Source organism: Canis lupus, chromosome 3 (assembly GCF_048164855.1).
Source record: "Canis lupus baileyi chromosome 3, mCanLup2.hap1, whole genome shotgun sequence".
Lineage (NCBI taxonomy): Eukaryota > Metazoa > Chordata > Mammalia > Carnivora > Canidae > Canis > Canis lupus.
Window position 1 is genome coordinate 82648123 of NC_132840.1, and position 144179 is coordinate 82792301.

General features: G+C 38.2%; 1 long non-coding RNA gene across 3 annotated transcripts; it reads left to right on the forward strand.

Annotated features, from left to right (window-relative positions):
• Positions 1-21024: 21024 nt before the first annotated feature.
• Positions 21025-70808, forward strand: LOC140625617 (uncharacterized). 3 transcript variants are annotated; one of them, XR_012024970.1, is made up of 5 exons: positions 21025-21060; positions 35544-35648; positions 36923-37033; positions 43549-43693; positions 70496-70808. It is a non-coding gene; the product is annotated as an uncharacterized lncRNA (long non-coding RNA). The 3 variants fall into 3 exon arrangements; XR_012024975.1 differs by lacking the exons at positions 43549-43693; positions 70496-70808 and adding an exon at positions 37383-37589 and having other exon boundaries at positions 35544-35654; XR_012024965.1 differs by lacking the exons at positions 43549-43693; positions 70496-70808 and adding an exon at positions 37383-37589.
• The last annotated feature ends 73371 nt before the right edge of the window (positions 70809-144179 follow it).

Consider the following 144179-nt stretch of genomic DNA (forward strand, 5'->3'; position numbering starts at 1 on the left):
CAATTAGTATAGAATCAATAGCAGTAGTTTCACAAATGCCATCTCCAAACTGTTCCTACAAAATCTCTGAAAACCTTCAATATTGAATCCAGTTGTTCCTTGGAGGGCTATCATCTGTGGTCTCAAGCAGTCCCTTCATTACAATAGCCATATGGTATCGAGATTCTTCCTTTCTTAGCTCAGGGCCCTCTTGTGTGTCTCCTTCCTGATAAGCCAGTTTAGAGTACCATACACTTGCCTTTCCAGCAATACCTGCCATGGAGTAGCTATATCCACTCAGAAAATCTGCACACCCTCCCAATCCCAGAGTAGAGCTCTTAACACCTAAACACCATGCAAGATTTCGCATAAATGCGGGTAGAAGACTCCAGTCCTAAACTTTATCACCAAAGCATCGATACAGAACTGGTTGTGTTCTAGAACCTCCCAAGAGATTATGACATTGTACAAACAAAACAGCTTAATTATCTTATCGCTGCAGCTTGACTTCTATAGGACTCAAATATCAGCCATTAATGCTGTCCTGGGGATTCAAACAGTCCTCTGGCTATTTCACACCTGTCCTTCTTTATGTAGGCTCATGCAACTTAATCCATTCAACTAGATTGTCAATTAGAGTGCTACTTGCTCCACTAGTTTGCCAGTAAAATGCAGATATATCCGACTCCCAGTTGTGGGTGTAGTTCAGGCTCAAGCCAAGACCACGTCTATATTATTTTTTAAACATATTATTTGAAAAATTTGATCATATATTTTTGTATAGTTTGGTACTAAGAGGGGGGAAACATTTTATACTCTGCCAAATATAATTTGAGAATTGCAGCTCAAATATTTTCCAACCCCAAATGCACCCAATCAAATAAGATTAGGATGATGGTTAGGAGGCAGCTTGTTAAAACATGAACATGCCAACCTCATAGAGATGGAATGTGTTTCATAGTTAAACAAACAAAACTGTGTGTGTGTGTGTCTATGACTAACAGAATCTGAAATTTAAGGGGTGATATTTAAGAAAAGCAACAGATTTGTGATTAACAAATAAACTGAATGGCAAAGACATACAAATCAAAACATAGATTAAGAGACCATCATCATTTTTATTTTTTAACCAACTAAGATTCATTGTTTTTTTCCTATACTTAAGGTATCAGGAATAGCAAGAAAAAGATAGCATGCCATACAAATTAATAATTCAATTCAGGAATTCATATTTTATAATAAAGAAAGGAAAAAAAATATATTTGTAGCCCCCAGAAAGGGGGATTGAATCCTCCTAGGATTGTCAGTGATAGGTTCATTTAAGAAGCTGGCCCACATTAGTAGTTTGGCAATTATACAAGGTAGATCAAAAGACACAAAAGGTGCTAATACCACTAAATGACAAAATTTAAATAATTAGCATGAGTTATAGCATGGTGCACCTTCTGAAAAGAGCAATTCTGAGATGGGTTTAACCTCCTGTTCCATGTGGTTGGGCTGAGTGACACTCTGCTTTCCCAGACTCACTTAACTGTTTCTCCCCAAGCTCTCCACTTAGAGAACTAGCTGTACCCAGTATCTGAGTCAATAATTAACAGGGAACCAAACACTCTCCAATCTACTACCTGCTGGTTCCAAGGGTAGCTTTATTGCTGACGGCCCCCTATCTGTGTATGCAATCAACCCCTAATTTTTTGGCCCGGCCTCCACTTCCATCTTGGTTTATCATCCATCTATTTCATTTCCTGCTGAGCCCAGAGTCCTAACTCAAACCAACCTGCCTGTCTAGGCCTGAGTCATGGGTCTACTTGCCACTCGACTCTGTTCATAATCAGAAACTTGATTCTATCTACCAGCCTGAATTCAGGACCTTTTACTTTCTGAAAACTCCTGCTTTGGGGCTTGCCCATCAGATGGGCAGCCATTGCCATCAATGCCACTTAGGCTTGAGCTTTCTTCCTTCCACATTGTATAGTGAAATGCAGACTCCCCCCTTTAGGGACATTCCCAAAGCCCCTGTTGAATCTTCCCCTATTCTCCACCTACTATGCAACTCACACCTCCCCTTGAGCTCTAGCTTTAGCCAGCAGCTTCATGAATGTCTCCATTCACAGGTATGACTTATGGTCTTCACAAATTCAACACACTCATCTGAAAAAACTCAGTGATGCCTCCTGGCCACCTTAATAAACCTCAGCTCCTCTCTATTGCATTCTATGGTTTCTGTTCAGTTGCCCACGCCAGAACCTAGGGACTTTTCTCAATTATTTTCCCTCGATAGCTACCAGTTAGTTATTAGTAACTGCTGAGTCTGTCAACTACATTTCTCATATTTTCACTCCCTTTCTCCCTCCCAAATCTTACTGCTATGGTTCATGTCACAGGCATTGCTTCCCAGGCTCTACTCAGAGCTTCCTGTGTAGTACTGCAGTCCATCTCTTCTTCCCATACGCCAGTCCATGTGGTGGACTGCAATGCTCCTGGAGAACATCTCTGAGTCTACCATTTTGCTAGCTTGTCCTGAGATGACTCGCCACTGTCTGAAATGTTAAGGGACAAACTCCTAATACAGAACCTAGGACTTTAGTCTTTGTAATCTGTTCTCCAGCCCAAATTATGGAGCGCTTCCCAAAAATGACTGTGCTTTCCCCTCATTGTTTCCATTGCCAGAGTTATCTGCCACCACAGGAAAATTATCTTTCTTTGGGGAATTAATGCTACATTTGCCTCCCCTGTGAAGCCTTTTTGGACAATCTGTATAAACACACACACGCGTGCACACAAACACATGCACACGCATGCACTTCCTAGGTTTCTCCCATGTGTTATCCCCCTAACTTGTACCTATTTTAATTGGAGCACTGAACTGTATGTACTACTGTCATTTTTTTGTTGTTTATCTCCTGTCCTCTATGCAACACACTGTTTATGGCATCCCCAATTATTCTACATCTTATTTGAGGATTCTTCAATGATAATGCTATTGACATTTTGGACCAGAGATTCTTTGGCTTTGGTGGGATGTTCTGTTCATTGTAGAATATTTAGCAGCCTCCCTGGCCCTTACCCACTCGTACTAGTGGAATACTCTCCCTGACTTCCCTACTGATGACAACTAAAGATATCCTGATATTTCCAAATGTTCTTTCCAGGAGGGCAGGGCACATGGCAAAATTGGCCCTTCATGAGAACCACTGAAACCACAAAGTTGTGCATACTAAATTAATACTTCAATGAAAGAAAGAATAAGGAAAAGAGAGGTAGAGGGAGGAAAGAAACAGATGAAGAAACATATGAAGGGTGGGATAGAAAAACATCTAACAATATGGTTATTTATAAGGAAAGCCACAAATTACACTCAGCCCAGGATCTGCTGGCCTATAAGCTCAACATTAAACTATCTATATCTACTGATATCCTAGTAGTGATAAGGCACAAGCAGGAAACACATGTACATAGAAATATGTCAGAGATAGACTAGCAAGAAGAAGGGTGGAGAGAGAAAGCAGATCAGAAGAGCTGCGCTGATAGTGGGAAGTCACGCATCCTCAGGAGCACCTAAGTTGCATCATGGGCATCAGTGAGGTGCTGTGTGGTTAGGAGCACAGGCTCTGAAACCAGGTGTCCTGGCATCATACCTGGCTCCACCTCTTACTATCTAATTCCAGATTCCTCACCTGTAAAGTGTATATAACCACAATGCCTATATCTCAGGCATTTGTGAAGGATATATGAGATGCTCCATATAAAAAAAAAACATATTTAGAAAAGTGTCTGACACATTTTAAGTGTTTCATAATTGGTAACAATACATAGGCTCTTCTGCGGTTATTTTTTCCATATAGTTTAATGGGCCCAGATTTGGACTACAAATTTTGTACTCTCAAATTGATAATAATGTAGGAAAATGATGGATCCGGGATATAGCTGTAAAGCCACCAGGAAATAAACAATTCTTTGGCATTTATACTGTCAATGATTTTGCTTCAGGGTTTGGGTAATACATTTGTGTTTTCAGCCCACGTATCCTAGTATTTTTATTATCTCTATGTAATGTATAATTTGGAAGAAAGTTTCAAGTCAAGCATTGAGTCTTTTGGCTCTCTCTGTCCCTTGGTCACACTTGGCTTCTTGCAGAAGCCATTAATCAAGAAACACTCAGGTACAGAGCTTAGAAGAACTGGTATAGGTCTGGGCCTGAGAGAAGCTAATGTATTTACAGCTGTTGACCTAGTCATAAATGTCGTCTTCAAGCCAGGAGCCTTGGACACTGGGGATTGGATGCAATAGGATAGGATAAAGATGGTGAAGTTCCTCTAAAGAGGAGGGTGGAACAGAGGCAGGTCAGAAGTGAAGATTGGCCTAATCATTCAATGTGTGCATGAAGAGGGCACCACATTCCTACTGGTGCAGTAGTGGCTTTGGACTCTAGTGGGGAGGTGAGCTTGTGCCTAAATCAAAGTGTGAACTTTACTCTTAGTGAGAGGCTCACGAGCTGATGTAACGCAGGAGTCAGGCTGATACATGAAAGTCCCTGTGGCATTTAAGAAAACAGCAGCTGTTTATTTCCTTTCACATTACCCTTCCTTCTGGTGCAGAGAGGCTAGGATTGGCCAAGCCAGCACAGTTGAGTGCAAAGAGTACTTTTCAGAAGTCCAGTCCTATTTTGCTAATACCAGTCTTTTCAAAACTGTCATTTTTGCCTCCCTAGTAAAGGGAGATAGTTGGACTTTCTAATTTCTAAAACTCATGATTTTCTGTGACATGACTCTGAGAGTATGGCAACAAAGAACAAATTGTTCTGTAATATACGGGAGGTTTTCTCAGCTCTCTGGATTCCTGCCTCCCTTGACTGCAGTAACCATCTCTGAATTGGGTAGGGAGAGCAATGCTCACCCGTTATCTCTGCCCCATCATTCTCTATAAACCTGAGCTTCAGTTTACAGAATAGGCAAATAATTACCCTGATGTATTTAATATTCTCCTTTTTAAATATGCATCATAGAAATATTTCTCTTCTTCTGTAGAATATATCCTACCTCTATCATCCCAATGTATAGGGGCTAGATTGTTAAATCTCATATTGTGCATATATGTGTGCATGCACATGTGTGTGTCCAGGGTCCAGAACAAGAGGAACAGAGAAGGATAAAGCACTGGTGTTGTGAGTGCCTATAGGATGAGAACACAAAGAAATTAGAAAACCAAAAATGCCTTACTCTCTGATCATCATTATACTTGTGTGTTTATTTAAAAAAGAAAGATTTTATATATTTATTTGACAGAGAGCGAGAGCAAGAGCGGGAGCAAGAGTGAGAGAGAGCACACACAAGCAGGGGGAGCAAGAGAGGAGTGAGGCTTGATCTCAGGACCCTGGAATTATGACCTCAGCCACAGGCAGGTGGCTAGCCAACTGAGCCACCCAGGAGGGCTTCTGTGTTTAACTTTCTCTCTACCCTCCACATTTTTCATGCACATGCAAGTTTGCTTTTTGGTTCTAGAGCAGTGTTTTAGTAATTTTCATGTTCCCTCCTGACATTCACACATAGTAGGTAAACTGAGTTAAACCTCTCCGGCTACTTTCTGGAACTTTACCAATGATTCCTTTGGGCTAAGCCTTATTCCTGGTCATATATTCTTCTTTTAATAAAGTATATCTAAAATATGAGACACTGTTCAAAATACTTGACATTCTTATGATAACTGTACAAAGTAAATACTACTGCCATCTCCACTTTAGAATTAAAAGAAGATTTTTTTTTTCACACAGGGATGTTAAATAACATCCCCTAAGACACAAAGATGGTTAGTGGTGGAGCCAGGATTCAAGGCCAGACAGATTGGCTCAAGACCTCATGCTGTTCCCCTGTCTATGGTTCTGTCTGGAAATTGAGATGATTAGGAAAAAGCAGCATATTAGCTATTAAACACTTCTACATGAATAGAAGACACACTTATAGACCCCTGGGATCTGGGATAAGAAAGAAGGTAAAATGATAAGGAAAGGAAAAACTCGTAGCATTGAATACAAAATTTGTCTATTATATCTTTATAAAAGGACAGTGAGAGTAGTAAGAATTTCTTTATCGCTGGCTACATGTATACCACAAAACTGTGACAATAAAGCACCCTAATCAACTGGCTTCAATCTACTCTTTCTGCTCACATTCACATATATATTCATCAGATGCCTGTGGAGCTTCAAAATGAAGACAACAAAACAAAACAACCTCAAAAACAAAAACTGGGGGGTTGGCGCGGGGCCTGGGTGGCTCAGTCGGGTAAGCATCTGCCTTTGGCTCAGGTCATGATCCCAGGGTCCTGGGACCCAGCCCCATATGGAGCCCCCCACCCAGCAGGGGGTCTGCTTGGGATTCACTTCTCTCTCACACTGTCTCTCAAATAAATAAATAAAATCTTAAAAGAAAAAAAGCAAAAACTTGCATATGCAAAATTTTGCATGTCTGCTAGTAGACATGAAAAATGGTACAGATAATTTGGACCACAATTTGGTAGTTTCTTAAAGAGTTAAACATATATACTTAATTTATAACCCAGCAATTAGACTCTAATTATCATCTATTTCTATTATAAATAGAAATAAAACCTTGTATCTACACAAAGATTCATTCCATTATTCACAATAGCTGAAGCCTGGGAACAATCCCAGTGTCCATTAACTGGTGAGTGGGTAAATAATTTGTGGTATATCCCCACAGTAGAATACAACTCAGCAGCAAAAATAAGTGAAATCCTGGCACATGTAGCAATGGGGAGGAATTTGAAAATCACCATCCTGAGTGAAGGAAACCAGACACAGTTACTCTACATTGTGTCACTTCGTTTTTATGAGGGCTGTAGAAAAGGCAAAGTTAGGCAGAGAGCATAAAAGTGTTGGTCTGAGCCAGGGTGGGAACAATTAATTAACTATAAATGTCTACAGGTAACATTTTCAGGTAATAGAAATATCCTAAAATTGGATTATAGACAGGACACCTGGGTGGCTCAGCGGTTGAACGCCTGCCTTTGGCCCGGGGCGTGATCCTTAGAGACCCGGGATCGACTCCCACATTGGGTTCCCTGCATGGAACCTGCTTCTCTCTCTGCCTGTGTCTCTGCCTCTTTCTCTCTGCGTGTCTTTCATGAATAAATAAATAAAATCCTTAAAAAAATAAAATTAGATTATAGCGATGGCTGTATAAATGTACAAATTTGGTAAAACAACGGATTGCCTTCTTAAAATGGGTGGATTTGATGGTATGTAAATAATAATGGAATAAAGCTGCTTAAAAAACATTAAAGTCTACAAATGAACATAAGAAAAGGGAAGGAAAAATAAGATTAAGAAAAAAAAAACAGAGAGGGAGGCAAACCATAAGAGATTCTTAACTAGAGGAAACAAACTGAGGGTTTACTGGAGGAGATGTGGGTGGCGGGATGGGGTAACCGGGTGATGGGCATTAAGGAGGGCCCGTAATGTAATGAGTACTAGGTGATACATACAACTGATGAGTCACTGAATTCTACCCCTGAAACTAATAATATGTTATATGTCAATTAACTTGAATTTAACTTAAAAAAATAAGTCTTCATCTGAATTTACTGAACCAGAGTTTCCAGGTACTATTTTTTTTAATTATGGGGAAATACACATAACATAAAATTGATCATTTTAACCATTTTTAAGTGCACAATTTGATGACATTAAGTACATTTACATTTTGTGCAGCAATCACCACCACCCATCCACAGAACATTTTCATCATCACTTACTGAAACCCTGTACCCATTAAACAATAAGTCCAAGTCCTCCCCACCACCACCACACACACCACTCATTCCTGGCAACCACCACTTTAGTGTCTATGAATTTGCCTACTCTAGATACTTCAAATAAGTGGTACCATGCAAATATAATGCATATTTGTTGGTGTCTGGCTTATTTCATAGCATAATGGTTTCAAGGTTCGTTTATGTTGTAGTATGTGTCAGAATTTCACTCCTTTTGAAAGAATGGATTTTTAGTCAATTGCCTGTACATGCAACATTTTGTTTATCCACTCATCTGCCAATGAACATTTGGCTTGTTTCTACTTTTTGGCTGTTGTGAATAAAGCTGCTAAGAACATCGGTGTACCCTGGTACTGTTTTTAAAATATGCAATTTTTCTTCTGGAAGAAGGGAATCCATGGCTTTAATTATATTTTCAAAGGGGTTTGTGATCCAAATTCTAGCCATGTGGCTGACTACAGAACACATAAATAAATAAAGACTTCATGAATTTTTTTTTTCCCTGAGTGAGGGATGAGTTCTAGCAACTGGGAATGGGTAATAAATATACTTACTAGAATTAAGGGACAACACAGAAGCATTGACTATCTTATTAACCCTTTGTGATATACCAGGCTCTGTACCAAACACTTTTTATTCATCTATGGTATTTAGCTCTTAGGACACACGTATGATCCATATCTGTGAGGCCATGGGAAACAAGTAATATGTGCAAGGTTAGTAGAAAATTCTATCCAAACTCAAACTTTTTTTTTTTTTTTTCTGGTGCAAAGGCCATGTCTGCAACTATTCTACAGTATTACCTCTGGAGAGAGACTTTTTGATTCACTCGAGTAGTTTGAAAATGGCTATAAGGTGGCAATGCATTGTAGGAAAGACTGATGCTTTAGTTCAGGAAACAAAGCAAAGATCTCACACACTTTGAAGTATAATGAGCAGAATCTGGCAACTAGAAGGAAGACTTACAACTTAAGCAGTAATTATGTTTTCAATCTGATTTGGGACCTTCTTCAAAAAAGCCAACCCTTTGGAATCAATCCAGTTCTATTCAAACTAAATCTTCTTAAATTTCCTTGTACTTTCTTCCCCACATCTGGAGCAGAGAGGAGAGGACACTTTACCATAGCAACAAGGCCTATGAGGTCTTTGGCCAAGACCTTCTTTTCAGGAATTCTCTACATGAATCCTAGGCAGGTGTTAGGAGAGCAGATACAAGAAGCTGTGTGTATTTCTACTCCTAAGTCAAAGTGGTCTTTCCCACCAAAACATTCACATTGGTCTGGAAGCGAGTCAGGCAGCTAGCTCTTTTATGGATGGAGATTGCATTCAGATGCAAATCAAAGTCTTCTAGGGATACATTGGTTTTCCTAGCTTTGACAGCTGCGTCCTCACCAGGGGTTTCAAATAACTCCCTTGACTGCAGCTAAGTGATTCTCCTGTTAAAATGTAGACATCTGTCTATTCCTTTCCGGGGCTTTGTTTTCTGAGCCTCACTTTCTATTAATAGAGAAGTGGGGGATGAATACCAAGAAGGGGAGAAACCACTCAAGTATAAGGCTATAAGGCTATCTTGTAGCCCAGGAATCTGATCAAAAATGTCAGTTTGGGAAGTAAAGTAGAACAGAGGATGAATACATATATGATTTCATAAAAGCAACGTGGCTCAGGGTAGTCCTGCCTGAATTGCTTTGGATTTGCATCCCCTTATACTAAGGCATGCCTGCTGCATTTCAGGCTTGTGACATCTCAACTAGAACCTGCATCTTGTAAGGGACAGAGGTGTGTTCCCATCATCTTTGCGTCCCTTTCACATCCATCCTCAAACACCCAAACTTTATTTTGGCGATAATACTTCAGAGGTGTTTCTGTTTACTTTTTACTACATCATCAGGAATAACATAATATTTAGTTTACTCACTTTAAGTGATATTACGATTGATAAGTAGTACCTTTTTTTTTTCCTGCTATGTATTGATGATACACACAGAAAAATATCTCAAGAGGATCAACTTCTTGTCACTGAGGTCTGTGCTTCCTACAAACCCACGGGGAAGTTAACAGACTGTTCTTGTTTTAGTTCTACATCTCTTAAAAGGGTTAAATGATTGTTCTCAAAGGGGAAAGAGACATAAATTTGTTCTATTAGAGGAAGGGAGAACTTATTAGAGGTGGTATCCTGCTCATTGGGAAATAACAGGTTATGGGTTATAAAATAGCAAATACCACACCACCTAAAGGTATCAAACCCAGAGATAGTTCTCTGGAGCTCATGGAGGCTGGGCACTAGACATCACGGTTTAGAGAGCTGTGGTAAGGATCCATGTAACGAACTTGCATTACAACTGGCATCTCTGTATGCCCAGTGACCTTGAAGAGCCCTCACATTCTTGACTATGGCATTGTATGCAGAGGGTGATGACTGACACGAGTGTAGATCAATAATCATGGGCCTTCTTGCTCATTGCCACTTGGCCTGCATCATCTCAGCCTTTGCACCATCACAGAAGGAGGAGGGAGCCACAAAAATGATCTGTATTGCGCATCCTAAGGACTTCAGTGAGTTCAGTGAGTAAGGCCTTGGAACCAGATTTGGTTTGACCTAGCCAGGGTATGATCATTATACCAACATTTTGTAATACTTTCTATGGGCCAAGAACTGTTCCAAGTACTTAGGGTCACTAACACCAGTCATCCTTATGTTTAAACATGGGGAACTGTGGTACAGAGAAGTTAAGTAACTTATCCAAGATGGCACAACTAGCAGGTGCAGAGCCAGGACTGGGAGCTCAAGCAGTACTGCTCCCAAATCTGTGAGTCTCAGGTAAATGAGGCACTCCCATTAGGAGTTTAAGAAAAAGGATGGGACACTTTCTTGTCAAATGAGACTCTGTCCCTCCCCCACCTCCACACTAACCTTTTTTCAGGAAATATGCCTATCATTCTCTTGATTTACCCTTAGGTAATTATAGGAATAATGTTCAGCTCGACAAACAGGTATTGTGCTGGACTGAGGTCCACTGGAGGCTATCGATGGACTACTCGTAGTTGGTGGGAGCAACTTGGACCCAAAAGAATGAAAATCTTTCATATTTCTCCTCCCTTTCCCCCACATCTATGTTCTTATTCCCGAGACTCTAATCTACCCACTGCTAGTCTAGACAGCAAAGAATGACTGAATACCCAACACCTGTTTAGCCTAGTAGATTCTAATAACCATACATGTTGTGCAAGTGGAGTCTTATGCAGAGGGAGTAGAACCAGTCAGGACCTCAGTCCTGTTTCTTTCAGGCAATACATGTATATTTCTTCTTTTTCTCTCCTTCTATCTTCCAAAACTTCCTGAGGAGAAGCCAGGTCAGCCCCCAAACAGCGACTCAGCCATTTCAAATACCCTCCTGCCCTCTTGCAAACAGCTTTATGCTCAAGCCAACAGCACAGCCTGGGAGGTTTGTGGTGCTAGTGGATTGCCACTGGACCCTGTCCAAACCCCAGCAGCCCGTGCCCGAGCAAGGTCTAATGGGATACACTGTCATACTGCATACGATTTATTACACCTGGGCCTTTTAAGAGCAAAAGAGGCATTCCATTTTCTTCCTTTCTCACCCTGTGATTTCCACCTCATTACTAAGGTCAGTTCGTGTGGCCTAACCAAAAGAAGAGCTGATGAAAATCGGAATGTTTTCTCCAGAGAGCCCTCAGTTCCCCTTTCATCTTTCTGTTCTCCTCCGTCTTGCTACCTAAACCCCTCTTGTCTTTCCACCTCATTTTGTTTTTTTTACTTACATTTTTTATTTTTCTTTATTTCTGTCCCAGTGCCGCATTCTTTTTATTTTTTAAAAGATTTATTTATTTATTTATTTATTTATTTATTTATTTATTTATTTGAAAGAGAGAGGAAGAGTGCATGCATGTGCAAGCAGGGGGAGAGGGAAGAAGAGAGGGAGAGAGAGAATCCTCAAGCAGACTCCCTGCTGAGCACAAGGCCCAACCCAGGACTCATCCCATGACCCTGAAGTCACCACTGAGACCCCCAGTGCTCCCCAGGGCCTTCTCTTTAGAAGAACACTGTATGTGGACACCTGGGTGGCTCAGTGGTTGAGCATCTGCCTTTGGCTCAGAGTGTGATCCTGGGGTCCTGGGATCGAGTCCCACATCAGGCTCCCTGCAGGGAGCCTGCTTCTCCCTCTGCCTATGTCTCTGCCCCTCTGCATGTGTGTGTGTGTATGTCATGAATAAATGAATAAAATCTTTAGGAAAAAAAAGAAGAACATTGTATGGCTAAACAAATAGCTTGTGAATCCTTCAGATTCTTCATGGTTTCAATTGTTACCTCATAAATACAAATATAATTTCTTCAAAACTGGTTTGTTACCTCAGGTTTTGAAGTTGTAATAAGAGCTGATTTGAGGAGTGTCAGAGGTGGATCAGGAGATCAGTTCAGAAGCTCCTGCTCCATCTGAGCAAGAGATGGAGGTGGCTTAGAGAATGAGGATGGAGAAGCCCAGACACACTTAAGTATTGAGAGTGAGGCAGGCAAATTGGTATGGGGAAACTCTTGCCTAAGAAAACACCTACAAGTGGAAATTCAAGTTTGGCCAATTTCTAAAATAAAAACAATCTAATTAGAGCTAGTGTCATTCCTACTCAGTAGCAAAGAGCAATGATACTGACATTTTTGTGCAGCTGCCTCCTGAAGGATAGGAAGACAGCAAATGCACCACACATGAATAATGAGGCAGACTATTTGTCCCAGTGGCAAAATAAATTTATAATTTTTAAAACAAGCTCAAGGGAGAAATATGCTTCCAGTACTATAGGCTTATAATTTGTTGTTTGGGGAAAAAATAAAACTTGTTTTTTGGGGGTTTTTTTAGGTACTTATTTCACAAGTGAATAATAAAAGGAACCAGGCAGCTGGGCTCTCAGTGGTAGTGAGGCTGAGCTTGAATTATAACTCACATAGGACATAAGGTCAAAGGAAGACCTCCCAATGCCAAATCTCAAAACAGAAGGAAAGAAGCTACCATGAGTGACAGCAAAAATAATAAGCAGTATAATTTTTCCTCCAAGAGCCTCATATATTAGAATGTTAATGTGCAAAATGTTAAGTGTTAAATAGTTTAATTGAATTGGGAATTTGAAACATGAATAAGGAATGATAGAATATTTGAAAATAATCCTAAAGGAAATTAATTATAGGAATGAAATTATTTATCATTGACATTTTATAAAATCAATAGCTACCTTATCTTTTTTTTTTTTTTTTTTTTGAGAGAGAGAGAGCTAGTGGGGTGGAGGGAGGGGCAAAGTGAGAGAAAGAGGGAATCTTAAGCAGGCCCCATGCTCAGCACGGAGTCCAAAATGAGGCTCCATCTCACCACCCTGAGATCATGACCTGAGCCAAAATCCAGAGTCAGAGGCTTAACCATCTGAACCACCCAGAGGTCCCTCAATCGATACTTTAAATAACAGGTTAGACAATACTTCAGGGAGAGTTGGTGAACTGAAAAATGAATCTAGAGAACTTATCAGGATTCCAGGGAGACCAAGAGATATGAAACATAAAGAGAAGGACATTGAGGGAAGACTGTGAAGCACTATCAAAGAGTTGATTGAAAGTCAAGAAATAATGGAAGAAAATCCATATTTGATGAGGAAAAGGCTGAAAATGTCCAGAAAAGATAGAAGGAAAAGAAAAAACAACAACAAAATCCTCTTCTTTGAGAAGCTCAAAGAATGTTAAGAAGAATAATTAATAATAATAATAATAATAATAATAATTAATAATAAATCCAGTAAAACTGCAAAACACAAAAACCAAAAAGATATTACAGACTCCCAGAATGGTGTGCCTTAGTGGCTCAGTTTGTTGAGCATCAGACTCTTGATTTTGGCTCAGGTCATGATCTCAGGGTCCTGGGATCAAGCCCCTCATCAGGCTCACACTCAGCAGGGGTCTGCTGGAGATTCTCTCTCTCTCTCTCTTTCTCTCTCTCACTCTCTCTCCCTCTGCCCCTCCTCCCACTCATTCTAAATTAATTAATTATTTTAAAAAATATTTAAAAAAAATAAAGACTCCCAAAATAAAAACAGATTGCCCATGAAGGGATGATAGAATTAGAGCTGACTTTTCAGAAGCATTTGTGGAAGGAAAGAGACAATGAAATAATGATTTCAAAGTTCTGAGGGAAACTCATATAAACTGTTGTTGAAGAAAAAAGTGAAATAAAGCCGTTGTTTTAAAAAACAAAAACTGACAGCGTTGACTCAAGTGATTCTAACATAAATAATTTCTGAAAGAAATACTTCAGTAAAAGAAAATAATCTTGAAGTCTTCAGGTGAAATAAAAAATAATAAATTGGTTTACACAATCATAATAACAACAATGTCTACTTGAAGAGGTAAAACACAGTTCTAAAATATTGGAAAAGGTAAAATGCTAAGATGGAATAATGGTATCAAAATTCATATTGTATAGTAATTTCAATTCCACTACTATTAATTTATTATTCAGACATAATAAATTAAATAGCTTCTAAATATATTTAGAAACTACTTAAAAATGGAACTAGTAAAAAAATGGAACTAGTGTGTTACTTATAAAACAATAGAGTGAAAAAGAAATATAAAAATTCAATAAACGTATTCAAAGTCAAGAAACTAATGAACATAAAAGGAAGACATGGAGAAAACAAAAAATGTTAGAAATCATAATATACAATATATATAAGTATGCAATATTCATATAATATATACATATATACATACACAATTACAACAAAGCTTTTAAAAAATGACAAACCTAGCTAAATGCTTCTTATAAGAAATTACTCTAAAAATAGAAAGGCACAGAAAAGTTGAAAATTTTAAAAATGGAAAAATATATATTGGATACATTTTACTAAAAATGTAGTATTTTACTATTTAGTAATAGAATTCAGTCCTAGCTTGAGATTTGAAAGTACATTTAAATTTAAAGTAAATTATTGAAAATATTGATCTACAGATACAGAGTATACCAACAAAATTTTTTTTAGCTTTTCAATTCACTAGCATACTTACAAGTACATACAGTCCATGCATATAATAATAATAATAATAATAATAATAATAATAATAATAAATAAAGTCTCATTATACAGGAAGTAAAATTTAACAGGCAAAAGAAATTGACAAGCTCATCAATAGGGGAAATATTTTAATATATCTCTCTTAATAATTAATTGATCAGTTAGAGAAAATAAGTAAGTTTATAGAACAGAGATGGAAAACTATGGCCCACAAACCAACCTGTCACCAGCTTTTGTGAATATAGTTTTATAGGCACAAAGACAAGGCCATTGTTTATGTATTGTTCATGGCCACTTCCCTGCTAAAATAGCAGAGCTGAGCAATTATAAAAGAGACAGTATTGCCCTCAAAGCTTAAAATATTTACTATCTTTTTTTTTACAGAAAAAAAACTTAACAGCTAATGATATAAAAATTTTTATTAATATTTTTAAAAATATTTATGTTGGGTCATGTACATAAAATACCCAGGTTATCAGAATTTAGTGTAACCTGTGTAACCACCACTCAGAACAAGATTTAAAACATTTCCATCACCCCCAGAGAGTTCCATTCTGACCACGTCTAGACAATTTCTTCATTCCTTACATCCAACCCACCTACCTGGAGGCAATGATTTTCTTATATCTATCACCATCGATTAGTTTTACCTACAATAGTATTATATAGTATGTACCTTTTTTTTTTTTTTTCTGTCTGGCTTACATCACTTTTTTACACCATGTGTTTTAGATTCAATCATGTTGTAGCATGTCCCAGTTATGGTCAAGTAATACTACATTTGTGATGATTCCACAATCTGTTTACCCATTTTCTTGTTGGTGGGCATATGAATGACTCTCAGTTCTGGTCATTATAAATAGGGCTGCTATGAGCATTCTCTGAAAAGTCTTTGTGGACGTATGTTCTATTTCATGAGTAAATGTCCAAGGAAGCAGGGTCATTGGGTAAACGGATGTTAATTTTATAAGAAAACTGCCAAAGAACTTTCCAAATGTGTACTATGCTCATCAGCAAAAGATAGCCTCAGCAACCTTTGATAGGCTCAGTCTTACTGAACCCAGCTCCCATGTGAGAATGAAATGCTATCACATAGTGGTTATAATTTGCCCTTTGCTGTTGACTTGTGATGCTGAGCAACTTCTTATGTGCTTATTAGCCATCCTATGTCTTCTTTTGAGAAGTATCTACTAGAGCTTTTTGTCTGTTTTATATTGGGTCATTTGTGTATTTTTTATTATTTGTAATCTACTCCTTATGTTTTGCATGTAAGTAATTACATATTTACAAATTAATATAATAGAATATAATATGTAAATACAATCTCTTTATTTTTTGCTTGCCTGTCTATTTTTATGATATCTTTTGATTAGCAGCATATTCGACTTCTAGTAAGTCCAATTTATCAAGTATTTTCTTTTATGGATAATGTTCTTTAGGTCATCTATGGATCTAGCATTCACATTTAGATTTTTAAGTGTTAAAGAAGATCTATAGTTTGATCAAGACTTTCACATATATTCATAGCAGAACTTGAAGCAAAAGTGACCTAACTACCAATTTATTCCCTGTTCTTTTTGGTAAAAGATATATTCTTTATTTCTTGATGAATATGTGTGTCACAAGGGTCATTCAATAAAACAATATTTAGTGTTTTGTGTGTCAGGAACATCATCATGTCTGGGAGTAATTGTGAACAATAACACAACCTGCAAATTACAATCCCTATTTCCCAAATAATTGTTTGGATTTCAAAAATTTATTTTCATTACTGAATGTATGTTGTACGATTTTTTAAAAGTAGAATATTATTCAAAGTTTTTGTAGAAAAAAAATAACCTTTTTTCATGTTTTTCATTTACCTTTCCTGTATGAAAGTTCACTGTATCCATCTTACAGATTTCCTCCAGCAATGCATTACAAAAAGATCACTCTCCCACAGGAGAGTCCACTTGGAAATTCTCCTATTTAAAATTAAGCAAATGGGAATCAGTAATGAGAGGGACTTCCACTTGTTCCCCATGGTGAAACTCAGTGCATTGCCATTTCCAGCAACATATTATGAGTAGACTTCCCTTAGCTTTTAGCTTCTTCTCATCTTACTTCCTTCCTTATTACTTAATATTTAAGCCAGAGCTAACTCTGCAAACTTCAGCAGAGGAAGACATTCATATATTCTATTTGAAAAGCATCAGCTTTAATAGAATGTGCTTTGCACATCAAAAGTGATAATTTTTTTTTTTTTTTTGCCTCACAATGTAAGTATTAAGACTTGCTTATTGGGACACCTGGTGGTTGAGTGTCTGCCTTCAGCTCAGGGAGTGATCCTGGGGTCCTGGGATTGACTCCCACCTTGGGCTCCCTGAAGGGAGTCTTCTTCTCCCTTCTCTCTGGGTTTCTCACGAATGAATAAATAAAATCTCTAAAAAAAATGACTTGCATATTGATGTTATCAGTGGCCTCTGAACTGTAATTTTTTTTAGGACACTTAACACTTATTTTTTCAACCACTATTGCGTTCAGAGGAAGGGAGATAGAAATGTAGCTTAGTTTATATTTGTTTCATCTTTTTAATTGTTTTTTAATCAGTGGGCCAAGTGTTTGCTATGAAAAAGTTTTGCATTTTTTGAATCTCCTAAAGTATCAGGTCATATTTTTCATGGCACAATTTAACCTCTGAGCTATCTGGTTTAAGCCATTTGTTTATCAGTGGTGAGCACTGGAGTTTGGTTTCCAGTGGCTTCAGGGAACATGCTCTGACCTTTACTCTTGATAAATTTACCTTCACATCCAAACCTGAGGATGATTTATTAGAATAGTTGGCCAACTTTTCAAACCAACTTTGTTTCAGTCCTTTCCAAGGAGTGAGGAGGGGGAGAAAGATGTTTCACTGCACATAAAAATAAATCTTTCATTGGGTTGGAAAATATTTGTCCTGGGGAGAGTTAAGACCCAGTTGATTTCACTCCATTTTCCTGTCCAAGGATGAAGTCAGAGGTTAATATCTTGGCCAGTTTCTATCTGAATAGCACTAAGGGGACTGAAGCTGTTCTTCTCAGAGCAGGAAGACTGTGGGTCTCACATGACTTCAAGATCTGAACCATCTGAATGATCATTTACAGTGAGTCTATAAGGTCTTTTGAGAAGAAATTGTATCATTTTAATTGCATGCTACACGTTATTCTTGGACTTTATGTTCTAAAGAAGACAATAGCCCATAAAAAGATGATAATGTAATTTGAGATGGTGATACATACTGTTGCAAAGAGGTATATACAAAGCAAGGTAAATATGTACACAGTTAGTATAGAGCAAGGTCATGGGGAAGAGTAGCAGAAAGTATCAGGCAATGAAGGGATGCTGTGTGTTAAATAATGTCAAGGAAGAGCTCTGGAGGAAATCCTGAAGGAAGACCCTCCAGAGAAGAATGTAGGAATGTAGCTATGCAACAACTCGGGTGGAGTATACTAAATAGACAGACAGGACAGCAAGTGTTAAGGCTACAAAATGGGCATAGATGTTGCATATTTAAGAAAAAGCCAAAGGCTAATACTGCTAGAAAATAATAAATAGGGGAAAAAGTGGCAGGAGATAGAGGTGAGGGACAGGTCATATAATGTCTTCTAGGCCATGGTCAGAAATTTGTATTTAAGGCATACGAGAGAGCAGTGAAGTGTTTTATGAAGGAAACATATGATACTCATTTTTATTTATTTTTATTTTTTTAAGTTTATTTATTTATTTAAGAGAGAGAGAAACCATGAGTGAGCACAAGCTGGGTGAGGAATAGATAGAGAGAGGGAGAAGCAGACACTCCACTGAGCAGGGAGCCCAATGTGGGGCTCAGACCCCAGGACCCTGGGATCATGACCTGAGCCAAAGGTAGACGCTTAACTGACTGAGGCACTCAGGTGCTTCTATTTTTATTTTTTTAAGATTTATTTGTTTTTGAGAGAGAGAGAGAGAGAGAGAGAGAGAGAGAGAGAGAGGAGCAGGAGTGGCAGAGGGAAAGGGAATGAAAGAATCTCAAGCAGACTTCATGTTGAGCTCAGAGCCCGACTTGGGGCTCCATCTCATGACCATGAGATCAGGACCTGAGCCAAAACCAAGATTCAGGTGCTCAACTGCACCACCCAGGCACCCCTATGCGACTTATTTTTTTAAATTTTTTATTTATTTATGATAGGCACACAGTGAGAGAGAGAGAGAGAGAGGCAGAGACACAGGCAGAGGGAGGCACAGGCAGGCTCCATGCACTGGGAGCCCGACGTGGGACTCGATCCCGGTTCTCCAAGATCGAGCCCTGGGCCAAAGGCAGGCGCCAAACCGCTGCACGTCCCAAGGATCCCATGCGACTCATTTTTAAAAGATAACTGTCTGTGTAGAAAGGTCTGTAGGGAGCCAAGAGCAGGGTCAGTGAGACTGGACAGAACCAGGTAAGGCAGCAGCAGCCAGGTAAGAGATGAGCTATGGAACAGTGGCAGCCTGGATCCCAGACACAGCTGTGAGATGGCAAGGTGTCAGAGGTAGATACATCCTGGAGAAAGAGTTGACAGCATTTGCTGATGGACTGGGCTTAACGAATGAGCCTGCATCATGGGAAGAATGAAGATAATATTTATTGTTTGGACACAATAAAGAAGCCAGTCCAAGAGGGAAAAACAAACCTTTTCTTCTTGTTAGCTTAGTTTGACATGCCTATTTGACAGCCAAGTGGAAATGTGAAGTGGGACAAATAAATGTCCAATTCTGAGTTCATCAGAGAGGTTAGTGCTGAAGATGTAATTCTAGGAGACATCACCGGACAGATGGTATTTACAATCAGGTTTCTGAGTGAAAGGAGAAAATGCATGTAAACAGCCGTAGACTGGGGACTGATCCTACAGTGGTCCAGCATCTGGAAGTTAGGAAGAGAAGGGGAGTCAGGAAAGAAGATTGGGAAGAAATGGAGAAAAACAGGGAAAGCAGGATTTTCTTGAAGTCAAATGAGAATCGTTCTTTAAGGACGGAGGTCCCATGTCGAATGCTGTATGAGAATTGAGTAAGTTGAAGAGAGAGAATTGGTGACTGGATTTACTGAGACGAATGTCATTAGTAGCCTTGACAAAAACAATTTCAATGCTGTGAGGGGAGGAAATCTTGATTAGAATGGGTCAAGGGTGGGTGCATTTTAAGGAAGTGGATGCAGTAAATATGGACTATTTGAAGATTTCTTTTTTTTTTAATGATTTTTTTAACTTTTTTTTTTTTTATGATAGTCACACAGAGAGAGAGAGAGAGAGAGAGAGAGGCAGAGACACAGGCAGAGGGAGAAGCAGGCTCCATGCACCGGAAGCCCGACGTGGGATTCGATCCTGGATCCCCAGGATCGCGCCCTGGGCCAAAGGCAGGCGCTAAAGCGCTGCACCACCCAGGGATCCCTATTTGAAGATTTCTGATGTGACGTGGGGAGAGAAATGAGGCAGGATGCGGGGTGAGGGGGCGGAGGATTTGCTGAGGATCAAAGGAAGATGCTTTTGTTTTTTTTTGTTTGTTTGTTTGTTTTGTTTTGTTTTTTTTTTTTTTGCTTTTGTTTTTTAAGATGGAAACTATCACAGCTTGTTCCGTGTGCTGATGAAAGGGAAAATCCAGGGGAGAGCAGGGAACAGGCTGTTAATTTGGGGAGGAAATTTCTTTGGAGGCCAAGAATGGCTGGTGTCCTGTGTGTAAGTGGAGAGGGGACAAAGAAGGACTGATTCAAGGAGCAGAGAGAGGGGGAAAAGCCTGCAGAAACCATTTCATAGGAGGGATAAGGGTAAGAGGGGGACCGCATCCATAGGCTTTGTAATAAGCCAAAAAGATCAAGTGACTCCAAAAACTAAAGCATAATGGAAATCGAAAGGATAATCATGTGTGTTAGGGGTAGGGGAGGAAGAACAAAAAAAATATCCCTCTACCTCCTGTGTTCTCTAGCTGGCCCTGCAAATTGGACTGACAAAAGACAGGTGAACAAGAGAAGAGCAAACAGAAAGTGCATCACCCATAGGCACAGGGGCACTCAGGGATGAATAACTCAATGGCATCATTCGAACTTGGGACTCACCCAGCATCTCAATGACAACAAAAACCAATGACTTCATAAGAAGTGACAAGACAAAGGGAAGAGGGTTTAGGCTTTTAGGTGACAAATTATGGGAGGGCAAATATATGGAAAACTAATGGGCACTGAGGACTAGTGAGGTTTGTTATATAGACTCTTCCTTTGCCTTCTTTGGGCTGATAAGGGTCGTTACTTGTCTCTAGTGGTTGACTTCTGCTTCCTGGTAGAGAGGGGAGGGGGAACACCTTCACAGATTTTCCTGCTTTTAGGCAAATAGACAGAGGATAAACAGTTTTTCTTCTATTAGCTTCTTCTCAAATACCTTCGGTTCAAAATACTCCTTCGTGCCAGAGTGGCATTGTTTTCCGAATCCCTTCGGTAGAACAACTGTATTTAGAGAATCTGATTACTTTCTATCTCAGGATAGATCAATTTCAGATTTCATTAGTTAGGCCAGCCTCCCAGTCGATCCCCCTGAGCCTTTCCATGGCAGCCCTATGGTGCAGGCTGGCAGCAGGAGTTTGGGCACAAGTGATTGTAAGGATTTACAACAACAGTTTATATTGATAATTTTATTGATTGGTAGAAGAAAGATGGTGGATATTATCTTTTTAACTGGTTAATAGGTAAAAATCCAGGCATTGATTCCAGCCTCTGAGAGTAGGGGATATAACCTTAGAAGTATGCCAGTCAGCAAGGACAAACCAGCGGGAGATCAGAAACCTCATAAATCATCCTAAGGAGGATAATTGCAATGAGGATAAGTAAAAATTGGCTGTATGTGTAATTCATTTTTACAAAATATTTAACAGTTTATGAATTCTTTTCATTTTTTGAGAAATATAATATGGAAATGCGAATAAAACATTGTATATTGTTTAACAGATGATCATTAAGCAGCTACCCTTATAACTCCACAGAAGATAAGAAACAGTACTACCAAAACAATCCCATCTCCCGCCCTGTATTCCATTCTACTCCCTCTCCTCTAGAAATAGACTCTACTGTGACTTGAGTAATAATCATTTACATGCTTTGCTTTGTAGTTAATCATATCTAGAGGCATCTCCAATACCTTCTTTCTGTCTCTGTCTCTTTCTCTCTTTCACACACACGCGCACACACACACACACACACACACACAAACACCCTCCAAAGTGCTTTTATGTCCTTCGTTTTTCTCTTCTTTTGGTCCTCATTTCCCCTGTGGACATGGCCACCTACATTTATATCTTGAAATAGGAATCTGCAGTGACTCCTCTTAAGGGTTGTTTCAGAGGACTGGAAGGGCAGAAATGAGTATAAGGCAAAATCAACCAGGTACTTGTTGAGATGTGAACTTAACCTCTATCACATTATTCAACTTCACACTTGAAAAAAGTCATCAAAGTACTGTTTTTGTATGAACATACTTCCCCAGGAACCTTAGACCTTAAGCAATTTGTTTTCCTGGACTAGCCCTAGAGAAATTTTGGTACTGGTAAAATTAACCTAGCTGTGGCATTCACATTTCTAGCCCTCGTTTTGACAGCTGGTGCCCTCCTAAGTGTTGCCTGATTCCTCAGCAGGTGACCGACCACTCCTCCTTCAAAGTTTTTGAATTTAACTTCGCAAATCCTATTTCCTTCAAAATTTACCTACACTGTTTCTCATTCCTGAACTGTCTGATCTTCAGAGATAATAACCACATGGCCAAAATTTAGTGAAAGTTTTACTGTATTTCAAATATTTTGCTAGATATTTACATGCATTATATATCATTTGATCTTGACATTAATCATACAAGATACTTCCATTATTATCCTCATTTTACAAATGGGAAAAACTGAAGCCCAGTATAATACACCTAGTAAATGTCAGAAAGAATTTTGACCCTGGTCTGGCCTATTGGCCTCCCTAGTTATAGTAGGATACTCACTGATTTCCATTAACTAATTCAAGCTTAAGTGTACAAGGTATTGTACAAATAGTATAATTTGAATGGAATAAGTTGGCTAGTGTCTACTCAAGATACTAAACATACAAAAGGTATTTTTGGTTAACTATATCTCATGGTAGTTGTGTAGACTGTATAATAAGTAGAAATTGTTGGTTTTATGCCCAAGGATTTATTGCCTCCAGTTTTCTTGGATTAATGCCACACCAAAGGTAAATTTAAAAGGATAGAAAAAATTATATAAAATGAAAATGTATTAAATAGTATCTCATTAAGATGTAAAATGGTAATAGTAGGAAAGCTGGACATTTTACACAAGTGTAGGATACTACAGACTTTTCTATTAATATGTACAGATTAGAAATTCTAATGGGTGTTCCCTTAACAAAACTGAATCTAGATAAATTATACCTTTTAAAAAAGTGTACTCTCAAACAAGTAAGGAAAATACACAGATTCAACAAAAGAAAACAGAAACCAACCACTGAAAACATCAAAAACAAACAAAGAAACTAATAAGCAAATGCAAAATTAGGCATTGACCTACAGATAAATGTCATTGCTCTCTCACCAAGGGTCGGGAATAGGAACATGAGACTCCTACAATCATTATGTATCCAATAAGTGAGCTAAAGCAGTCCTGGGTAGATACTATCACCCAGGTCATGGATCAATCAAATGCAAACTGTTATCCAATAAATCATTCAAGATTTTAGCTCTCAGAACACCAAATTTTGAGTTGATAATCATCAATTATCAAAGATCCAAGGAAATGAAGCAACAGGAGTAGTTGACATAAACAAACATAACATCAATTTAGACACCCCAAAACTGAAGATATTGAATTATCAGATATAGGATATGAATATATGAAATGTTTTTAAAAATAAAACAAAATAATAAAACAATAATCAGGTAAAAAGAACGCATATCATCCTTAAATTCAAAAATAACCAATGAAGCTTTTACATTTATGTTGAATTTTTGTTCATAGTAATATTCTTATATCATTATTTATAGTAAAGTTATATCATCTTAAAAACAAAAAAGAAACATTAAATAAAAGAGACAGTTGAGAAAAGAGTTAGTAGATCCAGATAAATGACCACAAAGGGACACAGAAAAACAAAGAGAGAAAATATAAGAGGGAGATAAATAAACATAGAGATTAAAATAGGGAGGTTTAAAATATCAAGTGAAGTCCCCAAATGAGAAGATAGACAGAATGAAGAAAAGGCTTAATTTGAAGAAATAATAGATAGGAATTTTCCACGTATGTATAAAGAAATAGAATAATTAAATATCCAATAAATTTTTAAAAGAGAGTTATCCACTCCAATGCACATTTTAGTGAATTGGCAGAACCATGATAATAAATGGAAAGTGTTGAATACATAAGGGAGGGAGAGAGGGGGAGGGGGAGAGAGAGAGAGAGAGATGATCTGCAATTAAATGACAGCTGAAAAGACAGATTTTTTACAAATAGAATTCAGAAGAAAGGGTAATATCTTAAAAAGAATTCAGAGAAAAACTTTTAAATTAATATTGCATTCTTAGAAAAACTATGTTCTAAGAATGAGAATGATAGAGATATTTTCAAAAAAATTCTGACTGAGCATAAGACACATGGACTCTCACTAAAATAATTTCTAAAAGATTTACTTAGGAAGAAGAAAATGATCTTACAGATATGTTGATATAAAAGGGAAAATAATGAAAATGAAACTGGTACATGTGAAATTAAAAAAAATCCAATGCATAAATAAAAAAAAATAATTAGATAAACAAAAGGACAGGAGGAGGTGCCTGGGAAAGAACAGAGAAGGATAGAGAGAAATAGGGAATATATTTAGTATATTCAAAGAAATAAAAATACAAGTGTGATAATTCATGTAAGTAAGAAGAAATATAAAAATGAAAGGAACCTACTGGAATTTTAGAAATGAAAATGTGATTAAACTAAATTAAAAATACAACAAATTAGTTAAACTAAAGATTAAGCACAACTGTTGAATTAAACTGAAAGAGAAAAATGAAGAAAATATCTTAAATCTTGAAAAACAAACAGAGACATGGGGGTAAAAAGAGGATTAGAGACCCAGATGTTTGTATGAAGGTGTCTAATCAAAAGGCCAAGAATAAGAGAAAAATAAAATATGTTAGAGATAATATCCAAAGAGATATTATGTCAAAAATTTCCAACACCAACAAAAAGCACAAAGCAATAGATTCAAGAAGCCACACAAATCCAAGTCAGGATAAATAAAAAGAAATGCAAAACTAAATACTTTGTAGTAAAACTATAGAATTCCAAAGACAAGAAACATGGGAGTAACTAGAAAGAAAAGATAGTTGAAAGCTGACTCCTCATTAGCAACAATGAAAGCCAGGAAAGGGAATACTATTTTCAATGTAAAAAAGAGCCAATAACCACCATCCTATAATCTCTACTGAGCAGAAATATTTTTCAAGAAAATTAAAGTAAAATATAATAAAGTGAATAAAATCTGAGTTTGCCATCAACAGACCAGCAAAGGGAAATTCTATAAGATACGCCTTCGGCAGAAGTGACACGATCTGAGCTGGATAGGGTGAGATGTAAGAAGTAATATATAACAGGAAAAGTGATAAAATACCTGGAAAATATGAAGACGAATGGATTAGAAAATAAAGTCTTTTGGATTCTTGATGATATAATTAAAATACAGTAGGGTGCAAACCAAGGGAAGGTGAATGAAGCTTAAAATTAACTAAGGAGGAGGTGTGTCAGGATTTAGAGAAAGATGCAATAAAGAGTACAACAGACCCTCTCCCCAATATTTAATGTGAAGTTGTTTTGTTTTGTTTTGTTTTGTTTTGTTTTGTTTTTAGAGTGAGAGAGTGTGGGGGATGGGTGGCAGATGGAGAGAGAATCTCCGCAGACTCCAGGCTCAGCACAGGGACCAACACAGGGGCTCAATATCATGACCTTGAGATCATGACCTGAGCCAAAATCAAGAGTCAGATGCTTAACTGGCTTAGCCACCCAAGAACCCCACTGGTGAAATTGTTTTTGAAAAGTAATTTAAAGTATCTGGAAATTGTCTTAAGGACATAATAGTAAATGGAGAAATACTCATTCAAGAAAATCTACCATGTTGGTATGAACAGTCAGTCCATGGCATTTGAGCTATGTGCTGTTCTTTTATCCCCCCCCCCCCATTCAATTTCGATATTATAGAAGCTTTATCTTGGACACTCTGGCCAGGTGAGGCCAGTAAGACAGGTGTGCCTTCTCCCTGTAGATTATGGTTTGGGGCTAACAGATACATCCCAGGAAGGCCAGGCTGCTGGCAGTTCTCATTTCCTCCAGTCTTACATTGGAGAGGCCCTGTTCCAGGCAGGGCCTTACCCCTACCCAGCTCCTACCCTAGGCATTGCAAGTTTCCAGTCATTTACTTATAGGATGGAAGTTCCACACCAGGAGAAACAGATAAGAGTGGGGGCTTCCCCCGACCCCATCCCTGGCCTCAAAGAGAGGGTTGCAGTCCTGGAAAAACAGGTCAAAGAAGGAGTATGTATAAATGGCTCCAGGGCTCTACCTGTGGGAACAGGCTATACATTCAACAGATTGTGGAGAACTCCATATCTAAGGGCACCATTGAAGACAGTGAAAATCTCAATGGAGAGCAATGAAAAGGTCTCTAGCAACTCGATGCAAACAAAATAGTGGAGCAGTTATAAGTCTAATAGAGAGAGCCAGGGACGATCCCTCCTGGAATCACAGACAACATTGAGGTCAGGTGGGCTGAATGGGCACTGTAAGAAGCTTCCACAGGGGAGTCATCAGAGCAGGGCATGTTTGAAAGCATTCCCCAAGCAGTGCAGACCCATCAACACTGGGGGGAAGCCTCACTAGGAGATGGAACTTAAACACAACCTCCATCCAAACACTGACTGACAGGAATCCTGGTTTCAAAATAAAACCACACTCATCCCTAGTAGTCTGTGAGACTGTGTGGATGCTATGTCCCACAGGAGCAATCTGAAAGGAAAACTCTGTGCTAGTAGTCCCTGGGTAAATTTGGGAAAAGAAAATGTAAGCTCTTTGAATCATAATAGAGGTCTACCATCAATATATGTGTATCCAATGGTAGAGGGTAAAGTTCTTACTAGCTAAGGACTTATGCAGAACATTTGAGCAATAAATGTGAAGGGAAGGAAAAGTAATTTTACCTCTACTCTTCTGAGTTGTTAGCTACGACCATTGTAGTAAAAGACAGACTAACAATCGGAAAACACAGAACTTTATTAACATGCATGATCCCTCTATACATGGGAGATTCCTTGGAACAATTAGAGACTGTCCAAGGTGGCTTAGAACTCAAGATTGAATGCCTTCTAAATAGAAAAAAGAGTGGGGGAGGGATGAAGATCTCTTATGGGACACTAAATGACTTTTAGGAAAGATGAATGGACCCTTAGAAAAATAAAATTATGTTAATTTGTGCCGAGGTTTGTCTGGGTGTGGTGTGGATTTCTAGTCTCCTCTCCTATGATTAGAATTAATCCTTCCTGAATGTTTAAAGTCGTGGGGAGGGGATTTATAACAAATGAGTTCCTTCGGGAGGATCTGTCAGAAAAAACCTCTCTCTGCATTTGCCGTTTTTCAAATGCCTACAGCTCAAAATAATCAATATATCAAAGAGACATGTTTTGGGGTGACATGTCATAAACTCCTATAGTAATATTTGGAGCTTATACCATTCTGGGGACAACCCCTAGTTAGCCAGGATAAAAGAGAAAAATAATATGAGCAGGGTTATCAGAGGCTTCATACAATGGAGGAAATAGATTTTGCAGAATTATTTTTGTTTGCCAAATCACTAAACAATAAACAAATTGCCAAGCATCTGACAACAAAAGAACCCTTCCTGAGTGAGAAGGGAAATCAATATACAGAGACACATCAATATTGTATTTAAAATATCCAATATTTAACAAAAAATTAGGAGAGTTTTTTGAAAGAGGAAAGTGTAACCTTTACCCAGCAGAAAAATCAAGCAATAGAATCTGCCTTGGAAAGGGGCCCAGGGAGTGGACTTAGCTGACAAAAAAACCCCAAGCAGCCATTTATTTAAATATCCAAAGAACTAAAGGAAACCATGCTTTAAAAAATAAAAACAAGTATGATAACAATGTCTCTTCAAATAGACAATATCAATAAATATATAAAAATTATTTTTTTAACTGGAAATCAGCACAGTTGAAAAGTACAATAGTCAGAATGAAAAATTCATTAGAGGCCATTGGAGAGTTGAGCTAGCAGAAGAATCAACAAAGTTGCAGGTAGATCATTAGACACTATACAAGCTGAAAAATGGAAAGAAAAAAGTTGAAGATCAATAGACAAAGCTTCAAGGAAAATATTTGGGGAAATAATCAGTGAAAGGATCCCAAATTTGATGAAATATCTGAGAAGGTTAGAAAACTCCCAACTAGGATAAATGCAAAGCGATCATACATAGACACATCACAGTAAAAATACTGAAAGAAAAAATCTTCCAAGCAAAAAGAAAAAGAAAGATTCATCTTGCACAAGGAAAATCCATTAATATTAACATGTGACTTCTCATCAGAAACAATTGAAATCAGAAAAACAGTGGGATGATTTATTCAAAGTACTGAATTGTTTTTTTTTCTGAATTGTTTTTCAAAAGCTCTCAACCAAGAATCTCACACACAGCAAAAAAATGATTCTCCAAAAATGAAGATACATGAATTGTATCTCAGTAGAGTTTTAAAAAAGAAAAGGAAGGAAACCAAAAATCCTTCTAGATGAGGATAAGGCTATTGTTCAAATCATACTTTGATTAGTTGCATATGCATGTAGTAATTACCAGACTATTAAATAAAAATTCATGTTTTCCCAACTAGTATAGATGAAAACAGAATCAGGAAAAAGTACTTAATTAATAAAGAAGATAAGAAATAAGAGGAAAGAATCAGAAAGGTGGGGCAAAGAGTAAGCATACAATAGTGGTGTATAAAAATATGATAATCTATATGTAACTATAATTAATGTAAATGATTAAGTGCTTTAGGTAAAAGACAAAAGTTGTCATATTGGATTTTAAAACTCCAGCTTTATTTATATTTATTTATATACATGTATCTAAAACACAAGGATAGGGCAGCCCTGGTGGCGCAGCGGTTTAGCGCTGCCTGCAGCCCAGGGTGTGGTCCTGGAGACCCTGGATCAAGTCCCACATCCGGCTCTCTGCGTGGAGCCTGCTTCTCCCTCTGCCTGTGTATCTGCCTCTCTCTCTCTCTGCGTCTCTATGAATAAATAAAAATAAAATCTTTAAAAAAATAAAAAATAAAAAAATAAAACACAAGGATATAGAAAGGTTAAAAATATATATATATAACTCATATATTCTAGACATATTTCAACCAAAATAAAGATGATGTAATTATATTAATCTTAGATAAAATATACCATAAAAAAAAGGACCAGGGCACCTCAGTTGCTCAGTCTGTTGAGCTTCTGACTCTTAATTTTGACTTGGGTCATGATCTCAGGATCGTTAGATCAGGCCCCAAGTCCTGTTCCATGTTCAGTAGGTAGTCTGCTTGAAGATCTCTCCCTGTGCCCCTCACTCTTCTTGCATGCACACATGCTCTCTCTCTCAAATAAATAAATCTTTTTAAATAATACAGTTCATAAGCAGGGAGAAATAGTTAATAAGGAAAAAAGTATAAGTAATTAGAAAACAAATATGAATAAACCTAAAATTTGAGAATATGAAACAATTATGACTTTTAAACTAAAATGTGTCATAATTGTAGAGAGTCTAGACCTTCACAGTATAGTAAGATGCCAATAGATTTGCCAATAGATTTGGAAACTGAAATGGATGTATTCCTGGGAAAACGTAATTTAATGAAAGTAACAAGAATTAAAAATCTGAATGCTCTTATTTCTGTTCAAGTAATAAATCTCTATGTAACCTTGTACATTCTCACAAGAAAATTTACATACTTAGCTGATTTCACAAGGAATGCTACCAAATATTCAATGGACAAACAACTTCTGTTGTATACAAACTGCAGAATTATAAAGAATGATTACTTCCCAGCTCATTTTATGAGATATCAAAACCTAAGAGGACAGTAGGAGAATGAAACACTTTAGGCCTAAAATCTATGAACATGCAAGACTAATTAAGAAAGGGAGTGGTGGTGATACCCAAATTATATCATTAGAGATGAAAAATGGGATAAAATTATAGACCTTATAGGTATTAAAAACATTCAGGGGTATAATAAACACCTTTATGCCAATAAATTCAAGAATTTGGGTGGAATAGACAAACTCCTTTTAAAAAATGCAACTTGTCAAAGCTGACAGAAAAGGAATAGAATTGGATGATTTCAAGTAGTGAATTCTTCCAAATATTTCAGTCTTACACAGGCTACTGAAGAGTATAAAAGCATGCCCCAATTTCTTATATAAGGATCTAATTGCAAAATTTGACAAGGCCATAGAAAGTATAAACAGTTATAGATCAAGCTTTCTCATAAATATATATGAAAAAATCCTTTAAAAATAATCAAATTAAATCTAACAATATAATACAGTCCAACAAACTAAAACTGATTTCAGGAATACAAGATGGCTTAACATTTGAAAATCATTTAACATAATTCTCCAAATGGAAAGAAAAAAAAAACATGTATTATAATGCTGATAGGTTAAATGAAGCGAGATCATTTGACAAAGTTCAGTATCCTTTCATGATCAAATGCTTTGCAAATTAGGATTAGGGTTTACCTAACCTGGGAATCTATATTTTTTTAAAAGATTAACTGATTTATTTGAGAGAAAGAAAGTACAACAGAGGGAGGAGCAGAGGGAGAAACAAAAATCTCAAGCAGATTCCCCACTGACCATGGCACCCGACTTGAGGCTTGACTCACAAGCCTGAGATTGTGACCTGAACTGAAATCAAGAGTCAGGAGCTTAACCAACTGAGCCATCCAGGCACCCTGAAAATCTGTATTTTTTAAATCCTATGATTTCATGTTGTAGCTTATGAAAGAGATTTATGCTCACACCATTTTTATTCAAAATTATATCAGAAGTTCTAGCCAGTGCAATGAAGAAAAAAAACTCTAATTATAGGAAAGGAAGTAAGGTATCATTTACAAACAATATGATTGTTTATGAAATAAGAAATCAAATGGAATACAGAAAACTATTAGAATTAATAAATTAATTCAGAGAGATACTGTGTACAAAGTCAATATGCAATACCAACTGCATTTCTATAAACTGACAACAAATAAAAAACAAAATTTAAATGATGCCATTTATGCTAACATTAAAAACCATCAAATACTCAAGAATAAATTTGAAGAAAATGTGCAATGTATCTACACTGGAAAAAAACAAAATCTTATTTGAGATAAATAAGATCTAAATAAATGAAAGTATATATTATGCTCATGGATTAGGAGACACAAACAGGAAAAATGTCAATTCTTCACAAACTATCTTCAGATTCGATGGCATCCCACTTGAAGTCCAAGCAGGTGTGAGTGTGTGTCTGTATGCAAATTGACAAGCTGATATCTGCAAGATAATTAAAAATATAAAAGACTGAGAATAAAAATAAAGGCAAAGGAATTACTAAAGATACTGAGGCCTATTACAAAGTTCTCATGATTAACACAGTGTAGAATTAGTGCATAGATAGACTAATGGAAAAGAATAGAAAGAATACAAAAAGAATAGAGTCTCACATACTTAGCACCTGATTTATCATAAATATGACACTTCAATAGGGAGAGAAGAATGATATCTCCAATCAAAGGTGAGGGGTCAGTTGGACAACTAAATGAACAAACATGTGTCTTGATCTCCATTTATCAGCATACACAAATATGAACCCAGATAGAAGACAAAAATAGAAGAGGTATAATGATAAAGTTTTAAAAGTAAACACAGAAGAACATCAGACCATGAATAGGATAAAGATTTCTTAAGTTGGTCACAAAGATATGAACCATAAATGAAAAGAAATTGATAAATTGTATTATATTAACTACTGTTTATCAAAACCACCAGTTTGAGATGGAAAAGTCACAGCATGGAGTACAGTGATATACATCTATCCACAAAGGGACTATATCGAGAATATATAAAGAATTCTGACAAAGCAGCAAGAAGAAGATGTAGGAGCATGTTCATAGCAACGCTGTTTGTAACAGTTCCAAAAGGGAAACCATCAACAGATGAATGTAGAAACAAATCATGATGCGTTCATACAATGGAATATGTACAGCAATTGGAATAAATGATCTTCAGCTACACACAGCTGTATAAATGAATATCACAATTGTAATGTTGAGTGGAGAGAACATACACAAAAATATATACCACATGATTCCATTTATATAAAGTCCAAAAGCAGGCAAAGCCTATTTATGCTGCCAGAAGTCAGGATGGCAGATATCCTTCTGCAAGAAACACAATGAGTAAGGGACTAAGGGAGGAGCTGCTGGGATACCGTTCTTCATGCTCAGTGTCCAGTATGGATGCCATCACATGCATGTTCATGTGCTCAGATAGTGAAATTGGTCAGATTGTAAATGCATGGTGTGTATGCTTTTCTAGAGGTATATCATACTTAAATGAAGTGTTTTAAAATATGTTTTATAAAGATTTATTTATTTATTCATGAGAGATACAGAGAGGGAGGCAGAGGGAGAAACAGGCTCCCCATGGGGAGCCTGATGCGGGACTCGATTCTGGGACTCCGGGATCAGGCCCTGAGCCGAAGCCAGATGCTCAACCACTGAGTCCCAAGAGTTCCATTTTTTTTAGAAGATTTTATTTATTCATTCATGAGAGACACAGAGAGAGAAGCAGAGACATAAGTAGAGGAAGAAGCAGGTTTCCCATGGGGAACCCAAGTTTTAAAATATTTTTTTATTTATATTTTTATCTTTATTTTTTATAGGTGTTCAATTTTGCCAGCATATTAAAATATTTTTAAAATACATACCCAGCTGGAGCTGTGCGATAAGTTTCAGAATGTCACCACCCCCAAAATGGCTTTCAACCCTGTGAAGTTGCTATTACTTCAGGCTATTACAGAAAAAAAAACAAAAAAAAAAACAATCAAAACTAAAACAAAACCTTCTCAATGTTGCCTCCTTGATACCAGTAACAGCAGAAAAAACAGCAAGTTGTCCTCCCCTCTCTCCCACCTTCCAATATTGTGCAAATTCTTCTAATGGGTGGGACATGATTCACACCCAGGAAAACACTGCATATGGGTCCCAGCCTCTGATGTACTGGGAAGCACATCTAAACAGGGTCAGAATGGATGCTGAGTGCCAATCCATCATACCCACCACAAAGAGGGAGGTGGTTGTACAACACATGGACACGTTACCAAGGAAGTCAGACATCAGACTTGAACTCAAAATAGCAGTGATGTCTGGATATATATACACACACACACACACACACACACACACACACACACACACCCTTGGGGCCATATGAAAATGGGAGGACAGATATCAGAACTGATTATTTCACCAAAGACAAGTAGGAGATGGTGGGGAGAAGTGGCCCCAGAGTGAGATCTTGGGTAAGTAATACTGACACTTCAAGGAAGCCAGAGAAAATGAACCAGCAAGGGGGGTTGAAGAAGAGCATTCAGAAATATTAGAAAGGAACCCTGAAAAAAAAAAAGCCAAAGAATCCCAAAAATGAAAAAAAAAATTTAAGGAATTCAAATATGGAAGAAGAACCCATGGAATTTACTAGTGGCCACATAGAATGTTATATGTAGAAGACACCTTCTAAATTAACATCTCCAGGGTAGATCTGGGTAGCTAAGTGGTTTAGCCTTTGGCCTGCCTTTGGCCCAGGGTGTGATCCTGGAGTCCTGGGGTTGAGTCCCGCATCGGGTTCCCTGCATGGAGCCTGCTTCTCCTCCCTCTGCCTGTGTCTCTGTCTCTGTCTCTGTCTCTGTCTCTGTCTCTCTGTCTCTCTCATGAATAAATAAAATATTTTTTAAAAATAAATAAAAATAAATAAATTAACATCTCCAGTCTCTTCAGAAATAACGATCAATAAGGTAAGTGCCAGAAGAGTTAAGCTGTTGTGAGTGAGAACGTGACAGCTTGCAAGGATTTGAAGGATTTGCAATCTATTGACAAGTCAAGTGGAATTAAAACAACTATTTCACCTCTCTTGGCATGTACTTCTTCAACTATAAAAACAAAACAAAACAAAAAACAGCAGTTTGCCGGGAGGATTAAGTAAGTGTGGTCATGCACCTAGCACAGAGCTGACACATTATGCCCTTGAGAGTTTGTGTTTTGATTCCTTCTTTACAAGTTCCTTGAGGGAGGGATCACTTTATTCTCTGTTGCATCCCCAGCATTAGCACACAGCCTGACACATGGAGGCACTCAATAAATGTTTTTGAAGATATGAAGGAAATCTTGATAGTATTGCTGTTAAACCAGAGTTGGCAACTGTTTCCCTCATTCCAGCTACTTGTTTTGAGGTTATATTTGTTACTAGAGGCCATGGGGACAGAGCAGCATTTGCTACACCAGGCTGGAATGGCTGTAGCAGACTGGAACCCCATCATCTTCCCATCTCCTGAGGCCAGAGGAGTGGCCCCATAAAAGTGCAGTTTCATATATTAGCTGCTCGTCTATTCAGACCACATGTTATTCTTGCTGCATCTGTTTGCAATCACTCTCACCACTATTCCTTTCAAGCAAGCAGAGGCTAACTGAACAAAAGGCTGCAGGGTGGTATGTGGTGTGAATTCCTCAACCCCTTGTGCTTCTCATTCAACTAAACATAATTCAGGCCTTTAAAACAATGCAATTTCCTGATGCTCCATCAGAATTGGCAGAGGCTGTTGGGTACAATCTCATCATTGCTGCTCCTCTGCCCCCTTGAAAACAACAAAACAAGTGTTGTGATTCCAGATGGTGGGTGAGAATTTCATTTGGTATCACTTCTCTTGTCCTTTTCACGGTGAGCAAAGACCAAGGGGACTTGGTCACTGGACAATCTAGCCTCAGAGCTCCACCTGATTGACCTGTCAGGAACCCTGGTCTCCCCATAAAAGCCAAGCTCAACGGGTACTGCGTGGGATGAATTCTGGCTCAGAAAGCTACAGACTTTCGTAGTTAGAAAGGGGCATGAAAGATTACTAAGTGTAGCCTCCTTTCCCCATAGAGTAGAAGCTGAAAACAAGTGAGGTGAGCAATTTGCCCACGGTCTTTTGAGGCTGAACAAAATTTAGCATCTCTTTGATCTAATGCTTCTTCCTTTCATTTAAAATGGTGTGGATTTTAAGAGAAATATAATCCACATGCCTCTGATTGAGTTACATTCACTGCATCCAGAAATCATTTTGTTCAAGCCTGTCAGTGCTCAAGCCACCCTCTGAGCCTCTTTGCAAGCACTTAAGACTTTTGGAAATGTGACGTGGTATTTTTGCCATGGCAATGTAAAAATCTCTTTGAACTAGGGCTTTTGTACTGAGAGAGGGAGACAGAGAAAAGCACTAGCTAAGGAAAAAAGAACAGAAGGGAGAAAATAAGAATTAGCACATAAATATTATCTGTTTTTAAATTGAAGTCGTGTTTCCTCATTCCCAGTGCCCCCCAGTAAAGCCTGGGATGGGAGGTGGTGCTTTCCAGCATGGTTTGAAGAAGGGACGGCTCTAAGACCTGGAACTCACATTCCCAGAGACACCTGATCAGGTACAGGTAATTGGTCTTCTGATCAATAGAATCTGTTGATGTAGCCACAGCCACCTGTGAAATCCTTCCCCTTAGGCCCCGGGCTCATATCCTCACTTCTTCCCTCTGAATTCACTCCTTATCATAACAAACCCCGAGTGGGCTCCAGGGATAAGCAGGTTCCTCTGTCATTCTGGAACTTAGAAACAATCAACTCCCTGGAACTGGATTTTTTTCTGTTAGAAATAAAAACAGAATACAGAGTTGGGAGTGGAGATTGACTCTGTGAATTGCATTAGATAAACCGAAAACCATCTGGGGGCTGATCGCCACAAAAGGTGAGGGAGCTGAGGAGACTTGCCAGGAGATAAAGTGAACCATCACCATGCTAGCTCCCTCCTTCCCTCTGTTGAACTCCCTGATCCAATATCACCCCAAATGAAAATTTGTTTACTATCACTAACCTATCTTGCAATGCCTGGGCTTGAGAGACCTATTTGCTACGGGGTGTGTGTGGCCTTAAGACAAAATGATTGGCTTTCTCCCTTTTCCATCCACACAGCTCACAGAAACTATCCATTTGAGGCTTCTTCTCCTCTTTGAGATCCTCCTGATTTTACCCAGACACACATCTAAGTGTGGGAGAGAAGCAGGTGGGGTGGTGGGTGACCAGAACCCTGCTACAGCGGAGCTTCTTGAAGGTGGCTCTGTTCAGAAAGGGAACCATGGTTCTTGGGAGTAGATGGCAGCATGAGGGCTGTGGTCCAGTGAGAGAGCCCATACGTGAGTGTTTCCATTGCTAATCCTCTCATCCCAAGGAGATGAGATCATTATTGGAAAGATCGTTTCTAATGTGACTTCAGGCTCCAGTTTCAAATGAGCTGGGAAGGGGACTCCATCCCCCTTTTCTTCTAGAAAGGGGACTCCATCTCCCTTTTCTTCTAGACTGTCTGTCACTTGGTTTTCTCAATCTGGGCACTATTGACATGTTGGGCCAGATAATTCTACGTGTGCCCTGTACACTGTAGGGTATTTAAGATCACCTCTCCAATAGATGCCAGTAATAATCCTTTCAACGCTGACAATCAAGAATGTCCCCAGATACTGTCCAAATGTCCCCCCAGGAGTAAAATCGCCAGGCAAAGAACCAGTGGCCCAAAGACCCGAAGCTTTAGACTAAAACAGCTTCTCGCCTCTTCCCATCTTGCTGCTTGAGGGCCATCCCAGAGCCTGGGCGCATTCCTGCCAGGGCACTGACTCCCTCTCCCATCTCTCTGCCCCATGCCTACACCAAGAGGTTGCCCTCAGTCTGCTCTTGGAGTCCTCGGCTTCCTTGGAGAAGATTGTGAGAAGGAAACAAACAGAAAGGGGGAAGAAATAACAAGAATAAGAGCAAAGGATTAAAAGTAAGCAGAATCTGGACATGGGGAGAAAACATGATTCCTTTTCCTTCTCTCTCTGTCTCTCTCCCCTACCCTCTCCCTCTCTGTCTCTCTGTCTCTCTCCCTGTGTGTCTCTCTCTCACTCTCTCTGTCTTTAAATAAAGGGTCCTGGGCTTTCTCAAGGCAGCCTGTATCTGAATCTGGTTTTCATTTGCACGCCCCACAGCCATGAGCCTAGCTTCTTCTAGTAGATAATTTGACTTGATTACTTTCTGAAAGGGCAGACAGAGCTGGAGTAGCCCTGTACTCATTTACTTGTCACTCTCCACACTGCCTTAATTTGGGTTGAGCTGCACCTCCCCCTGCCCCCCAGGATGGATTCCGAGACTGGACTCAAACTCCCCTGGGAAAGAGCTGCAAGAAGACGGGCAGTCGTCCGGCCTTGGATGCGGAATGCCTGACACTGTTTGACAGAAACGGAATGCTAGTTTAACAAAAAAGACCCAGGCAGCGCATTCCCCACCAGGACGGATTCGGGCTTTTTCCCTTGACATCGACACCAGCTAAGACAGAAAATAAAAGTCAGGGATAATTAAAAATCAAATTGGTGATTTTGTGAACAGAAGAACCCTGGGTTATACATTTCTATTTATTTATCTTTTTTATTCTCAAACATCTGGCACAGCACTGAGCACGTACAGGTGTTTGATCGGTATTTGTTAATTTATTGTCAGACTAGGTCACCTGTTCTAGTGAGATGGAATTGTGGGCGGTGTTACAACTGTCCCCAAAATATTATTACCTAAATTGTGAGATTACTGGATTTTCTTGTACTGCAGTAAAATATGCAGTAAAAATTATATTTTTAATTTTTTTTAAAGACTTGATTCATTTATTTGAGAGAGAGAGAACAGGAGTCTGAGCGAGGAGGGGGTGGAGCAGAGAAAGAGGGACAAGCAGACTCCCCACTGATGACATAAGGCTGAATCCCATCTGATCCTGATCCCATGACCCTGAGATCCTAACCCAATCGAGAATTGGGCGCTCACCCAATTGAGCCACCCAAGTGCCCCAAGACCAGATACTTTTAAAATAAACGGTCCCTGGTTCTTTCACTGTAATTCTGTTTATTTCAATTGTACCCCTTCTAAAGAGCTCATAGAGATTCTACATTTCTCCTTTCCCTTTTTCCCTTTCACTAATTTTTATATTCCCCAAATGAATGAGACCATATAAAAGGGAAAGGAGAGAAAATGAGTGAAAATATCAGTGAGGATGACAAAACATGAGAGACACCTAACTCTGGGAAATGAACAAGGGGTAGTGGAAGGGGAGGTGGTGGGGGGGATAGGGTGACTGGGTGATGGGCACTGAGGGGGGCACTTGGCGGGATGAGCACTGGGTGTTATACTATATGTTGGCAAATTGAACTCCAATAAAAAAATTTTAAAAAAGAGATTCTATATTTCTGTGCAGCTTTCTGAAAATTCTAGTCTTAGTTTTCCCTCTTCTAATTACTAGTAAATCTGTTTTCTAAGCTAGAGTTGAAAACTGGTGACATGTATTTTTTGGCTCACAGATCAGTTTCTGTTTCTACTCGTATGTTTATTTTATGCGGATGTCTTTTGTAAGGCCCGTCCTCTCCAGTTCTTCCCTCGCTCAGATACTCCAGAGCCCTCTACCTGATGTTTCACATCCTTACATCCTCTGCCCCACTCTCGTTTGAGATATCCTGGTAGGTGCCAAACATATAATACTTTGGGCCTATAAACCATATTAAATTGCCATTTTGTTTTAAAAATGATCAACAATCCTCCACTGTGCATAGTTCAACCTCCAGTACACCGTTCATTCCTGCTTCGAGATTAGGAAGGAAACTCCTCTTTGCTTCATAACCAGGGAGGGGCTCAGTTCAAGACTCACAGAAGGTGCATCGAAGTCTTCTTTTAATTGTTTGAAATTTTAAGTTTGGGCATATGTGTGGGATTGAGTAGAAGAAAGTGGCCAAATTTTGGAATTTAGAATCAGAAACACTTTAATTTGAGAACCAGTTCAAACACCTTGTGTCCTTGGGCAAGTGATTAAATCTCTTCACACAGTGGTTCTTTCATCTATACAAGTTCAAATAATAACCACGATATTGATCTTATAGCATTTATGGGAGGGGTGTTGTACATAAAGCACTTAACAAAAAGCCTTATATATATTAAGCACTTGTTAGCTGTCAGCTCTTATGACCATCAGCATAAGTATTACTACTAATAGTTAATTATGAAATGAGACAAATACAGGCACATAATGGAAACAAAAGTCTGTCTCTTAAAAAGCTCCAAAGAGATTAACAATATTAATTATTCAACAAGGACATGTAGATGTGATATGTGAGTGTACACAGGTGTGTCTGAGCATCTAACTCTCAATGTGTGCGTATGTTTTGTGTTGACGGCATGTGTATGGGAGTGGTTTCTTGCATCCAAGTTTTAGTGTTACATGTTACCTCAATTTGACAACTGAAAAGAAGCAGGGAGGTTAAGTATTATAGGGAGAAGAAATTCATGGCTGAGAAACAGCCAGCCTTTGTCACATTCTGTTGACTCAAGGTTGTGAAAATTAAGTATAGGAATGTTGCTTTCTTTTTTCTTCTGGCAAATGGAAAGGCCAAAGCTCAGAATTGTTGGAAGTGACAACCCAATTAATCAGGCTCTGTGCTCAAGCTAGGTGTTGAGCCTGCCCACAACTGTGAAATTTTTAAATGACCCCTTTGTCTTCAGCAGTGCCAAAGCCAAATTCTTGTGGGATCACTTGCTACTTGGCACCTGGTATCTGACCAGCAAGAATGTGGGACAGAAAGTTCTTTAAAGAGCAGCCAAGCTATGCATTTGTTTCCTCTGCAAGAAAATGTAAAATATGCACTTTTGCAGAACACGGCAGTTTATCGAACTCCACTACTGTATATGCCTCTGGCAAATATCTCTCTACAACAACCGAATCCAAGTCGACATAAATGTTGACTCCATCACTTGAAGTGGCAACAAAAAAGGGAAGTTATCATACTCATAGACTCATAGAATGGAGAGCAGTGAGAAATCTTTGCATTTCATTGCAATCTTGCCCCCCCACCCTCCACCGCCCGTCCCCTCCTCCAATTTTCTATCAGATGGTAAGATGGAGAGCAAAGAGATCGAACTGCATGGCTAAGATAACACAGACAGACACAGTTAAATCGGAAAACATGATCTCCTGGCCCGCAGTGCATGGTCTCCTTGCATCTTGATGAAGACTTGAACAAGAAGAGGCCTGTGAATTCTCTTTCCCCATTTGCTGTTTCTATTGACTTAGAGAGGTATCCCTCTCTACAAAGCCCACCTAGTACCTCCACTTTATCTCAATTTTTCCTGATTCTATTACTGGGAATTAAATTGGACAAGCATCACTGATACTCTACTCACAAGGAAACAGAGACTTGGAAATGTGAAGGGGCTTGGTCTAAAGTCACAGGGAGCTGGGCCTCCTTACCCAGGCCTCTGAGCCCCCCTGAACCCCAAAACTCTGTATTAGGATGGGATGGAATTATGTTAAATGATACATGACAGAAAACAGAGATATTAAATAATTTATCTACAGTTATACAGCCATCTCAGATTACATAACTTTTCCCTGCAACCTGAATGCCTGATAATCAAGGCCTTTTACTGCCATTTAAAGAAAACATCAGTGCTGATGGCTCATAACTTGAACACCAAAGAAGCAAAAAATAAGCCTCACCTGCCAATAACTTGCTCAGTGAGTACTTGTGTGTGTGTGTGTGTGTGTGTGTGTGTGTCACTTACTATGTACTTGAGAACCTTGTGGGATCCTTTACGTATATTTTAAATTTACCTCATTCGAACTCTGAGAGTTAAATATTACTAATCCAATTTTTCAGTTGAGGAACTGGGGCTTTGGGAGAACATGCAACTGCTTGAGTCACATTGCTAGTGACTCAAGGTAGAGCATGCTGCAAGTGATTTGGGACCTTGTAGATATTTATGGCTTGATTTAGGAACTGGCCCAGTGCAGGGCCTAAGGGAATCAACAAGCAGAATTAAAACCCTCCCGTGTCCTGCTCTACAAAGTCTACACCCTTCCTTCTACTGCCCAGTCCCTGCGCAGTGAAGATTATTTCTGACCTAACGCTCCTTCTTCTCTGAATAAGAGTCACAAGGGTTATTTTGCAAGGCTTTCAAGATCTCCCAGATAATAGATATTCATAAAACGATAGTTACAACCCTCTGGAAGACACATGGTCTGATTACTGCTATAGTCTTGACTGATTCATTTAACTTCCCTATAAACCCTGCATAATTTGCTTTATTTCCCACATGAGTATTACAGTGTTAGATAGGTAGATGTCAAAATCAACACAGTTCTCTGTAGTATAGTGAATTAGATCATCACAGCCCAATTTAGAAAGTAATTTCCCCAAGACGGCTTTCTTTAAAAGCAAGGAAGAAACTTCCATTGGGAGTGCTTTCAGCTGCAAAAAGATGCTTCTAACCCCAGTGAGATAACCCCCGGGGCAATTAGCTTTCCAGAAGCTTTGATGAGCTGGCTTCCTCTGTATCCTCTGTGCAATGGGCAAGCAGAGCTAGAATGGGCTAGTGCCTGCTTTGCCTGAGTTCCCTGGTTCTCTTTGACTTGTGCCTGGCTCACCCCTTCTTTATCCAGCTCTTTTCATGCCCCAGGACAGTAGTCTCTGGTCTGCTTTCCTACCCAGATGATCCTCTCAGTAAGTCTTGAGAGTCTGATGGTGAACACTGGGAGGTACCCTGTTCTATGCCTAACAAATGGTAGCTCTTCATAGCTGTCTCTGAACTTGTCTTTACAGAACATTTGAATTCTCTCTCCTGTTTCTCTGGAAACATGAGCAAAGCAGTGTTTCAAATAGATATAGGGGAGAATTTGCTGAAATGCATACTTTGGAATACTAGCCTCTTCTATGGTTACCCTCTTAATCAGTATTTGAGAAATACAGCACTCTCCACTTCCTGTCTCAGAGATTCTGTACAGCATATGAGCACATTAAACTTTATGAGAAATTCTGCAGTACAGAAACCTATTTGATTTTATTTAACCCAGTTAATAATTAATTTATTTGGCCATAGAACTGTGTTTTCCAGTCAACACTAATTAACATCTTCTAGAGCTAGTTATTTGTGGAACATACTTTCCTAAATGCCAGAGAAGGGAGTTCTTTGTTTTGTATAAGAGCTTTCCCTGCTCCCAGATTTCAAGTGCATGTCGCAATGGAAGACAGTCTCCGAGGCTATCAAGTCCCAAATTTATCCCTTTCCTCTGAACCCTCCTCAGTCAAACCTCCCACATTATCACATTCTCTTTGCTGGTGCCATCTCCATCACTAGCACTCAAATGTCATTCAGGTCTTAGCTCAAATATTTAAATCCACAGAGAGGTCTTGCTTGATACTCCCGGCTTAAGACTTATTATCAGGGGAAAAAAATCCTGCAAGGATGTAATAATATACACTGAAATGGGAACAGATATCACCTTGGGCTTTAGGATGAAGTGGGATGTATGTTTCTCTCTTTATTATTTTCTGTGTTTTCAGGATTTTCTATAACTATTTTAAAATAGAAAAAAATTATTTAAAAAGAGGAAAATAAAGTTCCAAACAACACTTGCTGATCTCTTTGAAGTGCTCATTTTTAACGTCTCCAGTGTCTCTCTATATATCTTGCTTGTCCTGTTTCAAAGCCAAACCATAAACTTTATAAGTTTTATTGTATTTTTTAAAATTTAATTTGCTTTACATTCCTATAGAAAAATCTGCAGATGTTTTAGTTTTACACACTTATTCATGCCATCTGGTGTTCTAAAACTTCACCCAAATGATATCTCCTGACCCATGGGATTATTATCCTATGATTTTTTTAAATTTTTATTTATTTATGATATTCACAGAGAGAGAGAGAGAGAGAGAGAGAGAGAGAGAGGGCAGACACAGGCAGAGGGAGAAGCAGGCTCCATGTACCGGGAGCCCGACGTGGGATTCAATCCCGGGTCTCCAGGATCGCGCCCTGGGCCAAAGGCAGGCGCCAAATGGCTGCGTCACCCAGGGATCCCTTATCCTATGATTAAGCCAGCATTGCCCTCAGTATGAGTCTTGACTCAGCTAAACACATAGTCTGGTTTCTGCCTATGTCTTATTTGTTGTTGTGTATGCCTGACCCTCATCTGTTGAAAGCATAACTGTGTGATTTGACTTTAGGGGAATTTTTTTAATTCAATTCCTTTCAGCATATTTACTTAAGTGGAATAGCCCTCTACCAGCTCCTGGGTTAAAACAGAACGCTCCACTGACTGAGTAATCAAATACCCACATGACCCTAATACTAAGAAGCCTAAAAGTCTAATATATTCAATTATAAGATCCCCAATCTCATCCCACATTATATACTTAGAGTTTGCATAATGCTTATAGATGTTTTAAGTTTGGAAATTCAATCAGATTCAGTTCTTTTTTCATGATCTCTTTGTAGACAGGAGAACACTGGCTGCTGAGCAGAAAGTGGCCATGATAACACTGGGTTTACCTTTGTACCCATACAAGACATGTGCTACCTCACTGCCACCCTGCAGTACTAAATCTTCAGGGAAGAGCTGCTCTCTCTCCACTTAATGAAGGTACTTTGACTAAATGGTTATACTCTGGACCTAGAATTCTTCTAATTTTTATACCTTCAGAAAAGAGACTTCTCAGAATCAGTCTGAGCACTTCTGGACAAGTTTTAGGCAAGGTACTGCCCCCCAAAACTGGAGACACAGATAATTACAGGATACCAGAACAACATCTCAGGAACAGAAGCCATCCTCTGGAGCTAGTACCACGGTAGAACTTAAACCAATTATTGAGTTTCTAGAGCTTCTTTGTGGACAAGCTTGAGAGTTAAAATTCCAGGGGCTATTAGTCATAGGAACTCCCCACACTTCCATCAGTTTTACCTCCAAGAGCTCTCCACCCAGGTTGTTAGGGTGAATATCAGAGAAAAATTCCTTCATCCTTCTTTCAGGGGGAAGAGAAAGGTAACTACTTTGAAATATACAGAATATTCTTTTGTCTTTAACAAAAACTTGCCTTTAAGGGAAAATTATTTCATCAGAGCCCAATCACCTTGGGTTTTATAAGAGCCTGACGAACCTAGTGAGAAGGAAATACCTAACTCCAGTCGGCTTTCACCTTCCATATGGAGGAATGGAAATAACCCAACTCCGTTCCTCTCTAGCTTTCCTGTGTCACTGAAGGGAGACAGAAGGACTGAGAAGCATTGTGATGGTCATGATAGGGTCACAAGCTCACTAAAAGACTGAGGCCTAGTCATAGGACTATAGAAAACTCCGTTCCCACACTTACTACTACATCAAAAGGGTTCCCACATAATGACAGGCATTAAAAATAAAAGAAGTGAAACTCTCAGGATATATTTAAGGAAAAGTTTTCAAAGGCAACAGAGAAGACAAAAACAAGAGCACTACAAGAAATTTTAGCCTAATTTCTAGCCACAAAAATAAAAACTCACAATAAAAGTCTATTCACCTCAGCTCCTTTTACCCAATACATCATATCCAGCACTAAACAAAAAATATAAGGCATACTAAAAAGCAAAAAAAAAAAAAATTAATAAAAAAAAATAAAAACAAAAACAAAAAAGTTTGAAGAGTTAGGACAGAACCAGACATCAATATAGCAGAGATTTTGGAATTATCAGATAGACAATTTAAAATAATGAGGATTAATATGTTAAGGACTCTAAAGAAAAAGGAGACTAACATATAACAGTAGATGAGTAATGCAAGAAGACAGATGAACAAGCTAAGAGAGTATTAAAAGGAAATATTAGAAGTCAAAAACACTGTGACACAAATGAATGATGCCTTTGATAAATAGACTAGACAAGGCCTAGGAAATAATCAGTGGGCTTGAAGCTATGCTAGTAGAAACTTCCTGAACTGAAAATCACTAAGAAAAAAGGAATAAAGAAAAAGAAAAGAAGAAGAAGAGAAGAAGGAGAAGATGACGACAATGATGGTGGCAGCCATATATGCGAGAACACTGGGGCAACTTAAAATATGTAACATATGTGTAATGGGGATACCAGGTGGAGAAGAAAGAGAATTGAGAAAATAATTGGTGTTATAATGGCTGAGAATTTTCCCAAATTAATGATAGGCACAAAACCACAGTTGTAGGAAACTCAGAGAACACCAACCCAGATAATAATAAATATGTATATCTAGACATACCATATTCAAATTGTAAGAACCAAAAACAAAGAAAAATCATCAAAAAAGCCAGAGATGGTGGTGATAGGGATATGCTCCCTAAAGAGGAAGAAGGATAAACATTACATTTGACGTCTTGTCAGAAACCATGCTAGCAAGAAGAACATAGAGTAAAATACTTGAACTGTTGAAAGAAAAAAGAAAGTCAACCTAAGATTCATTATAGAGTGAAATTATCCTTCAAAAGCGAATGAGGAACAAAAAACTCTCTAAGACAAACAAACTTAGGCAAAACATTGTTAGTAGACCTACTTTGCATGAATGATTAAAAGTTCTTCAGGGGCACTGGGGTGTCTCAGTTCAACTCTTGATTTCCATTCTGGTCATTATCTCAGGATCAAGAGATCAAGCCCCAAGTTCATTCTTTCCCTCTTCTTCTCCCCCTCCTCCCCTCAGACACAAGCTCACTCTCTCTTTCTCTCTCTCTCTCTCTCTCTCTCTCTCAAAATAATGTTCTTCAGAGAGAATGAAAATGAAATAAATCAGAAATTTAAAATTTGCATAAAGGAGATTATAGGAAAATGAAGGTAAAAGAAAAATCTTCTATCTAGCTTATTCTTTTTTGATTTAATAAACACTTGTTCAAGTTCATAGTAACAATTTATTGGATGATTTAACATATGGACAAGTTGAATAAATGAGTAGCAGTGTCCATGTGATAAGAAGAAAGAGTAGGAATATTCAATTATAAATAGGAAAATTATAAATGCTCAGTTATACCTACACTATAAATTAAGGGGAACAGTGGTATTAGAAAATGAACTTAAGGTCACCTGAGTTGCTCAGTCAGTTAAGCATCTACCTTTGGCTCAGATCATAATCCTGAGGTCCTAGGATCAAGCCCACATTGGGCTTCCTGCTCAATGGGGAGTCTGCTTCTGCCTCTCCCCATCCCACTTGCTCATACTCTCTCTCTCTCTCTCACTTGCACTTTCTTTCCTGAATAAATAAATAAAATCATTTTAAAAAGATGGACTTAGACTACTCATAAATGCTTATTGAAAACTCTAGGGCAACTTAGATTTGTATTTTTTAAAATATATGTAATTGATACACTGAAAGGGCAGAGGTAGAATAATAAAAAATTTTCAAATAAAATCAGAAGAATCAGGAAAAGAGGGAAGAAATGTGTGGGAAATATCAGAAAGGGAGACAGAACATAAAGATTCCTAACTCTGGGAAACGAACTAGGGGTGGTGAAAGGGGAGGAGGGCGGGGGGTGGGGGTGAATGGGTGAAGGGTACTGAGGGGGGCACTTTACGGGAGGAGCACTGGGTGTTATTCTTTATGTTGGTAAATTGAACACCAATAAAAAATAAATTTATTTTAAAAAACCAAATTAACTAGAAAAAAAAGAAAAAGAGGGAAGTTAAAAAATAAACAGAATAAGTGTAAAAATTGAAAAAATCACAATCACATATCATGATCACTTTTTATGTGGGTGTTTTAAATATACCAGTGAAAAAATATAGAGATAGGGATCCCTGGGTGGCGCAGCGGTTTAGCGCCTGCCTTTGGCCCAGGGCGCGGTCCTGGAGACCCGGGATCGAATCCCACGTCGGGTTCCCGGTGCATAGAGCCTGCTTCTCCCTCTGCCTGTGTCTCTGCCTCTCTCTCTCTCTCTCTCTGTGAGACTATCATAAATAAATAAAATTAAAAAAAATATATAGAGATAGAATGGATACAAAATCAATACCAGATTATATGTTTATAATAAACCCACTTTAACTATAAAATATAGATATGTTTAAAGTAAAAGGATAGAAAAAGATGTACCATAACACTAATCAATAGAAACCTAGAGTAACTAATTAGATTAGATTAGATTATCCTCTAAAAAGATATAATAGACTTTAGCTTGCATTCACCTAACAATATAAAATCAGACTATTTGAGACAAAACTGACAAAACTAATTGAAGAAAGGACAAGCCACTACTAGAGGTAGAGACTTCAACACCTCTCTGTAAGTAGTCAACAGATCCATAAGCAAAAAATTAAAAAGGTTATAGATAAACATAAAAATAGCATTAATCGATGGGGTCTTATTGACATTTATGGAATATTTCATCCAATAATAGCAGAACACACTTTCTTCTCAGTTCATATGGAACATTCAGCAAGATAGACCACATTCTAGACCCTAAAACACACTTTAATAAATTTAAAATAATAGAAATCATATAAAGTTTGCTCTCTTAATTCTATTGCATAAAACTAGAAATCAACAATAGAAAGCTGGAAAATTCCAAAATATTTGGAAATAAAAAACACACTTCTAAAAAATACATGGGTCAATGAAGTCTCAAAAGAAATTTTAAAATATTTTAACTAAATGAAAATTAAAATACAATTTGATATCTGTGGGGTGTAGCAAGAGCAGTCTTAGAGGGAAATTCATAGCATTGGCTGCATGTATTTAGAAAATAAAAATTAATGCTCAAATTTTCTTTCTACCCTAATAAATTAGAAAAAAGGAGCAAATTAAAGCCAAAAGAAATTTTTAAAAACTTGAAAAAAGAGCAAAATTAATTATATTTAAAAACATAAAATCAAGGAGAAAATCAACAGAACCAGAAGCTAATTTTTTAAAAAGGTAAAGTTGATAAACTTCGAGGTAGGCTAATAAAAAAAAAGAAAAGACATATTGCTAACATCAGAAATGAAAACTCACAGATATGACTCACTGTGCCCAGATGAATACTATGCTTCATCTACTTTGGTAACATAAATGAAATACATCAATTTACTGAAGGACAGAATCCACCAAGTCATATAAAAGGAGACATAGATAATTGGAATTGGAATTGGAATAGACATATATTTATTAAAGAAATTGAAACAATAATAATAACCTTCCAAATAGAAAGTACTAAACCCAAATGGCTTTGCTGGTGAATTGTGCTAAACATTTAAGTAAAAAAAAAAAAAAAAAAAATATATATATATATATATATATATATACCAATTCTCTCCCAGAAAATAGAAGCAGAGGGAATACTTCCTATCTCATTCTATAAGTACATCATTATCTTATTATCAGTAGCAAAGATATTATAAGAAATGAAAATACAACTTCTCTTGACCCATAGATGGGTCATGGAAAAATCTTCAACAAAATATCAGCAAATTGAATGCAACAATATATATAAAAAAATTACACACTATGACCAAGTGGGATTTATTCTAGGTATGCAAGCCTGGTCCAAATTTACAAAAAAAAAAAAAAAAAAAAAAGGAAAAAAAAGAAAAAGAAAAAGAAAAAGAAAAATCAATTCAATCCATTAGAGAAACAAACTAATAAATATAACATCATGTGATCATACTTATGTAGGCATAAAAAGCATTTGACAACTACACTAGAAAGAAAAGGAAAATCCTTAATTTGATAAAGAACATCTACAAAATAGCATCATATGTTAAGGTGAGAAAATAGATGCAATAGATCAGGAACAAGACAAAGCTATGCCCTTTTACTACTTCTATTCAACATGTTACTTGAAGTCCTAGCTCATAAAATAAGACAAGAAAAATTATTAAACAGTATAACTATTGGGAAGGAAGTCATAAAACTATATTTGTTCACAGATGACATACCTGTTTATTTAGAAAGTCCCCAATTAAAAAAAAAATACTGGAAACTATAAGAGATTATAGCAAGGTTGTAGGATACAAAGTCAATATGCAGAAGTCAATTGTTTTCCTATACCTGCAATAAGTAATTGGGATTTGAAATTAAAAACCATTTATATTAACACCAAAAAGTGAAATTTTTGTGTATATCTCCAACAAAATATGCACAAGATTTATATGAGGAAAACCACAAAACTCTGTTGAAATAAATTTTAAAAAAAGATCTAAATAAATGGGGAGATACTCCATATTCATGGGTAGGAAGTCATAATATTATTAAGATGTCAGTTCTTTCCAAACTTATGTCAAGTAAAGAAATTAAGCTAGTATCTTCTCACAGATAAAAGTTCAGGGCCAGATGGCTGGTGAATTTTATAGGATATTTAGGGAAAAAATACAAAGCTTTCATAAACTATCACGGACAATTAAGGAGAAGGAATGACTTTTCAATTCCATCTTTGAGGATACGAGTCCCTAATACCAAATACAGTGAAACATCCTAAAGAAAAGAAAATTACAAATCACAATCCTTCATAAATATAGACACAATAATTTCAAGAAAATATTAGCAAATCAATTTCAATAATATAGAAAAAGAATTATACAACATGACTGGAATGCAAGGTTGGGATAGCATTAGAAAATTAATTAATGTAATATAGCATATCAATAAAATAATAATAGAATAATAAATAGCATACTAATGTGATGCAGCATATTGATAGATAAAAACACATGATAATAATAATAATATCTGCTGGAAAACCTCTTAAGAAAATCTAATATGCATTTATGGTTTTAAAAAACTCTCCTAGGGGGATCCCTGGGTGGCGCAGCGGTTTGGCGCCTGCCTTTGGCCCAGGGCGCGATGCTGGAAACCCGGGATCGAGTCCCACGTCGGGCTCCCAGTGCATGGAGCCTGCTTGTGTCTCTGCCTCTCTCTCTCTCTCTCTGTGTGTGACTATCATAAATAAATAAAAATTAAAAAAAATAAAAAGAACTAAGCAGAGGAATCTATAATTTTCAATTCCAACACATCCTATAAAGTCACTGCAATTAAGATAGAGTAATACTGGCATAAAGATATACAGTTATATTAATAATATAGATATACCCCCGATGGAACAGAACTAAGGGTGTGTAAACAAACCCTTACACTTATGGTCAGCTGATTTTTTTTAACAAGTGTCCTGAAGTAAAGAGTAGTCTTTTTAACAAATGATACTGGGACAAATGGATATCCACAGACAAAGGATGAGTTTAGATCCTTGCCTCATACTATACATATATACAAACTATGTATCACAGACTTAAACGCAAGATTTAAAAGTTAAAACTTTTATAGGAACACAGATTAAAAAACCTTTGTCCCTTTAAGTTAAGCAAAGACATCAAAAGCAAGATCCATTTAGAAAAACAGGTTATAATTTGCCAAAATTAATTATATTCTAGTCATAAGGAGGGCAGAGGAATGGAGGGAGAACACCTTAACTTGAAGGTTACAGTTCTGCTGGGATTCCATTCATAAAACACAAATGTTCACACTTAGCTGCAAGTGTGATTTAGAAATACATTCGTTGGCCAGGCCGCCATATGCAGAACTAAAACTCAGGGTTCTATTTACTGCCTAAAGACGGGGAGAATGGATCCTAGTTGTAATACACTGTATTTATTTGTTCCAAATACTCACTGTCCCCCTTCCCTGGACTCAACCCTATGGAGCTTATCCCTGTACCACTTATGGCTAACTTGACATATGTTTTCTTTGAGCAGATGGTCTAAGACACTTAAGCACATGGTGTAAGATGTTTCCCTAACATGTGAAGTCTCTGCTGTCTATAGGGACTACTTTTTTAGCGTGCATCCTAAGGCAAAAAAGACATGGTACGGAACCAAACACACCAGAGCTGATGTGTGTGTGACTAGGAAATTAATCATTTTATTATAAACTCCAGAGATGTGGAGGTCATTTGTTTCTGCAGCAAAGTTAGATGAGCTACATTATGCTGAGACTCTTCCATTGTTAACTAGCAATCTCTGCCATACTCCCAAAAGATAAGCTTTAAATTTTTTCTTTAGTTAGTAAACATTTATCAAGCATGATACTATGTGACTGGCATTTTGGGGGCACAGGAAACTATAAACATAATAGGTGTGTAGTTAATAAACAATAACCATAAAAAGTGCTTACAAATCAGTAAAATAAAGGTCAATATTCCAATAGCAAAATGGACATTATACATGAAAAGGCAAATAAAAGTAAACAAGTCAATGAATAAAGAAGTAAATAAAAGCCAATGGTTTATAAGCTTATGATACATGTTAAACCATAAAAAGATATAAATTGCTCAACCATGCAAGTATTTTTTTTTCAATCAAACAAGTGCAATTTACCGGGTCATAAATTGGGTAGGAGGGTTTGCAATTCTGCAGCTCTGCTGCATTTAACTAGAACCCTTTAAGGCCTTGCAGTAAAATGCAGACACTACAAAACTGTGTCAGTAGCTGTAGCCCTAACAGCCTCCCCTTGCTCCTGCTTCTGCTTTATTCCAATATGCCATTTTCTTAAAGTTGGCTGCTCAAATTCTTTCACCAGATTTTTTTTTAAAGAGTCAGTAGCTTTCAGTGAAAATGCTTTATTTTAGTTAAAATTTCATATTTCCTCCCATTCTCTCTGGTTAGGAACATTATCAATTCCTTTGCCAGTCTGTCGAGAGCAGGTGTACAGACTTGGTGAGATAGTCCTGGGCCTAGGTACAAAGTATGGTAATAGATTTGATAGATAGTCTGATTCTAGTAGCTTCCCAATGACAAGGAGAAGTGGTACCATTTCCAGAAACAGTGTTCCAGCCTCCATAAGAACTTTGGGAAGGTACATATGTCCCTCATTGCAGAGTTCAGAAACTAGAATACTCAGATTTGGAGTTGGAGAAATTTCAAAGACAATATCTGAGATTTTTGGAGCAAAGGTCAATCTCTGGGACTATCCTGTACTATTATACCTCAAATAAAATAGCCGTCAACTCTATGGAACTCATCCTTTACCAGCTGAATAGTTATTAAACAGATACTGGAATGCTAAGCTATAAACTCTTCAGAAGCATCATTGATTTTCACCAAAATGGAAAAGACTTCTAACTTGACCTTCTAGGATGTCTTACAAGGACTTACGTTTATTTTAGGATTCTTTTTTTTTAATTTTATTTATTTATTTATTTATTTATTTATTTATTTATTTATTTATGATAGTCATACAGAGAGAGAGAGAGAGAGAGAGAGAGAGGGAGAGACATAGGCAGAGGGAGAAGCAGGCTCCATGCACCGGGAACCTGATGTGGGATTCGATCCCAGGTCTCCAGGATTGCGCCCTGGGCCAAAGGCAGGCGCCAAACCGCTGCGCCACTCAGGGATCCCTATTTTAGGATTCTTAAATGGCAAAGGTGAGGTGCTGGACAATAATTGGAGGAATCTGGGGAAATCAAGAAAAAAAATGGAATTACAAAGCTATTTGGAGTTCAGAACATTGGAATTCAAGATTACTCTCAAACATGACAAGACCCCTGTTTGCACTTTGGTAAGGTCTCTATTGCAAAGGGAGTCAGTATAGTTTTGAAGAACTGATTTGCAACCCTGGGAAAGTACCTCGTAGCTTTCCAACCAGACATTACCATGTCCACGGTTAACCGACAAGTTATATCTCTGGTTTTTAAGACAGATACATTCAGCCCTGTGTATATTTCTGTTGGACATTATCCCTGGATGCTCTGTTTTGCGGGTCATATACCTCCAGTTTTATTCTTATTCATCTGTCCATCCATCATTCAATAGACAATATAGCATCATGGAGAAGTTCTTGGACTCCAACATCAGATTTCTTGGATTCAAATTTGGGCTGCAGAATTTATCAACTCTGTAACCTTGTACTAATTACCCCAGCTCTCTGTACCTTGGTTTACTCATTTAAAAGATGTTGATAAATTTGCTTACCTCATAGAATTGTTAGGAGGATTAAATCAATTAAAAATGTAAAGGACTTAGAAGGGTACCTGGCATACTTTAATTACCACATAAATATTAATATCGCCATGGACCCCCAGAGTAGGTGAAGAAGACATGAAAGACACAGAGAAAAACAACTCATTGATCTTGTTCTTAGGGAGCAGTAGAGTAGAGAAGACATGAACACAAGTAAATGTAACATTAGGCATTCTCACAGGCACCAATGTTCTCTCCCCTCCTCTTCACCAGGTCAACTCTAATTCACTTCTCACATCTCAGCTTGGATTTTCTCCTGGAATCCATCCCTTCTCTGAGTTAGGAGCTCCTGGGGAATACTTCTGGAGCACCCTGAACTTTTCCTTCCATGACACCTCACTTTGTCATACCTCTCCATTGGAGTATTAGCTACACAAGGGTAGTAACCACATCTAATGTTTATTCTCGCCTTAGTGCTCAGTAAATATGTATTATATAGACACATAACAAATAAGCACAAAACAAAATAACCGAATAATATTCAACTGTTTAACCTTTTTATTCCAACTATCTTAAGATAGTTGAGAGTGATTAAGTATGGGGAGCCTGGGTAGCTCAGTTGGTTGAGCATCCAACTCTTGATTTCAGCTCAGGTCATGATCTCAAGGTTGTGAGATTGAGCCCCAAGATGGGCTCTGTGCTGGACATGGAGCCTGCTTAAGATTGTCTTTCCCCCTCGGCCCCCCCAGCTACTGCCGCGAGCTTGCTCTCTCTCTTTCTCTCTCAAAATAAATATTAAAGAAAAATTACGTGGCCTTTCTGACTATCTCAGGGATTGGGGTAGGGATGCATGGGCCCCAGACTATGCTAATTATAATATTCCCTATTCTTGTTTCTATCAGAATTCCCCTAGTGGTTTTCTAAGTGGGGCTGCTGGAGAAAATCTCTTATTTGATTATGGAGCTTTGAGCAAGTAATCCCAGAGCTGAAAAAAAAGACAAAGAATAGATCAGTGGTTCTAGAGGAAAGGGGGAAAAAATAGAGGTGTGTGGCGGGGGGCAGATAGAGAAAATGGTTTGGATTCCAGTTTTTAAGATCCCTGAAAGCTGTTTTGGTTTTTCAATTTATCCCTAGCAACCTTTTCACTTAAGCTAGTTTGTGTTGAGCTTTTATAAAATGTGTCTGAAAGAATCCTGACTCTAAATACATTCAGCATGAATTTGTGCTGGGTAAAGATAAATAAATGTCAACCATCTGTGTGGCTACGATGTCAAATTCATAGTGGGAAAATAGAGCTTTTAAAAACAAATAAAATTTTGTTTGGTTAAATTTTTTGGAACTATTTTTCTTGCTTAGGTGTTTTTGTTTCTACTTTCCCCCAACTACATCTAATTCCTAATGCTGGCTCACATCTAGGTGCCACCATCAATCACAGTGGCCTGAGACATGCAGGTGGTTCTGAGTGGCTAGCCAGGTACAGACTACAGACCAAACCAGAGATATGGGGAAATTTGGTAGAATTTGGTTTTATTCTCCATATCTCTGGTTTGGTCTGTAGTTTCTCTCTCTCTCTCTCTCTCTCTCTCTCTCTCTCTCTCTCTCTCCCTCTCTCAAATAAATAAAATCTTTAAATTTTTTTTTAATAAAATGCTATAAGATAGAATTCTCAAACTTTCTTGGAGCAGCAATACTAGCATGGCTTCAAACCAGGTGCCCTAAGAAACTCAGAGAAATGTGAGGCCCCGACTCTACGGAGAGACACAGGCTCTTGAAGAGACTCATGGCTTGAGGAAGAATAAGCCATAAACACAGGATGGGGAGGGCACTAAATAGTTATTAAATGAAAATACCAGTTAAATAATACAATTAATGTGAAGAGCGGTGTGTGCTACTGCCAGGAGAACAGGACAGGTAGCACTAGAGAAACTCAAGAGAAGGCAAAACTGGACCAATCAGGAAAAGAAGCCAGGCTTAAGGTCAAAGGTAGGTTGGCATAAGGAGCTCTAGGCCTTCCTGAGGATCAAGGATTAGGAGGTAGTGGTGATTGATGGTTTCTAGGAGGAAATATAAATACTAATAATAAAAACTAGTATAAATACAACTAATATCTTCTTTTTTAAAATTTATTTATTTGAGAGAGGGAGAGTGGGAGGTAGGGGAAGATGGAGAGAATCTTCAAGTACCCTCTCTGCTGAGTGCAGAGCCAGAGGTGTGACTCGATCTCATGACCCGAGCCAAAGCACGAGTCCGATTTAACCACCCGAGCCACTGAGGCACCCACAGCTAACATCTTCTGAATGCTAAGAGGTGCTCTACGCTAATTGCTATACATGCATTCTTATCCTATCTTATCTCACAATAGCTATATAGGGTATATAGAAAGACCATGCTTACTTTACAGATGTGAAAACTGAGTGTTTCTGGGGTCCTCAGCTTGTTACTCTGCATAACTCCAGAACACACACCCGAGTACCACTAGATGATGCTGCCAGAGAGCACAGGCTTTAAAGTCAGGCCCTCCTGAGACTGGATCTAGATCCACCATCTGTGAGCTTAGAGCTGTCATCTTAGGCAAGCAGCTTGATGTGATGAGCCTTCTTTCCTTCCTAGTAGACGTGGGCATGTTCATACCCGCCTCCCACCCAAGCCAGGGGAGTTAGAGCCCACACACCGTGCTTAGGAAAGCGCCTGGCGAGCAAGAGGTGCCAGATCCATACACGGTTTCTTCTTCATCATATTTGTCTGTTGCCGGGTCTCCTGCTCGTCCTCTTTCAGCTAAATCGATAATATTTTAAAATTTAACCTCCATCCAGGAGGCCAGCTTGAGTTGTCTCCCGTTGCCCCTTCCAGTGTGCCAGGGTCCAGACTTTGTGGGGTGATCTGGGTGGGGAGTAGGCAAGGTTCAGAAGGCTAATTTCAAGGCCAGCATGACTCACCCAAGGGATCCTGCAGTGGCCCATTTTGGAAATGCTTACAACCCCTTTCGCCTCCCTCCTTCCCATCAACATGCCAACACACCCTTTAAAATGCCCTCAGATCCCGCTTCCACCAGACAGCATAACAGTCAAGCTAATTAATGGTCTGCCTGCCTCTTCACAGTCTAAGTGTGCACTCCCAGTGGTTTAAAGGAATGGGGGAGTAGGGAGCAGGGGGGTGGACTTATGGCTTCTGGGACTTGACCCCAAAGCTGTCTGAACTTCAAGAGTCAAAGCAAATCCAGGGGAGAATGGCAGGTTCTGTTCCAACATCAGCCTCCAATCAACATGGTACAATTTCATAGCTCATTATTCCTGTGTGTGCCAAAGCGCAATTGGGGAGGGGGTGGGAACGGTGATGGAGGTTGGGAGGAGGGACAAGGGGAGAATCATATGGAAGCAATTAGTGGAGCCTTCATTCAAAAAAGCATTAAGGTGCTTGTAGCACCGAAGCTCAAGTGACCCCTAGGCTGGGACCATAATTCACCAACACTTAATACCATTTACTCTGCAGATGTGCATTTTATACAGAAATATCAGCTTACCACTTTGAAAAATTAACCTATTGAAGGCTGTCAAATTCTGACGCCCTCGTGGGGGTATTATATATTGTCTGCACAACTCTTTGTTTTGCCTTTCACCCCCAGAATCGGGGATCCCTAGGTTAATTGGGAAATGAGGTGGTTAACAAGGGGGTGGAGTATGGTAGAAAAATGAAGACACAAATAGAAATGCTGGTTTTCCTAAAGAGAAAATATTTCTTTCATTAGTTCCAAAACACAAAGGGTTTGGGGAAATAACCACCCCCTACACACACACTCACACACACTGAATCTGAGAGTTCTAAGTCAGAAAGTCCAGAGTTAGTGAAGGACAAGGCTATTAGAAACATGAAGAGGAAATGTAGCTAAGTGTGTTCATAAGCCTAAATTATGATTTAAGCCAACATTTCTCATTACAATAGTGTTGATAAACCTGTGACTGGTGCAGAAATCCTATTTGCTTAATTAAGTTTTTTTTTATTACTTTGTAGTAGGATGTGATGCTAATAAAACAATTTCTATGGACACTAATTTCTACCTATTAAATTGGTATTTAAAAGCATTAATATCCAGTGTATCCTCGGGGTTAGCAGATGTAGGCACCCTTTGACAATGCAGGTGGAATGCTCATTTAACAAAATAAAGCTTTTTTGTAGAATATTTTGTGAGTTCTTCACTAGGCCTGAGAATCTGAGCTATATCTCTTGAAGCCAAACTCTGCCCCTTGTGCCCTTTTTGCTTGGGATAAATGTGTTTTTCTTTAGAAACAGTTGCTTAGAATGACAAGATATTAAAAAAAAAAACTACTTTAGGAAAAATGCCCAACAGGTTTTTAATACAGTGATCACTATAAGTATCACATTTTTTTCTAGTTCCTTGTGTGTTTGCTAACCCAGCTATGAAGACAAAGGTGTTTTTGATTCAGAAATATACAACATGTATATAGTCTCAATTTGTAAAGAATAAAGACAATCCTAACCTTTAAAAAAAATAAGAGGATCAACAACTTTATGGAGAGTAGGGGGTTTAATGAGAATGAAGTCTTTTTAGTTATTCTCAAGCCAAAGGCTGGAGACAGCAGCTAAATCCCAGAGCAGCGCCCCCTGCAGAAGCAGGCCATTCTGGGCAGCATGCCACTCCAGGGATACACCCAGACTGGAACAAATGGCCCCTTCCATGGGGCGGCACACTGACATGATGTGCTGTGAACTAGCGATTTAGTAAGAGGTGTCAGAGACCTTAAAAATAAGCCTACATAAGACCCAGCATTTCAACTTGTAGGAATTTTACATTAAAAATGAGTAAAGATGTAGCATTTATTATAATCTTTACCAAAACTTTATTTTATAAAGAGAACTGCTAGTCCTACCATAGGTTAAATATGGCACATGCACACACATACCATAATAAAATGCACTTGTTAAAAATCATATTTTAGATGTAAATAAAATTGCCTCGTTGGATTGCTAATAGAAAAAAAAAAAGCTGCAAATCAGTATTTGCTGCATGTCTTCAGATTTTGCAAATTCATTATGCATATACTGTTGACCCTTAGACAACACAGCTTTGAACTGAGAAAATTCACTTACACAAAGATTTTTTTTTTTTAAGATTTTATTTATTTATTCATGAGAGACACAAAGAAAGAGAGAGCCAGAGACCCAGGCAGAGGGAGAAGCAGGCTCCGTGCAGGGAGCCCAACGTGGGACTCGATCCTGGGTCTCCCGGATCACACCCTGGGCTGAAGGCAGTGCTAAACTGCTGAGCCACTTGGGCTGCCTCACAGAGATTTTTTTTTAAATAAATATAGTACAGTAAATGTATTTTCTCTTCCTTATGGTTTTCTTAACATTTTCTTTTCTGTAGCTTATTTTATTATATGAATGCAGTATGTAATATATATAATATACAAAACCTGTGTTAATTTACTGTTGATGTTATTGGGGAGACTCCCAGTCAGCAGTAGGTAAGTAGTAGTAGCTAAGTTTTTTGAAGGGGTCAAAAGTTACACATGAATTTTTGACTGTGTGGGGATCAGTAACTCCAGTTCCGAAGTTTTTCAAGGGTCAACTGTATGTGCATAAATTACTACATCGTGTTAACAATATCTTTGGCTAATGAGAATCAGGTTTCCAAGTTTTTGTTGTGTTTGTTTTTTCATCGACGAAGTATTATTCTAGTCCAAGAAGGAGGCCTTATGCCAGTGAAGTTGGTATCATGGTCTTCTGAACCATCTTAGCCTTGCTCTTGAACCTCATTAGCACTTTTTTTGTTGTTGTTTAAAAACATTTGTAGTCTCAGTACATGCCATACTTTAGCTCCGTGTTGCTGCCTGCCTCCTCTCTTGGTCTGCCTTTAGACAGAAATCTCCAGCATTCACTGGTGTACCAGGTCAGACTCAAATAAGTAGAAATCCAGCTTTCTTTCTGATCTTTGACAAACTATTTTCTCTCTCTGCTCTGTAAAACAAACCTAATGTCTGTCTCATACCATTGTCATGATTAAATTAAATAAGAAAATGTATAAAATGAACTTGATCATACAACAGGTCAATATTAATTGATTAGTAGCTATCCTTAATTAATGACTATCAGGTTAATATCCACCCCTTCCAGTTTAGCAGGTATCATCCCACTGACTGCAGATGATGAGAAATTCATGCAAAGTGCCCTCATGACCCATCTTCTCTGACTGAATGGGCCTACCGATAGCCATGATGAGGTCAACTTAGTGACCTCTGGCATTTCACAGTTACAGTGTCCTGCTAGGCTGTTCTTTCAGTTAGAAATGTCTTCAGACTACAGAGGTGAGGTGGGCATCTGTGGTTAAGTCTAACTTCTTCCAGCATCCATAAGGAAATTCAGGCTGGCCTGTCTCATGTCTTTAAAACACAGGGAGTAAGCTTATGTGCCCCATGAAGTTTAGGTAACTTGTTAAGGAAAGGAAAAGGGATGAAAAGAAAAAAGGAAAGAATATTTTGGCGCATTCTTAGTGTCCTTCAATTAAATTGCATGTTCCACAGAAGCATAGGCCTAGTCATCTAATTATCAGAAGGATAATTGCAAAGATTTAGGACTCATCGTCTTGAGTAGACTGGAAGTATGAATGAGCCATCATAGCTCCTTGCTCTGGTATCTGTGTTCCTCTCTATTGTCAGTAGTTCTCAAGTTAGGTGACATATTGCAGTCACCAAGGGGACTTTACAAAAGTACTGATGTCTGGATCTTGTCCTCAGAAATGTCAAAATATTTAATATAGGGAAGTATTTCTCAAAATGAGATCCCCAGACCAGCAGCATCAACCTCATCCAGGAACATGTTAGGATTGAAAATCCCAGACGCTACCACAGACCTACTGAATCAGAAACTTGGTGAGGGACCTAGCAATCTGTTTTAATAAGCCCTCCAGATGTTTCTGACAAATGTTCTAGTTGGTGAACCATCGATTGGCCTAAGGCTGGGTCTGGGGCATCCAAATGTTTCACAAACTCCTCAGATGATTCTTATATGCCTCCTGGTTTGAGAATAACTGCTTTTTTTTCTCCCTGAAGATTCCTGGGTGTTTGAGTCTCTAGCTTTACTTTCATATGAATTAAATGGATTTTCCCTGTGTTCTTCTGTTTTTGGTGGAAACAGTTTTCTATTATTTCCAGGTGGGGTGGCAAGGTTTGCCATTGCACTAAGGGATGTCAAATTCTCTGAACCACTGATAAATGGACCAAAGCCAACTGCCCTGCAGCCACAACTTCTGGTAAACTAGCACGCCAAGTGGCTCAGTCAGGGCCAAGAGAGGTATAAATCAGCAGAGCCAACAGAAACAGGAAGATAGGCCAGAAGACAGTCAGCTCAGCAGATCAGCAAAAGCCTTGAAATACAAGAGCTGTAAATTTAAATCTAAGCTCCTTTCTTTCATGCTAGGGAGCCCACAGTAGGTCCAAGGTCTGTTTGGTTTAGATCCAGCCTGAACTCTAAAGGAGAATCACAATAATCATGTTCCTGGAAGAAGGAACTACATGTTTGACTGGAAAGGACCCAGCTCAGGTGTCTCATGTCTGGGCTCAATTTGAGTGCTGGCTTTGCTATTAAAAGATGCACCAACTTAAATAATTATCTTGTCCTTTTGGGACCTCAATTTCACCATCTATAAAATAATTGCTAAGGAGAATTTTCCATTTAGTAATGCTCTAACAGAGTTCTACAGTATTTGTAAACAAAGCTCGAGTGATATCTGGCTGGGCGCTGAATTTGAGGATGAAGACAATGTCTGAACTTTCCAAAACCCTTTATAGGGCCTGTTTCATACAACTCACCTCAAGTCACAATTTATATGTCCAGGTAATCAAAGTGCCTTATATGTTTCCCACTTATAGAGCACGGTTGACATGATATTTCACTAACCCTCATAAGCGCCCTGAGGTAAATTAATGGCCCCATCTCACCAATGAGGAAGCCGAGGTAGATTTGAACTGACTTTGCCTGCAAACCATGTGTTAGCAACTAATCACAGTAGCAAAGTTAACATTGGAACTCATGACTTTCCTTCACAGCTGAACTATTAATTCTAGCTTGTAAAATGCAATTCCTTTCCCTGTAGCCAAAACAAAATTACACTTGGAAACCAGAATCTGAAGCTTGGTGATAGTTTGTCAAATGTTTCATAAGTGATTAAAGGAGTATCAGGGCTCCCCCACCCTCTGGGCCCGCCTATTCCTCTCTCAGATCCCTGAACACTTAGTATAAATTATCTGGCATTAGGATAGAGATCTTTTCATTAGTGTGCCTTTGAAAAACATTAATGTACAGGAAAGAAAAATTCCTCTTCATAGGGACAAATGTAATCTTATCAGAAAGGAGCAGGACAATAACAGGAAGAGGGAGGGGATTCTGGAATGTAGAAGAGGGTGGGGCTGTAGGGAAAGAAGACAGGCTACAAGTGAAGCCCCAGGGAGGCCTCTAATCAGGGACTGGCAACCATGATATTATTGTGAGCTGGAAACGCGGGCAGGGAGCCATCTTTCCCAGAGCTGGGACAAGGAGGAGTGCACATCCCCACATAGCTGCCTTGGTGTCACTGCTAACTGGGTCACAGGGCTATTCCAAGACAAAGACACTTGTGCAGAGCTCATTTTCCTCACTAAAGACCTCTAGGGGAACCACATAGCCACTAAAATTATGAAAGCAGAATGAATCCCAGTCCTGAAGCAAGAGAGGAGTGACCTTGTAGGACATAGAGTTCACCTCCCATGCTTGACTCCCCTATTGCATGCATCCATCCCTTTCTATCACAAACCCAGAGACAGCCATCCGCCTGTAGACTGACTCAACTGTCACAAACTGTACCTGTGCCTCTTTTCTAAACTCTCACACATGCACCCCGATGTTTATAGCAGCAATGGCCACGATAGCCAAACTGTGGAAGGAGCCTCGGTGTCCAACGAAAGATGAATGGATAAAGAAGATGTGGTTTATGTATACAATGGAATATTACTCAGCTATTAGAAATGACAAATACCCACCATTTGCTTCAATGTGGATGGAACTGGAGGGTATTATGCTGAGTGAAGTAAGTCAATCGGAGAAGGACAAACATTATATGTTCTCATTCATTTGGGGAATATAAATAATAGTGAAAGGGAATATAAGGGAAGGGAGAAGAAATGTGTGGGAAATATCAGAAAGGGAGACAGAACGTAAAGACTGCTAACTCTGGGAAACGAACTAGGGGTGGTAGAAGGGGAGGAGGGCGGGGGGTGGGAGTGAATGGGTGACAGGCACTGGGGGTTATTCTGTATGTTAGTAAATTGAACACCAATAAAAAATTAAAAAAAAAACAAAACTCTCACACATGCCTGGGGCCTCCTGACCACGTGACACCTAAACCTTCCCACAACAGAACTCGCTACTAACAAAGAGGAATTCCCACTTTTTTTTTTTTTCTTACTCTCAGATCTCAAACTTTCCATGGCCCCAAAATGCTTTCTCATGTCTTACCTTGCCTTATTTAAGTTTAAGCTTATTTACTTTATTTGTCCTCAGTGGAGATAGGGACCAGCTGGCCAACCTCGTGGGCATAATAACACTTTAGACACTTGACAGAAACAATGGAGCCAACAGAAAGGACCACCCAGTCATATGGATCTGTCTCACAAGAACAGTTGAGGGCAGAGCAAATATTCCAGGCCTTGGCAGCATTCTGCTTCTCTAATTATGCCCTATACCAAACTACAAAAACACTCAATTCAGAGCTTGACTTTTGTCTTGGATATCCTATTCAACATGGTAGAGTTGTCCATATAGCCACGCTCACATCTGTTCCTAGAATTCTTGCAGAGTAACTTGCTTCCCTTGCTACTTCACTTTCACTTTAATTGTTGTCATGAATATAGCCTTCCCCCATGTCTTCCCATAATGCTCTTCCTCATTTTTAAAAGCCTTTAATCTTCTTCCCCCTCTTAGATTTTCTGAAGTTAAATGATAAAATGGATCGGGATGTCAGTCCAAAAAGCCCCATGTTCTGAAAATCTCAGACATATTGCTAGGAGATGGGTCTTTGGGGGTAATTAAAAGATAATGTCAATAGAGCTGGACAATGTGACAAGCTAATGGTCTCCTTCTGCCAAAGAAGAGGCCTCAGAGAAACCGAGACGTTATTTTCAAAGCCGGAGACCATTATCCTGTCACAGCACCATCCTTCGATGACTTGGCTGCTATTATGCCCAATGATTAGAACAATAAATAAAAAAGAAGCGGTGAGGAATAAGTGCAGATTTCTGCAGCTAACCGGCAGCCTGACTGATCTTACTGGCTTAGGCTTCGCATGAGTTGTACAATGCAAGCAGATTGTAAATGCCTATACAATAGAGATCGTATCTCATACATATTTATATGTCTTAAAATACCAATACATGCTCTTCTTAATAAACATCTGTGAAGTCGTTGGACTCCTGTGAATATTTCTTTTTATGTTGGCTATTGGTGGGAAGTTATTGTCTATATTAGGGTATAATGTCCATCTCCTTCAACAGGTGAGGAGGAGGAAATTAATGTTGTCTAGCATGGGATCAGTAGAATATGAGACTGGGATAGAGTGAAAATCCTTTGTGGTCAGTTGGCTCAGGTCTTATTCTTGTGTCAACCCAATACTCTATCCCTTTCTGAACTGGATTGACCCTCTAAAAGGTCGAGGGCCTGGTGTCCGAGTTATTTCTGACTGACCAACTGATTTCTGACCTAGCACTGCTATTTGCTTTTCTGAGAATTGAAGAAAAGAGAATGATGTCTTCTGATATTGCCTCCTCATAGGATTCTCTGTGCAAGTAATTTTTCATTTAACCTTGTGGGGCCTTTACTTTTTCATTTATATGTTTAGTTTGTTAGTTAGCTAGCTAGTTAGTTATAAAAAAGCTTTGTCATGCTACACAAAGGTAAGCATATATGGAAAGCTGGGGTAAAATTTGTTAATGTATGCTGATTATTCTCTCTAAACTTTAAACCAATTCTGATTTTTCTTCTAAAATTTTCAATTATTTCAAAATATTGAATTCTTTATCATCAAAAAAGACTCTATAGGACAGTGTTTTCCCCTCAGACCAGTAGACTAAGAATCAGAATACTTGAGGTACATTTATTTTTACCACTAATTTGCCATATCACCTAATTTTAGAGTGTTTTTTCTCATGTTCTTAAGGATCTAAAAAGGTTATGCAATCTATATCTCATACTTGCTTTTGAGTGTCTGACAAAGAAAGTATTGATTTGCAAGTGACTAATCAGTTATAATTACCCTCCCTCAAATGTAGGTACACCAAAGCAGAGAAATGGAACAGCTGTCCACAGTTACCTGAAAGTATGGACAAAACCAGGCTTCATACCTCAATTCTGTGTTTTGCTCCCTAATGGTCACTGTCAGTGAATCATAAGGTTGTATGCAGGCCTCTAAAAGAGTAATCAGGCCAGCAGCCCTCAATTCAATATCACTTACCCTTGTTTCTCTTCATCATCCTCAAGAATTTCAAGAAGATGGTTTAGAGCTTAAGTCATGTGATGTAAAATGCTAGTAAAGAATTATTCCTATTTTAGCTTCAACTTTTTCCTCAAATCCCAGCAGCATGAACACCCTCATGAACACTTGACCCTAGAACTTAGATGGGCCACCAAGTGGCAGCAGTGAACCATACCACAGCTGGGTTCTGGCCCTAAAAAAGATACAGAAACCTATGCATGGTAGACTGAAACTTCATGGATGTCTCCAGACCTCAAAATGGGTTGCAGGTGTTTGTCTCAAAGATGAGAACAGATAATGAATAAAACATGCCTGGAGCTTTGTGTCCAAAGAATGTGACAAGCTTGAATCTGATGACTTCAGGAATGAGATGAAATATGAGTTTGAGCTCATCTGCAAAGCTTTTAACAAATCCAAGATGCTGTGGCTGGTATTGCTGCTTATGGACTATAGTTTGCCCGAGGTTTATGGGAGGACAGAGAGAACATTGGGGTGGAAGTATCTGGAAGGGAAAAGGGTGGGGGAGACAAAAGAAGCACAAACTGAGTTCTGGCTAGGGGTGGCATGTGGACTTTTAAAAAGGGAGCCCTTCCTGGCAACCTTATTGAAGACTAAAATTGACCTTTATTTTTGAGCCAGAAGAAAAGACATACAGATTACTTTGAAGATCAGTGCATTTTATAAAAATAGTCAGATTTATAGATGCTAAGATTTGTTGCATTTCTATATCATCAATGATTCCACTTTTACTTTGAGTGGTAAAATAGAGACATCCCTTAATGTCTTTTAGTCTAAGGTTAAACATTTAATGTCATCTCTCCACCACATAAAAAAGCTAACAACCTTAAAAGAATGGAAGGAGAGATAACTTTTTGTCCCTTATTGTCCATGTGAAGTTATCTTATTTCCCACATGTGTATTTCCCATATCTCTTTTAAAGAGAAAGATGGATTGGTATTAAAATTTTAAATTTTCTTAGATCTTCAGTCGATTTCTATTGAAACTCCAGCTGCAGTTTAAGGAAGATCCAGTAGGGGTAGCTGTAATACTGCTCAATCCAGCATAGCTCTTTTATCAGCAAGATGGTTGGAGTAAATGTGGACTCCAGGGTGCTTTGTAAACTCTGTCCTTTCTGAACTCTATTCTTTCTGAAAGAACTCTGTTCTATCAGAGCTGTTCCCAGCTTCAAAGAAAAGCTAGTACATTAGGACTTTAATTCAATTCCTCATATTTTGGGACCTCTAGGGAACCATATAATCAAATTACTAGTTAGCACAACTCCTAGAAAGAGCATTTGCTGATGGCCCCCTAGTGATCTAAACTGGTAGAAGCAGCTTCCTAACATGCCATCCACTCATTCCTTGGGACTCATTCATTCTTCAGTACCTACAGGGTGAGATGCCCCTATGACTGCCATTGTGACTTCACTTCCATATACTAATAAGTATAAAGCTTGAAGGAATCCAAGAAAGTGTCTAACAGAGAAAGACAAAATTTGCAACAGTCAATGGAATAATTTCAAGCTCCAGCTTTTATGAACTTTATAATCTTAGGAAATTCATTTTGCTTCCCTGAGCTTCAGTTTTTTAATCTTCCCAAAGCGAAATGATTATTACACCTGTTTCAAAGGATTCTAGTTGGGGGAAAACAATCTGATGTACATGACAGTGTCTGATACTGTGCCATACCAATTTTATTTTTTTTTCCTTAGTAATACTGACTTTATTATGATGAGGAATGGCCTCCTGACTTCTGCCTAGGGCTCACCACAGCGGATTAAACTGTAAAGTGAGAGACCCTCCTTCTCTGGCCTGCTTGTAAACTTAATCTCATTTTGTACCTATATTTATGTGGTTCTCTCAGTCAGTATGTTTATCACTGATTTTTCTTGTTAGTCCTAACTGTGAACTCTTGTGGTCAGGGACTTCAAGATGCTCATCTGGTTTGCCAAAACATCTGGCATGTTGTTTAGTGCATTGCAGTGGCTGCATACATGTTTGTGAAATATATATTGTTGAATAAAACACAATACCACATTTTTAAGAGAATTTTTTCATTCCATTTATCTATTTATTCTTAGTAGTCTTCAAATCAGATAACAGGATAACTTCCAGGCACTTTGGGGCACTTTGGCATCACTGCAATTCTTAGGTACTTTCTCAATTGAGTGCAAATCAATCAAGACACTTTAAATGAGAACATGTTTTGTGCTCATTTACTATTTTTGAGATAGTATATTATGTTACATAATTGAGTTATCATCAAGAATTTTAATGACTGAGGGCACCTGGGTGGCTCAGTTGGTTAAGTATTTGCCTCTGGCTTAGGTCATATTATTGGGATCCTGGAAACCAAGCCCTGCATCAGGCTCTGCCTCAGAGAGTCTGCTTCTCCCTCTGCCCCTCCTTCTGCTCTGGCTCACTGTCTCTCTTGCTCTCTCTCAAATAAATAAATAGAACCTTTTTTAAAAAATTAAAAAGAGACATGTCTGGGTGGCTCAGTGGTTGAGCATCTGCCTTCAGCTCAGGTCGTGATCCTGGGATCCCGGGACTGAGTTCCACATTGGGCTCCCTGTAGGGAGCCTGCTTCTCCCTCTGCCTATGTCTCTGCCTCTTTCAGTGTGTGTCTCAGGAATAATAAAATCTTTTTTAAATTTTTTAAAGAGAATTTTAATGAATGAAATGGGAAATATTGCACAGAAAGAGATTTAAGTACAAGAAATATGTGAAAAAGAAACCCAACTATCAACCAAAATTCAAATTCCCACTTCTATGATTCGGAGCAGCATTCAGAAGGAGTTATCCATCCACACACTACATATTCTTATCACATTTGCAGGTGATGCCATGTGATTAGTTATTTTCCAATGGGATAAAAGAAAAAATACAAGTTTGTCACTTCTAGCCTGAGATGGTACGGAGTCTCTGGTCTGTTAGATGGACACAGAAGACTCTAATGCCTTGGGGCATGTTGTAGATGGTTCCTGGATCACTATTTAGAGGAAAGACATCAAATGGCTAGAAATCTACAATACATCATAAATAAGAAATAGGAATATTTTGGGTTAAGCCACTGAAAGTTTGGAATTCGTTAAAGTAGCTTTCATTCTCCTAACAAGGTACCTGCCACATGATTTTCAGATGAATAGGGTTAATATCAAATACTTTGGATTCAGAGGAGGAAACAATCGCTGTGGGATCAAGTAGGCTAAAGGCTTCTTTCAAGAGATGACATTGGAATTGAGACTTATAGAGGAGGGACCATTCTATAGAGACTTATAGAAGAGGCCAGGTAGAGACTGAACACATACAGAAAATACAGTGAGCAGATAGATGTTCCAGAACACCAGCACTGTTCTGACTCCGAAGGCTGTCACTTGATTACCCATTCAAGTCTTTAGCTTGCTATTGTCTTCAATGTATTTTGGGCTGTAGGCAATGGGATCCACCTCAAGTAGGTCTCTTATTACAACAATTAAACATTTCATTTTCCTGCTTTGGATCTGAAAGTGTCAGGTCTTGTCAGCTGCATAGTGCATGAAGCACTTGTTTAAATTGCATTTTTCATTTGCAATTTCTGATGTCACTGCAGTCACAATCACACCTAAGTACAAGAACTCAGAATCACTGGGATGGAACAGCTGCTTCCTGTTCTAGCTTCCCTTAGAGCTGGCTTATGTATGGACGTCTTACCACTGTTCCATGAGGACAGAGACGACATATTATTGTCTTCGTATCCTCCTTTAACTGCAACCAAAACGTTGGCCTGAAGAGATACAGAATTATAAATAGAAAGAACAGGATGGGGTGACAAAGCACATACAACTCTGCATCTGATTATGTAGAAGGTCATTCATTTTCCTTATTGATAACCAAAGATTTATAAGTGATAAGTCTATATAAAGATGGGAACAAATCAGAGACAAACTCCTATAAAATATTAAATTATTTAGCCTTCCCTTTTTTCTAAATGACAAACTAGCTTAAGAAAAAAAAAAAAGAAGGAATGAATAAGATACTAGAATTCCACCTAAAAATCATCTGAGACATTTTTTTCCCTGTTTATTTATCTACTTTATTCTTCCATTTTGTCCAGAATAGTTTTCTTAACTTTCTTGTACATGTGATGGGAAATGGCTGCCACCAAGAGATCTCATGTCTGAATTCAAGAGAATAGACAGGTTATTTTGATTTGGAATCTTTTTAGTGCCCATTCCAAACATAAGGGAAAGAATTCGATTGGAGCAGTGAATTTTGTGTGGGAGGGAGCAGGCCCATTGTTTGAATGGAGCTGGGGAAATTCATGGAAGAGAGAGAGAGGGTGAGGCTTATGGGATAGACAGGCCAATGCCAAGTGACTTATGCAAGGAAACACACAACTAGTTAAGACAGAAAAAGGACAGAATACCAAAAGGTCAAGTGCCTTACTCCAGGAAATAGAGTCAGTTAATAGAAGAGAAAGGATTAGAGTCAACTTCTTAATCCAGTGCTGGCAGTTGTTTATTAAATGTTTCTTTCTCATCGTTTCAAACCTCAAGGGAGAGTCTTAGTCCCTGAAACCATTCAAGACAGGAATTTGTCTCAAATGTTCAACTTTTGGCATAGAGTCTCCCCTGAGATTTTAAATACCAACCTCCAGGGTCATTTGAGACAATAATTTCTTCCTAGGCACTGTTCTTTGCCTTTCAGTTTCATGTAGACACTGTGTATATTGTTCGACACAGATGGTCTCCTGTCAAAATGATTGCTTGTTAGAGTTGTCAAGGCAGATGCCAAAACGTAGTTGGGTACAGATGATGCTTTGGAAGAGGAAAGACACATTCATCATGAGCTTGAATTCACACTGCCTGAATTTGCTAAAAGTAAGACAAAACAAAACAAAAATGAGTGCATCCCAAGTATGGTCAGAGTTTACCACCTTCTGGAGCATGGATTTGCCAGGTCAGTTGGAAAATAGATGAAACAGCAACAATTAATTAGCAAAGCTGACATTTTTCTGTCTTAGCCTCAGCTGTGATGAGAGACTTTAAAAGGTCTGTACCCAGAAGCTTCACATTGTTACCTAAACTTTAAAATACTTTCTGAAGAGGGTTGGTCGATTGAATGTAATCTGTTGAATTCCATATAATATGTGCCTATAAATGATGATAAAATGATCTGTCTAGAATTGCTGGCCATGGCTGTCTTTGGTGTTACTGGAGACAGTTTGGATCAGAGGTTGTTGGTTCTGAGAAACCACTCCAAGAAAGACCCATATTAACTAGCAGGATAATAACGTGATTGCCTCTCTAAAACCCAATTGTCTCAGGTGACTGAAATTTGAATTGTTGCCAAAAGGTCGACTTTGATCCTAATGTAATATATGTCCCAATTAAATTTCTTGATAAACATAGTGTGATATTACTCAGCTGTAAATCAAATAAATGAATGATTGAATGAATGATTTAATGACTGACGTGAATCAAGGGAGAATATCTCATGCATATTTAATTTCACAGCTAATATTGAACACTATTAGTTTCTCTCTGGGATGAATATTTTTGTTCACGTTCTTTTTAATTTTAATTGCTAGTCGCCAAGCTTTTTTGTATCCATAATAGGGCTAATGCAGTTAGGTATAAGAACACTAGCCTTCAATTGAAGGCTAATTTTACCAATATTTTGCAGTTTGGAGATTTAGATATTCTTTTTTCAAAGGTATTTTTGAAAGAAAAAATATTTTATGGTTACGAAGAAATTTTTTTTAGAAAATCCTGAAGATAAAGGAAAGTAGAACTTAGAAAATTAAAGTCATCCAGAATCCCCAAACCCAGGAATAACCACAGATAATATTTTGAGTTTTATCTCTTTAATCATTTGTGTGTCTGTTTGTGTAGAATTTTTCTAACTCCTTCTCTCTTTTCTCATGCATCTCCTACCCAGTGTGCGGAGGTTTTGACTATGACACCTAGAGGTGGTCAAATCGGCAAAAATAAGTGCTTATTTGCATATGAATAATTTATTCTTTTTTTTTTTTTTAAAGCCCATGCTAAAATGTCCACAAGCAATGCAGCGCTACCCCTTCAGGATGAGCCTGTTATCACACCCAGAAAATCAAGAACCACATGCTTTTCCTCTTGGATGAAGCAGGACTTTGGTAAGAGGAGAGATTTAAAGACAAAGGGATTATCAAATATGAAGGAACTATTAGATACTCTCCAAAGTAGAATCAGTATCATTTGAAAGGGGACCTTTATTTTAAAGAAAATCAATGATTTATATAATCTTCTGGGCTCTGGATACATGTGGCACTTGTGTAAATGTAAATTTGTTTGCTTTTCTGGTCACAGATGGGACCTGCGTTGGGATTTCAGCTGTTTTAGCATGAAGATATAGGTCATACATTTTCTAAAATTAAAATTATATTCAAAAGACCTTCCCATCTTGCTTTCTAAAAATTAAGACTGTATTATGAGCATTGTCATATCATTAAATATCATTCATTTGAAGATTGCATAATATTCCATTAAGTGATAGACTACAGTTTACTTAATTGATCTTTTTATGTTGATTGGTTTAATTTCAATATTTTTCATTTATAAATTATATACAAAATATGTCAAATTTAGGGTCCGTTTATGATTGTCATTTTTTGCAGCAACTTCCTATAGAAAGAATTTTTGGTGTAAGGCTAAGGACATCATTAAAAGTTCCTGATAGGGCACCTGGGTGGCTCAGTGGTTGAGCATCTGCTTTCAACTCAGGTCATGATCCCGGAGTCCTGGGATCGAGTCCTGCATTGGGATCCCTGCGGGAAGCCTGCTTCTCCCTCTGCTTGTCTCTGCCTCTCTCTCTGTGTCTCTCATGAATAAATAAATAAAATCTGTTTTAAAAAGTTCCTGATAAATGTTACTAAATTTCTTTCCAGAAAAGTATAACAATTTCCATCTTCACTCTCATATGTATTTATTAGTGTGAAAAATGATTTAGATAATTGGAAAGATACCTGCATGTGTACTGAATTTAGCTTACCCAAATTATCAATGTATCTTAGCCCTAATAATTTTAAAAGTGCAAGCCATTGTGACTTCTAATTATCAGGACCTCGCTGTCCCTGAATACATCTACTCAAACCCAGGATCCATCTGAAAGCTGCTCTATAGGATATGACCTCTGGGGCTAACCCAAGGGTCTTCCTACAGTGAATTCAGCTAGTGCTTGCACAGGGCTTTTATGTGTGAAGCCTGAAAAAGAGCATGTTCCATATTTGCAATGCATTTCCACCTAATCAAGCTGATTACCTTTCAGAATCCCTTTGTATTCCCCCAGGAAACACATACTAAAATAGTAAAGTCTTTGGTTGTCCATTAATTGTTATCATACCTAGCCAGCTAGATAAAAAATAATTTTTCAGAGTGTTCTAAAGATATAATTGGAAATAAGTAAATAAAACAAAGGAAAAGACTTTAAGCCTGAATGTCAGAAAATACTTCCTTGCATGTACAACTCCCCAAACAGAGCAAAGGAAATCTTACTTCTTAGGACAATCGCAACTAGTTTGTAAGAACAATTCCTTGCTGTGAGAGGCTGAGACTTTGGTGGTGAATACTATGTTTCTTCCTCTTTCACAAAAGAAAGCCCCTCAAAGACACTAGTCTAAGGAATCTGCTTCTTGTTTTGGACCTCAAAGTTGTGTTCTAGCGCATTAAGTTGTAAGATCCTGCCCGCACGTGCACACACACACACACACACACAAACATACACACACTTTCATCAGTCACAAGGTGGAGAAAATGTGACAAAAGCTCCCACATACTAACTGAGCCATCAATTTACATTCGTTCCTTAAAAACTCCCTTCATTTTGAAGTAGCTGTGTGTGTGCACATGCTCAGTGAAGTCTGTGTGTGTGTATGTGTGTGTGTTTGGTTCTTACTAATAGATAGACAAAAGGTTTGAAGGAGGAAATAAAGCAGAGAAAAATATCCTTCCCTTCATTCTTATGTACAATCGACTGGCTTTGATTTATGCCGTTAGCTTTTTATATATGGATTTTCCTAAAAATGGCATTCTTTACAACTCAAATTATTAGATTGATCATTTCATAACTTAGGACTGGGAACTGAAGACTTTTCCATTGGATATGCTAATAATTCAGATGTTCAATGTATTTTTAGTATCTTTTTTTTAGTTTTAAGGACACATTCATCAAAATAAATTTACATTTCCCTTACTGAACTAAATTTCTAAGAGAAAAATAAAATTTCCACTACAGAAAATTATTTGCAATTGGCTTCTAATGCCAGAACATATAAAACCAGTATAGCCTTTCTGCCTTCTGAGCAGGCTGGCTTCCATGAGACTGATTTTTTCACGCAATTCTCTTCGCTCTTTTTCTCTTCTTTCTTTGTCTTATCCTAGGCTTTCCCCTTTTTAATTTTCTTTGAAGCTTCTCTCCATTTTCTTTTTCTTTTCCTTCCTCCTCTCTTTTGGTGCTCTATAGACAAATCCATGATTGAGAATCCTGGTCCAAGTTCAATCTGGACATGTCTTGGGAAACACTGTTTCCACAATCTGATTCCCAGTTTTCTGGGTCCTGTGATTCCCCTCCATATCTTTTTGTAGATCTTCATTCTTCTCAACTCTTTCTCTTCCTTGCCTATGTCCATAAATTTGCATAAACTATTCTGGAATCTTCTTTCCCAACTGTCTTTGGGTCAGATAAATACAACGGAAAAGATTCAAGGGGAAAAAAAAGCAGACAAATATTTTTAACAATTTCATGATTTGTTTTCTTTCAGAGACCAACTGTTTAGGGCCAAGAAAAGAATCACCAAATAAACTTTCTGCTGCTTTCTTTTATCATGCTGAGAAGACCATATCAGTAATTCCTTCTGAGTGGTTGTGATGTCTCTTAAAAAAACTACTTGGGAAAGATGTTGAAAATCAGTTCCATGCTATCAGAGGAAGAGTGTGAAGCTGTAGGCAATTTGATATTGATTCTTAATTATAATGTTTGGAAACTCACAGATTAATAATATCTAACAGTTATATAAAGTCCTTTGACATTTTTATTTTCCTAAATTTACCTTCAGCAATTATTGAAATTTATTTATTTCTTTCATGTGAATTTCTGTGAAAAAGGTAGAACTGCTGAGCTCAATAAATTTGGCAAAGTGTCTCCCCACTTCTCATGACAGCTGTGGCACTTGGACAGCATTGTTCCCTCTAGGAATCCCTTGGAATCCTTCTAGGTGAGTCAGTTTCACCAGCTTAGGCTTATAAAAGGTAAAGGGTGGGGGGAGGGTAATAACTTACCCACAAAGTAAGTAATAACTTACTCAGTCCTGTGTTGAGGTATTCTCCTACCATTTCCTTCCTTCCTTCCTTCCTTCCTTCCTTCCTTCCTTCCTTCCTTCCTTCCTTCCTTCCTTCCTTCCTTCTTCCTTCTTCCTTCTTTCCTTTCTCTCTCTCTTTCCTTCTTTGTGAGTCAAGCATCAAGCATCGTCTTTCCTTCCCTTGCAGAAGATAAGAAAATGGATCCGAACTTTGGCAGAAAATGTTTAGAAGGTTGTCAAATCTTGCTTAATACTAGGTTGCTGTTCCATCCCACCTGGCCTGTTGACTTTTCGATGAGACAATATTTTATTCTTCTCTTTGAATTGGCTACATGCCAGATATCTTCTATTTGCTCCTGTAGAGCCATTCTGGCATGCTCTGCACCCTTGTCTGTGCCTCACAAGGCTGACCCAGGTGTGAGCATCCAAGGTCTCCAGGCTTCTGGTGGAGCTCTGCCCAGGGGAGAGTAGCAAGCAGGAAGAGAGTACAGTTGGGATCGTTATTTCCCTAATTTAATTTCTGGCAGATCATATTCAGTTAGCTCCATCTTTCCAGAAAAGCTGCAGCTGCTGTCAGGAAGGCTCTCTCAATATACTTCTTCCTGGGTTCAGGTAATTGTTTCTTCACCCTTCAGGCATAGGGATAATAATGGCCCCTGTGTTACTAGCACTGGGGTCCCTCCTTCCTACTTTTCCTAAATCCTGTTCACATTCTTATAAATGATCTCTTAATTAAACTTCTCTTGACTCAGTTTTAGTGTGCTATTTCCTTTTATGACCCTAATTGTGAATCCTGAGTAATTATTAGGTTCTATCTATCCATCCATCTACCTACTAAACATATATATATATATATATATATTATGGTATCATTTTGATAAAAGAGTGGGAAAAAAGAATTTGAAAAAGCCTCATGTATATTTAGTTTATATGCATATATTGCAAGTTTCCTTTATAATCCTACAGGTTTATATATTGGGAGGGGGAATATCTAGATCCTTATTAATAAGCTATTTGTTTTATGTTTCCCTAATGTTCATATATTATGATAATAGGAAGGTTTGGTTGGCTAGCCAATTGACAAATATTTATCAACGTTTTATGACATGCCACCATGTTCTAAGAGTGTGGCACCCAGCAATGAAAAGGGCAAAATCTTCACCCACGAGGAGATTGCATTATAACAAAGACAATCAGACAACATATAAGTAAATAAGCCGATTAAATAAGATTGTTAAAGTGGTAAGTACTATAAAGGAGATAAAAGAGGGTAATTTAACAGAGAGTAACTATAGCAGAAGAGGTGGTTCTACATAGGAATATCAGAGAAGTGCTCCATGAGGAGAAGACATGAATGGAGATGAACTGATAGGAATAAGCCAGCCATGTGGGGAAAGACTTCAATGTAAAATGAAACCTAAGTAGAAATGGGTATATTTAAGACACCAAAAAAAGCCATGGATGAGGCAAAATAAACCATAGTAAGAAGAGAAGATTAGGTTGGGTCATTGCAAGGCCAGATAATACTGGGATGAGTAGGTCATGGGAAGAAGTTTGGATTTTATTCAAAGTATATTTGGAAGCCACCAGCAACTCTTCGGTGGAGGAGTATGATGATCTGATTTATGCTTCAGAAAGATCACTCTGGCTGCTACATGTAGACAGGGCCCTGAGTAAGGAAGTAAATGCGGGAGCAGAAAAACTACTTCACAGGTTATTTCAATAATCCGGGGAAGAAATCAGGGTGCCTGGGGAAAAGGTGGTTACAATGGAGATGGGGGAAATGGTTGGATTCAAAGTGTATTTATTTTTGTTATTTTTAAAGGTTACCTATTTATGTAAGAGAGAGAAATAGAGGGCATGAATGGGAGAGAGGCAGAAGGAGAGAGAGAGAGAGAGAGAGAGAGAGAGAGAGAGAGAATCCATAAGCAGACTCCACTTAGCATGGAGCCTGAGGTGGGGCTGGATCCCAAGACCTTGAGATCATGACCTGAACCAAAACCAATAATCAGATACTTAACTGATTGAGCACCTCAGATGCCCCAGAATAAATTTAAAGCTATAGCTGATTGATGTATTGGATGATGGGATTGAGGGAAAGACAAGAATTTAGAAGGACTTCTAAGTTTTTCTTCTAAGGAACTAAGTGAACAATGACAGCATTTGCTTAAATAAGTAATTATTGGAGAAGTGAATGCTGGGCCTTTGGGACAATCAAGAGTTCTGTTTATGTCATGCTAAGTTTGATACACCTATTTGACATCATTAGATATTGAATAGAAAGTTGATTATGCAGGGGACCACAGTCCTCTGTTTCTTAAATTTCTGGTCCCTTTCAAATGAAGCATTGTAAAAATAACATATGACAAAAGTGGAAGCTTGCACCTTAGCTAACTGTTCTGGGGACCCTTGGTTCAAATGTCTAAGAAATTTCTCTGGATTGGGGTACCTGGGTGGCTTAGTCAGTTAAGCGTCTGCCTTCAGCTCAAGCCATGATCCCAGAGTCCTAGTATCAAGCCCCACATCGCGGGGGGGTCCCTGCTCAGCACAGGGAGTCTGCTTCTCCATCTTCCTCTGCCCCTCCTCCTGCTCATGCTCTCTCTCTCTCTCTCTCAAATGAATAAATACAATCTTTGAAAAGAAAAAAATTAATTTCTCTGGATTAAATTCTATGAAAAGTATGTGTGAGTTTGACTTTTTGTGGAATTCAATCTGACACTGAATATGGATGTTTATAAAAGACTCAACTCAGTTATTCATATGTCAGCATGACGTGTCCCTTTATTCTCCAATGTCCACTAATTAACCTTAAGTAAATAGAAATAGACAATATTTCTAATATTTTAGTCTCTCTAACTTGGCCAGAAGGTCAAGATTAGAATCCATTCCTTTCCAGAAATTCCAATCTTTTTATTACTAACTTGGTATTTACCCTCAATATATCCTGAGCTAATAAATTTGGAAGAAGTTTTCATAACTACTCAATTGAAGCTTATTGAATCTCCAGAAAGAGAAATTTAAATAGAATTTCCAGGGACACCTGGGTGGCTCAGCGGTTGAGTGTCTGCCTTGGGCTCAGGTCATGATCCCTGGGGTCCTGGGATCGAGCCCCACATCTTAAACACAACAACAAAAACAAATAGAATTTCCAGAGTGCCTGCCTTGATGAACTTTGCTCAGGAGCCCAAGCTCCTGTATCAGAAGGGACCTTTGAGGTCGCCTAATTTGAAACGCTTTTTGTGCATGCTAGTAATCTGACACCAGTAGTGTTAAATTGCCTGGTGTCTCACAATAGTAAGTAATAGCTGAGTCTAGAACTCGGATCTACCAATTCTCAGTCCAGTGCTATTATCATTACCCTTCAGGATTATTGATTCATTAATTCATCATATAATTCTACATATTATACACTGAGCTAGCTGCTTGAAAATCCAAATAAATCAATATTGTCACTATCTTCAAGTCATTTAAATCTAATAAGTAACTAAAATAAGTAGGGAAATTTTGATACAAGGCACAGTAGATGTTATAATGAAATAATGAACCAAATTATGTACACTCCCAGAGGAAATTGAGACTTTGCCCTGGAGCTTTGAAAAGTCTTTTTTTTTTCTCTTTAAGATTTATGTATTTATGTATGTGTGTATTTATTTATTTAGAGCACAAGTTGAGGGAGGGATAGAAGGAAAAGGAGAGAGAGAGTCTCAGACAGACTCCATGCTAAGTGCAGAGCTGGACATGGGGCTCAATCCTATGACCCTGAGATCATGACCTGAACCAAAATCAAGAGTCAGTTGCTCAACCCTAATACCTCTTGAGATTTGAAAGACCTTAAACAGAGTTAAAAACTTTTATGTAGGGGGGGTAAAAAAAAAAAAAAACTTTTATGTAGAGTTTTGAGTAATAAAGAAAAGTTGTCCAGGCAAAAAAAAAATTAGAGGAAAGCTACTTCAGAAATGAGTAACAGTAGAGAAATTCACAGTAGACCAAAGTGTGGAGGAGTTGGAATCGTGACTATTGAGGTAATGGAGGTGAATTTGCTATAGACAGTGCAAACATGGTAGGCACATCCAAGGAGTCTGTAATCTATCCAGCAGGCCAAAAAGAGGCATGGAGCTTTAGAGTAGGAGAAAAACATGCTTGGATTTAATTTTCTTTTTCTTTTCTTTTTTTTTTTTTTTTTGGCTTTTTTTTTTCTGGCAACAGAAATTACATTGAGCAGAAAAAAAGCTACTGATATGTGGTGGCTACATATTCATAGAAATATTTGTATCATACTGAGCAATGCTATTGCATTTTTGGAAGTGTTCTTGTGCTTCTGCTATGTGTACCTTCACAATTTTATTCAAACTCACCTCCTGAGAACTTACTAGGCACAAAGCACCAATGTCAGTAAGACATGGCCTGGGACCTCTAGGAATTTTCCATATTTATTGCACAGCACACCGTTACGAAGTAAAAGAGTGAAAGAGATTCAGAGTAGAGAGAGGGATTAGAATGGTCTTTTGGAGTGAATAAGATTTGGCCTAAATGTGATGGACAGGTAGGCCTTTTATCAGTAAAGAAGCCCAGATATCCTGACCAAAATGCTCTCCTTCTCTTGTCTATTAAAATTCAGTCTAGGGATCCCTGGGTGGTGCAGTGGTTTACCGCCTGCCTTTGGCCTGAGGCGCGATCTTGGAGACACGGGATCGAATCCCACGTCAGGCTCCTGGTGCATGGAGCCTGCTTCTCCCTCTGTCTATGTCTCTGCCTCTCTCTCTCTCTCTCTCTGTGTGACTATCATAAATAAATAAAAATTTAATAAATAGATAGATAGATAGATAGATAGATAGATAGATAGATAAAATTCAGTCTAAATGCAAAGACCAGAGTTTCTAATTCTAACCTCTGTCCACCACTTCCTTCTTGGAACTCAGAATAACAAGTGCTCTCCAATGCTACCAATCCACACTAAGTCCCTAACAAGCCAACATTTATTGTTGATAACTAAAGGAGAAAAAATTCAACTGTTTCTTTTTTTTGGAGTGGGGGAGTGAGATACATAATAGCAATGCAAGTTATGCTTTTGTTGAGTTGACTAGCTAGCTGTTGGGGCAGTGCAGAACCTCCACCAAATGGTTGCCTTGGAATTCTAAGGCCTTGGCATTCACTAACCCTAATTGTAGAGAACTCAACCAGTTTTTCCCTCAAGGTTTCCAACTAGAAGCCAAAGCATAAGGCACAATCTCATTGTCTCTGGCTGCTTTGAAGTTCCCTCCCACAGATTGGCCTAGATAGAGTTATTATATTTTTAACTCAAGTTTAATTTCAGTAATGCCATAAACGCAACCCAGATTATAAGAATGAAGGAACAAAGGAACAAATGAATGAACAAATAAAAAATAAATAAATAAATCAAAGCCTGCCCCCAGCTATAAATAATTCATTGCAGCCCACTCTATACTGTGGGTAATTATTCCAAGGAAACAATCTTGAGAAGAACTTAGAGTGCTTGCTATTGCTCTCTTGGCCTTTTTTCTCTGAAAGACATTGTTGTCACCTGTTATATATGACCATAAGCAAGCTCCCAACACTGTAACTGTAAGGCCAAAGAAAGAAATTACCTGAGCCTTTCTGCAAAAGTAGGGAAGGTGCTGATAGATAACTGCAAAGCCAAACCAGTTAGGAGTACATGAGGACAAGAGGGCCTTCTCTTTTAGTTACAAACGCATCTGGCCTGTGTCCATGGCTAGATCATATATCTGACAATATCCTCCCTTTTAATGCTTTGCAGATCCAAGGTATATTATCATACCCTAAGCCAGAACTCTCCAGGGAAATTATGTCAAGCCATAACCAAGGAAGTAGGATTGTAAAAATCACCCAAGGAACCAGCTGTCTGGAATTCACCTTTAGGAAACCGGAGACCATATACCAACAGGGGGCAGTGGGAGACTGTGGAATGATGAGACACTGCAGCGCTTGCCCCTTTGCAAGAATTTTGCTCAGCATTTAGCCCTTCTGGTGGGGAGGGTGGGTGCAGGGAAGGGGTGCGGCGGGAAGAAGAGAGTAGAAGTCAGTTTTATTTTTAGAACTTATCTCTGTGCACTCAGGGTGGACCTACAGTTCTCATAAACTAATCTTCCCGGTTTATTTTGCATACACAACACATTCCTGATGTGGGCAGGAAACAAACTAATTTTTATAAAGCCTCTGTGTCAAATATATTCATTATAGCTGACCCGTGTGATAGTGCTATTTATTTTAGAAAAAAAAAATGGATCAAATCAAGATGACCTATCCAAAAAAAAAAAAAAGACAAGCTTTCTGCAAATTACTGAGAAACAGCTTATCAGGCAGTTAGAAATATTAATCTGGGTAATACGTACATAAAACTAAATAATAATCATACAACTTCCACCTAGAATGTTTGAGATTGTATCTTTTAAAAAGTGAGATCCCATTGCTATGAGTTGCTTAAAATGCAAATTAGGCATTTTTTGTCTACAGGGAAGCTCACAAACCACCTTCTTCTCCTTCTCCTTCTCCTTCTCCTTCTCCTTCTCCTTCTCCTTCTCCTTCTCCTTCTCCTTCTCCTTCTTCTTCAGGTTTGCAGAGAAACTGAAAAACAGAAAAGCATCATTGTTTCCTCATTACCGAATGCCTGCCTGCCTCCCTCCCTTCTTTTCCTTCCTTCCTTCCTTCCTTCCTTCCTTCCTTCCTTCCTTCCTTCCTTCCTTCCTTCCTTCCACATCTGTATACTCTACAAAATTATCACCACCAAAAGCCTAGTTGCCATCCATCACCATCCAACTGACGTCCTCCATCCATTTTGTCCACAGGCCAACCCCTGTCCCCTCTGGAAACCATTAATCTGTTTGTTTTTTGTATTGTTTTGTTTGTTCTTTTTTTTTTTTAATTCTGTGAGTGGGATTATATGATTTTTATCCTTCTCCATCAAACTTCCTTCACTTAGAGTAATACCTTCTAGTCTATCCATGTTGTCACAAAAGACAAGATCTCTTCCATTTTTATGGCTGAGTAATACTCCATTATATACATATATATGCTACACGCCCTTTAACAATTCATCCTTTGATGGACACTTGGTTTGCTTCCACATCCTGCCTATTGTAGATAATACCTCAATGAACATAAGAGAGCATGTATCTTTTAGAATTCGTGTTTTTATGTTGTTTAGATATACACAAAAGTAGAATAGCTGAATCATATGGTAGATCTATTTTCAATTTTTTGAGAAACATCCATATGGTTTTCCATAGTGGTTGCACCAGTTTAGATTCCTCCAATCTTGTATAGGGGTTCCTTCCTCCATATCCTCTCCAACACTAGTTATTTCTTGTCTTTCTCATAATAGCCATTCTAACAGATGTGAAGTGATAGGCCATTGTGGTTTTGATTTGCATTTCCCTAATAATTAGTGGCATTGAACATCTTTTCATTTGCCTGTTGGCCATCTGTATGTATTCTTTGGAAAAATTTGTATTCAAATCCTCTGCTCATTTTTTAATCAGGTCGTGTAGGTTTTTTTTTTATTGTTTAGTTGTATGAGTTCTTGATATATTTTAGATATTAAACCCTTATATATGATTTGCAAATATATTCTCTGAGTATATTGCTTTTTCATTTTGATGATGGTTTCCTTCATTATGCAGAACCTTTTTTGTTTTTGTTTGTTTAATGTAGTCCCATTTGTTTATATATTTGTTTCTGTTGGATTTGAAGTCAGGTCCACAAACAAATTGTTAAAACTCATGTCCATGAGCATACTGCCTATATTTTCTTATAGGAATTTTATAGTTTCAGGTGCTATATTCAAATTTTAATCCATTTTTAGTTAATTTTTTATGTATGATGTTAGTGGTTTAGTTTCATTGTTTTGCATGGCTGTTTATTGCACCATTTTTGGAGAGACCATCCTTTATCCATTGTATGTTATTGACTTCTCTGTTGTAAATTAATTGTCCATATATATTGAATTTATTTTTTTATTTTTAGCCTGGCATTTTATGGAATAAATACCAAAGTCCCTATTTTTCATTTATGGCAAAGAAGATCACATTACCCATAAAACATTATTTCTTGAGCATCAAACTGATATTGTGTGAAGTGCTGGAGAAAAAAAAAAAAAAAACAAGAAAAGTAGAACTAAATTCATTTTCCTCGAGCCCGTTCTCAAAAAATACACCAAAAGACTCTATGAACCCTTTTGATCATTACGATGATAGGATTTAAACTAAATCCTGGTGTCTTTAAATCCCCATAGTTAGTTTTCTGGCCAAAGTTCATGGAAGTATATAATCTCAGAACTTGAAGGGACTTGAATAATAGCTAAAATTAATTTCACTGCGGAATTTTACGTGGGTCTATAAAGGGTTATGTGCTTTATATGCATTATTTTTTAAATCTTTATAACAACTAATTAGGCTTGCCCGCATTTTACAAATAAAAAAAATGGAGGCTTAAAAAATTCAGTAATTTACTCAAAATTGGTAAAAGGAAAGTTGTGAGTTTTATTCTAAGTCTATACGATTCTAGATCCTGTACTAAGACCTGAAAAATCATGAGATCAACTCAAAACACTGAACAAACATGTTCCTCCAAATACACATCACCTCTATAACATGCCCACCAAATGCTCACCCAGTCTTCCAAACACAAGGAACTGCACTCCCTTCTGAAGCAATTTATTTTATTTTTGAACGGTTCCCACTATTATAAAACTTAGTCACATTTTCTAAGAGAGGCTAAATCTTGAAGTAGTAGTCCAGAAACATTAGGCGTTATACCTCACACGGTCTTCCACTCAGATTCCCCTGAATATATTAGCTCCTCTAGGTGATCTGTGAAGCCTTGAAGTTGCAACAGATGGCACTTTGGAAGATATTCCTTTCTGAACTCTCTATCCTTCTGCTAGAAATCCCACAGGGGGCAGTTATCCTTGGTGTGAGGACTGGATTGGAAGTCTAGTATGCAGCACACCCTGTGCAGAATAGTAGTCTCTCAGTTGCTCTGCAAATACGTGATTTTTCACAGATGGTGACTGTGTCACAAAACCAAGAATGGCTTGAGACTAGGTAGGAATATAATTCTATCAATCTCCTAGGGAGACTTCAAACCTTCCCATGGCCAGAAATCTGTGATAAAATGCAGTATATTGTGTACTTACAATATTACAATATGCTCCCTTCTTTTTTCATCTTTGTGTGCCTTCAAAATCAGGAATATCAGATTGTATCCCATAGAGGATTACAAGTAAACCACAGGATGCACATTGAAATTTGAATTGCTGATGGATAACAAACGAGATCCCATCCTTATGCAGAAAGGTTATTTGTTATCTATCGGCAATTCAAATTTAACTCATCATTCTGTACTTTTATTTCCTAAATCTAGTGAACCTTATCTACACAACAGCGCACCCATATTTGATTAGGATATCAATGAGCACAAGATTGCATATAAATCAGTTTGGAAAATAAAAAATTGCACTAAACTATTTTTGAGTCAAGGAATTCAAGCTATGTTCTAAACATTGTTTAAAAGCTTTTCAGAGGCTTCTGGGTGTCACAGTCAGTTAAGCATCCTACTCTTGGGTTTGGCTCAGGTCATGATCTCAGGGTTGTGAGATCGAGCCCCATGTTGAGCTCCACAACCAGTGGGAGGAGTCTGTTGGGGATTCTTTCCCTTTGCCCCTCCCCCCTAAAATAAATAAATAAATCTTAAAAAAAAAAAGAAAGAAAGAAATACTTTGTATAAGGTTTATTAGTAATTAACCAAACCAAATCACCCCTGGATTTATACAAATTCAGGTTTCCAACTCTTGGATCTGAGTGAAGCCCTCCTGAATTTCATCCAGTTATTAATAATAGTGACCTCACTGGGGAATGCCTTTATTTCAGTATCTAATATGTGTTTCCCAGAAGAAAGCTTTGCTGTCGACGTTACATGGTGGTTTATCCTCCACCAGTGCTGTCCCATTGTTAACTCGCTCCGCTCTGTGTGGACCAAGGAGGTTCCATAAATCCTAAAGCTGTACTTTGGACAAAACTTAGTGGCTGGTGAAGTAGAGAGTGTTTGGGAAGCTCCCTGACCTGAAATCAGAGACTTCCAAAAGTAAAACTGGTTTTCCTTCCTTCAGAATTTCCAACTTTGTCCTGGGGATTAAGTTGCTAGATTTAGCAAATGAAAATACAGGACTCCCAGTCAAACCTGAATTTCAGACAAACGGCAAATAATGTTTTAGTATAAATATGCCTCATGTATTGCATGGGACACATTTATACTTAAACATTCTTCCTTTTTCCTCTAAAGTTAACATTTTAAGTGGCCCTCTGTGTTTTATGTGGTGACCCTACCCAGAACACTGGGAGATGCTTTCATTCTTCAACTGTGAGATGCAAAAAATCCTAAATGACTAAATCAAAACCAAACCAAACCAAACCAAGACAAAAACAAAAACAATATCAACAAAGAAACTTTCAAAGACACTAGGAACAGTTTCCAAGTGTCCCTTCCAGAGTGGCCTCTTTTTTTTTTTTTTTAAGATTTTTTAATTTACTTATTCATGAGAGACACAGAGCTCCCAGACGGGGCTCTTGCTTCATGTTGCCTCCACACTCCAAAATCATTGTAATGCTTCCCCCTGAAATGTTTCTCCCACTTTCTAGAAGTGGTGAAGTTTTGTCTAACCTCTGCTGTGGTTATTGTTTCCCTAAACTCGGGGGCAGATCCATTTCTCTGTGGGACCTGAAGCTTATACAGTGTGAGGAGGATGCTCTTTAAGAAAAAGCAAACAAACAAACAAATAAATGAATAAAAATTAAATTAAATTCCAAAGTAAATAAGTCCTCAGAATAAGAAGTATTTATTTAGAAAATTTTTAAAAGTTGACAAATGCCACAAGCATTATAATAACCAAGTGTATTCGTAAACTGTCTAAAGAGACTCTAATACATTTTTTGGCTGTCCTCTTTGATCACCTTTTCAGAGGGTAATTTTGCACAATTGTTTTCTATATAGAGACTAGAAAGAAACACCAGTCTTTCCTCCAGTATGAATAATTGACTTTAAAAAAAAAATTGAGGAGTGCGTGGGTGGCTCAGTCAGTTAAGCATCTGACTTGGGCTCAGGTCATGATCTCAGGGTCCTGGGATTGAACCCCACATGGAGCTCCAAGCTCAGCAGGGTGTCTGCTTCTCCCTCTCCCTCTGCCTCTCCCCACCCCCCACTCATGCACACGTGCATACCATGCTTTCTCTCTCTCTCAAATAAATAAATAATTTTTTTTAAAAAATGAGGGGCTCCTGGGTGACTCAGTTGGTTAAGCAACTGACTCTTGATTTCAGCTCAGGTCATGATTTCAGGGTTGTGAGATGGAGCCCCTGTGTCAGGCTCCTCGATAGACAGGGAGCCTGCTTAAGATTATCTCTCCCTTTCCTTCTTCCCCTCCCTGCTTGTGGGTATGTGCACTTTCTCTCTCTTTCAAATAAATAAATCTTTAAAAAAAAATGATAGTTGAAGATGGCTGTCAAGTTTGAAGAACCATCTGTTAGGTTTTTTTTCATATATGACCTGTAAGATTTCAAGGAATTTTCAGGTTTCTTATGTAGTGCTTAGTTATACGTAATCTTTGAATTGAAATGCTCATTAACAACTGCCACATGGACGCTTCTTCTGGCAGGAACCCTAGGGCCTGGTCATGTGGGAGAAGACCTGTAGCCCAGAAGCACTGTGTGCGATGCTGCTGAACAGGAAGAGCAGGCAACAGAAGTAATCCTGAAAGTCATTCATGTAGCAGGACTGCTCATCACTTGTTTTGACAACATACAGGAGTGTGAGATGTCTAAATATATTCCACTAAACCCGACTCTAATCCCCCTCAGCCAGAACTCTAAAATATCCAGGGACACACTCCTGCACCAGTGGGCACGAGGAGGAAGGAAATGCAGTTGAAGTCAAAGTAGAGAGATAAAGTTAAAATATCTTACAATTAAATACCTTCCTTTGTCATGTTTCACAAAAATATATAACATTGTGAATGTCCTGATGAAGTCCGTCCCAGAACCTACACATACAAGTGAAGGGCCCTGAAATTGGGCTTCATGAGATACATTAAATCTCCTTCCATCTGATCTTTAGCAGTTCATATGATCAGCACAGTATTTATTTTGCATTTAGCTTAGCAGCCTTGTGCTCTTAGTTATCTGACCATTGTACAATACCTGTGGTATCTTTGCATTGAAATTGCAGGCTCTTTTGAGGGCAGGAATCATGATAACTTCTACTTTATTTCTCTTTCTGTACTCAGAGTAGAGTCAATCTTTTTTTTTTTTAAGATTTTATTCATTTATTCATGAGAGACACAGAGAGAGAGAGAGGCAAAGACATAGGCAGAGGGAGAAGCAGGCTCCCCGCAGAGACCCCAATGTGAGACTTGATCCCAGAAGTCTGGGATCATGCCCTGAGCCAAAGGCAAACACTCAAACTCTGAGCCACCCAGGTGTCCCTAGAGTCAATCATTTTAAAAATGCATGTAGATACATGTATATATAATGTGTGCATATAATAATAAATATATTTGTGTATCAAGGAATATGCTGTGCCCAAGATTGTGAATCCGAGAAACCACCAAGGAACTGACACCAATGCAAGCGCACGAGGGTTTATTAGCAAGCTTGAGCTTGGGTCCAAGTATACTCCATACAGCGGAGCAGGGACTTGGACCCCAAAGTGGGTTACAACTGGATTTTTTATAGGCTGGTCTAGGGGATTTTCAGAAGGGGTGGAGGAATTTCTCAAGTTCTGTTTACATTCTGATATGGGGCTTATGGGCATTGAGCTCTGTTCTCATTCTAATATGGGAATTTTCTACCACGGGCTTGGGCTCTGTTGTCTTTCTGATATGGGATTACCTGCCGAGGACATTGAGGAGATTCTGCAGTTTTTCCCATAAAGTTCAACTCTTATCCACAGGGGCCTAAGATGGCTGTACTTGTGCTAATGCTAAACTTTAGGTGGGATGGCCTTAATTTTTCTCGGCCTCCACAGAATACAGGCTAAATGCTTCCTTTTATATATGTCTCCATCTCAAAAATCAGTACAGTGATCAGCTCCCCATAAAAGTATATGCTTGGAAAGAAAACATCTGGATTGGAATCCCTACTTTACCATTAATGGCTGTGCATTTAAACTCCCTGACTCAGTTTCCTCATTAGGAAAACAGAGTTGAAGAGGTTGATCACAGTCTCCCAACATTTATTCTAGGATATTATGAAGAGTTTTGCAAATCAAGTGCTCTGTGTAGGTAAACAATTATGCTTCATTTATTTTTCAGGCCTGATTTTCTCTGATGAGAGGAAAATAATTAACTCGTTGACACTTTCTGGCACTATTCATGAATCGAAAATATGTTCTTTTTGCGTTCCATGTTTTATAAGACAATGAAGGGAAAGGGGGTCAAGGTTACGTAGCTCTTTGTGGGAATTCTCAGGGATCAATCATTATGGTAGAAGCTAAAACTAAGTTAACTGAAGGAGTGGTCCTCTGACTGAGTGATGAGCAGAATCACCTGTCAACCTTACAGAATACTAATTCTAGACTTCTCAGAACATATCAGCCACATACTTGCTGAATTAGAATACGTAAGGGTATAGATGTCAACCTAATGGTCAGCCAGGTTTGAGAGCGGCCAGTCTAGACAGAGAATAAATATGGATCTTCCTGGTAGATGTTGAAGTCTTACCTAGTAGATGTGTACAGTGGTTGTTCCTCCTCCATCATCTTCTCTCCTAGCAAGGAAAGGACACAATCCCCAACTCCATCACTGTTTAGTGCCTTCATTCCTACCATCTTGTATTCTTACCAGCCAGAGGATTTAGGAAAATGAAAAAAAAATTAAAAAAAGTTTGAAAACAAAAAAAAAAGTTTGAGATGCAGTCCAAGTCTGCATTCTCCTACCTGTTTAGACATCAGTTATAACCTTCAGCACTTTCAGAGTTAAAAGTCCTAAGTATGCTGATGCCCTTGAATAATGTCTCAGGTGTCAGTCTGGCATTGAGTTTAGGTCTTTGAAAATATGCCATGGGGCACCTGGGTGGCTCAGTCAGTTAAGCATCTACCTTCACCTCAAGTCATGATCTCTGGGTCATGGAATTCAGCCCCACATCAGGCTCCCTGCTCAACAGGGAGTCTACTTCTTCCTCTCCCTCTGTCCCTCTACCCACTTGTGCTCTCTCTCTCAAATAAATTTTTTAAATCTTATAAAAAATAAAAAATATGTCATGGATCCATCAAAACTGGTCTTTCATAGGTCATTAATAACGTCCATGCTCCTAAACCTCATAGGCATTTTTTTTTAGTTCTCATGGTTTTGTTTTGTTTAAGATTTTATTTATTTATTCATGAAAGACACAGAGAAAGGCAGAGACATAGGCAGAGGGAGAAGCAGGTTCCCTGTGGTACTTGATTCCAGGACTCTCCAGGATCATGACCCGAGCAAAAGGCAAACACTCAAACACTGAGCCATCCAGGTACCCCAGTTCTCATGGTTTCTGCCAATTCAGCTGTTTTCAGCAAAACCTGTTACCCCTCCCTTGATCTATGTCTTCTTCTGAGGCTCCTGGGATATCATGTTCTCCTGGTCTACCTCTCATCCTTCCAGTCACACTCCTCCTTCTTTCTCCTGGGGTCTTCCTCCAATTTGACCTCTAAAGTTAGAATTTTTCAAGTCTAGTCTTGAACCTTCTTTTCTTTCTGGTCTACTCTTCCCCTCAAAATGATTTATTCCACCCTCTTGTTTTAAACTCCATCTCTATGATAAGGATTCAGAAGTAACATCTCCCACTCTGCCCTTTCCCAGCTCAGTAAATGTCATCCACATACAGTTGCTCAAGAGAGAAGCAGGACATTCTTCTTACCATTTTCTCCCCCTCTCCACACCAGTCTCTATCACACCTTACTGATTTTGCCTCCTGGATATCTCTCTAAACTGCCTAAGTTACTCCATTTCCACCACTTTCCCCCAAGCCCAAGCCATAAACAGTAGTCACCTGGATTCCAACTTCTATCTTTGCTTTCCCTCCTTATACTCTTAATCTTATCTCCATTCTCCATGGAGATGTTTAAATTTTTATATCATATTATCTCTTCTATATAAAAGACTTAAGAGGTTGGTTTGTTTTTGTTGTTGTTGTTTGTTTGTTTTATGTAGGCACACCGTATGGAGCCCCATGTGAACTCACGACCCTGAGATCAAAACCTGAGTTGAGATAAAGAGTTAGAACCCCAGTTACCCCTTAATTTAATGGGGTTTTTGACATTTAGAAATATAAATATTTTTCCAGATTTATTGATGCATGATTGATAAATAAAATTGTAAGATATTGGGATGCCTGAGTGGCTCAGTGGTTGAGCATCTGCCTTTGTCTCAGGGCTTAATCCTGGGGTCCTGGTATCAAGTCCCACATCAAGTTCCCTAGGGGGGCCTGCTTCTCCATCTGCCTATATATATCTGCCTCTCTTTGTGTGTGTCTCATGCATAAATAAATAAAATCTTTAAAAATATTGTAAGATATTTAAGGTATATATAGGAATTATCTGATACATTGTGAAAAGATTCTTCCCATCTAGCTAATTAATACATCCATCACCTCAGACATTCATATATATGAGAACACTCAAGTTCTATTCTCTTAGCAAATTTCAATTATGCAATGTGGTATTTTCAACTATGGTCACCGTGTTATACATTAGATCAGCTTGTATTGTTCTATCTACCTCTCCCTATTCCCCTCACCCTCCAGCTCCTGGCAACCTTTTCTACTCTATTTCTGAGTTTGCTTTCTTTTTTTTTTTTATTCTGCATATAAAATTCTTTTTTTAAAACAAAAGATTTTATTACTCATTTGAGAGAGAGAGCATGAGGAGGGGAGGAGCAAAGGGAGAGAGAGACGCAGACTCCCCTGAAATCCCGCAGACTTCACGGGATGTGAGTCCAACATGGAGCTGGATCCCAGGACCCTGAGATCATGACCTGAGCTGAAGTCAGATGCTTAATCAACTGACTAACCACCGAGATGTATGTAAGATTGCATACAAAATTCTTAAAGGAAACCTCAAAGACTTAATCTGTCTACTTCCTTCTTAATCTTCCTTCTTTCTTAATCTCCAAACTTACCTTTACTACTTCCTCTATCTCCCTATGCTTTAGCCACACCAGCCTTCCCACAATTCCTGGAATTCACCAAAGATCTTCCATCTGCTGTTCCCTCAGCCTGGAGCTCCTTCCCTCCCCTCTGGAGCTAATCTCTACTGGTTCTTCAGTTTCAGATTTAACACCTTTTACCTAGAGAAGACTCCAGTGACTCAGAACACTGTACTTCCCTTTTAACATGTATCACTTCCACATTCACATTCTCATTCATGTGATTATTTATTTAGTAGGTGCCTCCTCCACTTGACCACGGACTCCATAAAAGCATAAGATGTGTCCATGTGCTTACTACTCCATAATCAAAGAGAACTGACATCTCCTAAGTATTCAGTGAATGTTTGCTATATGAATGAACTAATGTGTGATTGAATAAAGGAAAAAAGAGCATTCCACATTTTTTTTGGACCTGTTCTCACAGTATTGTATGTTTGGCTTACATTTTGAGATTGTGTTGTGTTTTCTTTCCATCTGGGGTAGTTCTCCCAGGTCCAATTATACCTGAGCTCCCCCAGCTTCTTTTGCAGCTCTGGCCAAGTCACTAGGTTTCTCTGAATGTTAACCAAGCCATCTGGAAAATAGGGCATGAAATTGTATGTCCCTGACTAGCAGCAGATGCGGCGAGTGAGCTGAGCTGCATTTCCTTTTCAGTAACTAATTGCACACATGGTACAATATGGAGAAAAACATTATAAATCAATTAGGCTATTACAGCAACACTGCACTCTGTAAATAGGGAAGTAGGCCTTGTGTTGGGAAGTGGGCAATGGGAACACCTGATTCTCCTTGCAGTGGCCTTGGATAATTACATCTTTACATTTCGTTTGTCTCTCCTCTCCTCCAGGTTTCCAGGAAGATTACTTTACTAATATTTGTTAAGAGTTTTAATTTCCTGGCTTGAAGGTGGGCTATTGCTGGAGGAGGTTGGCAATGAAAAAGTCTTATTGACATAAAACAATCCTGTAAGTGTTTGATGTTCATGCTTTTGTCAGTAATCAAGGTCAGAGCTCACCTTTGCTTGGTCCCAGGGTGACAGGATCAAGAGGAGGTGAAGTGACAAGGTACCTGGGGAATTGACAATGTCCCCAGGTGCCCAAGGTTGGGGAGACACTAATGTGGGCATAATAGGAATTGAGGGAGCCTGGGATTAGGAGCCGAGAGGAAAGAGAGGTGGGGAAGGTTGTACAAGGCACTTCATATTCTTCTTTCCTCCTTCCTGCTCTCCTTATTTTGGTTTTCATGGAAATTATGCCTACAGTGAAAAGATCTGAATGTGCTTCAGGAGATAAAGGTCTCAAGTTTTTTTTAGCCCATAGAGGAGGGGGTGGACAAGGGAAAGAGACCAGTGAGAAGGGAAAGTTTTTACATTTATTATTTTTATTTTTAAAACATTTTATTTATTTATTCATGAAAGACACAGAGAGAGAGGCAGAGACACAGGCAGAAGAAGCAGGCTCCCTGTGGGGATCCCAGGACCCCGGAATCACGACCTGATCTACCGGCCGACTCTCAACTCCTGAGCTACCCAGGCACCCCAGAAAGGAGTCTTAAAAAGTAGGTGAACACAAATTTCAGAAGAAGCTTCTAGATAAAACTCTTAAATGTTCAATGAGTTGGTAGGAAATTCGCAAAGCTCATCCGAATAATTTAGATGAGAATATGGCCACCAAGGTGCTTTGAAAGTTGTCTCAAAAATTTAGTGATAAACTTTCCCGAATTATCCCTGGGTTAGTTTTGTCTTGTCAACCAATTGTCCTCAATCCAGGCTAAGGATTAGAATGGCACAGGGAAGCTTCTAAAACTTAGGAATGTCCCAGGGACCTCTGGTAGGGCCCAGGCAGTGGCATTTTTAAAAAGTTCCCCAGGTAATTCTGTGATGCCACAGAGTCAAGAGCTGAGATCTGTAACCAACTTTTGAAAGGCAAGAACCATGTCTTCTGTTAAAATATATACACATAGCCTCGTATCAAACCCCTAGGGGTTAATATCCATTATCTCAGTTTATTATTCACAATTTGTCCCCTCCACATGGGTGAACAGCTGTTTGAGGTTTTTCAGAGAGTGAGAAGTGGAAGTGGAGCTGAGGCAGGCTAATTCTGGCCTGAGGGCTCACGTGCAGAGCATCATCTCGTCTGGGCCCCGAGCCTGGAGCTCAGCTTCGAGAAGACCCTCAGTTAAGGACCCTCAGTTAAGGACCCTATTAGACCAGGCTGCTGGTTCAATACTTGAGGGAGTGATCTGCTATTTGATCATTTCCATGCTCAGATGCCACAAGGAATTTTACCTCACTCAATTGCTTAAACATAACCCCCAGACAGAGAGGGAACCCCAGAAATCTTGATCACCATCCATACTCACAACACAGCACCTTTGCTTCCTTCGAGTATGTCGTCCTTTATCCAGTGTTTTTCTAGGGTGTCTGGACCACAGCTGCCATGGCTATCCACCCAGGCCTGGGTCACAGGGAGGGGAGAAAACAATGACTATTTTGCTTGTCTGGTGATAGATACCCTGAGCCACTTTGTGCCGCTTCTTGCAAATTCAGCCCCATAGCCTGTGAACCGTCCCTCCGGGCTGGAAATCTCCAGCACCACACAGGGACTTCAGGGACGCCTGAAAACAATCTGTGTTCTGACCTTGGCGTCACTCTGTCCATAAATCACAGAAGGTGGGTCACACTTCAAGCAGTTGGCCCAGGGACACGATAGGATGAGGGAGTGGAGAATAGAAGAGGGTGGGGATGAGGGCCATGGGCAGGGAAAGGAAGGTTATGCTGAGGAGCAATGAGAAACAGAGGGAGCTTTTTATTCTCTAAAGGCATGAGCTGTTTCCTAGATGTCATAATCCTATCGGCGAGGTGGAGATGGCAGGAGGCTGGGTGGGGCAGAGGGTGAGGGGGGAGTCAAGTAGATCTCTAATCAGGAGTGATGTACCTCCTGGGCAGGCATCATTCCCTGTAAACAGCTTTTGATGGGGTGGTGGGTCCTCTCCAGACAACAATTTAACCAGCTAACACTTGAGAAATGGAAGCAGCTCAAGGGACCAGTCCTTACACTTCAGTGATTCCTTTTTTTTTTTTTTTAAGATTTTATTTATTTATTCATGAGAGACACACAGAGGGATAGAGAGAAGCAGAAACACAGGCAGAGGGAGAAGTAGGCTCCATGCAGGGAGCTCGATGTGGGACTTGATCCTGTGACTTCAGGATCATGCCCTGGGCCAACGGCAGGCGCTAAACCACTGAGCCACCCAGGGATCCCCACTTCAGTGATTCTTGACCAAAATCTAGCATATGCATTCATTCATCACTCCTTCGGTCAACAGAGCATTTTCCTGCTGCATCTCTGCGCCAGGCTGTGGGCTCATTGTTGGAGATGAGCAGCCTATGGAACAGCAACATCCCTGACCCCCTGAGCCCACAGTCTAGGGAGGAACACAGACACTGAACAAGAAGGACAGGGTAAAAAAAAAAAAAAAAAAAAAGAAGGACAGGGTGCCTGGGTGGCTCAGGGGTTGGGTGTCTGCCTTCAACTCAGGGCATGATCCCAAGGTCCCGGTATCGAGTCCTCCCTCTGCCTATGTCTCTGCCTCTCTCTGTGTCTCTCATGAATAAATAACTAAAATCTTAAAAAAGAAAAAAAAAAAAAAAGGACAGTGAGAGGAATATTGTGGGAGGAAAAGTGCAGGAACATGTTCTTATATCAATTATTATGTTATAACGTCAGCATTATCTCAATTATTTTTAAAGACATCTTTTTGATTATGAAGCTCATTATGAACTTTGTTATTAATGCCATTTCATATGTGGTCACACAACAGTTAAATGATGGAGCCAGGACGTTAATGTGTGTGTTTTTGAGTTTTTCTGTGCCCTTTCCACTCTGTAATCATTACCTCAAAGCACCGTCAGCTCAGCTTCTCCCACGCTTCTGGCCTGAGGTCGAGGTCAGCTTCCCTCACTCTCAACACCATTCTGGTGTGCTTCAGCCTCCTGGCCTGGCACAAGCAATAGGCTCGGCAGCAGCGTGGCCTTTGGCTTCTACATCCAACACCTAGAGTGACCCAAGCTGAGTCAACAGCGGCAATTTGTGTAATGAGAACAGCTGCCCACAGAGAAAACCAGAACCATGAAAGTGGGTCAGGTCCAAACCATCTTTACAGATGTGGGTTCACTGAAACCCCAAACTTGTTTGCTTGCTGACATCTCACTCCTTCCAGGATACACAAGTCTTGTTTCTCTAATTGTTTTTAACCTTTTTTTTCTTCTTTTTTTAATGTGACACAATACAGGTAACATAAAATTTATCATCTAAACCATTTTAAAGTGTACGGTACCATAGTGTTAACTCTGTGACTTGCTGCATGACATCTCTAGTACTTCTCATCTTGCAAAACTGAAACTATGTACCCCTTGGTCCACTGGTCTTTTCTCTCCACCAACCCCCGGCAACCACCATTCTACTTTCTGTTTCTAAGACACTATTTTAGGGACCTCATGTAAATGGAATCATATAGTCTTTGCCCTTTTGTGACTGATTTATTTCATTTAGCATAATGTCCTTAAGATTCATCCATGTTGTAGTATATGATAGCATTTCCTCCTTTTTGAAGGCTGAACCGCATCCCTTGGTATGTACATACCATGTTTTCTTTATCCATTCACACACCAGTGGACATCTAGCCTACTTCTACCTCTTGGTGTTTGTGAATAATGTTGCATTAAACCTTTAGAAATGATGTTTTCATTTCTTTTGGATGTACACCCAGAAGTGAGATTCCTAGATCAATTAACAATTCTATTTTTTTTTTTTTTGGAGAACCTCCATATTGTTTTTTTTTTTTTTTAAGATTTTATTTATTTATTCATGAGAGAGAGAGAGAGAGAGAGAGAGGCAGAGACACAGGCAGAGGGAGAAGCAGGCTCCACGCAGGGAGTCCGAGGTGGGACTCGATCCCAGGTCTCTAGGATCAGGCCCTGGGCTGAAGGTGGTGCTAAACCGCTGAGCCACCCGGGCTGCCCTTCATATTGTTTTCTATCAGTGGCCACACTACTTTATGTTGCTTGCAACAGACCATGTGAGTTCTGATTTCTCCACATCTTTGGCAACACTTGGGTATTTATTTTCTGATCATGGCCATCCTAATGAGTGTGAGGTGATATCTCATTGGGGTTTTCCTGATGACGAGTGATGTTGAGCATCTTTTCATATGCTTGTTGGCATTTGTATATCGCCTTTGGGGAAATGCATATTGCATGAGTTTCTTTGTTTCTTTGTTGTTGTTGAGATGTAGGATTTCTATATTTATTCTGGATATTGGCCCCTAATCAGATAGGTGGTCTGCAAATATTTGTTTCCCATTCTGTAGATTGCCTTCTTCCTCTGTTTATTGTTTTATTTGCTCTGCTGAAGTTTTTAAGGTTGGTGTAGTCCCATTTATCTATTTTTGCTTTTGTTGCCTGTGCTTTTGGTGTCATCTCTAAGAACTCATTGCCAAATCCAGCTTTTCCTCCATGTTTACACATATCTTTTGAATGGGAAATTGTTTATCCTTAGACACAGTCTTGGCAGTTTGAATGAAGCCAGAGTCATTGTAATTTTGCACCCTTACTCAACAGAAGGAATGGAATCTATTTTAAAAGTTATCATTTGCTAACGGTCATACAAAGAGTACCTCCTCTCTGTCCCCACCACTATAGTTGAATATGAGTCAGTGTCCCTGTTTCAGGTAAGATTTTGTGATTATATATATATATATATATATTTTCTGATCATGGCCATCCTAATGAGTGTGAGGTGATATCTCATTGGGGTTTTCCTGATATATATTCATATATATATGAATATATATATATATATATTACTTTATCCAAACTTCCCTAGTCACACTTTGTGTTAAAAACAAAAACAGGGGTCCCTGGGTGGCTCAGTGGTTTAGTGCCTGCCTTTGACCCAGGGTGTGATCCTGGAGTCCCAGGATTGAATCCCGCGTTGGGCTCCCTGCATGGAGCCTGCTTCTCCCTCTGCCTGTGTCTCTGCCTCTCTCTCTCTCTTTCTCTCTCTCATGAATAAATTAAATCTTAAAAAAAAAAACAAGCTTTCTTTTTCTTCTCACAAGCCATAATTTTTGTCTTTTCTTTCTTTTTGTTTTTTAAATATATATTTATTTATTTTAGAGAGAGCATGAGTAGGGAGAGGAGTGAAGGGAGAGGGAGAAAATCTCAAGTAGATTCCCCATCAAGCAGGGAGCCTAACGTTGGGCTTGATCCCAGGACCCTGAGTTCATGACCTGAGCCAAAATCAAGAGTCACACGCCCAACCAACTGAGGCCTCCAGGTGGCCCTGTATCTTTTCTAAGTCTGACTCAATGGTACGAAACAGGCATTCTTGGGCAAAAGTGATCTAGCATTAGATTATTATTATGGCTTTCAAATTTCTTAAAAGTTATGGAATATTGGGGCACCTGGGTGATTCAGTCTGTTAAGTGTCCGACTCTTGATTTCGGCACAGGTCATGACCCAGTGTCCTCAGTGATATGGGATCAAGCCTTGTCATGCTGAGCATGGAGCCAGCCTGCTTAACATTCTCTCTCTATCCCTCTCTGCCTTTCCCACCACCACTTGTGAGTACTCTCTCTAACTCTTTCACTCTCGAAAGGAAGGAAGGAAGGAAGGAAGGAAGGAAGGAAGGAAGGAAGGAAGGGAAAGAAAGAAAGAAGAAAGAAAGAAAGAAAGAAAGAAAGAAAGAAAGAAAGAAAGAAAGAAAGAAGAAAGAATAAGCCTATGGAATATATTTTTTTTCCAAAAGAGATCTTGCACAGAAATCACCATACACTGAATCAAACATAGCTAGGTGGAGGATCTCTGGTTGAGATCGAGTTGAAGTACCTGTACATGGAACTCTGCCATCATCACTATACAATGCTGGGAACCTGCAGACCACTCTTTGTACACAACTCCAAATGAGGACCAAGGCAGCACAATTTGAACCTGGAAGGCAGAAATTTGAAAGAGAAAAACACTAGACTTTGGAATTAAATATGTTTGTGTTTTTGTCCCAGATCTAATAGTCACATGGTCTGGGATAAGTGGTTTAAGCGATCTGAATGTAACTTTTCTCATCTGAATCTGTGTCACAGAGTTGTTATAGAAATTAAATCATGTAACATGAGCTAAACACCTACATATTGAGTGCTTGGCACATTGTACGCATGAGATACTACTGGCTTCCTTACTTCTCACCTTTACATCTCTCCCAAATCTTCTCACCCCACATTGCATCATGTCATGTGTCTATCTTACAGACTTACAGATGGGATCCTGCTTTTCCACTGATAATTATATTTTCAGATGTGTCTTATTTTCATTTTGTGGTTTCTTCAGTTGCAAGTAATGATGAGGCACCAACCTTTGGCCTTTCTGTATCTTTTTGGTCAAATGTCCAATGCCCTCATAAACAGTTCTGAAGGAATTCTTTTGTAAATTGAAAATTCAAAATTTCCTAAAACAAAACACAATGACATAACTTAAAAATAGAATACTTCCTTTGATTTCTTTTGGGACAGCCAGGGGTAGATACTTGAATGATATAAATTGTATTTGAAGCAGACAAAATAATGTATGTTGTAGACACACCTGTCAAGTATTGACATGATGTCAGCTGACTTACCTACCTATCACAAGGAAATGTCCAAAGACAGATATTAAAATCCAGCTAAATTGAAAGACTGAGCCACTTGAACCCTTGATTATACATTAACAGAAACACATTCAAATTAAATGAAGAGGGGACGCCTGGGTGGCTCAGTGGTTAAGCATTTGCCTTTGGCTCAGGGCATAATGCCAGGGTCCTGGAATAGAGTCCCACCTCGGGCTCCCCCGCAGGGAGCCTGCTTCTCCCTCTGCCTGTGTCTCTGCCTCTCTCTGTGTGTCTCTCATGAATACATAAATAAAATCTTAAAAAAAAATTAAATGAAGAGGAGGTAGGAAAGGGTGGCCCACAAAAACCAGGGACAATGCAGCAACTGAACTTTGGGAATGAAACTATTGGCTTAAATACTGTCAGGAATTTCTTTGTTTACTCTCTCTCCCCCTCCCTCTCCCTATCTCTATTCCTAACATCTGTCTCTCTCTCTCTCTACTTAACATGTGTATCTCCATCTGAATCTTTCTCTCTCCACCCTGTACTCCTTTGCTGGTTTCCTCTGATTGTTCAAACCTAAGTATTGAACACATGACCTATCCCAAATGTACATGTGAAAGCTTTGCACTCTGGGCACAAAACGCAGCTAACAACAACAACAGCAATGGAATCTCCCTAGTTCTTGACTTCAATTGTCAAGATAAAAAATATCGCTTGGCTCAATGTGGCCAACTGCTACTTACTGGACTGTGTAACAGTGGCCAGAGGAACATGGTCACGTTGCACATACATCGCTTCCAGGAGCCCAGTGCTATATCAATATAGATGGGAAGTGGGAGTGAGTTAGGGCATTCCCCATTGTGGCAGGCAAAAGCATATAGACATATAAATGGGTAAACATTCTCAAATACCACCCATTCTTTATTACTTGTTTTCCTCCTGAGATACAAATATCAATGATATAAATATAAATGAATGAAATAAGTTTTGCTTATTTGTATTAACCGTCTCTTCATACTCAAACACAAATGCCATGAGGGCAGGGACACATCTTGTTCACTACAGCATCTTTTCCTCTTGGAATACTGCTAGGCTCATGGCAGATACTCAATAAATACTCAGAATGAAAGTTTGACATTAAGTTTTGGCTAGAGTCGGTAGTGTCCATCTTAGTTTGAAATAAAACTTTAGTAAGGAATAAATCAGTAAAGAGAAAAATTGCACAATGGATGATAACTTTTCCCACTTCATGTGACTTTGAAGTCACATGAATTTTCCACTGATAATTATATTTTCAGATGTGTCTTTTTGGCTTTGTTATTTTTGTGAATGAGCAAGCTTCTTTCCTTAGAGTATGAAATCATGAAATAGGCAGATGAAGGCAGAAAATCAGAATCAAGTGAACCTGGTTTCAGACCAATACAATGTAATATTTGTTATTTTCTCTGTGCCTCAGTTTCTTTTCACCTTAAAATGGCCTCAAGTCATGTCACATATGTCATGGATTGAGTTGTGTCCCTCCAAAAGATATTGAAGTCCTAATCCCCAATGTCTGTGAATATGACTTTATTTGAAAATGGTCTTCGCAAATGATCAAGTTGAGATGAGGTCATTAGATGAGCCTGAATCCCTTATGACTATGTCCTTATAAAAAGAGAAAATTTGGATACAAACACATAACCAGGGAAAATGATGTAAACACAGAAGGAAGACAAGGCATCTACACACAAATGTCTGAAACAGCCAGATGCTGGGAGAGAAGCATGGAATCTATTTTCTCTCCCAGAGTCCTCAGAAGGAACCAACCCTGACAACACCTTGATCTCAGACTTCCAGGCTCTACAATGGTCAGATAATAAATTTCTGTTGTATAAGCCACTTTCTTGTGGTGCTTTGTTACAGCAGCCTTAACAAACTAGTACAATCTCTCTCTCTCTCGCACACACACACACTCATTCTGTCCTCAACACATACAGTGTTATTAGTGATGCCCATCAGCCCATCTTTTCTCCCATTCTTTCCTTCCAGAAGGCACAACGAGGAGAAGGACTTAGTTCAGTTTAAGGGATGCAGTTACTGAGATCACTCCCATTTTCTCAGCGTTTATAAGAAAGTACCAAGAAACACATTTTTGTGAATGAGAAGCTGGCCGCGGAGCCTTTCCAACATCTGTTGGAGTCTCCCAATTACTTGGGGCCAGATGCTAATGGTGTGTGCATTTGCACATGGAGAGAAGTTTCCCTGCCACTAATGAGCCATTCATTGTCCTGCATTCCAGGGTTCCTCCCACACAGGCCTGTTTTCAGATGTTCTACATTAAGTGAAATGCGGCACCCTGTTTCCATAGGAACTAGAGACAAGGGCTCCCAGAAGACCTCACATTCTAACATAGACCAGAGCTTTGGAAGACCTGCTGGGTGTTGATTCATCTGATAGTGAACAAGCATTAGTGAAGGTGTACTATTGCCAGGCCCTGAGCTGGGTTTAAGAAACACAACCCAAACAGACCCATGTAGGGAAAGTTTCAGAAATTGAGGCAGACAAGCAAGAAATGCACGATGGAAATGCACTTCTACAGTAAGTGTACAGCGCTATCTGAGTGCATAGGATGGCATCTAACTAAGCGCTGAGTCATGAGAAAGCACTTTCTGAAGTAAATGATCTTTGGGGGACCTAGGATAAGTGACCAACTTTTGGTTTCAGCTCAGGTCTTGATCTCAACGTTATAGGATGGAGCCCCATGTTGGGGTTTGTGCTCAGTGGAGAGTCTGCTGGAGATTCTCTCCCTCTCCTTCTACCCCCTCCCAAATAAATAAATGAATCTTTAAAAAAAAATTAAAGTAAGTGATCTTTGAGGCTTTAAGGTCAAGAAGGCAAACCAGGCAGGATGACTGGAGGAGGGCAGCTGCTGCAGACAGAAGGAATATGTGCCATGTCTCTAGGGCTGTGAATGAAGGAAATCCGACTTAGAATTTCTAACTTCAAAACTCAGCTGCAGTGTTGACTGTGCTCTGTTGATTTGAGGCTTTCATAAATCCCAGAACGCCACTGGCCAAGATGTCCCAACGTGTTACGAAACCTCACCCATCCTTCAGAACAGCTCTAGCTGTGGATTAAACTTCCAGCTCCAGAGAAAATGAGTGTATATGGCGTAATGTGAGCCCTGTCGCTCAGCAGCCACATCTTTCATTTTCTTGCCCAAAACGTCATGTCACACATTCCTGACTCCTTGCACCATTCTAACACATGTGTATTATCAAGGATTGATGTTCCCTATCTTTGAACTCAGCTTCATCTCCTTTATATATTATTAGGGACAGGCATAAAGCCCAGGTCCTGCTGGGAAAGTCATTCCAGTTGTCTGCATGGTCCATTTTCTCAGCAGGGTCACTCTGGTACATATAGAAAATGACTGCCGGGGAAAGGACTTGCAAGCAATTGTTGAAAAATATTTGACTGAGATATTTCACTTCACTTTCAAAATTTTCATTCTCTGTGCCCATATTTCTAATTGACAAACCCACCTCAACTGATACCCTGCAGAATGACTGTATATAGTAGGTACTAAATATGTGTATATATGTAGGTACTATGTGTATATATAGTAGGTACTAAATATGTGTGGATATATACACATATAACAACTATATATGTTGTTATATAGTTATACATAAATATATATAATATATGGCAAATATTATAATTCTGTATGGTATATGATTACATATATAAAAACTGAATTGGCTATCTTCAAACTTTACTGTACATAGCAGAATGCCTTTATGCATAGTAGGATCTTCATAAATATTTGTTGGTTGGCTAGCTAACTGTCTGACTAGTGGGCAAAAAGAAACAATAGATTCTCCTATCACAAGAACAAAAGTATACAAGAAAATAATTTGAATCTGAAGCAAATTCACCCAAAGTTCTCTTTTAAACAAAGAAAATCTAGAACATAATATTAAGACGAAGGAAGGCAGGAAGGAAGGAAGGAGGAAGGAAGGAAGGAAAGAAGGAAGGAAGGAAGGAAGGAAGGAAGGAAGGAAGGAAGGAAGGAAGGAAGGAAGGAGAAAGAAAGAAGAAAGAAAAAAAGAAAGAAAGAAAGAAAGAAAGAAAGAAAGAAAGAAAGAAAGAAAGAAAGAAAGAGAAAGAAAGAAAGAAAAGAAAGAAAGGTGTTAATATATTTTAGGCCCTAAATCTTTCTTTTTAGACTCTTTTTGGCATCTTATTATTTATTTGGCTGTAAGCCTGTAGTTTAGAACCTGTTTATATGACTGATTGAGCATAATAAAATGTACTAGGACATATTGGAAAAATATGCACAAAGACTAAACTAGCACTTGTACTCCTGCTTTTCTGACATAACAGGTATGAATCAGGGTTTTTACTTCCAACTTGAAAAGTGGGCTTTACAAATAACCAGAAGTCAGTGGGGGGCAAGATTTGGGACAATATTTTAGAACTACATTGGGGTAACTAGAGCAAAACCTCATAACCCATATTTGGATGTACACCAGCTGCCTTGCAAAAAAATGTTTTTGTTGTTGCCATTGTCATTGTTTTTACTGGAGAATTCTTTCTTTTATCCAGTATGATTAACATACAATGTTATATTAGTTTCAGGTATGCAATATGATGGTTCAACAATTCTTTTTGTTTTAAAGTTAGTTTCCTACAATTCTCTTAAAAAATACACCTGCGCACACATGCACATGCACACATACACCTATTACACTCTTCGTTATGGGGAAAGTCAGGAAATCACACTATGAAAGCATTTTCCCATCTTGCAATAAGAAGAGATCATAACCATACTAAAGTACATCACAATGGGGCCTGTCCGTACACACTTCTGAGAAAAGGCAAGCTGTGGTTTTCTCACTAGCATAAAGCAGGTGAGGACACAGGCTCTGAACCACACTCCCTCCCACCACCTGCCACAGTCAAAGGGCAAGCACAGCGCTTATGGCCAGGTCCTAGGTGAGGTGGCTCCAGCCACTCCGCACGACCATTTGACTACCAAGTGACAGAGTCCAGGTCATCTGAAGATATAAAGGAACTACAAAAACCCCCTTTACTCTTTCTGACCTCAGACACTTTCTGACTCCTGCAGTTGGGACAAATTGAAACATCCCTATCCTGATTCAGTCTCTCCTCAAATCTTACCTTCAATCTTGTCCCTCAAAGAGTGATAATAGAAAGAACTCTAAGCCTTTGTTTATCACTTGGCTTTGAATTAGGGGCATAGGCATCATTAGGATTTTCCCCACAGGTGAGCTCCTTGTCCTGACCCTCACCATCCACATGACTCCCACATAGCAGATGCTTGTTCTCTCAGGCCAAAGCCTCACCTCTCTGCTAGTCAATACTTTCTACCTAAGTTTGTATGGAGTAAGTTTATTTTACCTTGACCTTTTAGGAGTATAGAAAAATTGTGGACTTTATTTTTTAGTTCAGATGTGATCATTAAATTGTGTTGAAAGTTCAGTTACCTGTGATCTCCTAAGTATTAATCGACATATTTTAACTTGAAATGTGTGAAAATAATCCCTAAGTATCTGTTCTTCAAGATGATCCTCTAGGCACACTCCCCTGAGGTCCTGTGGCAGGTCATTCTCTTTCTTTCTTTCCTTTGCTCTTAGGTGGGCTACATGGATGGCTGAGTTCTGGAATGGAACAAGGATGAAAGTTATGTACACCGGTTTCTGGCCTGGCCTCTAAAATCTTTCACATGAGTCTCTGCCCTCTCTTTTTGTTCTTCAGTTAGGACGCTAACTGAAGGAGGGATCTAGAATAGAATTTCAAAGTCTAAAGAGCCATCAGATGGAGGAATCCAAGGTCCTGAACAACTCAGTATGGGACAGTGGACAGAACAGCCCCCTTCAGTGCCATGGATCCACTGCACATTAGTACGAACAAGAAGTAGACCTTTGCTCCACTGTACTTTGAAATGTTGGCATTATTTGTTACAGCAGTTGGCCTCTGTTGAATAATCCCTGCCCATTTGTAGAATGTTCCCTCCCCAACACTGATCCTCCGCAGACCACACAATTTTGTCGGTCCCCAAGGCTATTTCTCACTTTGCGGTCCTGACCTTCCCCAGCCTCACTTAGCTATTGCTTGAGTCCAAGTTTTGACAAGTAATTATCTTCAATGCCTTTATAAACAGCCTGGGTTAAAGAAAGGGCTGTGGGAAAATGGGAGATCCTCTTTCCATAACAATCCTTTTCCCTTCTCTTGTGCCCCCTTAAAACACCCACATTTTCTGGGTCTGAAAACACTAAATCTCTTGACACAGAAACCCGATCGTTAGTTTAATTATTTTTCAGTAGTCCTTTTCCTTCATAAAAATTTGAGTTGGTCCATGTAATTAGTTAACTGCATTGACTACATTAAGAATTAATTATCAATGAATGTTCAGGTGCTGTATTTACTTTTTAAAAATTAACACAAGAAGCACCCACACAATTTTTTTTCCTTGAAAAGTTGAAGCAGGAGAAGGTTTGTTCACAAAATATACACAATATGACCTTATGAACTTGTAGGAGGTAGATGGTAAGTTTGACTATAATATATTCATTTCGTAAAAATAATGTAATTCAAAATAAAAATGTTTCTGAGTATTTTTGATATTATATTCTTTGCAGATACTGGTGTTCCCCTTAAATATGTTTCTTTGGCCCCTGGGTGGCTCCATCAGCTGGGCGTCTGCCTTCGGCTCAGGTCATGATCCCAGAGTCTTGGGAATGAGCCCCCATCGGGCTCCCTGCTCAGCAAGGGATCTGCTTCTCCCTCTCCTCCCTGCTCGTGCTCTCTCTCACATTCTCTGTCTCTTTCTCTCAAATAAAATCTTTAAAATATGTGTTTCTCCATCCTGAATGGATATTGAACAGTTTTTTAAAGTACAGATGGCTAAAGCCCCAATTAAATCCTTAAATCAGAATCCCTAAGAATAAACAGTATCATTTAAAAGCTCTTGGTGGTTTGTAAGTGTATTTGAGGTCGAGAGTCACTGTTTTCCTGGATGTCTCTAATTACTATACCAATGACCAAAAACATCTCCGATGTATTGATATAATATTAATTAAAAGTTATTTCAAAACAGTTAAATATAATCAAGTCAAATATGCCCCCCTGCATGTGTATTGGATCACCTGTCATAAAAATCCATGAATACTTAACACAAAATTATAAAAAGTACATAATGATGAGAGCCACCACAGGGATTGTAATCCTTAATGAGATAATTGGTATAAATATCAAAGCATTCTAATAAATATTATGAATAAGAGTCATTATTAACTATTAAATATTAACTATTTTTGACCTCTGCTCTGCTACAGAGAGCACATTTGAAAACAGTAGCCAGAGCTATCCTTTCAAAATATAAATCAGATAATGTCATTATGCTCAAAACTGTCTAATAGGTTTTCATCTCACAAAATCAGAGTTTTTCCGATGGCCTGTAAGAGCAATAAGGCGTTCACCAATTGGTCTCTGACAGCATCATCGATTTGCTTTGCTCCTGCTGGGCTAGGTCTGTTGTGTTTCTTTGAACACACTAGATGGACATACCCGACCTCAGAACCTTTGCACTGAATTGCCCGTCCCACAGAGATCTACTTGCATTCCTCTCTTACCTTCCTTAAGTCCTGATCTAAATGTCATCTCCAGCAAGGATTTCCCTCATCCTTGCACCTCCATCTAACCACCTTCCTTGCTGTATCTTTCTCCTTAGCACATAAAATGGTCTGATAAACTATACATTTCCAAATTTCTTTATTTAAATCTGGATGAGCACTGGGTGTTATTCTGTATGTTGGTAAATTGAATACCAATAAAAAATAAATTTATTGAAAGAAAGAAAGAAAGAAAGAAAGAAAGAAAGAAAGAAAGAAAGAAGAAAGAAAGAGAAAAAAGAAAAAGAAAGAAAGAAAGAAAGAAAGAAAGAAAGAAAGAAAGAAAGAAAGAAAAGAAAGAAAGAAAGAAAGAAAGGAAGAAAGAAAGAAAGAAAGAAGGAAGAAAAAAAATAAATCTGTGAGAACTGGAGCAAGTTAATTAACCCTCTAATCTTATTTCCTCATTTTGAAATGGGGATAAATCTATCTTTGGGGGGATTTGAGAATTAAATGAAGTAGATTTAATTTCCAGAATTCCTGACCTGTGAATGGGTGTCCAGTGATTCTGAGTTTTGTGTGGATGTTCTTCTGCCATGATAGGGAGGAACAGAGTTCTGGCTCAATCTCTCAGAAGAGGTGAATTATGCCTTTACATCTGAAACTCTTTCAAGTTTTTATTTAAATTCTAGTTGGTTAACATATAGCATAGTATTGGTTTCAGGAGTAGAATTTAGAGATTCATCACTTATGTATAACACCTAGTGCTCATCACAAGGACCCTCCATAATACCCATCACTCATTGAGTTCATCCCCCAACCATCTCCTTCCATCTACCTACAGCTTGTTCCCTATAGTTAAGAGTCTCTTAATAGTTTGCCTCTCTCTCTCTCTCTCTCTCTCTCTCTCTCTCCCCTTAATCTATCTTGCTCTATGTGTATCTCTTGCTGGTGAAACCAGAGTTATGACTTGACAGAAATATTTGAGAACCTTCTAGCAATATAAGAAGACCTACTCCAGTTCTTATTTAAGGAAAGTTCCTTCTTACCCTCAGAGTCTATGGCTCTTTCATTCACACAGCAGGCTTTTCACTGATCAGAACTTTGGTGGACAGCTCAGTTGATAGAAGCATTTGAAACCAAAAAATAAATATGAATATAAAAGGTAAATTTCCCTGTAACATATCTCTGTTGCTCAAGACTAGGATTCTTGATTTATGAGTAGAGCTTAAAACCTCCAGTAATGCACAACTTAATAACTCTTTTGTGTTCTCTTGGCCACAAGATGGATAAAGAAGGTTAAATGACAACCATCTTCTAGTACTTGAAGGCTATAAAATCCAAGGTATAAAAATGAGGCATAGTGAAATAGTGTAAATAATGGGATGACATTTAGGGAAAAAGGAACTTGGGGAATAATAACTGGAAAAACTTCCTTATGTCTAAGATCAGCTGGATGATGAAATAGTCTCTGAGGGAAATGGTGGGAGACTTCAAGCTTGAAATATTTTGAAATTTGACTGGACTGAGCCCCAGAGGCCATACTATGGGATCATTTGTAGGGTTTTTTCTTCTTCTTTTTTTTTATGAGAAGGCAAAAACATAAGTTAATGTGTCTTTTCCACTCCGACCCCAACACCAAGTCACTGAATCAGAACTTGATACTGTGTTTCTTACTTAGATAACATATTCATTTTGGAACAAATGACAATAGCCCCAGGGGTGGTTCAGGCAGCCACATATGGTAGTTATTTTTGGAAGCTTTCTCCATAAGTAATTGTAGTCAACAAATAGTAATATTGATGCATTTCCTTCCTTATTTCCTTCTTTGCTTCCTTCCATCCCTCCTCCCTTCCTTTTTCTTCTCTTCCTTCCTCCCTCTTTTCATCCTTTGTTCCTTTCTTAACTTTCTCCTTTCTTCTTTTCCTTCCTTCTTTCCTTTTCCTCTCTGCCTCACCATGTTTGTTTGTTGGTCTTTTTCCAGAAGTGCATGATAGCTTAAACAAACATCTTTCCCCTTCTCTTGTCAAATTTTAAAGAATGAGTCAGACCTTAGGGCCTGAAATTTAAGTGACCACATTAAGAGTGCTTGAGAATAAGAGAATACACTTAAAAAAGTAGGAAGATCTTGTCAATTAGCTAATAGAAATGGGACATAAATCCAATGAATTGATGATAGTCTTTACTATGAGATAATCATTTTAAAATACAAGATATGTACAAAAAAAAAACTCTTGAATTCAGTAGGAGTGAGGTCAGAGTGTCTGTTATGTAAGTGAAGAGCCTTCCTTGGTCCAGAATTATCCAAACTACCTCTCCACATATTTCAAATATATTATGTAATTTCTTAATTTTCCACTTGGCTTTGCTGTACATCAATTCACAAAGCCATGTCTTCCTGCTTCTATTATACTTATTTACCCTGAAATACAATTGGGAACAACTGAACCACAACGGTTCTTCCAGTAAAGAAGTTAGTGAGAGACAAGTGTGATCTTATGCAACAGTTACATCGGAAACAGCTGGGGGAAATAAGAGCGTGGCATAGCTGAGACCAGCCATGGGAAAGATATACCCAGGCATCAATCATCATGCTCAGAAAACAACAGTGCTTAAGTTTGTCCTGAGGGGGTGGGGTGGGACAGAGGGGGAAAGAAAGAGAGAGAGAAAGAGAGAGAGAGTTGGAAAATGCCCTTGCTGTTAGAGAAACATATGCACTGGATTTATTTTGAGTTTAGATCAATAATCCCTGCATCCTCAGCGGGAATGGTGTTCTGGGAAGGGAAGTTTGTATGTGTGTTTACCTGCCTGCCCTAGCTCTCAGTGTGGAAACAGACAAATATTTGTTGTCTGGGTTGAAGTTTTCATTGGAAGGCATTTCATCAACAAAGTGTACGTTCAGCTACCCAAAAATACAACTTTTATATTTCCCTGGAATTTTCATCTCCAGAGTATCCTTTAGGCAAAAATACATAAATACATGTATCTTACATATAACATAAGTGTTATTTATTTTATATATACCTATAGCATTTTAATATTATAGTAAGTTATATGTTTTAATATAAATTACATAAAATGTATTTATATAAATTTATATTATAAATATTATAATGCTTGTATAACATATATTTCATATATGTATATTTTTTTCTTGCCATCTCCTAGCTCTTAGCTTCCTTCACAAGCTTAGAGGATTACCTGCATGATACTGGACATAATTCACATTTCATTGCATATGACACATGCAAGAAATTGACACAAAGTGTCCTCACCCTCTCAACCACAGGGAGAACAAAAGGTATGAGACCTTTCATATGAGACAAGTAATTTGACTAACAATAACAGATTAGTATATGTTTTCCTGTTGTAAATTTTATCAAAACTGTAGTAGCCCAATTGTAAGAGCAAACTAATCGCAATGTATGTGTAGCTTTTAACTTTCATATGTGGAGGATATTCCATGAAGTCAGAGTTTTGTTTTTTTTTTTTTTCTGCATATAAGTCTCTTTGTTGTCTTCATTTTTATTACTTTTGGGGAGAAAAAAGAAATCCAGCCTCTTCTGATTTGCAATCTTAGCTGCATTTTCTCAGGCTGTTATAAAGGGACTCCCATTCTGAAATCCATTCTCTAACATCTGCAAGACTTGTCTTTGCAGGAAGAAGCGTGGTTGCAGTGTTCAGTAATGGGGAGTGAGATACGTCTTAGCATTCTGCACATTTTATTAATTACCAAGTGGTAAATAGTATGCCTCTGCCCTCTATTTATAGTATAATTGAATGCATTTCACCACACTGACTGCACATCTGGTCAAATTGCAAAGCACATTTGCAGTCACCTTCCCTTTTTGAAATCCTAATGTATTACAGACTCCAGAAAGATTCTGCAGATAGCAGAAACAAAAGGCAGTGGAAAACTTCATGACAGACACTTCCACAGAGTTTCAAAGCAAGTGTCAATCTATGGGAAACTCTGGTGGACACAGAGACCTTCTTGAATTGAACAACACAGTAAAAGACTTTAATGGCAGTATAAATAAAAAATGCAATGCTAAAGCCTTTGGGACCTTGGTGACCAGCACCAATTAAATGGTGTTGGCAATGGTTTCCACTTCTTTGCACAACTATACATTCACATACATCTGTATGTAAAGTCCTGGGTTCCCACATGTGGATTCACAATTTGTAGAAGACTGTTTTTCATTAGTCTGGGAAGGAATTTGTTCCACCTTTTTTTTTTTTTTTTTTTTAGGATTTGAATTCCTTATAGGAAGAGAGTGAAAAAAAGGAATCTATCTGACTATTGGACTTGAAATATTTAAGAACCAAATAAAGTTCTCCAATCCAGAGAAACAACTGATCACAAACTACATTGACTAGTGATTTTCAAAATAATAAAAAATGTAATGATGACTACTTTTTCCCAGGATATGAGTTTCCTGGGCAGCATTTACCAAATGGGGATATAGCACCAGTACAAACAGTGCTTTTCTCACCTTTCTACTAAATATTTAGTTAGCTCTTGGCAGCCTCATGGTGTTTGTATTTACTAGTCAATGTTGATGGTTCCCAGAAAACATTTCTCAGGGTTAATTTGAGAAAATCTGCATTTTAGCAAACCTCATATCTCCGTATTCTCCCTGGGTCAAAATTCTGACTTTTCAGGTCAAAAATTATCAAAGGTTAACATGTCAAAAGTCTAAGTGGTTTATTAAATGTATAGACCCAAGCCACACCCAAAGATTGAGTCTAGATAGAGGTGAGAGATTCTAAATTTTTAATAGAAACCCTAGAGATATAAATGATCTATGGAATTCACTTTTACAAACACTATTGTAGAGATGCTTCTCTTTAAAAAATATATATATATATGTGTGTGTGTATATATACACACACACATATATATATACACACACATATATATACATATATATATATAGGAGTTTGATTTGCCAACATATAGTATAACACCCAGTGCTCATCCCATCAAGTGCCCCCCTCAGTGCCGTCACCCAGTCAATACCTATGCCAAGGATAGCTTGAATGAGTAACATTCATTCTGTTCTAATATGCAAATCAGATGGGAAAAGAGAGTTATCAGGGAAATAAATAACCTAGTACCATCAAGTCATTATTGAAATAAATGCAATCATATATTATATGACAATAGTGTGATATAATAGTAACATATCAAATAATTTTATATTCTTACAATAATATGTATTCCTGTATTGTTGCATCGATGAACTACCTGATAAAAATTATGAGTTGTGTACCTTCTATCACGTATTAAAGGTTTCACTATCAATAATTTGTGGAACTGAAATTTTTATTGGAAACCACAGCAAAAACGTGGTGCAATGTCTACATGTTAAAAACAGATTTGATTTTGTTATGCCATTTTAGCTCTGATTAACTGCACATTTTAAGTAAATTTAGTTTTTGTCCTAATAATCCAATAATCACCTCATTTCTATGTTTTTTTCTGTATCTTATTATTCTGCTCCATCTGTGTCCATAACCATCATCTCACTCCCAAGCCCACTTTTCTTCAATGAGTGCAATCACCAACAGAAGAGGGGAAAAAACTTAATTTAACAGGAAAAAAAAATGATGCAAGAAAGGATCTAGGGTCCTCCAGATGTTTCCAGCTGAAGTACCAGCTGGCATTGTCGTTGTTTGTGTGGAGTAGAATCCCATAAGCCAATGAAAGGAGACAATCAGTTTTAGCTGACTCAAATTTTTTTTATTTCCATTTTCCTAACACAGATGAATCTGATGCAAATTGTTTGAAAATAAGAGCCTTACGGCTAAGTACATTACCATACTCTAATGCAGAAAACTAAATTTCCTGGTGACGTGATAAATGTCTGGAAATACTGCCTTCTAAAGGTTGTTAAAATCCTTGGCGGAATCCCAGTTAGTTATTTTAACCATTGGTGCTATTGTTGGTGCCACAAAAATTTAAATATCCCAGCTTTGTAATGTACCCTCTCCAAGGGGTTCAGAGGTCTTCACAAATACAAGAACAGTTGGAAAAAGTTCATACCACATCTGTCCTCACGCTCAGCAATGGTTACAAGGGATAGTTAGTAAAATAGTATGGTAGCCTTCTTAAAATCGATCTTAAGATGACAGAGATATGGTGTCCTACACTTGAGGAATAATATAATGATAATAACAAAATATCCAATATTTACTCAATGTTTATTATGCATGAAGTACTATTTGTGCATTATTTAATTCTCAACAAACTCTATGATTTTAGTAATATTATTAAACCCATTTTACAAATAAGGAAACTGGGGTCACAGAAATTTTAAATAACCTGCCTAAGTTTGCGTAGTCAATGCACTAGGTAGGAGTCACACCCAGAACTAATTCCAGAACCTCTGTGGTCCTAGTCACTTTACAGTATTAACTCATTTGATCCCAGTGTTTTATTGGGATATATCCAAGAGATATTGGAAGCAATAGAAAAGTTAAAATAGCAGAATACTGGGGTCCTTCCCTTGACCATTGTCAATATTAACCTTCGTAAGCCAACAAATGCTGTTAAGCATTTTCTAAGTGTCACTTGTTCTTTGGAAGCTGAGGACTCAGATCTGAGTAAATAAGGTATTCAGAACATAATGTGAGAAAAAAAATCTTTATACAATGTCTTAGTATGTAGTACATTATATAATAGAAAGAGAGAGTCAAGTTACTAAGGAAGCTTCCATAGGAGGGGCTAATTCTGTGTGGGACTGGACGACTCAAGAAGGTCAAGAACTGGTCTCTAAGCAAAATAGGCCCATCTCTGCAGAGAATCTCATCTCTATCCTATAGATCCAGATGACCCTACTGAAGAGAAGCTCATGATGTACACTTGGGAAATTCTCAGCAAGGGCCTCTAAATTCTCTACCCTTTGAGGAAAGTAGACTTGGAAGCATTTTGCAAGGTGATTTTTTTTCTCTCTTGCTTTGTTACTACCTACTCCAACATGAATCTCTTTTAAGTTTTAAACTACCAAAATCCAGGCAATTTTGCTGCAACTTTAAATGGGTATCGTCTGCTGAGGCTCCACTAAAATGGAGTCAGCTAAATACAGCAACAGCCTTTCATTGGTAATAGAAGGGAGAGATGGTTCAATGTATGTGGGAAAGCCCAGGAGCCCTACCTGAACTACTCTGGTTTCTGGTTTATGCACTACCTCCTTTACTGGTGCAGAGTCACTGAGATGGAAACCTGTCTTTTAGCCTTCAAACAATTCTATGCTCCTAACATTGAAAACCAACCAGACAGTTCTCTATCTGCCAACAACTAACAAGGCTATTTTCCTCACAGATGCTGTTCATTGATTGCACACAGTTAACAACTACGGACAAGGTATGGCTTTCTGATACATCCTCCATTGTCTAGAACTGCTCTGAAACCCAGCACACAAAGAGCTAGGACTCATGTCACCACATTGTCTACTCATGAAATTATTAATGACAACTTTCTGTGGTTGGGTGTTTGGCAAGGAGATACTGTTTTACATGTGGCCAGCATACATTTGGCCAGCAGACTCACAGTGCATTCTGTGCATAGATGAGCAATCTCAATTATCCACTGGCTGAGAGCAAAACACATCTCAGAGCCTCCACCCTAGCCCAGGATCAGTAGATCCATTGACAAGGAGTTTTATTAAAGACAAAAAGAATAGATATCAAATCTGGGAAAGATTTCAAACTAAGCTCATAAATGGCAAAGCTTTCTGTGAGAGTACAGCTCAGTGCAGTACAGGATAATTTAATAAGCTGGTGAAAAGGTTATGTTAGGTTTCAAAGATTTATGAACTGAATGTCCAGCTTTCACTGTGGCATTTGATGTCTCAAATTCTCTCAATATTTCTCTCTCTGTCCTGTTAAAATCTCTATTCAGGGCCCATCTTGAAAATCCCATGAAGAAACAAACTAAAGGCATTTATATTTCTTCGAAATGTGTTAGAAACCAGTCTGCACAGCATATAAGGACTTATTTTTCAGCCATTTCTGAAGTCACAGTGTCTGTTCATCCCACCTTACCACCTACCATCTCCAAGAAATCTCCACTCCCAATCTGGCTACATTTTACCCAGCAAGACGAATCAACTTAAACATCTCGGGAACCATTCCCCACTCTTATGTGGTTTTCGAAATCCTTACCTAGATTTTATTCTTGTGAAAAGTTTCAGAGATAAAATTAGCTATAGTATTCATAATAAATTAAGAAGAGATGGTGACAATGATAAAAGAGATGGTGATGGTGATAAAAACAGCACACAGTGATTGGTAAGGGTCAGCATTAAGTTCTTATCCTCATTCCACCACACATCCATTCCCTGTGGTCCAAAGCTCAAGCAATTCATTGTAGCTGAATTTCCTATAATGGAATTTCTTTCTTTCTTCCTTAGTTCAAATAGTTGACCACCATTCCTTGCACAACATAATTAGGAATATCTGGAATAAAGCATGAGGGTCCCACTGAAGTTAGCAAAGGTGAGTCAAGTTATTTCTCACTGTCCTAGAAGAACATTGTATAAAGGCCTTTCATTTAGTTTGTACATTATTTTAAATATACATTTAACAGTGAAGGGTTAATATAAAAATTATTAACTATTTATAAAGAATTTATTATTAAAAAAGGATGAAGGAGAAATTTAAGGTATACTCTAGGCTGAGATAGAGTACCCAAGGGAGGACTATGCTAGGGAGAAGGGTCTCCTCTGGAAGGCTGGGACTCAGATCTTGTTGTAGAGGTGTATCCAAAGCCCACTGGACGGTGGAAAGGTTTATTAGGTGTCCCAAGCCAGAGCTGGTGTGCAGTTGTCAGGATAAGGATGGTGGATAGGGGATCACAAGGAGGAACCCCCAGTACAGGTAGCTGCAGACTAACTCTGGTAGGCAGGGAATCATGAGCCTGGGTCTGGCCAGGGAAGAGACAAGATAATTTGCACAAAGATGCTGGGTTTTCTGGAAAGAAAAGTACACTGTCCCCATCACCACTTCTCACAACTAGAGTTTAGGGAGACCTTTAAATGCTGAAGGGCTTTGACCAAAGCCCAGGGGAAGGGCAGGACAAATTTGAGGATTAAATTTACATTGCTAAAAAGTTGAAGCTTGTTACCAGTACTCAGTGCAAGCACCTATGTGTTTGAGGGGATGCAAAGTTTCTTCAGTGTGTGGCTAATGCTAGAAACCACATTACTCTCAGACTCCCTGCCCCAGTGAACTCAATTTAAAGAACAGAGGCTGAGCCTGGTGAGACTGAGGTAAGCAGTGATGTGACCCCTGAGCACAGTTTCGAATACTGTCAATGCCCCATCACATAGGTAGGTCAGTGAGTACATGCTACATGCTATCAGAATATCGTATCATCAAGGCAGACCTAGCCAGCCATAGTGCTGGACTGAGTAGACTTGACTCTTCCCTCTACCTCTACCACAGGAAGCAGACCTGCCCCAACCAACAGGCATACGCAACACTCACACACATACACCAGCCTCAAATAAACCTGTCACACACTTGCGAGAAGGAGAAAGCCTAACAGAGAGACAAATTAGATTTTTTGGAGATATTTCTAATAAAACAAAAATTTGAAGTGAAAATTCTTTTAATAAGAAATACATTTACTAGGAGAAAAATCAAGTATTTCAAGAGAACTTATTATAAAAGGTCTCACTTCACGTCTTACCCCAAACCATACAGAGATAACCATATGATCAATTTTGAGATCTTTGGGTATACTTCAAGAGATATGCTCTATATTATTATTAATTATATATGTAATTATATACATATTTATATATACACATATACATATATACCTATTCTTGTATACCTATTCTTGTACTTTGTATATTCATATATATTTTTCTTATATTCATATATGTGTATATATATATATATATATTCATCCTATCCTATTTTTACACAAATAGTAGCACATTCTATACACTTTTCTATATTTTGCTACTTTGTTTACTTTTCAGGTTATACTTTCACCAGCACTGCAATAGTGGGCCTGTTTCTACAAGCCTTATCAGTTTGCTGGGCTGATAAATGAAATACTTAATCCCTTTGTTTTATTTTTTTAATTGCATTTATTTATTTGAGAGAGAGAGAGAGAGAACACAAACAGGAGGAGGGACAGGGACAGCAGACTCTCCACTGAGTAGGGAGCCCAATGCAGGGCTCAATCCCAGGACCCCAGGATCATGACCTGAGCTGAAGGCAGATGCTTACCCCATTGAGTCACCCAGGTGCCTCTCTTCCTTTGATTTGTTCATTTATTTTCTGAGAGTAAGATTTAGAACTTTTTGTTAGGTTTAAAATTGATTTGAATTTTTTTCTATGACTTTATTCAAGTCACTTTCCATTTTCCTATTGAGTTGCTTATTGATTATAGAAGTTTTCATCTGTGTTAGGAGCTCCACGTATTTTTTCCTATTTTTTCAATTGAGCTGCAAATTTCTTTTGGTGGGGTTTTATTATACAGTGATTTTTTTCATGTGTTTAAATGTATCAATATTTATTTTTAATACTGAGAAAGCTTTTGCATTGATAAGATTATAATATATATTTTCCATTGGGTTTCTAGTTCTTTTAGTATCTTATATTTATATATTTAATCCAATTGTTTATTTGGAATTTATTTTGATGTAATAAATAAGGTAATAATCCAAATTTATTTTTTCCTATATGGGTAATCTATTTATCTAGTAACCCAAAAATTATTTTTCTTCCAAGTCAAGTTTAATGGTATATAGCTCCATATTATCTATCCTGGGAGTAAAATGTGCTTCTTAAATCTTCTATTTCAAAAAAATGTTTAGAATTCATTTTTAATTTCTTTTTGGAAGACTCCCCATTTGCATATGTTAAATCTATATAAATGTCATCTTTTAATTATTTTAACAATATATTATCTTCATTTTATTTTGCTTCTATCTACCATTCTTTTCTTCTGTTCCCTTAAATGTGCCTTTCTACTTTGAGTTGCTTCTTCTTTTACCCTCAATCCTGTGATTAAAAAAAAAATCCTGTTCATTTTTTCCTGAGTTTTGATACTTGCATTTCATTTCCTTCTAATGTATTGCCATTTCTTCCCTGAGGTCCTGTATCTTTATGTTTTTGTTTTATAGAATTGTGTTTCATTATTGTGATTTTTTAATGTATAGCAAATATGTCTGTTGAATGTTACAAATTTGCTCAGGTCACACGATTCCCCTTTATTTTGTAGTGTAATTTTATAGAAAGAATATTAGTTTTTCTTAATTACTTATCTCTGATGACTGAAATAAGTTTTTTCTGCATCAGCTATTTTCGGGAAGATTCTATAGGAGTGAGCTAGCACCACTTCCAAACTAGCAAGAATTTTTATCATAACTATGGTAGTGCGTGAGCCCTTTATCCTTAGTTCTTTTCAGTCAATAAAGACATCCAGCTACAGGACTGATTACACTAAGTGCCTCAATTACCCTTATCCAACAGACAAAACCAACTCCATCTTTCAAATGGAAAATCCCTCAGTGGTTTCTTCAATTGATTGGAAATAAATAAAATAAGTATAGTTATAGTATATCCTGAGTGAGTATATAAGTCATATCATAACTGATATATATAGTTTTGAAAAGACAATCTTATATATGTAGAGAGTAACCAGCGTAGTCACATTATCTCTGTAGACCATAAAATGAAGAAATTGTACTAGACTATTTAAGGGTTTCTTTCTTCCTTTATAAAATTCTATTTTTTAAACTATTCTAGTTCTGTCACACCATGGAAACCACCAATCATCAGTCACCTATCAAGTCTTTCAGGGGAAAAGAAGTGTCTTTTTTGTCTTCATTCTTAGGAAATATTCTTACATTAATAATCAATGAACCCATAGATTAATGGAAAGCCAAGAGAGATAGTCGCTTGAATAATGAAAGGTGAGTCTTTTGATGGTAAATTCACAACCAAATCTTGTACATAATGGTCAAAGTCCACATCAACTAGATGTGACTATCCAGCATTAGCTTCTTTACAGATGATTCTAAATTAGAACTTTGCCAGTATCATCCTTAATTACTACCAACTTTAGCCACTGTCTTTATCATTGACAACTCTACCATCACTGTCTCTTCCATCCTTAATCACTATATTTTCAATCATTTTTAATTAATGGAAGAGAGCCCTCAAAACATTTGTAACTATGTCTCAAATATATAATATATATGCACAAAATATATTTTATTGGGCTTCTGTGAGAGAGTCTTGGCACTTGAAGTGATGACTTCTGCCAATGAAGAGATATTAAATATATTAGATAGTTTTCCTTCTTAGGATAGGATGGGGGTTAGGAGGGGCCATAGAAGTAGTTCCCATCAAACAAGAGAGAGACATACAAGCAAAAGAAGTCTTTAAACTTGGAACCAACTTATATTCTTAAATTCCTGACTCACCCAACATTAAACTAGCTAATGCCAGGATTGAAAGGCAAGAAAATTTTGGATAGCTCATAACAGTAATGCATAAGGGTCCCAGAGGATAGAGCATATCCTCTTCAGTATAATTATCCCAACACCACCATCTTATTCATGGACTCAAACTCAAAGGAACGGATATACAAATATAAAAGAGTAGCATGAAAGGTATCTTTCTAGTGATGGAAGAGTTCTGCTACCTTGATTGTGGTGACAATTACACTAATATGTGTATGGGATAAAGTTACATACAACTACATATGCACCTACACATACACAAGTGCATTTTAAAATGATGAAAATGAAATAAACTCTATTGTCTAGCCAACAACGATCTGTTACTGTCAATTTCTTCACTTTTATATTATGCCATCACTAGAGTAAGATGTCATTCATTGAGGAAGTTGAGTGAATGATGCTGTGGGCCCTATATACTCTCTTTTTTTTTGCAACATTCTGTTAGTCTATAATTATTATAAAATAAAAAGTATATTTAAAATTGTATAAATATTATTGGTATTCAATAATCAACATCAACATTAATTTTCAACTCCTGATCTAGGTGACTGCAAGAGTGAGACAGCTGGGAGAAGAGGGTTCCTCCATGGTGGTGCCACAGAGTTCTTTGGGAATACCATAGTACCCCCACTCATAATCTCAATAGACCTCCAAATCTGCTCCAAATAAATATACCCACTGAGCAAAGCCAAGGACGCTTTTTAACATCTTTTCCCAGGCCCAGCCCTGTCCTAGTTACATTGCTACCTTACTCTAAACCCTTCCGGAAATATCATTGTATTGAGGACATTTGGAGGAAACTTTCTTAATCTTATCCTTTTTTTTCTTTTTTTAAAGAATGGAAAATCTGATCATTCACTATCATGCTGTTATATATTTAACAAATACTTATTCAGTGACTTCCTCAGACCCAAATAGATCCAAAACTTGATGAAAAACAAATTGCTGGTTACCTAGTACCTAGATGGTAAATTCCACATATGCTTCTTTCACATAATATCCATAAGAATCTTTGCTAACTTATTGTTCCAGATTCATTTCTATCACCCCTTCATTGTTATTCTTGACTCTGTTGACTCTCTATCTTTGAATACATTCTGTATTCACCCATATATGTGTACATGTAGTTTCACAAATATTACGCCATCCTTTGTTCATGTTAATCACTGAGTTTGGAATGCTGTTTTTGCCTTTCTGGAATAACTTCTGCCCCAACACACACACACACACACACACACACACACACACACACACACACTTTTGCATAGAAAACTCATATAAATCTTTTAAGACCAGCTCAAAAGTACTTCCTTTGACATGTTCCCTAACTAATTAATCCCTGTGGTACTTTAAAATGGCTACGACTGCTTTTCAGCTCCTCCCATCAAGAAGTGGGGACTATCCTCCTTATTCATGATTCTGGAATAGCCCAGTTTTGAGCTTTAGCTTAAGAGGTCATGTAGTTTTTGTTCTCATTGTTTTGGGAAGTTGTTGTCACTATTTTAAATAATCTGCTGGAAAGTCTGCATGGAGGAGAAATAAAATGCCCAGGTAGGAATCCCAGCTAATAATGTGAATCCCACCAGTTATGTGAATAAGGCTTTCTTGGACTATTTCTGATCCTAGCCGAACTACCATGAGTAATCCCAGGAGATACAACAGAAGAAATGTTATCAGAAGAACTGATGCCTAAGTCTAGATCCCAGAACAAAATCATGAGCAAATAAATGCCAATTTTTTAAGCCACTTGGCTCTGAAATGGTGTGTTAGATAGCAGCAAAGGTCACTCCTACCCTAACTCCAGCTTCAGATATTAGACATTCCAAATTTTAAATACCAGATCACCCTGTGTCTACTTCCATTATAAGATTCACATTTTACCTGATTTTTAACGCATTTATGCATGATTTTTAAAGTGATTCTCCCCACTACTAGACTCTGAGTTCTCTAGAACCAGAAATCTCCCCAGGACCGCACAACAAGCCTGAATACATAGTAGGCACCAAAGAAGTAATTGTCAACAAAAAAAAACTGAAGGAACAATCTTCATCAGAACAGACTTCATCATGTTGATCTTGTTTGAGTGTGTTAACCAAAACCATCAGCAGAAGGAACTTTCACTTCCTATACTGGGAAGAATGGTGAACCTCATGCCCTAATGGTGTGGCTCACATGAGGTTAAATTTAGCAGTAGTAATTGATTGGATCTTTTCAGAGTGCTAAGATTAAATAGCCTCAGATGAGCAGTATTTTACTAGCTCTGCCAATCTAACAGCCAAGGGAACTCTTTGCTTGCAAATAACAGAATGTATTTCCAAGCAAAATCCTGTAAGTCTTGGCTATGGGTCAAAATGCATTATAAAAATAAAAACATTTGTTTTATCCAGTTCCTCTCAAGAGTTTTGTACAGCATTATCCAGAACAAGTCAAATTATTCACTATCGCCTACAGTCACTTGTATATTACTGGTAACATAGCTGGAAGAAGACGTGATGATCTTATCAATCATCTTCAGATCATAATTCCTCCAGTTTAGAGCCTTATTTTTGCACATATTTTAGCTAAATGAATCCATCTTTTGAATCATTAAAGAATCCATTTCTAAATATAGATGTAATGCTACTTTTTCATATTTCATTAAGGTTGCATTAGCATGCATACTAGTACTATTTCCATCATATATGTCATTGCTAATATCACATGTCATTGTTAAAATCATCATTAGTGTGAAGATGGAAGGCAAAAAAAGGTTGAGGACTCAGAAGAAGACATTTTCAATTCTTCACTTTGTCAATGACTTTTTATCTTTTTGCTTCTTAAACGTTTACCCCTAGTTTTTGTCATTGGTAATTCTTTTCATTGAGAAGTGAATGTTTTAAAAAGATTAACCACATAAATTATGGTTGAAAGTTTTTATAGGAATTATATATGCTTTCAAATAAGTAGAGTTTCAGCTACATAAAGTGTGGCGCATACGCTGACAAATGGTGAGAAGAATCCTAATTGTGGGGCACCTGGATGGCTCAGTTGGTTAAGCATCTGACTCTTAATTTCAGCTCAGCTCATGATCCAAGATCATGAGGTCAGGCCCTGCATCAGGTTCCACTCTGGGCATGGAGCCTGCTTAAGACCCTTTCTCCCTCTCCCTCTGCCTACCCCTCTGCCTTTCTTTCTTTCTTTCTTTCTTTCTTTCTTTCTTTCTTTCTTTCTTTCTTTCTTTCTTTCTTTCTTTCTTTTTCTTTCTTTCTTTCTTTCTTTTCTTTCTTCTTTCTTCTTTCTTTCTTTTTCTCTCTCTCTCTCTTTCTCTCTCTCAAAAGAATCTTAACTGCATCATTAGGCTTTCCAGAGTACTATTTTAAGATGTTTTTCATTAAAAATAGAACATGTTTAATATCATGTTCTTGCTTTATTATTTTTCCCAATTTTATTGAGATATAATTAACATACAGCACTGTATCAGTTTAAAGTGCACAGCATAATGATTTAACTTACATATATTGTGAAATGATTCCCATAATAAGTTTAGTTAACATCCATCATCTCATATGGGTACAAAAAAAAAGAAAAAGAAATATTTTTTCTTTATGATGAGAAGTTTTAAGCTCTATTTTCTTCATGATTCAAATGCATTATACAGCAATGTTAACTATAGTCATCACATTGTACATTACATCCCAAGTACTTATTTGCCTTACAAATGGAAGTTTTGTACCTTTGACCATCTTCCTCCAATTCCTTCTTCCCCACTCACCACATCTGGTAACCACAAACCTCATCTCTTTTCATATGTGTTTATTTTTGTTGTTTTTTTTTAGATTCCACATGAAAGTGAGATCATACAGTATTTGTTTTGCTCTGTCTGACTTATTTTACTTAGCATAATGCCCTCAAGTTCTGTCCATGTTGTTACAAATGGGAAGATTTTTTCTTTTTTATGGCTGAATAATATTCCATTATACATATATAACAATTTCTGTAACTATCTGTTGATGGACACTTAAGTTGCATCCATATCTTTGCTATTGTAAATAATGCTGCTATGAATATGGGGGTGCAAATGTATCTTCTACATGGTGTTTTTGTTTCCTTCAGATATATTCCCAAAGTAGAATTGCTGGATCAGATAGTTCTATTTTAATTTTTTGGGAAACCTCCATACTGTTTTCCATAGTGGTTATATAAATTTGCAATTTACATTAACAGTACACAGAGTTCTCTTTTCTCCATATCCATGGCAGCATTTGTTCTTTCTTTTTGTTGATTATGACCGTTCTAAAAAGCATGGGGTAATATCTCATTTTGGTTTTGATTTGAATGTCCTTGATAATAGTAATTTTTTAAAGCAAGCTCCATGCCCAGCGTGGAGCCCAATGGGGGGCTTGAATTCATGACCCTGAGATCAAGACCTGAGCTGAGATCAAGAGTCGGACACTTAAATGACTGAGCCACCCAGGCACCCCTCTTAAATAATTAGTAATTTTGAGCACTTTTTCATGTACCCATTGTAATTTTTTATTAACTAACTTTTATTATATTTTTTATTAACCAAATTGTGTTTGTTGATACCAATTTTTAAAATCACAGCATTTGCAAATTTTTAACCAAAATCAATAACTGGTCAGTTTTGAAGAGACTGTTTCCAGAAATGCCCCATCAAGGTGTATTAGAACATTTTTGTTTCCGATCCATTTACTGTGAAACAGTGTGGATCCATCTGGTTCAAGAAAGACTACATATCATGACTAAGTTGCTATGGTTTTGGAAAAATGCAAACTCAACTCTTCATTAATGAGCCCTATTTATTTGCAAGGAAATTTAATCCATATGACGCTGATTCATTGACACTTACAGTAAGACAAGCAAATAGTGTTTTTTAAGTGCTACTTGATTTCCAAGAAGACTTTGAGCCATTATTTGCTGTGTTTCCCCCCCCCCCCTTAGGATAAGTTTATTTTTACAGGTTGAAGAAGAAAGTTCATGTTTGAGCAAAAATACAGACCTTCATCATAGTTGAGGATATAAAACAAACTTCTATGAGACTAGTTATAGTGTAAGTACTGAGTAAAGGAGGTCCTGACTGATAGGCTAACTTCAACTTCTAGGGTACACTTTCTGGATAAAGATTAACCTTCCAGCCAACATAAGTCAAAAGTGATAAGCAGCTGATATGCCTTCCCAACACTGTCCTTCAGAAGTCCTAGGTAAATGACTAATGACTAAATTAGAAATATAATTCAGACTATTGTAAATTGAATGTCTGCTGATTCTGTTACATTCATGTAGGTGGGTGAGCTAGGGAATTAGTCAATTTTGTCTTTTTCTACTGATCTGGGTGCCAAATAGACTCCGTCTACACTGGCTGGTCCTCAAGCTTCATACTGGAGCAATGAATCACCCTCAAAGCTAACTCAGGGAACAATTTGGCTCTGAGGCCCACTCACCCTGGGAACTCCTCATCTGAGAGGAGGGACTGTGGAGATTTAGAACTGTTGATTGGGAGCTGTGAGTCATGGGTGAGTGCCAGAAAGCTAGCACAAATCATGTAAGCACTTGAATTTCATAGTCACTATTTATAATACTGGGGCAAGAGTCCAACATTTATAGTAGATATTCATTCTATGGATATAAAAATAAAGAATTATTCGAATTCTTTAGACACTGAGAATTAAAATTCAGGACAGCTAATCTTTCCTGAACTATACGTAGAAAAGAAAATGCGCTGTTTAGCCTAATATTTTGTTTTCATATTTATGTGGCCAAAAATCTATAGTGTAAAGATTAAGACCCATGTCTGCCGATTACTAGTTATTTGGTATTGGGAAATGACAAAACTTTACTACCTTAGTTTTCCCAGTTGCTCTCCAACATGCTTCACAGAGGTAACAGAGAGGTCCATTGAGGTGCTGTGTCTGGAAATCTCTTATAGACAAACACTCTATGCATTTATTCTTAGAATTATGTGTGCAAAATTTGGATTAAAAGACTTAGGCATGAAACTTAGTGTGATTAGAACTCAAAAATCTACAAATAGTTTTTATTTTTGTTAGAAAATTTTGTAAGATCTGTAATACTGCATTTCAATCTGTCTTTAGGGAGGAAGAACTAGTATATATTTGATTCATAACCCAAATTCACTCCCCCAATACCAAGTGCCCCCGTAACACAAAGGTACTTAGTAGCAGCTAAACGAACACAACTATACACAATGAGGGATCATCCTTTCCAGAAGAAAACAAATGGCCCAACTCAGCACCAAGTCTGAAACATCATGTTTCACTTTCTATGTACCAAGTCTCATAGTCTGTCCATTAATCTATGCAGGCTTAATTTTGAAAATAAAAGTACATTTTGAGGAGAAACAAATTCTACTGGTCCTTGTTGGAAGCAAAGTTCTTTTTGTTTCTTAAACATTTTGGGTTTGTTTGTGGTTTTTTTTGGACAGGGGAAATTTCATATTTGAACCATATGTGAATTCAAATGGATCATGTTAGCTTTCATTGTTCCAGAGTTCCTCAAGGCCTCCAAAAATCAGAGGATGTGGCTGGTCACCTTAGCTTTGGGAGATCTGGATGCCTTTATACATGATAAGGTTCCAGAACAAAATGTAGCAACTTCTTTTCTCCATGGTTTCTTCCACCCCATCCATAATCATCTGTCTTCATTCCAAGAGCTATTTGGCTTATACTATTTTCAAGGGCTGGGGCAGAGAGGAGATTATTGGCATCAAGAATAGGATGGTAGAATGAAATGGTGTAGTCGTCCTTGAGAAGATAATGACTATTCAGCCCACTTTTAACATTACCAAATATTTTACTATTTATCTTCCTTATCTATTATGTGGAAATTTGGACTAGATGTTTTCTGAGATTTTTTCTATGTCTGACATTTAATGAATCTGTGAAACTCTTGAATTAGGCCATCTTGAGTAACTACAATCATTTGGCCCATGGGAAGACCAATGAATGTGACAGTCTTAAATATGTGAAAGTTTGGCACAAAGGAAAGACAAGCAGTAAAAGAGAGGGCTATACCGTTTTAAGGCAAGAGTGACTTTGACCTAAACTTGGCTCTGAAAAGTGACCAATCAAATTAGCATCATCTACTCCTTAAAAGCAGTCATTTCAGTAGTGGATATAAGAAAACTATGTATCAGTCAGGTTTCTCCAAAGACACAGAATCTGGACACACACAGAGAGAAAGGCAACACACAATTATTTACTTACTTTAAGAAATTGGCTCATCCACAATTGTGGAATCTGGCAAGACTGAAATTCTTAGATCAGGCTGGCATCCTAGAAAATCCGATAGAATTTGAAGCTGTGACCTTGAGGCAGAATTTCTTTTGAGAAACCCCAGTTTTTATACTTAAGGCTTTCAGCTGATTGGATGAAGCCCACTCACATATTCAGGGTTAATCTTTACTACCCGGTGACTGATTGGAGATGTTAACCATATGTACAAAATTTCTTTACAGCAACACCTAGATTAGTGTTTGATTAGCCAAGTTAAATCATGTGACTAGGGATCCCTGGGTGGCGCAGCGGTTTGGCGCCTGCCTTTGGCCCAGGGAGCGATCCTGGAGACCCGGGATCGAATCCCACATCGGGCTCCCGGTGCGTGGAGCCTGCTTCTCCCTCTGCCTGTGTCTCTGCCTCTCTCTCTCTCTCTCTCTCTCTCTGTGTGACTATCATAAATAAATAAAAATTTAAAAAAAATCATGTGACTAACCATCACAAGTGGTGTAAGGAAATGGGTGTTAAGCTAAACAATGTTCCTCTTTCAAGAAAACTACATTAGGGATTCAATGAAATGGAGTTAACTCTAAAATTTGGCAGAATTAAAAACAGATTTCATGTTCCTCCCTATCAGCAGAGATGTTTCTTTCTTGTTGTTGTTGTTTTGTGGGGAGAGGGGGTGTAAAAAACTGTCTTAATTGCTCTCAATTAAAAAAGAAAAGTTGCATAAAATCTAATCCATTTTAGAAGTTAAAGGGGCCTTTCCAGTATATAACATCTCAAAGTCTATGGTAAACACAGAAATAAGAAAATGGTAACATGCCTCCTATATACGGTACAGTATTGTGCTTTATGAGTGAACTGGCGAGTGATGTACAGTGCAGTCCATATGTGGCTCATTACACTCACTTGGGCAATTCAACTACACCTTAAGTGATTAATTATGTACCACATACCCATATCAAATAAAATATATATTTAAGCAAAATAAATTCTTTTACTCAAACTTTTTCTTTTTACATTAAAACTTTCATCTCTTTCTTTACACATACCCTTTCCTCTTAGCTCCCTTGAAAGAAAGTTTCAAAATGTGCATTAGGGCTATAAATAAAAATACTACCAATGAATCATTAAATGAAACTTCTTTTTCTTCATGTTTCTTCTTTTGTCCAGCAATCTGTTAGGCTTCTGAATCAAGACCAAATATTTCAGTTCTGCTGCTGTACGCTGTTACTCCACACAACAAAAATCTGTCATTTCTGCTTTGAAGAATGAAATTTCATTTCATTCATTCATTCATTCATTCATTTCATTAGAAGGAATGAAAAAACAAAACCAACCCCAGTCCCTTAACCTACGACTACATGGTGGTAGTTGTTCAATGCTGCTCAATTCAGCTGTCAAAAAAAATGCACCCAATCTTTCAGACACTCTCAGTACATTTTGGGGCATCAAAAATTGCCTGGAAACAATTTAGTATGTAGATTGGCTTCAAAAAAATGTTTTTGTTTAAACAGCAGCATTAAACCTGGTGACATCATATTGACGTAATTAATACTAACATACCCAGAATTCAGTCTTCCACATTATAATCAGGCACAGTGGTGAACTGTTACCAAAGTGACTTTGCTACTAGAGGCAAGTTAGGGAATAATCCAACTTTTGTAGAAATGCAGAGCTTCTACCCAGGATGCCATAAGTCTTTATACACATTTTAAACACCACATTATGGGGATCCACCTCTCAGGAGAAAAGTAGTTATGTCTCTATTATTTAGTCCAACTCTGCCAGGTTAATAGAATTCTCTTTTTTTTAAGATTTTATTTATTATTTATTCATGAGCGACAGAAAGAGAGAGAGGCAGAGACACAGGCAGAGGGAGGAGCAGGCTTCATGCAGAGAGCCCGACGTGGGACTCGATCCCAGGTCTCCAGGATCACACCCTGGGCTAAAGACAATGCTAAACCACTGAGCCACCCGGGCTGCCCTGGAATTCTCTTCTACCTCAGAATCAAAACGTATCCCTGTCACTAAGACATATGGGTCTTCTTAAGACTCCAGAGAGAGCTCTTACTAGAAGGGGATAAAGTTAGTGCTGAGTTTGGCGATATTTTCACTAGGCTTGAAGGACTGTCTCCCTATCTTAAGACACCGAAATGTACAGTATTCTTTAAGACATGCTACTCAAAAAGTCAGTAGATACTTCCTCTCCTTTTTAAAAGTTTCTGCAAGGAGAGCTTCCATAACCCTGTCCTCCCACCCTGCCTCTGTGAATCAAAATGACAGCCACTTTATTATTAAAATAAAATTTATATTTCACAAGATATTTTAAAGTATATCTGATTGGTGGCTTTTTGAAACGGGATGGACTTGTTATGGCAAAGACACACAACTTGGATCTCAGTAAAAGCTTGTGTTTTTACTTGATGTGTAACTTTTAATAAGCCATTTAACCTCTATGATCTGCAATGTATTCATCCACATAATCATACAAAAATATATTCCCCATTTATCATAAAGGGCTGTTATGAAGGTTGATCAGTTTAAGCGCACAGAAATTATCATCACTCGCTGGGTTGCACTGATGTCCTACTTCTGGTTTCCTGTCCACTTCCCCAGATGAATCATAAATTCTGCTTTCATCATATGGTCAACGATAATTATTTTGGGCAGGACAGTAGAAAACATCTGGCCCTCAGAACTTCGTCAGTTAACAGAAGAAGCCAGTTTCTTGGAACTACACATGCTCATCAGAGAAAAGATTCACCCTGCTTTCAAAGCACTCTGCAATGTAGCCTCCATCCACCTTTTCCATCCTAATGCTTATTTCTGACCTCAACGTAAGTGTTGTGGATCCGCTTGAGCCATCAAACTTATATCCTTCCTGCTATGTCTTTATTTATGTCCATAGTAAATAAGGTGTGCCTTTGCACCTGCATGTTCATATTTTCTCCATACTCTTGAGCACCACAAGCTAGAATTCATGTGCTTGTGTTGTGCCATTGACTGAGAACATAATATCATTCATCTTTTTTTCCCTCCTTTACATTGTCTCCTTAAAGAAAGAGACAACGTCCTATGGTTGGCTGTGGTTTAATTTTTTTCACAATATAAAGGACATTGCCATGGATAGGCTAGATGATTAATAAGTGTTTTTCTTTGAACAGTGAATGAACAAATGAATGAATTAATGAATAATGAAATAGTATTTCTACAAATAATATAAATACAGTCCCTGCTATCTGGCCTCCATCTTTTAGGAGCATAGATATGGAAAGAGATCCTTCTTTCTTTGCCCCAGAATCTTCTTGAGGAAGCATGTGGCTCAGAAGAACCAACAGTGCTGGGAGGTTCTAGGGAGAGCAACTGTATCCAAAATGAAGAATTTAGAGGCTTATCCCACAGGCCTTAGTAATAAACCTCTCAAGTCTTGCATTCTCTTTGATTATAAACAAGAAGTCATTCCCTTAATATTTGAAAATTCTTCAGATATCAGTAGGTCATGGGAAGCCATGCAAAGGCTATTCAGTACAGGAATCTGACTCTGGTTGTTTCCCTCAGAAACCCCCCCTGAGCTCAAGGAGATGTTCATTTTTGATTTTTTTCAAATAGCCACAAAGAAACCCTAAGTCAGGAGACTTAACCTCTCCTGTGCTCAAGAAAGCCCTTAGCCACAAGTGGAATTCAGAGTATTTCTACTTCAGGATTCAGCACACATTTAAGAGGAAACAGGGGATTGACTTGGCCTAGCAGATGATGCCATGGGGGACTCTGAATGGAGAAAGGAGTTTCTACCCTCTCCGCCACTCGACATTTACAAGGAAAACCACAGCAAAAATAACAAATATGTGATTTCCTCTGTTTCCTTTGTAGATGTACAAAGTGCCATCATCTTCTTGGTTGTCCAAATTTGAAGATTTGGAATCTTCTTTTTTACATTTGTTTTTACCTCCCTCATCTTTTGTTAGTTCACTAAGTCATCATAATGACTTTTCCTTTGTTTTTTTTTTGTTTGTTTTGTTTTTGTTTTTGTTTTTCATTTTATTTTTATTTATTTATTTATTTTTTATAATAAATTTATTTTTTATTGGCGTTCAATTTGCCAACTTACAGAATAACACCCGGTGCTCATCCCATCAAGTGTCCCCCTCAGTGCCCGTCACCCATTCACCACCCCTAGTTTGCCCTCCTCCCCTTCCACCACCCCTAGTTCGTTTCCCAGAGTTAGGAGTCTTTATGTTCTGTCTCCTTTTCTGATATTTCCCACACACTTTTCCTTTGTAAGTGCCTATTGAATTTGTCATTTGCTCACCTCCCTATTTGCCTGGCTAACAAGCTATCAATTACCTGACATAGAACAATTCATTCCTAGTAAGTTTTCCCCCATAATACTGCCCTTAAAATCCACATTGTAGAGAATCTTCATAATGTTATTTCTAAAGCATCTCTTTCATCGTACTTCTTCATATTAATTTTCTTCAGAATTCCAATAACCTTATTAGTGACTCTTAAACATTTCCTTCCAAGTATCTCAAAGAGTGGGTACAGGAAACCCTTGCCCCAGTTGTATCCAATACATCTTTGAATTCTCTCATTTTAGATTTAGAATGCATGCTAACTTTACAGTGTATACCATCATCCATTTTTGTGTGCTTTTAGATACAAATAATGTCTTAGATTCCTTGATAGTTAAAGCACCTGTCTTTCTCCTCAAAAAACTGAGTGAAATTGAACCTAAAGGAAATACACCAATTTCTTTCACAATGTGACTTTCACCACTTCCACTGCCTTCTTCCAGCTAATGTGCTCACAGGAAGGAGCAAGATCCGACTCTGCGGCTAGGACTACACAGCCACCCAGCTTAGAACCAACTGGCACCTCCTGCCCCCTCTCCTACCCCCTTCTCTAATTTCTGCTCTGGCCAAAGCCATGCTCTTCCTTTTCCATCAGTGGGCCTCAATATGACTGCACTTTGTTCTTATGCTCAATTTGTGACATCTGCCTCCCTACCAACCTTGCACTCCATTGCAAATCCTCCCAGAGCTGGCTCTGAGCTTCCTTCCAGAGTCTTTCCTTCTGTGTATTGCACAACAGGGGCTTCCCTTTCTTCCACTTGGGCTTCCGCATCTGGTCACTGTGGCTGCTGCGGATAACCCCCTTTCTCAGGTGATACCTCCTGACACCTCCACTGTGGCTTGGAAGAATTCTGGTTTCTGCTTGGTTGCTCCTTCTGAATTCTCCTCAGCACAACTGAGAACTATCTGTGGCTACTGTCCATAATTTACTGAAAACCTAGAGATCACTCATCACCACTTAGAAGGTGTTTCATAACTACTCCCAGAAATGGCTATTCTCAGGGGAATCCTCACTTTGGATTTCTTATCACTCCAGCCTGTTTCCTTTTCTTTTTTTTTTTTAATTTTTATTTATTTATGATAGTCACAGAGAGAGAGAGAGGCAGAGACACAGGCAGAGGGAGAAGCAGGCTCCATGCACCGGGAGCCCGATGTGGGACTCGATCCCGCGTCTTCAGGATCGCGCCCTGGGTCAAAGGCAGGCTCCAAACCGCTGCGCCACCCAGGGATCCCTCCAGCCTGTTTTCTACATGAACTTCAGATGTCAGGGGTTGCATAACCACAGGAACACATATTTCTATAGAATAGAAAATAATTTTCAGACATAGGGCTATTTCATAAAGATTAAGAAAAGCAAAAGTCAAAGTTAATCACCAAGGCATTTTGATTCTGTTGTTACAAGTAAAAAATTGAGTCAAGTGTCGTAATTGGCTAGTAAAGTAAAAACTCTCACAATTGACACACTTAAAAAAATCAGCCATACTAGAAATTATCAGTACAAAATGCAATGAATAATGGTAAAAACTCCATATAATAAAATTTCTTATAAATCAAACACTGCTCACTTACTTTAATCTTATTTCTTAAAAGGGAAAAAAACTTTATAGAAATAATTGTATACAGACCAACAATAAGTAAAAGTATACAATGTTGAAAGACTAAATTATCTTCACAAATTTAGATGTGAAATTTTTGCACAGTTAATTTTGGACTTTATAAAAATTATGGCCACAAAAGATAGCTCACAGTTGCATATGAATAAAATTTGTACCTCCCACGTTCCAAAATTACATCTTACATTCACAAATTAATTATGAAATTAATTAAAAATTAAGAATTTCTGAAAATTAAAAAATTAAGACATGACTCAGTGAAAACATAACCCACAGGGTGGGAGAAAGTATTTATAATAAGCACATTTTTAAAAAGGATTCACATTTATAATATATAAAGAACTACAACAAATCAACAAAAAAACAAATTACTTAATGGAAAAATGGGCAAAAGACTTGAATAGACATTTCGCAAGATATCAAAAACACCAATAATCATGTCAAAAAGTTATTCAACTTTATTAATCATTGATAAATACTAAATTAAAACCATAATATGATACCAAAACACACAGGCCACAATAACTACAATGGAAAACATAAAAAAAAAAACAAACAAGTTTCACAAGGAGGTAAAGCAACAAGAATAGTCACTCGTATTCTCCTACTGGGAGATTAGTACAACCACATTGGAAAATTATGCAGGTGTATCTAGTGAAACTAGACATATACGTAACTTATTATTCAGCAATATCAGTGTTAGCTATATATTCAAAAAAATGAGCATATTGTCACCAAAAAAACATGTACTAGAATTCTCATGGTAGCATTGTTCATAATAGTTAAAGCTGGAAATTATCCGGATGCCCACCAACACTAGAGTAGATAAATAAACTAAGACATGTTTTATATCATGGAATACTATGCAGAAATGAGAATTAATGATCTATATATAATATAACTCCATGCAATATGCAAGAATGTAATAAACATGATATTGAACAAAAGATGCCTTACCTTAACACATATTTGTGATTCCATGCATAAGGTCCAAAATAAAATAAAAAAAAAAAAAAGCAAAATCAGTCTGCTAGAAGTCATAATAAAAATTATCCCAGGGGATATGGGTATTTACTGGAAAAGAAAATAAAGAGGGGTTTCTGGGCTGCTGGAAATAATCTGCTCTTTGACCCAGGTGCTGGATGCAGAGATACGGTTAATAAATAATTATCAAGCTGCATACTTAAGATATGTTTATTTATCTTTTTGAATATTGTAAGTTCAATAAAAATGTTCATAAATATTAAAATAAATTTAAGACAAAAATATAGAGTCCTTTACTTAGGTGTAAAAGTTAATTGCAGACTAAAGGGATGGCTTGATGGCAACACATGGGAAAGGCCTATGGGTTCTAACTGACCACATTCTCAATCCAGGTCAGAGTGGGATGTAAGTGCCAAAATTACTAAAATAATATGATTTTAAAGCTAGAATTAAATATAGTCAAAATGTAAAAGGTTCTCAGGGACTGTACAATACAATCTTTTTACTTTATGCTGAGGGAATCAAAACCCAGAGAGGGCTTAGTTCTATCAAGTTAAGACGAATATTAAGAAAAAGAGATGGAACTGAATATCATGTTTTCTGACTCTTTTGCCTAGAGCATATTCCTTTATATTTGTAGTCCCCAAACCTCACTGAGGGTAACAGTTACCTGGAGAATTCAGTGGGAAAAAAATCTGAAGTTTCAGATCATTCTGATACAACATAATAGGGATCACTGTTCTGGTCTATTCCAGACAGCTGTACCAGAAAAGCAAATCTGATGGTTTTTCTTTATTGACTCCTTCATTCACTGTTTTTATCTAATCAGATTTTGTATCTAGTTCATGCAGAACAGTTACACTGTATCAAATTTGTGGTCAGAGCATACGTTCACTCTGAATAATTAATATTCTTAAACTACATTCTAAACTTTAAAAAAGAACCACAGAAAACTATTTTCAAAAGTGAGACAAATCTCACTGTGGGCCAGAAAAGAGCTAAAAAGTACAGCAGTAAGCTCAGCTTGTGTGGGATCTTGGTGTTCAAAACATCCCAGGCAGTGAATGAGACAAAAATCCAATTTTACTGGCACAGGGCTCAGTGCAGCAGACGTCTGTGCCCATGGACACAGCTGACCCAAGGAGCTCTGGTTGGCTGGCGCAGTGACTGGTTCCGGCTCTCCTTCTCATGAGGCAGAATAGGAAATAGATGAAAGACCCAGTTCTGCCCTGTTGAGAACGTGAAAGGAGCTGAATGGGTCAAAAAGAAAAAATAAGTACACAGAGGGAGAAACAGAGGGAAAGCATTGCCTGTACAAGATGACCTTGCAAAGAAAAATTCTGGAGTATGTGAGGACAATCACTTGGAAAAGACATCCAACAAAATAAACCATTTCAGACAGAAATTCACTTTAGAAAATAAGGAAAGAAATGGAAAATGACATTAAAATCTTTAGAGTTCTTTCTCTTTTTTTTAAGGGTAGGGAGGACATTTTTCATGAAATAAAAACAGTACTGTAAGGGCGCCTGGGTGGCTCAGTCAAGTTAAGTGCTCAACTCTTGAAACCAGCTCAGGTCTTGACCTCGGGGTTGTGGACTCAAGCCCCATGCATAGACAGTACTGTAAAACAAAATAAAAATAGGTGATGTGAAAATTATCCAATTCAAAATCTTAAGAATGAAAAATATACTCATTAAAATAAAATCCCAATAGAGGATATAAAATCTAAAGTGGACATAGATGAAGACAGAATCAGTGAACTAAAAGAATGGATCATTTGACAAATGTCACTGGAAGTGCTGGTTATGCATATGTGTAGTACATATTACATATATAAGATATAAAATATATATTATATATAAATCATTGATTGAGAGCCTTGGATCATGAATAAAATAAATTAAAACAAATATAAAAATAAACTGTGAAATTATGGGGAGAAAAATAAGTATATATCTTTAAGATTTCAGAGTTGTAAAAGATTTATTAAGCCAGACATACAAAGTCAAAATGATAAAGGAAAAGCCTGGGAAACCTAACCACTTTGCACTTAAAACTTCTGCATGACGAAAGGTATGTAAACAAAAGTAGAAGGCCAGTGAGAAGAGATATGGTCAGTATATTTAATTCTATATCCAGGATGTAAAGATAACTATAAATCAATAAGGAAAAAATATCAAAGAACCCAATAGAAAAATGGGCAAAGTATTTTTCCCATTTCTCCCGTTTCCCAAGTACATTTATAGAAAATAGAAGCTGAATTTGCAAAATACATATGAAAACATTCTCAATTATGCAAGTAATCAGGGAAATTCAGAGTGAGATACTATTTGAAACTTACCAGACTGAGAAAAATAGTAGTGTCTGGCCAAGCATGTGGGGAAGTAGGACTTCTTATTTAATACTGTCTCCAGTATAACTTAGTAGAGCCATCATGAAGAGCAATGACAATACCCCCAAACTTATACTCTATGACCTAACATCCAAGCTAAGAGTGTATATGTATATGCACATATGTGTGTATGCACACGTATGTGTTTGCCCTAGAAAAAGTGTGCACACTTACAAAGAGTAATCTATAATGATACACAAGGGTATCCAATACAAAATTGTGTTGTAGCAAAAAATGTGAGTAATTGAAATGTCAAGCAGCAGTGGAGAGAGAGAGAAAGGGAGAGAAAATGCTGATGGATTGATAGTGGTATATTCATAGAACACACCAGTTAAAAAGGAATAACCTATATAGGTATAATAATACTGAATGAAAAGCATGCTAGAAAACCTGACATATACTGCATTTAATTTAAAAATGCCACAAAGGAATGTTATGGCTTTGTTAATATATAAATGATATTTATTATATAAATAATAAATATATGGAATTCATTGCATATCAAGTTCTTCTTACTGGCTAGCTCTGGAAAGGAAGGGAATGCAATTAAGAAGGAGATAGTAGAGACCTCAACTTTATTTGTGTGGTTCTTTTGCCTTTAGACAAGTCTGGAGAAAATCTGGAATAATATTAACAGTCATTAGATCTTGGTGATGGATAAATGGGTATTTATTCATTAACATGTATTCTCTTCCCATTAAGAAAAAAAGCCTAAATTCAAGGGGCTTAGTGAGTGTTACGAGTTTTTCTGACCTAGAAAATTTAAGAGGGACTTTAAGAGACAGCATATATCCAAGCAGAACAGCCAATGCAGCGAGGGCACCCTGAAGATGTCTTACTGGGAACAAGAGAAAAAGGGAGAAGAGAGAATCTGTTAACATAAATTCATTTGAATACTGGAAGAGCTGTCCCTGGCTTGTATTCTTTGGCTTCAGGGATTCCCAATGAAATGCACAAACGGAAGTTAGAGGGATACAGATTAAGCTCCAATTTAGGCAGAAGTTTCTAACAATGACAAGTTTTGAAGAGTCCCTTGGCAACCTGAGGAGGCAGTACAATTCTATCACCAGAGTGGGGCAAGTCCAGCATGGATAAAACTTTTATGAATATGGCTTTGGGAATTTATCAGTACGTATCGTAGTTGAAGCTTGTTTATGGTGGTGATGACAATAATGATGATACCAATGAATTTTAAAATGAGCCACTTGAGGTATCACCTCATTTAACCCTTAAAATAAGCTTAAAGGTGAATACTACTTCCTTTTCCCTGTTTCACAAATGAAGATTAATATCATTCGATTGGTAAGGATTTGAATCCAGGCTATTCTAACTCTAAGGCCTGAATACTTCATTAAGTTTGTTGCTATTTTTAGGATATCAGGGTTCGTGAAATCAAAAAAATGGATTTCAAGTTGTGGAATTTAAGACACACTAGGATGGCTGATTTGAAGGTGTTTGGGGCTACTCAAAGTGCCCGAAGGCAGACCAAGTACAAGTGCACTTCAAATAGCGTTACTTGATCTCCTGAAGTCTAGTATTAATGCTATTAATGCAAGTAACTCTACAACATAATACGAAGTTGTGAGAAAACTGACAAAACAATGGAAAAGGTATTGCAAAATTAAAAAGAAGTGCAAAGCCTGGCTCTTAAGACTTCCATTGTGTGTGTGTGTGTGTGTGTGTGTGTGTGTGTGTGTGTTCTAACAACCAATGACTCAATGACCATATACAGTCCAAATTTTCAAAGTGTCCCTTATTCTGGTCCTGTCATATACTCATTTCTTATCACTTGCACAATCTGTTATATATTCTCCTAGCCTCAACCAAACCCTTCCCACACAGCTAACTGCCAGGCATTCACTTTATCTATATCTAAAGAAGAGAGAAGTAGATGAGTCAAATATGCCAGAGTTTTAATGTGTGGTGTGAAAGATGTGTGGGTGTTTGCAAAGCTGAGTTTAGCTAACTCCCCCAGGCTGGGGAACCTTTTGGGGATGACATGCAATTTGTTCACTTAGTCTCAATGTCTATGTTGGTTAAGAGGGACACTTCCCCAAAGATACTGTGTCAAAGCAGAGGAGATGAATTGCAAGGGAATTAAGCTCAGACCAGAAAGAAATTGCCATTGGATTCTCTTGACTATGTGGATTCCTCAAAGAGAACATGGAGGATTAAATAGGTTCTGGCTCCGTGTTTGGAGTCAAGGGTCATACCCACAACTAAATTCGAAGTGTTTTGTGGGGAAAGAGATAAAACGGAGGGAAGGGAGGAATGACAGGATGTTGATGTGCATGCTGTCTTGTCTCAGCCAGATTGAATGGGGGAGCCCATCATTAGTTTTCTGAGACAGTCTGAAGGAGGACAAAATGGGGAGTAAAAGCAAGTCTCTCAAGCTCTCCTGATGTGCTTGACCTTCTTCCAGACAGGAAGTTCCATTTAGCACTGTGCTTCTTGCCTTCTCTCCTTTTCTCTCTCATATTCATCAGGATCAAGATACTGAGAATGTCACAGACACTTTAACTGATTTCTCTACTGAAGCCTTAAACAACAACACTGCATATTTTGTCAGGGCTGAGTATAGATATGTAAGTGTAGGATAGGTATCAGATCCCAGGGTTTTGGTCTCAAAGATGTCTCCAGATATCCATCCAAAGAGGTCACTTGACCAGAACCCAGAGAGGTAAGCCATGAAGAATATTTAGGGAAACCGCACATTTGTGTTATTTCTGTCTAACATCAAGTCTAGTGCTGTAATGCTTTGAAAAGGCCAATCAGCAGGGATTTCAGCAGAGCAGAGAAAGTAACCAAGGTGGAGGGACAGAGGAATCTTTGTTTTATGAGCAGGAGAGACTGAGAAAAGATTCCTGGAGCTTAAATTTCTGAGCCTGAAAAGGGTTCTTCTCAAATTTATGAAAAGTAGAGAATCGTGAGTAAAAAGTTCAATTGAATTTTTAGTCCCACACCTTTAATACAACTCATCTCAGAAGTGAGCACCCCAGTAAGTTCCACCTGAAACCAGCAACAAGATATTTGCATACAGAAGGAAAGTTCTGAGGCTGAGTTCATATTTGTGGTTACCTGGAAAGAATTTAGCAAAAGTAGTGTTAAATCCCATTAGAACAGCGCCGATAATATAGAATTCATCCTGCCCTCGGGCTGTACACTTGAACTGTGAGGGAAGGAGAATCCCGAGGCCAGGGGCAGCATTTGCAGGCACTTGCAAGTCCCTCAGCACATAAAACTCTGACTTGGTTTTCTCATGTGTAAAACTGAAATAGTAGTACCTATTCTATCATCTCAGTAAGGTGATTGATTGTGAGAATTATAAGGTAATTGTCTTAGTCTGCTTGGGCCACTGTAACAAAATGCCAGAGAAAGTAGCTTAAAAATAGACATTTATTTCTCACACTTCTGGAGTCTGGAAATCCAAGACCAAGGTGTCTGGCGAGAGCTGTCGTCCTGGTTTGCAGATGGCTGTCTTCTTGCTATATCTTTGCAAAGGAGAGACAGAGACAGACAGAGGAAAGAGAGGAAGGTGGGGAAAAGGGGGGGAGGAGGAGAGACAGAGAGAGATAGAGAGGGAGAGAGAGAAATAGAACACTCTGCTCTCTTCTCCACACTCATGACCTCACCTAAACCTAATTACTTTCCAAGGGCCCCTCTCAAATACCATCACACTGAGGATCAGGGCTTAAACATGAATTTGGAACATACAAACATTCACTTCATGGCAGTAATAAAATGAAAGCATTTAATAAATTAAATAGAACTCATAAATTTGTTATAATGTCATTATCATCACTATTAACGTAGGTTTCATATAACTTATTGGAGCTTTCCATTATATCCTTTTTCTCATAAGGGTCATGGGGGTAGGGGGGCCTGGGTGTCTTAGTCTGTTGAGCATCCTACTCTTGTTTTGGATCAGGTCATGATCTCACGGTGGTGAGATCAAGCCCTGCACTGGACTCCATGCTCAGGGTGGAGTCTGTTTGAGATTCTCTCCCTCTCCCTCTTCACCACCCCTTGCTTATGCTCACTCTTTCTCTCTCTAAAAAAAATAAATGAATTCTTTAAACAAACATTTTTAAGGATCATGGGATTATAAAGAAACTTACAAATATGCCCTGCAACCTTTGACCCCACCTCTGCCCTACATATGAGGAAGTGAGCTCAGGTCATGTCCAAGGTTATGGAGTAATTGTGAAGTCAGGCTGGCTCAGTGGGTAAGAGCTCTAGAGAAAGATAAACCTGGTAGTAAATTTCACTTTTACTATTTTAATAAGTAGTGTCCTTGGACAAACTATGTGATCTTTCTAAGGCTCAGTTCCCTTGTTTGTAAAAGACTATGATAATAATAACATCGATTTTATCAGACTAGTGGTGACGTTTAAATCAGATAATGTATGTTACATGCACACATTATTCCATATTAACGCAGAGAAAGAGGTTGATAAATATTGTTAGTGTTAAATGCTACTGAATGCTAAATGCTTCTGTTGTGTTTGTTATTGTTAGCATCATTATTAATCACAGAGTTGGACTAAGCACCCAAGTCTCCTGACATCCAGTGTTCCTCACCAAAAGAAGCATTCAAGTCTAGCAAAGCCAATTAGGGGCAAGAACAATTTCTTTCTTAATGATAAATTTATTAGATTATCCAGCTGTTTGCTGCATCTAAACAGTAAAGCTGAGTGCAAGGGAAAACCAGTTCCTGGAAATAGTCATCAGAAGGCCAATAAGTAGAATAGGACCCAGATTATAAAGCTCAGTTGGTTTTAGTGGAGCTTTGCTGCTAAGGTACCTGCTTTTCCTGAAAACCAAGAACAATAGAAGGTCTAATTGGAGCCACAGGTAAAAGTTGCCTGTGCAAAAATATCACTGGGTCCACTCTTTTGCAGATAGCTTGGCTGAGAGGGGATTTTTTTTTTTAATTTTTATTTATTTAGGATAGTCACACAGAGAGAGAGAGAGAGAGGCAGAGGGAGAAGCAGGCTCCATGCACCGGGAGCCCGACGTGGGATTCGATCCCGGGTCTCCAGGATCGCGCCCTGGGCCAAAGGCAGGTGCCAAACCACTGCGCCACCCAGGGATCCCGGGATTTTTTTTTTTTTTTTGCTTTTTCCTTGTACTATTTCTTAATGTTTAGAATTACTACTTTACTTTTCTAAATCAAGAACAAAAAAAACAAACAAAACACAAATGTCCAATCAGAACTGGTAGGGTTACTCAGTGTTCAAGGACCAAGTTCTCTGCCAGAGGGAGGCTGGATGTTTGCCTCATATCCAAGCTCTCGGTTTAAACAGAAAAAAGTTAATGGATTAGCCCTGACAGATGACTGATGCTCTCAGCAAGCATGGGCCCCAAGCCAGAAATCAGCCCTCTGTACAGACGGCAGCCATGTCTGGGGGTGCCGGATGGGGCTGATAACAGGACCGGAAACCCATCAGAGACACCCACCCCCTTACCTCTGGGCCTCATCAAAATTACCTGCCAAAGAGACACTGCTCCAGACCAGCACCTTGTCAGACTATTTTGTAATAGAAAACAGCTGCTCCTGTTGGGAGGCAGAGGTGGAGGAGTGGAAAGAATGGGGGGGAAGAACCATTCATAACTTTTCTGCTTGTGCAGAACTGTAAGTTGCAATCACAAAGCAAGTAAGAACGGGAAATTCTAGGGACCCTGTGGGAATGATATTATCCTCCTCTAAAGAGACTGATAGGAAATCAAAGCTACTGAATTTAAATCACAGATGACAGTTAATCCTCAGCAATGGGCTTAGAATAGCGTCTGGACGCTGCTTAGCAAGCATCCTAGGGATAGCAGAGGAAATGAGGTATGGGGTTTGATCATGCTGCTCAGGCAGGGGGAGAGTCTCCACTGTGACTTCTTTCTATTCACTACTGTATGCTAGGGCATAGGATGTGCCTATCCCATGATGTGTGCTCAGTAAATGCTTGTTGAATCCGTGATGAATGAAGTGTGTGACACACCTTTACTAAGGCTGGATGGAGGGGACTTTTGAACAGATCAGAGTTTGACTCAATGTTCTATTACTTCTATTATTTACTGGCTATGCTATCACAGGAAAGTTTCTTCATATATCCAAACTAGATACTTTATCTATAAAATGGGATTTGATCAGCCATATCATATGATTTTAGATTATTAAAATAAATGTGATAGTGTTCTTAGGTTTCTGACATGAAATAGGAGTTCATGTAAATGATAGAAGTTAGCAGGGACCATGTGGCCATGAAATCACATAATAACTATTAATGCATATAAATGTCCTCCAGATTTAATAGGAAAGAATAGTAACAAAACCACTAATACTGAGGAATGCCTATAACAAACAGACTGTTCTCTTGCTAACAGCGGCCAGTGGGAAGAACCCTCATGTGCTTCACGGCTACTCCAGTCATATACACAAACACACGCATTATACAGAAGAGCTCACCAAGGGACGGTGGGCTAAAGAGATCCCTGTATCCAGCTAAAACAGACAAACAAAAACATCATTTGAAAAAGCAGACACCAGATATGAGAGGTACGAGCAGTTATGGCCACCATCAACATCACTGTGCTTTGCATTCATATAGAAGCAATTTAGTTTTTAAATGAGACCCCCCCAAAATAAATAAATAAATAAATTAAATTAAATAAATAAATGAGACCCACTGTGCATTCTTTGAATAAAGAAATACTCTGTACAAACACATAAATACATAGACACATTCAGGTACACGTATACATACAGAGGAGAAAAATAATATTAATTCAAGTATTTAATATTATTCACATCATTGTCTTCAAAATGCAAGGATATATACTGCAATTGTGGTGGGAATAGGAAGATGTGTATAAGGAACAAACAGAAAATGACAAAGAGGTCTTGGAAATTAAAAACATGCTTGCCATATACATACAATCTCTACAATCTCTCTCTCTCTCTTTCTCTCACATACATGCACCCTCACAATACAAACCACAGTTTCCAAACATCCTCCTTGAACATTTGTTGTAGAAGACTTGTAATTCCAGATGATGTGCACTATCGAATTAGGAAAGGTTTCCTGGAGGCCTTGAGTGATGAAGCTTTGAGGAACCACTTCAGGGTTGAGATACTTGTCCTGGGCATTGAAAATCCACTTTCTGTTGTGAGAAGGGACATTTGGAAGTGAATTGACACTTTGTGCCCTGAGATTTTTCATTTGTGAAGGATAAAGGAGAGTCAAACTATCCTTACTGTGTGGTCTTCTGCAGCACCTTTGAAATAATAACAAGCTCAGGTCTAGCATCCTCCCAGGGATGTTAGATTGGATAGTTCAAAAAAACTCTTCTAGATGCTTCTGACTGACAGCACCTCCACTCATCCAGGACTCCATTGAGAATGATGAGCCAAAAGGCATAGCAAACAGTGAATATAGGACTTCCCTGTGTCTCTCACTTCCCAGACCTTAGAGAAAAGCAAGTTTGGAAATGAATGCACTCATAAGGAGAGTTTAAGGCAAATCTTTTTCATCTACAAAGAAACAGTGTTTTCTTCTGTCAATATTAAGATTCATGTGTCTTAATAAAATCTCAAAAAAAAAAAGATTCATGTGTTTTTTTCAATTGTCACCTGGGTATTTACAGTCAATACCACTCTTCCCTAACATTTCAGTGTGTCATGGCTTTACCAAGAACAGGGCAACAGAGAGATTCTTTTGTTTCTTCTTTAGTCCTCTCATCTCCAGGCCTCCTATTCTATAACTGCAAGGGGAATAATGCTGCCAACCCTCACTTCTATTGTGAGGATTAACTTAGTTGTATTACATAAGGTATCTAAAACACTCAGAGCTGCTTACTATATGATACTATCATTATCATTAACTTCTCTTTCAATAGTTTTGTGACTACATTGAATGGGCAACATTATATAATCGATATTGCCTACCCACAGGAAATCTCATGTCCACATACCAGTCTAGCAGTCTAGGAAGCATTCAGGAGTTTTCTTTAATATTGATATGATTCTTGGGTTTGCTTAAAAAGAGTCTAGAACAGATTTATACTGTATTCAGTCTTTTTTCCCCTCCTGTTCAGACTCGTCTATTGTCTTCTCCTTGGGAGTGAATTGGCTTGCCAGGAAACAGTTGGTTGTGAAATATGTCTCAATATTACATTCATTTGCAGCTTTACCCCAGGATCTGGCGTTGCTCATTCTGATGAGGTCAGTGTATTACCAAACTGAGTCACTGGCCCCCTCCCTTCTTCCACAGAAAACAGGAGTGCAGTTCCAAAGAAGCTTTTTTGTTGTTGTTTTTAGTTGCTCAGTCTCCAATTTCTATCATAAATAGCATCAATTATCTGATGTGTAACTGACAGGGCAGTTGGTCTGCCTCTCATGCCTCATTTAGTTCAGCTGACTCAGCAAAACACTTGAGCGTGAATGTGCCTCTGTGTGTGTGTGTGTGTGTGTGTGTGCATGCACGTGCAGACTTCCATGCCTGAATTTTCACATTCATTGGAAAGGGCTATCTGTCTCCAGATTAATGATAAACAAAGCTCGGAACACAGTTTCTAAATTATGTTTCATCTGGGGCTTCTTGAGCTGCATTGAGCAAATACTCAGCTATGACAACCTTTGGAAAATTCACACATTTTCCAGGGGTCAAGAGAGCAGTCAGCTCTTATTTTAAAAACAGGTGCTGAAGAACATAAGGTCATAGGAAAATAGGGAATCAGTGTTTGGCACAGTAACTGACATATGGTAAAGGAATGAATAAAGGAATGAATGAATGACATGCTTTTCTGTTTATAATACCATCAAAGGGAATCAAATCCCTTATGTTTAAATTTCATTCTGCTTGCATTTCAGCAGCATCAAGAAATACTACTCTTGATCTTTCCACTTCAGTCTTTTTGGGTCTGCCTAAATTCAGTATCTCTTCTACAAAATAAGTTAGGTTGTGCAATTTTTTTTTCAGGAAAATGAATGAAAGGTGACGTGTGCTTAATTTTGTAGTAAAGAAATTTAAACTGATTGATGGGGTTTTGCATGCTTTTTCCGATGTAAATATTAGTTGATAGGAAAAATAACTCATTAAAATTTCTCATTTTTTTTTGTCTTTTTGTAGTTTTCTAAAAAAATTGTAAATGGTGAAACAGGAAAAAAAACAAAGAGCTAATCCATGATATTATAGATATTGCACTGAAATATATATATATATATATATATATATATATATACATATATATATATATCCTAACTCAATACCAAATCTAAGGGAAAAATAGATATTAACAATGTTATACAAAACTCCCCTCATTGTGAATGTCAGTGTTTATGTTCTTATGTCAATTATAAGCAGAGATGTCAATCCCTAAGCAGAGATTTTAAATATTTTATGTATTGATGAATTGAGAAATCACAGAACTACAATGGCTGCTTATGTGTTCACATAAATTTTACTTTTGATATAGCAATTTCTAATTTTCTAATAAAATGAAATCCTAGGGCAGCCCAGGTGCCTCAGCAGTTTAGTACCAGCCTTCAGCCCAGGGTGTGATCCTGGAGACCTGAGATCAAGTCCTACATTGGGCTCCCTGCATGGAGCCTGGTTCTCTCTCTGCCTGTGTCGCTGCCTCTCTCTCTCTCTCTCTCTCTCTCTCTCTCATGAATAGATAAATAAAATCGTTTTAAAAAATGAAATCCTATACTAAAAAATTAAATCCAGTAACTCACTACTATGTGTCTTGGCTGGCCAAGTATTTTATCATCATTTTAAAATAAAATACAGTGTTGCAAAATTCTTTGTAGTATTTTGACAATTGTGCTTTGGTAGTTGTAGTATGTTGGTGTCAAC